At 45.2% G+C, this 144,179-nt stretch overlaps 1 non-coding gene across 1 annotated transcript; it reads left to right on the top strand.

Moving 5' to 3' along the window:
• The first annotated feature begins 58,320 nt into the window (after positions 1-58,320).
• LOC113875188 lies at positions 58,321-58,427 on the top strand. Its single transcript, XR_003506189.1, has one exon. It is a non-coding gene; the product is annotated as a U6 spliceosomal RNA (small nuclear RNA).
• Positions 58,428-144,179: the final 85,752 nt, after the last annotated feature.

Below are 144,179 nucleotides of genomic sequence, written 5' to 3'. Positions count from 1 at the left end.
ATCCATGATTAATTAAATAATAATAAAAAAACAGCAGATACATATTCTGTCACAGTTCCTAAGGTCAGAAATGTGAAATCAGTATCACGGTCAAAATCAATGTGTCCAGAGGGTATCCTCAGGAGGATCTAAGAGGAGATTTGGTTTCTTGCCTCTTCAGCTTCTGATGTTCCTAGGCTGTGTCAGCATCGCTCCCAACCTTCTTCAAGACCAGCACTTGCAAAGCCCTTTTCTCTGTCTTCACTTGGCTTTCTACTCTGTCTTCACATGGCTTTCTGTTCTCTGTGTGTAAAATCTCTATCTGTTTCCCTCTTGTAACTGATGTGTTTAGAGCCCCCCAGACAGTCCAGGAAACTCTATCCATCTCAAGATTCTTAATTATAGCTGTAAAGCTCCACCCCCTTTTCCATATAAGGTAAGGTCGCAGGTTTCAGGGATTAAGACATGGATCTCTTTGGTGGGGGTTATTTCAAACACGTTATCAGTCTCCCTGCTTGAAGGCTATAAGCCCCTTGAAGGCAGGGGTTTTGTCTGTTTTATTCAAAGGTATGGCTTCAGCACCTACAAGAGTTCCTGGCATACCATAAAGACTTGATGAATTTTTTAAAACAATGTTTATTTATTTGTCTGTCCTGGGTCTTAGTTGCAGCATGTGGGATCTATTAAGAGTTCCTTGAACAGGGATCGACCCCAGGCCCCCTGCAGTGGGAGCACAGAGTCTTAACCACTGGACTACCAGGGAAGTCCCAATAAATGTTTTTTGAGTGAATCAATCAGTGATTGCATTTTTAAGTCAGAAAGATAGGGGGCTGCTGTTTAAAGAAACGGGCTTAGAATCTGTTGTGAAGAGTGGTTTGATAATCTGAGTAATTGTCTTCAATTCATGCTCTGAAAAAGTGATTTTTTTCAGCATCACTGTTTCTTCATGGCATGCTTCCTCCCTATGCAGCTTGGGATGTTGTTCTTACGAAAAGTGGCAGAGAATTAGCAAGGAGCCTTTTTGTTTCCACGGAGTGAAAAGAAAAGCTGTAAACTAATGTCATTGTCCCTGTACTTTTTCACCTCTAAATTTCACTGGATGTATCACTCAATTGTGTCTGACTCTTTGCAACCCCATGGCCTGTAACCCACCAGGCTCCTCTGACTGTGGCATTTCCCAGGCAAGAAAACTGGGGTGGGTTGCCATTTCCTTCTCCAGGGGATCTTCCCAACCCAAGGGTCAAACCTGGGTCTCCCAAATTGCAGACAGATTCTTTACCATCTGAGCCAAGAGCAGCCAAATAGTCCAGAACACAGCCCTGAGTCCTGGAGGTGATGTTTAGAGCACTGAGACCTCAGTTCAAATCTTAGCCCTGCCCCTGTCAGCTATGTGGCTGTAGGCAAGTCCCTTTCCCTCTCTGAGCCTCAGTTTTTTCACCTGTCACGTGGGATTGATCATCATATCTTACCTCACTAGATTGTGGTGAGGATTTAAGACCTTGATGGGTATTTACTGAGTACTTAGTATGTGATGGGCACTGGGTCCACAGTGTGAAGAGAAGACACACAGTCCCTACGTGTCAGGGGCATCCAGGCTCCCAGGAGTGTCAGGAGTGTGAGGGCTCCTCTGGCCTGGGTCACGCGATCCATGAATGTTTGTGGTTGCTGTTACTATGAATAGAAAAAGTCATCACCATTTCCTTCTCATTATTGTGCACCAAATCTGCAACTGGGATTGTTTTTCCTTTCTGTGGCTTTAAGGAGGGGTCACTGCGCCTTGGAACTGAGTGATGGACCTGGGGTTCAGACAGAAAGAAGTCTTATCCTTGCTGGCCAGTATGGATGGGAGAAACTGCTCTGGTGTTAAATTAGAAGAGGAAAAAAGTGACTAGGTTGTGACTGGTGATAGGAGAAGTGGATTTATGGTTCAAAAGTGTGGGCCTGCCTAAGATGGGTGATAATCTAGAAATTCGTTCCTGGCATGTGGTTTGAACTCTAGAGCTTTTACAGACCAGAGAGGTGTGGCTATGCACACAGGAGCAGGGGCTGTGCGTGGCTTTGGCTGCAGGGAGCTCCATGAGAGGCAGGGACTACTGGAAGAGGAAAGGAGAAGAATCTGAGGAGCAGGGCTTGGGCAGGGAGTGTCCTTGCTTCCATTTCTCTGGATGGTGAGAGCAGATCCGTAGGCACATGAAAACTTCTTTTATCATTATTTTTCTCTTACCCCATCTTACTAGATTAGACGCTCCCTGAGGAGTGTGCTCATCTTTCTCAGAGTTGGCATTTAAATCAGGTGTACAATTGGCTATAGTTATGAGAAAACTCAACTCTTATGTGACTTAATAACTAATTTTCCTTATATAACATGAAGTCCAGAGGGAGGTGGATCTTGGAATTAGCTTAACAGCTCCAAGGTCCCTCTATGATATTCTTAGCTTGATTCTTTTTCTGCTTAATACCTAAAAAGTATCTGATTACAAAGTAGCTGCTGTGCCTCCAGAAATTACATCTGCTTTCCAAACTGGCAGGAGAGTGAAGGAACAGAAAAGCCTCAACTAGCCATTCACTCATTGGCTACAGTGGAGCCGACAAGGAAGACTGGGAAATAAAATATCTTTTTTTTTTTTTTTAATTATGCTTGTATGGAAATCCCAATGGGATGCAGGCTGCTTGAAGACTCTTGAGAATGAATGAAAGAAGGAAGGAATTGGCAGTTATCTTGAGGATGAATGAATGAGCCCACAGTCCATCTTCTCAGCCCAGCAGTTTGCCACAATAACGTGTCTTTCTGATGCCCACAAAGATTATGTGGATCCCAGGGCAATTAAGATCACTGGGCCTTAGTAACTGAGAAGATGAGGGTTGGGTGATGTTTGATTTAATATGTACATTTGCTCATTCATATTGAATAAGCTCCTCCTCGGGGTGGGTCCCTCTTCCATGTGGGCAAGAAGGTCCTACTTTGGTGCTTCCAGGTCTCTTGAAGATGCCACTGGGGATGTCTGCAAAGAAACAAGTGAAGTGTAGGGCTGTCGGGCAGTGCTCGGGGTCCCTGTCTTGCTTTCAATCTTAATTAGTTCTCTTTTGTCCTTGCCCGGCTCTAGGAGCCGGCCAGCATCTCGCCCTAGGGCCTTGAGTCCTTGCAAAGGCAGGATGGAAGTTCAACTGGATTGAATTGGGACACCTCTGCCTCTCAGCTCCTTCTCCGGGGCCCTTGGGATGGATATTTAGCCAAGACCTTGTCCAACTGGGGCATCTTGGCCCAGCAGCCTTTTGTGGGAGGCCCTTGGGGATAAGTGCCTGACCACTTGTCCAGAAGTGGAAACAGAAATGTGACCTTGGCCAAGTTACTTAACTTCTCTGAGCCTCAGTTTTCTTCTCCGCATTGGCTTGCTCTGAAATTCAACTGAGACATGCTTTTAAAGCATCTCTATACAACCGTGCCTGGCACCTAATACACGTGAATAAAATCAGGGCTGTTCCACTTCCTTCTTATAATTATTACAACATGATTAACTGGAAAGACCCGGGTTTGACTGTGTGTTCAGTTGCTTATTCTATAGCGGCAGTTTTCTCTTGTGTGAAATGGGTGATGATGGAGCTTCCCAGGGTCGTGGGGAGTTAGAAATGTGGCCAAGTGGGACTTTCCTGGTGGTCCAGTGGTTAGGATTTCATCTTCCAGTGCTGGGGGTGCAAGTTCAAGCACTAGGCTGCTTTCCTAGTTGGGAAGCTAAGATCCCACATCCCTCATGGCCAAAAAATCAAAACATGAAACAGAAGCAATATTGTAACAAATTCAATAAAGACTTTAAAAATGGTCCACATCCAAAAACATCTTAAAAAAATATAAGAAATGTGACCAAGCAAAAGCAGAGAAGACACCCACGTGGGATGAATGGGTGTGCCTGTTTTGCACTGAATGAATGGGAGAGCTCAGCTTGACCAGAGTGAAGGTCTGCCTTGGGATGGGGAGCTCAGCTGAGGAAGGAGAAGACTGGAGGAGAGGGGTCAGACTGAGTATTAAGGGAAGAAAGGAAAGGCGGGGAAAAGCCTGGATTTTGAATAATTAAAATATAGGGCAGAGGAGATACATTTGATGAAGACTTAATGGGAAGATGGGAGCTGGGATGAGCTCCGAGCCTCTGGGGCTCTGGTTGGGGCAGGTGCTGAAAAGTGCCTGCCCTGGGTTGGGCCAGAGGTGGGGGCATTTAGGGCTGTTTTCCAGGGAAGAAGAGGAGGTGCCCATTCAGCATGCCCTTTCCATGGTTGTTCCTGGACTCTGAGTTCAGATTTCATAGTTGGAGAATGTAGAGGCCCCAGGTGGGAGAGAGTACAGTGGGAATCAGCAGAGGAGCACACACACATCCCAGGATCTATCTGGAGTCACAATCTGAGAAGCTCAAGCGTACATGGGCTCCGGCCTGACATTCCTATCCAGGCTTCCTCCTTCACTGCCTTGTTGACTTCACAATGTTCACTTAGTCTCTCTGAACTTCCAGGATCCCCATCTCTTAGTGTGGTACAGCAGTCGCTAAGTCGCGTCCAACTCTTTGCGACCCTGTGGACCATAGCCCGCCAGGCTCCTCTGTCCGAGGGATTCTCCAGGCAAGAATACTGGAGTAGATATTGCCATGCCCTCCTCTGGGGGATTATTCCCGACTCAGGGGTTGGACCCTCGACTCCTGTGTCTCCTGCATTGGCAGACAGGATTCTTCAGTCCTGAGCCACCAGGGAAACCCTTTAAAAGCTCACAGCTCCTGGTAATTTACAGAGTATATTACAATGCCTCAGTTCTCTGTGCTTCCCATGGTCGCAGATAATCCTCACTGCAGCCCTGTGAGGAAGAGGCTAGTATCATCCTCCTTTGACAGATGAAGAAACTGAGGCACAGAGCAATGAAGTGACACTGCTGGCATACCCACTCAGGCAAGAGGAGACCAGAGGCCCAGACCTTCACCCCTTGGTTCTTTAATAATTGCACAAATAATTCACTGTCAGCAAACGAGATACAGTCCCTCCCACCCCCCAAAAAAAGGGTGTCTGGGGCAACCCAGTCTTCCAGGCTGGAGCCAGAGGTCGAAAGGCCAGTGTCCTTCTCTGGCTCACTGCACAGACTTTACTAGGTGGAAAGTTGGATGCCAGCAGGAACCTTGGGACTGGCCACCACTTTGTTGATCTCCAGTGCCTAGCACAGAGTGAGTATTACACGCTGTGTGATTCAGTGACTGCCTTTTGCACTAGGCTGTCAGTGAGCATCCAGAGGCTGGTTCCAGGCTTTTGCATAAATTACATCTCTCCTGGGCTTCCCAGGTAGCTCAGTGGTAAAGAATCCACCTGCTGATGCAGGAGAAATAAGGGACGAGGGTTTAATCCTTGGATTGGGGAGATCCCTCTGGAGGAGGAAATGGCATCCAACCCCTTGCCTGTATTCTTGCCTGGAGAATTCCATGGACAGAGAAGCCTGGTGGGCTACAGTCCATGGGGTCGCAAAGAGCTAGACAAGACTGAGCACATACACACACAGTCTGACTGCTTGCTTCTCAAGATCAGGGGCTGTTTTGTTCATATTCACCCATCTTTCCACCTTATCAGGTACCCAGTTCCTATGGAGGCTGGAGTCCCACAGCAAGGTGACCAGGGGCAGTTCTTGGGGGAAGAGCCTGCTGGAGATGGGAGGGGGAGGACTGACTTTCTTGCAGACACCATCTGCTGCCCCAGATCTGCGAGCTTCTTCGGATTCCAGCTTCTACTGACAGGAGCTTTCTTATAGGCCTTTAGCCTCCACCTGGGATTAGCTTCTAAAAGATCAGAAAGCACTTAAACATATAAAACACCATGTAAAGACGTAAATAATCCTCAGTAATTTCACAGGGAATTAACTCTTTCCTTAGGCTGTTGGACCATCCCTGCCCCAGTTGCCTTTGGTCAGAAGCTGAGTAATCAGGGTGTCAGCAGATGTTAAGTCAGAAAGGAACCTGGGAAAGCCTCTGGTCATGGAGCCACATGAAAAGATGGGGAGACTGAGGCCCAGAGATGGGAAGAGGCTTGTTGAAGCACATACCCCTAAGCCAACTCTAAAGTTAAAGCATAAACCAACATGTAGGCTTGGGAAGGCTTCTCCTTTCTGTTTTAAAGTCTCTTACTTCAAGTAAGATCTCCAAAGCAGTGTGGGCAGAGTCATGTTATACTGCAGAACACAGGCTCCTGAATGGGAAAGAATTATGTCTGCAGCTTAACTGCTGGTGATCTTGGAGACAGGCATTTCACTCCTTTGAGACTTAGTCTCCACATCTGTGAAATGGGTTGAGACATGAATGGAGTCAAATTCACTGAGTAATGTAAGGATGAAGTGAACTGGTGATCTTAAAGAGCTGTGTGTATATTAAACACCCAGTTAAATAACTAATACATGGATATTATGATATTACCATCCTTTCTTGCTCCTCCCTCAAACCCTCACCTCCCAGGGTTTTCTCCATTTAGGTGCTTCCTAAGGGCTTCCCTTGTGGCTCATCTGGTAAAGAATCCACCTACAATGTGGGAGACCTGGGTTCGATCCCTGGGTTGGGAAGGTCCCCTGGAGAAGGGAAAGGCTCCCCACTCCAGTATTCTGGCTTGAAAAATTCCATGGACTATTCCATGGGGTTGCAAAGAGTTGGACACGACTGAGCAACTTTCACTTCTGGTTCCTCAGGCCCCAAACTTTGGAGCCGTCTCTTATTTTCCCCTCTCTCTTACACCTTGCAGCCAACCTCTCAGAGGTCCTATTGTCTGTACCATAAAATAAATCTAGAATCTCCCACTGCCCTAGTGTCATGTTCCCACTCTGGTCCACCCTGGATGACTTGAGAAATTTCAGATTGATAAACTATAGCCTCTGGGCCAAAGCTGGCTTGACGCCTTTTTTTTTTTTTTGACTTCATGAACTAAGGTTGGTTTTTACCTTTTGCAGTGGTTGTGGGAGAAAGCTAAAGAAAAATATTTCATGATGTGCAGTGATTATAGGAGACTCAGAATCCTGTGTCCAGGAAGTTTTATTGGAACACAGCCAGGCCCCTTGGTTTTGGCATGGCTGATTTTGTGCTGTAGCCACAGAGGTAGGTAGGTGTAACGGAGACCACGGGGCCCACAGAGCCTAGGGGTAGGCTCTTCGTGGGTCTCCTTGAATCCATGTTTTCCTGAATACTGTCTAGTCCCAACACAGCTTTCTGAGTGATTCTTTTAATGCATTCCCGGCTCTGCTCACAGCCCTTCAGTGTGGCTCCCTGAGTCACAGTTCTTCAGTGTCGCTCCCTGAGCATAAGTCATGGTCTTCATGATGGCCAACAAGGCCCTGCCTGATTCACCCAGCACCTCTCCATCCTGCTTAGTTCCTGGGCCTCCATCTCCTCCTCTCCCCCTTTACTTCACTCTAGCTACTCTAGCCTCCACCTCTATTTGAACATGATGGCTACACCTCTGGCACAGGGCCTTTGCACTGGCTGTTTAGTCACCTGGAAGCCTCATTCCCTCCCCTCCCTCAACTCTTTGCCTGAATCTCACCATCCTGAGACTTCTTCCAGTGTCCATCTAATCCTTCGACCCTCCTCAACCCTCTTAACATCCTCTATTTTTTTTTCTTTTTGTTATTACACTCATTCCCCTCTTATGAAGTAGCCAATTTACTAATCCATTTTGTTTGCCACTTGTCAACTGTCTTTCTCCATCCCATCACTTTTGGGCTCCAAAATCACTGCAGACAGTGACTATAGCCATGAAATTAAAAGGCGCTTGCTCCTTGGAAGGAAAGCTATGACAAAGCTAGACAGTGTGTTGTTGTTGCTGTTCAGTTGCTCAGCTGCGTCCGACTCTTTGCAACCTCATGGACTGCAGCATGTCAGGTTTCCTTGTCCTTCACCGTCTCCCAGAGTTTACTCAAACTCATGTCCATCAAGTCGGTGATGCCATCCGACCATCCCATCCTCTGCCATCTTCTTCTCCTGCCTTCAACCTTTCCCAGCATCAGGGTCTTTTCTAATGAGTCCGCTCTTTGCATCAGGTGGCCAAAGTATTGAAACTTCAACTTTAGCATCAGTCCTTCCAGTAAATATTCAGGGTTGATTTTGTTTAGGATTGTCCAAAGGCCCCTCAAGAGTCTTCTCTAGCACCACAGTTCGAAGGCATCAATTCTTCAGTGCTCAGCATATAAAAAAGCAGAGACATCACTTTGTCGACAAAGATGCATATAGTCAAAGCTATAGTTTTTCCAGTAGTCATGTATGAATGTGAGAGCTGGACCATAAAGAAGGCTGAGTGCCTAAGAATGGATGCTTTTGAACTGTGGTGCTGTAGAAGACTCTTGAGAAGCCCTTGGACTGCCAGGAGATCAAACCAGTCAATCCTAAAGGAAACAAACTCTGAATATTCATTGGAAGGACTGATGCTGAAGCTGAAGCTCCAATACTTTGGCCACCTGATGCGAAGAGCCGACTCATTGGAAAAGACCCTGATGCTGGGAAAGATTGAAGGCAAAAGGAGAAGAGGGCAACAGAGGATGAGATGGTTGGATGCCATCATCGACTAGATGGATATGAGTTTGAGCAAACTCCGAAAGATAGTGAAGGACAGGGAAGCCTGGTGTGCTGCAGTTCATGGGGTCGCAAAGAGTTGGACAGTGGGTGAACAACAACAACAACTCTCTCCATCAAACTGTGAGGTCCCCTGAAGGCAGGCATGTTTGTTCAGATGTGTTCACGACCGTATCCCCAAACCCAGATAGGGCTGGCCCCACCAGCCCAGTGCTATTGGGCTGGGCTCAGAAGGGCTGAGAAGGGTGTCCCTGCTCAGAAGGATCCGCAGTTGGTTTAACGCTCTGCACCACCATTGTGAAGCTTCTAACGGCTTGTGGACAATGAATCTCATATCGTCACTTTGCGTTGAGCAAGGCCAGTTTTCTAGCTGATGCTGGCTGTAGAAGCCTGCCAGGCACACAGCGGACCCTGGGAGAATATTTGTGGAATGAACAAATGAATGAATGGTCTTTATTATGATTCAGCTCCATGCCCGACCTGCTTCTCTGGCCACTGCAGCCTCCACCCTGTGCCTCCCTTCCTCCTGCCTTTTGAAGGCGCGTGTATTGATGGAAGTGGACAGGAAGAGGAGTCAGTCCTGGATCGGGGAGCCAGGAGAAGATCACCTACAGAGCAGAGAAGACACAATTACTCCAGCAACTGTCCATCCCACCGACCGCAGCTCGGAGCCTCCACTTAATGTAATTGAGTGTGAAGGCCGGCTGGAGACACAGGCGCCCCTGCCGCTCCCTCTCCATAATATAGACACTGTTGGCTGCTAATTGGCGCCAGTGGGCTGGTGCTAATTGTCCTAATGCACTCGGCTTGATGGAGGCCGAGGCCGCCCAGGATGGGGGGTGGGGGGGCTCCTTGGGAAATGGTGGGGGGCAGTGGGCGCCCAGCGGCAGCAGACACTGCTACACTGCTCATAAAAGTTGGAATGGGCTTTAATTTTGCATCAAATATTTAAGCAGGTTTGGGGAGGGGGTAGGTTGAGGGGGAGGCGGACCATTGAGCCTAGCTTGCGGTAACCCGCAAGGGGTCCCAGGTGGGAATAGGCCCCCCCTGCCATCCTTAGCAATGGATTAGAGATGACCATGTCCCCAGCATTGTCTAATTAATTGTGTGAATTTCTAATGACCCTTTTACCGTCCCCCCCCCCCCCAACCCCAGTTCCTTCCCTTCTGCCCTCATTCGGGCTGCTCCCTTTTATTCTAGTTGTTTCTGAAATGTGTGTTTTAGTGATGTGACTTGTCATCTGCAGAGGGAGGCAGCGTTGAACAGAAAGCAGTGCAGAGGGCTGGGGACCAGGAGTGCAGGTTGGGGAGAGGCTGGGTTGGCCTTGAACTCACTGTAGTCTCAACATACTCACTCACCTCCTCCAGGCCTGAGGGTCCCTAATGAATGTTGGGCGGGGCTAGTGAGTGTCAAACGACAGCACCCCCTCGGTGATGGACAGCAAGACCTTTGCGGGAATATGGAAATATATATATTTTAATTTTGCACCTGAATTTGTTTTAGTGAGCATTAGGGGAAACAAAGGAGCTTCCCAGGTGGCGTTAGTGGTAAAGGACTTGCTTTCCAACGCAGGAGACATGAGAGATGCGGGTTCAGTCCCTAGGTTGGGAAGAAGGACACGGCAGCCCACTCCAGTATGCTTGCCTGGAGAATCCCACGGACAGAGGAGCCTGGCAGGCTACAGTCCATGGGGTCACACAGGGTCAGATCTGACTGAAGCAACTTAGCACACATACACACACACAGGGGAAATATATTTATATTATATATTACACTAGACACATTATATGGATTTAATAATGACACAAGGATGCAGTATGCTGGTGAATATTTAGTCATCAGTCCTGCAGGGGAAGAAAGCCCTGATCTGGAGCATTGGCCAGTTTCCATGTGCTTCCCTGGTAGCTCAGTGGTAAAGAATCCATCTGCCTATGCAGGAGACGCAGATTCAATCCCTGGGTTGGGAAGATCACTTGGAGATGGAAATGGCACCCCACACCAGTATTCTTGACCGGGAAATCCCATGGACAGAGGAGCCTGGTGGGCTACAGTCTATGAGGTCCCCAAAGAGTCAGACATGACTTAGCAACTAAACAACAACAGAAATGGTGTCAATACACCTACCATCAAGCTGCCATTGTGTCACAGAGCACAGAGTTGGGAAAAGATGTACAGGCTTAGATAATGAATACAGAATTCTCATCCCCCAGAAACAATAGGTGAAAGTAACCTCAAGCACAGAGGTCATAGGAAAATGTAGTAAAATAATTAGGAAGGGATGTACTTGTTCCCCTTATCTTGCAAAAAATGTAATTGCAAGCTTATATAATTTAATTTTTCACAATGGCTGTGTTTCACAGCAGGCTTGCAAAACCCTTGACAAGTGAACACTGGCTTTTATGAACATTCTGGGCCAGTTGCAGCACACCATTGTGTGTGCACGTGTGTGTGTGCACGTGTGTGTGTAGCACATTTCCTGGGCTTCTCATGATTTCTCAGAGGGAATTTCATAGGATAAAGCTGAGGTTTTTTTAAGATTCTTTATAAACCAACTTAAAAGAAAATGTTAAATGAATAATGGCCCAGGTGATTTGCACAGATAGCAAAAGTCATGAAGTTGGTACCCATGTGATTGTAATTCAGAAAGAGGGGTGGTTTCCTTCTAGCTGTCCGCAGGGCAATTTGCTAGCGATTTCTTGAGCAGTTTGGGCAGCCAGGGTTTGCTGCCCTCTATCTTGTTTGCTAGGAGGCATGAAATGGCCATGTCACGCTCTTTCCTTTTACCACCAACTTCGCTTTTTGTCTCTTTCTTCCCAAACCTAAGGCACCTACTCCGATGCTGGTCTTTATACTGTTCTTTCTTTTAATTGGAGTATAATTGCTTAGCAATGTTGTGTTAGTTTCTGCTGTAAACAGCATGAATCAGCCATGTGTATAGACATAGCCCCTCCCTCTTGAACCTCCCTCCCACCCCTCTAAATCGTCACAGAGCACTGAGCTGAGCTCCCTGTGTTATACAGCAGCTTCCCACTAGCTATCCATTTTACACATGGTCAGTATATGTGTAAATACACACATATATACAACACAATGGTGTATATAGTCAGTGCTGCTCTCTTAACTCGTCTCACCCTCTTCCTTCTGTGGGTCCACACGTCTGTTCTTGGCACCAGGGTCTCTATTCCTGCCCTGCACATGTGTCCATCAGTACCATTTTTCTAGATTTCATAGAAAAATGAAAGTGTTCACCATGAAAGTGAAAGTGTTAGTCGCTCAGCCCACGGGCTAACCCCATGGACTGTAGCCTGCCAGGCTCCTCTGTCCATGGAATTCTCTAGGTAAAAATACTGGAGTGGGTTGCCATTCTCTTCTCCAGGGGATCTTCCCAACCCAGGGATTGAACCCAGGTATCCTGCATTACAGGCAGGTTCTTTACTGTCTGAGCCATCAGGCAAGCCCAGAACTACTATAGGACCCAGCAATTCAACCACAGATGATATGCCCTGAGAAAACCATAACTCAAAAAGACACATGTATCATAATGTTCATTGCAGCATTATTTACAAGAGCCAGGACATGGACGCAACCTAGATGTCCATTGACAGATGAATGGATAAAGAAGATGTGGTACATATACACAATGGGATATTACCCAGCCATAAAAAGGAATGAAATTGAGTCATTTGTAGTGATGTGGATGAACCTAGAGTCTGTCATACAGACTGAAGTAAGTCAGAAAAAGAGAAACAGACATTGTCTATATTGCTCTTGAGCCCGTTTCTAGCCCTTTCCTCACTTTCCAGCCTCTCCCACCCACTCCTTTTCAGAGATTTGACTGCATTACTGATGGCTTCCCTGATAGCTCAGTTGGTAAAGAATCCGCCTCCAGTGCTGGAGACCCTGGTTTGATTCCTGGGTTGGGAAGATCCCCTGGAGAAGGGATAGGCTACCCACTCCAGTATTCTTGGGCGTCCCTTGTGGCTCAGCTGGTAAAGAATCTGCCTGCAATAGGGGAGACCTGACTTCGATCCCTGGGTTGGGAAGATGCCCTGGAGAAGGGAAAGGCTACCGACTCCAGTATTCTGGCCTGGAGAATTCCGTGGACTATATAGTCCATGGGGTCGAAGAGAGTTGTATACGACTGACTGACTTGCACTTTCACTGAGGGCATCAGTGGCTGGAGGATCACCACACCTTCCTGACGCCATTCCCTGGGGAGGAAACATGATATGGGAGTCGTGAGGGTGGCTCCCGTCCAGGAGGACTGGAATAAGGACCAGTTTGTACAAGGTATAGGGAAATCATGGGTGCTTTGCATCCCAGGCACCATTCTCCTCTCTCCAGACAAATCATCTCAACGTGCTTTGCCTTAGATTTGCTTTATGAATCTGTTATTGTTGATTTTCAGTTGTAAATATGGTTCATGAGATTGCAAACACACACGCCCAGGGGGGCCGACAGGAATCATTAACGCAGAAAGCAGGCCAGTGAGGGGCTGTGGCAAACCAGGGAATCTAACACCCCGCCTGAGGGGACATCAGGAACCCACCAGCCAGCTGGGGCTGCACATAGACCAGAATTCCTTATTGGAGCTGAAAATGCTGATTTGAACATAAATTTCCTTTTTAAAATTTTTATATTTTTAATTGGAGGATAATTGCTTTCCAACATGGTGTCGGTTTCTGCCAAACATCAAGATGAATCAGCCATGAGTATAAGTATGTCCTCTCCCTCTTGAGCTTCCCTCCCACCTCCCACCCCCCACCCCCCAGCCCCCAGCCCATCCCATTCCTTTAGGTGGTCAGAGAGCATGGGGTTGAACTCCCTGAGTCCTACAGCGATTCCTGCTGGCGATCTATTTCACATGTGGCGGTGTGTATGTTTCAGAGCTACTCTCTCAATCTGTCTCACCCCCTCCTTCCCCCCACTGTGTCCACAAGTCTGTTTTCTACGTCTATATCTCCATGTCCGCAAATTCTTAGATGCATCCCCTATAAAAGAGGCGGGTCTGTGGCCCACGCCCTGTATAGACACCATGGTGCTCTGAGACTTCCATCAGTAGAAACAAGCAGAAGTCGTGCTGTGCTGGCCCACACTTTAAGAAACTGGCAGGTTCTACTTTCCATCCTGTGGAGTCCTGAGTCATCGTTTAAGATATCAAACTATCCCGAGGCTACCATGTTGGAAATACTGTGTCAAGAGACACTGTCCAGCCCTTCACTTTTTGAGTCAACCGTACTTAGAACAGACAAATAGAACAGAAAAGGGGCATCTGCAGTCAGCCTTGCCTATGTGGCAGATTTGTCAACTAAATAAAGAACTGTGGTTGTCACTTGGCTTTGGGATTTGTTTTTTTAATGTCAAAAGAGATAATCAGAACATTGACTTAGCAAGACTGTGTTGGTCGTGATCCAATTGTTTCCTATTTAAATTTTAGACTGAAAACTACAACAAATGTGGTTGTGAAATTGGTCACTTTTGCCCCTATTTCAGATAATTTGCTTGGGTGAGGTCTCTGTAGGAAGATTTATTGAATCGAGATGTTTAGACATTGTTGGTGCTCTTGAGAATGACTCTGCCAAATTCCTCTCTCCAAAAGTTGAACCAATTTATACTCCAATGAGAAGTGATGTATTTTTTTTTTAATTAATTATGTGAATGTAGTTCACTCTGGGTTTTTCTGGTAGCTCAGCTGGTAGAGAATCCACCTGCAGTACAGGAGATCCCGATTCTATTTCTGGATTGAGAAGATCCCCTGGAGAAGGGATAGACCACCCACTCCAGTATTCTTGGGCTTCCCTGGTGGCTCAGATGGTAAAGAATCTGCCTGCAATGTGGGAGACCTAGCTTCGATCCCTGGGTTGGGAAGATCCTCTGGAGGAGGGCATGGCAATCCACTCCAGTATTCTTGCCTGGAGAATCCCCATGGACAGAAGAGCCTGGTGGGCTCCAGTTCATGGGCTTGCAAAGAGTTGGACATGACTGAGATTCTAAGCACAGCACAGTACAGCCCATTCTGAGTTGTGGAGGGACGAAGAAGAATCAGAGATGTAGAAAGGTCTTTGGTCCTTAGATCAGACAAATGTCGGCTGACCAGGAAAATTTATTTCCAGTTGAGAATTTACTGTCACTGAAGCTGACGCACAGCCTCGCTTTTCACTACAACCATAAAAAGGATTTGCTGAATGAATCTCTTACACAAACAAAAGATCAATGTCTGACCTGGGTGCCTGTCTCCCTCCTTAATTTGTATGTTCAGGTATATTTTCATTATATCTTTTTCTGCGTGTAGTAGTAATAAAAACTAATGTAAAATACAGCCACCAGCCAGTCTGGGCATTTGATGCAAATGTAGGTTTGGTAAATGTCTGTGTTGTAATGCGCACTCAGTTGCTCAGTCGTGTTAGATCTTTGGTAACCTAATGGACTGTAGCCCACCCGCCAGGCTCCTCTCTCCATGGGACTTCCGGGGCAAGAATACTGGAGCGGGTTGCCATTCCCTTCTCCAGGGAATCTTCCCCACCCAGGGATCAAACCTGCGTCTCTTGTGTCTCTTGCACTGGCAGGTGGATTCTTTATCACGAGCACTACCAGTGTGGCATAGCTTGGGATGGAAGTGCCTAGACTGACTAGGGCAGGAAGCTCTGGGTCAGGACCCGCTGCCCCGGCAAGGAAGTGACACAGAGAATAACAACAAAACAGGTATGAGAGGAAAATAAGGACGAGTCTGAATCCCCAGTGAGCAGAAGAACCAGCTTACAAGCGGCCCAGGGGTTTGGTGTCCCTAACCCCTCCGTTGTTTAAAGGGTCAACTGTGCTTTCAAAGTGGCCCAGAAATAAGGATATAATGAAAGTGCAAGACATATTAATGTTAGCATTAATAATACCGTGATTAATGATAAGTAACATTTATTGACCACCTATTATTTGCCAGACATCGTTCTAAAGGTTTTACACAACACTGTATTGTAAGGATTATTACTAATTGATCTGTGGACACTGGGCTACAGAGAGGTTAATGAACTTGTTACACAGGTTGGGGGGAGGGGGGACTGGTTAGCAGTGAGCTGCGATTGAACCTGGAGCCGTCTGACTCCAGAGCACAGGCTCACCGGGATTCTAGGCCTCCCCTGGTGTTTGTTGAGTGACTGAATGATGATGTTCATCAGGGCTGGAATCCAAATTAGCGTAAGAGGTGGGGGAACACCTCCTACACTGTCCGCCCTGGCCTAGTTTTTCATGGGGTGCCCGAGGCCAGGCAGGGCTGTGGGTCTGGGATTCGGAGAGGATGGTGAGACAGTTAGGGGGCTTGCTGGATGGAACATCCTGGTTCCCATTGTTTGGGAAGAGAACATGGGACGGAAGAAGCCAGCCTCGCCTCCCTGGCCCCTGTCACTGTCAGGAGGGCCACAAATAGCTGAGAAGCGGGCAAGAAGCAGAGGAGCTCTCCTGGGCTCTGGAGCCAAGACAGGATTGAGTGGGCAGCCCGGACGCCTCCTCATCCCTCCAGGATATCTGGACTCCTGCGAGAGGAGCTGACAGCAGCTGGTGTGACCTGAGGGTGACACGGGCTCCCCTCCCGCCCCACCCTCCGCCTTCAGCAGATGGTTGCTTTAATCCTTCTTCTTCTTTTTTTTTAAACACTAACATTTATTTTTATACTTACGATTTTCTTAATAAGTGTGTTATGAATTTGGATATACTTTTCAGGGCTTTATATTGAATTTGTCATTAGATGCATGCAACTCAGAGTTCTTTTGATTTCCTTGTTAACCTGAGAATCACTACAGTAACATTGTTTAAAAAAATTTTTTAACGGTTTTTTAAAGTTAACTTTTATTGGAGTATAGTTGCTTTACAATGTTATGTTAGATTCTACTGTACGGCAGAGTGATCAGCTGTATATATGCATATGACGCCTCCGTTTTGGACTTCCCATTCAGGTCACCACAGAGCATTATGTAGAGTTCCTGGTCTTAACACACCTTCCTGCCTGAGCAGTTCCCACCTCATTCCCTCCAGACTAATGTATTATTATCTCACTTACTATGATGGGGTTGACCATACAGTCTAACCAAAGTTAGGCATTCATCCTGTGTCCAGCCTCAGGTTTTGAAACCAGAAAATGAAGTAGATTCTATGATTCCCATTTTACAGAGAAGGAAAACTGAGCCATGTAGACCCGGTGGCTAATACTAAGCAAAGGCTGGACTTGAACCTGGATCTTAATCCTGGCTTCAAAGCTCATGCTCTTAACAGCTACACCATGCTTCTCCCCAGCGCAGGATCAGGAAGCGGTTAAACATATGTCCTTTGCTGCCTGCCCTTGGCTAGGGTGACCCAGCTGACCTGATTTGCCCTGGTCTGAAGGATTTGCTAGGGCACACAGCTTTCAGCATTAAAGTGGGGACAGTCCTCAGCAAACCAGGACTGCTGGTCACCAGGTTAGGCTCTGCCACTCCCACGCCAACTTGGGCAAGCTACTTAACCTTTCTATGCCTCAGTTTCCTTGTCTATAAAATGGGGTTAATGATGGTGACTTGAGTGTGTATAAAGCTTGGTTTATAGGAAGTCTAAGTGTTACTTAAAAAAACATCTTTTATTGAGTTATAATTTATATACCGTATAATTCACTTGCTTTACTTGCACAATTCAGTGATTTTTGCTATGTTTACAGAGCTGTGTAATTGTCATCATAGGCACAGAGATCTTTTTTAGCCACACGACATGTAGGATTTTAGTTCTCTGACAAGTGATCGAACCCTCATCCCCTATATTGGAAGCATGGAGTCTTAACTTCTGGACCACCAGGGAAGTCCCTGTGTTAGCTATTTTTATTGGTTTTGCTACTGCTATTGTGGTTACCAGTTCAGGAATGTAGAGGAAGCTTGAACTTGGTGCTTAGAAGCTCAGTCTTTGCAGACGGACAGCGAAAGTACATGCTGGCTCCTCCCTCGGCTACTGGCCCTGTGGTCTGAGCAGTGTTGCCCCTAGCTTGGCACAGTGGCAGCCTTGACTGGGGCCAGCTGCCTTTCTGTGAAAGGCCCCCTTTTCTCCCATCCATCTCTCTCTTTGCCCCATCGTCTTTTCTCAACAAGACTCTCAGGCCCCCATGCTGAGTCACCGTGGGCAGCATAAAGGACAGTCCAAGGCTTGAGTTGCACTGATTTCTTTCTCCCAGGGAGAAAGGGTTTCCAGAATCCCACCCTCTGCCTTTTCTCTCCTGCCCAGTCCATGCCCCGCCGCTCCCTACCCTTTCTCTTTTGGGGCAGGGTTGTGTCTGGCTTGGTTTGTGCTGTTTTGTAGGAGTTAAGGTCCAGGAGCTCAGAGCCTGAGGGAACTCTCTGGCTTTCTCTGACCTTTCCTGTTTGAGAAAGACATGAAGATGCTAAATTCTGGGAGAGGTAGCACTCACCGGTGAAGGTTAAGTGAATTTCTATAGCTGGCCAAACGGCTATGATCTCCTTCATGGCTAGAATTGGAGTTGTTTTGAGGTGGTGAGCATTACAGGAAGCGCTCAAATGATTTGTTCATTCATTCACTCACTCACTCTTTGACTCATTAATTTTATTCATAACTACTGTTTGTTCATTCATACATTTACCCACTCTCATTCATTCATTTTATTCATTACTATGTGTTCATTCATTCATTTTTATTCCTTACTACCTACTGTGTGCCAAGTCCTGCAGAGACTCTGGGAACAAAGCAGATGATACCAGTTCTGCCTTTCCATCATACACACTCCTATTTTCCCAAGGAGAAATTGCCATTTTTTAGACAGCTCAAATGTACCAGCTTTTAAGGACATGGAGATGAAATAATCAGATGTCTCCCACCGCTTGAGATATTAATTTAGTTATAGAAACAGCATTTTAAATCTCTTCCTATGTTAAAATAGTACATTAATTTAGAATTTGATGCTTTCCCTCCCTAACCTTCCCATTTAAAAAACTGTTTTCTTCAAACCCTTCCTAAGCTTCCCACCATCGTCTTTCTCATCACTTGAGATACTTTTTCAGCTCAGAGCAAATCCCTTTCATTTTCACCTATGTTGTTCAAAACACAGCCCTTTTCCAAATGCCAACCTTGTCATCACTGAAAATTTTATTCTAAGCAATACGTGCCCACTCATTTATTCACTTCTCATTACAATCGGTTTTCATTTGTCCTATAGATTAGCTTTACCAGGTCTGATCTACAAAGGTTCATTTAAAATTTCTAACACTTGTCATTGAGAGATCACATTCTTATGAACATCTACTAAATCTCTGTAGATTTAGTAAATATCCATTTTCATTATGGCTCGCACCATAGTCCCTTGTAGGGTTTGTTACTGTCTTCCAACACTCCTTTCACAAAGACAGACAAATCTTTAGTTAAGAAGTTAAAGGTTTAAACATCTCGGGATCACTTGGGAAAATGTAGTAAAAAAGAATTAAGCCCACCAACTACAAAGATTGTTAAATGAGTCCATCAAGTGATGTGTAAGTTTCCACAATGCTCTCATGTGTTGTTCACAATAAGGTAATTGTGAGCACATCACTCTGTACACATCCTACCTGTCATGTGAGAAGCTGTTTAAAGCCTGGAGGGTGTAAACCATGGCCTGCACATCAACTCTTTCCAGCCCCACTGACTGTTTTTATAAATAAAGTTTTATTGAAACATGGCCCTATCCATTTGTTTTCATCTTTTCTGATAACCGCTTTCACATAGTCACTACAGAGACCCACAAACCCTCAAATGTTTACACTCTGGCCCTTTCTATAAGCTGCTTGCCGCGTCTTGTATCAGACTATTAGACAGCGCCTTTGTTTCTGAGAAATAACTGGGTGGATTTTGGGCGTGTAGAGAAGATCACGGAAGCCCTTAACAGGCAGAGTAGGCAAACAGGCAAGAAAAACACTGCCATCATTATTATCACTACTAGTAGTAATAGCAACAAGAAACTCGACAATGACAATACAGCAATGAAGACAGGCCTGTTTTGCTCGTGTCACTAGGATGTAATGTTTTAGGAAGAGGAGGCAGGTAGGATCTCTTCTCAAAATCAGGGTGTGCCCTGCACAGGCTCCTTGGGAAGTTCCTAAATTCCAAAGGCCTCTGCCTGAGCTTGCAGGCAACTGGGGCTCTTTTTGGTCTCCTCAGGTGTCTAGCACAGACTGGAGTGTTCCAAAGGCTAATGGTCTGGAGGCTTAGCCCTAGGTTCAACCAATGCAGAGGAACTAGCCCCACTTAGAGGCTACTGCAGGGCAGGACTTGCGCTGGGCACCTTCCGTGGTCATCTTTCGTGCCTCAGCAGCTCAGGAATAGGTAATGTAACCCCTTGTTTAAATGGAAGGGAACAGGCTCGGACAGGTGAGGGCTTAGCCCAGTGCCACCCAGCTTTCTAAGACCTCCTTCAATCCCTTAATGTTAGTCGCTCAGTCTTGTTTGACTCTTTGGGACTCCATGGACTGTAGCCTGCCAGGCTCCTCTGTCCTTGGGATTTCCCAGGCAAGAATACTAGAGAGGGTTGCCACTCCCTTCTCCAGAGAATCTTCCCAAACCTGGGTCTCCTGCATTGCAGGCAGATTCTTTACTGTCTGGGCCATCAGGGAAGTCCAATCCCTTGGACGTCCCCAAATCTTTCTATTTCCCTCCCTTGTTGGCCTCAGATGTTACACTCTGTTCTCATTATAGTGGGAGTCACAATTTGCCATTATGCGCTTAAAACCAAAACCAAACTCCACCCCTGCTGTAGCGTCTGTCTTCCCACCAGACTCTAAGCACCACCTTAGGGAAGCGTCTTGCCCACGTGGCTCACCACAGGCCTAGAACCTTGTGCAAGTCCTGGCACATAATAGGTGCTCACTAAATAGCCACTGATTTTGCAGAGGAACTTCTACGTGCAGACTTCTACAGAGGGTTCCAATCAGATGGTTGTGTCTCAGAGGGGCCAGCAGTCTTCTCAGTAGAGCCTGGGTCCCCCGTGCCCTTATCTGTGTGAGTGAGAATTGTCGCCCCCATGCCATCACAACTGTCAAAACAACGACGATGACAGCACAATAATAACAATAACAGTAACAGGCTTGCTTTTACAAAGAGTCCTGACAACCGTGCTGAGGCCAAACCAGACAGATGTCCCCTTTGTCTCTGACTCTCCATGAGTTGACCTTCTCAGCTATTGAATCTCAAGTGGAAGGTCTTATTTGAAAGGGTTTTGAATGGACCCCTGAGGCTTGCTCTTGGAAGGCAGGACCAGGCCTTCCATAACACGGTGCTCTGTTTCAGCATTCTGGTCAAATGTCAAAGAAGGAAGCAGAAAAGCCTGCGGGGGAAAATGTAGCATTCTTAAGTAAGTACTGGGCACCAGGAATAAAATGATAGTCGCCTGGGAATGGGTACTGCGTTCAGGGCTTTATAGTCATTATTTCTAAGCCTTTCAACAGGTTCACTTGTATACATTTTGGTGCTCTTTTTACCTATGGGGTAAACAAAAGCTCAGAGATGTTGAGCACCTCACACAGGGTCACACAGCCAACAGGAAGCACAGCAAGGATGTGAACTGAGTTTGTGAACTTGCTGGAAATCACACAGCACTTTCCTGGCAGAGCTGGAATGAGAGCCAGGTCCTGTGTGCTTAACCACCCTGCCTTTGTGCCTCTCGGGCTGCTAGGATTTCCTTGTTTCTGCAGGGTGAACTGAAGCCTGAGAATCATACTCTGTTCTTGGCTATCTCGGGGCTGGGAGGAGCCAGAGAGAATAGAGACTCTCTTTGTTCTCTCTCAAAGGCAAGTAAGGTGGAGTTCCCCATTTCGGGCCATTAAAGGCAAATTTGTTATGGCCACTTCAGAGGAGGTGCAGCGGTTTGTCTGGGGTGGGGGACGCAGTGGGCATGAACCCCCACACTGGCTAGAAGAAGCCCAGTTACTGTTCTTTGGTGGATTCACACTGTTTTGAAGGGCCAACAGGCACAGAGAGGAAACAAGTGAAGGAGCATTACAAATTCATTATAGCAACTAACTGCTTCCATTTGTGCCTGTGGCTGAGGGCTCGGTCTCCAAATGAAGCACATTATCCCTTTGTACAGAGCTCTGCCCTCTGGAAGCCAGGCCCTGGCTGGGCCACAGCTCATGGGAGCACAGAGGCAAATTGCTTTAGACTTAGGGTCGTGTCTGGGGAGGTGGTGGCTGGTGGTGCGGGTCACGGCCTGCCTGCCCTTGAAGGGAGTGTGTCTTGCCTAGACTCTTCGATGCCCTGGGAAGCCATATTTTGTGCTTGTTATCAGGGTATTGTCTCAGACACCCTGATTCACAGGGTGACCGACAACCGTGACCAGTAACTGGTTGGTCTAATTTGAATAGATAATTCCACCAATTTGACTCCTGTTTGGGCAAATTGGGTTTGGGGAAATGAGACGCTGGGCCTGGGGAGCTGGGAAAACTTGAGTTGAGAGACTAGGAAATGGATGCCAGACCAGGCTGGCTGTTTTATTTTTCTTTATTTTTTCAATTTGGTATATTAATAATATTTATTGATTCCAATCCTCAGCAATGCCTAGAAGAATATTCATTCTGACAGGAATTGCTAACAAAGGATGGATTTTCAGTTTGTCACCAAACTAAAACTGTTCATTTGTCTATGTACCATTTCAACCAGTTTTGCCAAAATAGGAAAAAGAAAAATTTATGGCTTTTTTTGTCTTTTACTCCTAAAGTAAGAAATCTCCAAAGAAAACTTCTAAAAATGTACCATTAGGTTATTAATAATAAAAATATAATTATCACATGACTATAATCATCACTGGAAAAAAGCTCAGTAAGTTTGTCTTCATATTCTGAATAAAATTAATTTCTTTTTTCATTTTTGAAAACTTTATTTTATATTAGAGAATAGGGCTTCTCTGGTGGCTCAGTGGTAAAGAATCCACTTGCTAACGCAGGAGACGTGGGTTTGATCCCTTGGTCGGGAAGATCCCCTGGAGAAGGAAACGACAACCCACTCCAGGGTTCTTGCCTGGGAAAATCCCATGGACAGAGGAGTCTGGCAGGCTGCAGTCCATGGGGTCGCAAAAGAGTTGGACATGATTGAGAGACTGAACAGCAAGAGCAACAAATAGCCAATTAACAATGCTGTGCTGGTTTCGGGTGGACAGCAAAGGGGCTCAGCCTTACATGTACGTGTATCCTTTCTACTCCAAACTCCCCTCCCATCCAGGCTGCAATACCACAGGCTGGCTATTTTGAATTACTACCAACTGATGTTGTGAAGAAACTGACCTCAGTACAGGAGAGAAATGGCAAAGAGACACAGAGAGAAGCAGAGACGCCATGACTGAGAGGCTAGAAAGAGAGCAAAAGGAGAAAGGGTACCTCGTGGATTCCTAGTGACACTTCTTTTTCCCCCCCAAATTCTCTTTTCCCAAAGGTCACTTGTGTAAATCTGTTTTAACCAACGGAATTTTAAGAGCAGCCATCATTTCTTTAGCATAAAGATCTCAACCCTATGCTTCTAGAGGCCCAGAAAAATTGTAAATGCCAGGGATAGGCTGATAATAGAAGAAATAGGGGGTGATGACTAAAGATACGGAGACCACATACCCTGGATAAGGGGGAACACTTCCTGAGTTCTGACTTATATTTGACATGTGAGGATGTGAACCCAGATGCTGGAAATCTGGACTTTATGTCAACCCTCTAATAATTAAAATGGCTCAGCAGGTGAAGAATCCACCTGCAGTGCAGGAGACACAGGAGATGTGGGTTTGATCCCTGGGCCAGGGAAGATCCCCTGGAGGAGGAAATGGCAACCCACTCTAGTATTCCTGCCTGGAAAATTCCATGGACAGAGAAATTGCAAGGAGTCAGACATAACTGAGCACATGGCATGCAATTAAAAATTGATAACTAATTAAAAGCCACGGTAAAGGCCAACCCAGAACACATGGAGCCATAGCTCACTGTGCAAACTTTTCTAGAACCTTCTTTACAGTTGAGTGGAGTTCAGCCTGTGGTGGGTGTGTCTGTGGGCTACCCATAGGCATTTAATTACTGAAGAAGCAAAACTCATTGGTTATAAAGCATTTTCCTCACTGTACAGACTGCAACTGGTATTATTGTGATTTTTATTCCATTGTATTGTTTTTAATTCAGAACTTTGTAGTTTTAGAAATGTTACTTACGTGTCATAAATAAGATCCTTATGGAGTTAGAAAAACAAAACAAAAAATGAGTACTTTGTGACTACTTAGAGACATAAAGCCCAGCCTGGAATGTCATATTTGTTGGTCTGTAAAGTAGTCTGTTGTGAATGGTTCCTTTTTTCATTAGCCTATTTTGCTTCTGCCTACTTTATTTTTTTCTAACAATTTTTAAGTTTACCAATGTGTATCTGAAAGCATTGAAACTAATTTCTTTCCATTTTATGCTTTGCTTGTTACTGATTTTTTTTCATAACTTTCTTTTTTTCCAGATCTGACTTAATTAGATTTTACTTTATTTCCTTGATTCTGCAATCTTTTCCCCTTAGAGACCAAGCATTTCATATTGTCGTTTATTTACTTACCAAGATGCCTGGGTGATGAAGTGAAAGCATCAGTCATCTATGAAAGGCAACCTGCATTTTTAAAGCAAAATTTTTAGTAATTAGAGTGTTCGTTCATCTGACTTCCTTCTGAGAAACAGTCCTAGGCTGAGAGATTGGAGACTCATTTAGAGACTTGCAATTTGCACTTGGTTGTCCAAGAAACTTAACTCAGGTCTTTCTGTCTCATTTTTCCTGTGTAAAATGAGGATAGTGATGTCCTAATGGTTATTGTGAAAGTGAAAAAAGAACGAACGAGAAAAGGAAATGTTAAAGCTCAGTGGAAATATCAGATTTGAGTTCAATATTATAACCATGTAAATTAAAAGCATGGCTTCTAGAAACTCAGGATGTAGTTAATGTGTATATGATACAGAGTCATACGCTGGGCCTAAGAAGAAGACTCAAATCAGCATGGAGAGGAGAAGTCTTTCTATGCCTTTTATTCTTTCTGGAGGGATTTACAACCCATATTCTATTGCCAGTTCTTTTTTGGATACAGACAGTCCAAAGTGAGTTGTGACAGCCATGGTGCCTGTCCTCATGGAGCTTTCCGTCTGGTATGATCAATGTGATAGTGAAGGAAGTCAGTGAAGGCTTCCTGGAGGAAGTGTCATCTCACCTGAGTCTTGAGAATATATTCGAGTTAGGTGAAATGGATCTGCATGAGGAGGAGTAGGAGGAGTAACCCAGGAGCTGGGAACAGCATGTGCAGTTCTTCAGAAATAAGAAAGTCTCTAGAGTTTAATTAGTCATCCACTGCTGCAAAACAAACTACTTCAAAATATAATGGCTCAAAGCAACAAACATTTATTATGTCAGTGTCTCTGGGTTAGGAATCTGGTATGGCTTTACCTCAGGTTCCCAATGACTTTTGGGTGGATATATCTATTTCTTGCCAATTGATGCTCTCCATATTCTTGCCTGGAGAATTCCAGGGACGGGGGAGCCTGGTGGGCTGCCATCTATGGGGTCGCACAGAGTCAGACACTATTGAAGCGACTTAGCAGCAGTAGCAGTATAGAGCTACTTAGGGCTTCCCTTGTGGCTCAGAAGGTAAAGCATCTGCCTACACTGTGGGAGACCCGGATTTGAGCCCTGGGTCGGGAAGATCCTCTGGAGAAGGAAATGGCAACCCTCTCCAGTACTCTTGCCTGGGAAATACCATGGATGGAGGAGCCGGTAGGCTGCAGTCCATGGGGTCACAAAGAGTCGGACACGACTGAGCGACTTCACTTCATAGAGCTACTTGCAATAGCTTGGAGCAGAGTAAGAGTGGGGAGAGGAAGAGAAGAGAGAGAACATAATGGATGTCAGAATATTTTTGTAACCTAATCTTAGAGGAGAATCTTTTCACTTTTATCATTTTATTTTCATTAGAAGTGAGTCACTGGGTCCAGGTTATACTCAAGGGAGAGGGATTATACATGTGCTTGAATACTATAGGAGGGGTCATTGGGGTCATTTTAGAGGCAACTCTAAAATATACCAGGGGCATATTTATTCAGTTCTCAGTTTCACAAGAAAGGGTTGTGAATGGAAGGGTAGTGTAAGATAAGTCTAGAAAGGTGGATGGGTACTTTATAGGCTTTATCAGTCATGTTAAGGATTTGAAATTTCTTTTTTTTTTCTAAAGGGATTTGAGATTTCTTTTCCAAGAGTAGTGGAGAAATTTTGAAGAGATTTAAGGAAAACTGAAATATGACCAGATTTTTAATTTTAGATGGATGCAGCTTGGGAAATAGATTGGAGGGAGGCATTTGTTGTTGCAAGAAGACCACATTGGTTATCCAAGCAAGCAAAATGGCAGCCTGAAGAGGGGAAGTGGTGGAGAGGATGAAGAAAAGTGAAGGATTCCAGGGACATTTAGGAAGCCAAATAAGTAAGACTTGATGAATGGATGGGAGTAGAATAAAAGGGTGAAGAAAGGGTCAAGAGTTATTTCTAGGATTCTGAAACTCGTGTTGTTGGATACGTGGTGATACCATTTCCCCTGAAGTCAGGACCAACTGAAAAGGAATGAATCTGGGCAAGGAAATGTTGGATTTGGCTTTGAGCACACCATATTTGAAGCACCCATGTCATGGCCAAGAGGAGATGGCTAGTGACAAGTTGACTCACTAGTCTTCAGGGAAGGAGGGAGATCTAGGATAGTTAGATTGGAGAGTCACCAACATCTGGTAAGTAACTGAACTCACAGGACTGGATGAGGTCTCCTAAGGAGAAGGCTGGTTAGCCTCAAAGGGAACAGGCATGAGGTGCTCTGTGCAGGCTTGGGGCTCTGGAAGAGCAGCAAGTGGGACACAGTGCTGAGAGGCTGTAAAGACAGGCTGCCATATCACCTGTTAGAAGTCAAGCATTAAACTCTATGACTCTCGGGCATTGTTTTACCTTTATAGTTTGTTGTGGTATTTTGTTTTCTGAATGATACCATTACTGATGATTTGCAGATGAAGCCTGAGAATTCTGTCTTTCTCAGTCTCACTTTCATTTCTGTTTTCCAAACCTGTTGCTAGAAAAGGAGAATGGAAGAGATGGGATGGGTTGGGGCGAGGTGGACAGGTTCCTTTGCCATTTGCAGGCTTGTGATTTACTCTGGGCTTTTTACACAACTTTTGGAGGCTGTGTGAAGCACTCCTGCACTTTGATCTCTGAAGGGTTTAAGGAGCCATAATGGAGACCATGGTTCTTTCTACTTAAACTTGAGAGAGAGGAGAACATAGTGGTTAAAGTCATGACTCCTTGAGTCACCCTGTGTGGCTTCAAATCCCAACTTTGCTAATTACCAGGTGTATGACCTTAGAAAAATGACTTAGAATTTTTGTCCCCCAGGTTCCTCATCGCTAAAATAGGATGATAACGTAGTCCGTCTCAAAGGGTTGATAGGAGTGAAGAAAACACTTGGACCGGTACTTGGCACACAAAAAGTGCTATGGAAGAGTTTTAAAAACAAAAGTAGCCCAAGTACAGTGATGGTTATCTTGTAGAGTGGCTGCTCATCCCATTAATCTTTATTTCTGAGAAGGTCCTCTCACTCACTGTATGATGCTCAGCAGCCATGTTGATATCATGTGACCCTCCCTGGCTGCAGCTGATTGGCTCAGACATAAGCTCAAGAAACAAGTTGAGCCAATCAGATTTCTTTTCAAGAAACTTTAGGTAGGCAGTCTCTGTCCCATGGCTGGAACTAATGGTGTCCCCCTCTGTGGTTTGAAGTTTCTGTGGTGTGTGTGTGTTTCCTATCATCTGTTTGTATGCCTATATCTATCCTTGAAGATGACCTCAGTTGAATGACGTATAGAAATTCTCATGCCATCCCTCAGATTCACTTAATAATTGGCCTCGTACTCTGAAAGGTGATCGGGGGTGGCTCAGAAGGTGGGGAATAGAATGAAGAAGTGGTCAGAGATAGAGTGGTTAAAGATGGAACTTAGAATGAAAGGTCAGCATTGGCTGATGGATCGAGATTGGGTGAGAGTAAGGTATGGGGATTAAGGCAAATTATATGGGTGGCCTTTGCGTGTTGATTGCCTGTTGTTTTATCCTGTCCCCATGAAGGGAACTAGATGGATTTGGGGTAGGGGTGCATAGCTGTCCAGAGACATTGTAGGCCAATATATATGTACTGACTTTTCTATGGTCCCTATGGGAGTCGTATGTGTGCCCAGAACAATACCACATTTTGGTGGTATTTTTTTTTCTGTGTGTGCATGTGTGAATTCACATATTTGACCTGTGATTCTTTGATCCTACAACTTAGTTTTGAGCTCTGAAGATGCAGGTTTTTCCATGATAAATTCTTACCAGACTTTTTCAACAGGCCTATTGTCAGACGAACACAGGTTTCCTAAGATGCAGGGCCTTCTCAAAGACATATAGGCAGAAATAAAAAGTCAGTTGGAAAAACACATTCCTGACTAAAACCCACTTTGACCACAGCAGTGGCTTTGAAAGTCCAGGGGGTTGGACGGGAAAGATTTCTTCAGAGGAGGTTGGGGCTTTGGATCTGAGGAAGAAGCAGAATTCACTAAGGAAAGTGTCGATGGCAAGGCTCAGGAAGGGGATGGAAATGAAAGCAGCCTGAGAAGTGGACCAGTCACCAGGGGATTGAGTCAACGCTAGATGAAAATAAAGCGAGAGTCACAAGAGTCTTTCCCTCCTGGTGATACAGCAACCTGCAAAATGTAGATTCTCAGGGTCTGCTCTGGACCTGCTGATCACTGTCTTCAGGACCGCACCAGGAATCAGAACTTTCACCACCTCCCTTCCCAGTGACTTTATAAAGCTAGCCTGGAATCATTACAAGAGGAGTCTTTAGGGATCTCCATGCCAGGAGGATTGTCCAGTTAGAGTCTTCTAAGTATTAATAAGGCTCCTTCTGACTTCCTTGGTGGTTTAGTTGCTCAGTCATTTCTGACTCTTGTGACCCCATGGACTGTAGCCCTCCAGGCTCCTCTGTTCATAGGATTTGGTGATATTAGGGAATACAGATTAGGTTCCCTTTCCTAAGGCTGGCGTTTCCAGGGCAGGGCAGTGTGGCTCGATGTCTGCCTGCCTGCCTTTTCCTCTCCTCTCTTTTCTGATTCTCTGACTGGGTAACACAGAGCTTCAGCCTCTTCTCTTTAAGACTGCTCCCCACCCCTAACTGTCCTGTGTCAGTTTGCAGGTGAGGTAATATGGGGTGAAGAAGAGCTGGAGTCAAGGTTGACTTTAGCCACAGGCTATTTAGACTGCACTAGCCTCAGAAGAGAAGGCTTTCATGTGGTATGACCCAGCCCAGGTGGCTCTCTTGCCCTGCCTTGGGACTTGGCATCGAAGCCCCAGTTAATAACACAATACTGTTTTGCCTTCCATTTGTCTGGTATTGTTCTTTGATGATTCCCCCTTTAGAAAAGGGTAACTATCAGGATTTGATAGTTCTGGTTTCCTATCCAGAATACTATGTACTCGTACCCCCAGCTCTACCCAAATTTTTAGTGCAAATATCCAGTTGTTGGAGGGAAAAAGGAAGCAGCATTTATCTGAAGTCTTACTGTGTGCCAGATAGTTTATAACTATCACCTTCTCTGACTTTCACTATAACCCTAAAAGATTGGTCCCTTCTAATAGAGATGGGAGCTAAAAGATCAGTGACCTTTCTTTCTCGGAGGGTAGGTAGAGGTCTGGGTCTCCTAAAGACGTATTCCTTCCTGGACACCATCCATCTTCTGGAGGACAGTTTAGTCCTGGCAGCCCCAAGCCCTCACCCAGCTGAGCCTGCAGGAAGATGAATAAAGGCAGAGACACGTGCACTATCTTAAATATCTCCACGGCTGTTACAACACCTTTGGAGAAAGAGCTATGCCTAGTCCCCTAATTCATCAGTGTTTCAAAATCAAAGGAAAAGCAGACCACAAACTGACTCACGAGCCGTGGCCCTTGAGGAATTTTTGCGAGGGTGGAACAGTGTGAGTATTGGGGGTTTTCATCCGGGGCCTTGCCTCATACCGCATGGTCACCCAGCATTGACACAATGATTTTTTGTGGCGAATTGGGAAACACGTTTGCTGTGGATTGGCAGTTTGGGTGAGAGCTGGGATGAACTTGGGAACGTGGAGCTGGCAGGGGTTTTGCCAGATCCGGGTGTGGAGGAACGAGGTAACCGCAGTGTAATTCTAACAGCCTCCAAATTCAAAGAGTACTATTGAGTTGTTGCTTGTCTAGTTCTTCCTCCTCTGAGACACTCCCAGGGTATGAGGACTGCCTTTCCATGTCTCCCTTCCTTCCACCATTAAGTTGGTGGTTGAGAAGTTTCTCAGAAAAGAATTAAGAATCTTACATGGTGGTAGAGCTTTTTTTTTTTTTTTTTTCCTTGAAGGTGGGTAGTGGTGGGAAGAGATGGGAATCTTCCTGTCTTGGATCTTGTTTCCTGGGAAACCTCCACAGAGACTACCAATTGACAGCGTGAGTCTCATGGAACCTTTTGGTGAAGGGGTTAAGATCGTGGGTTCTGGAACAATGCTGTCCAACAGAAGTTTCTGTGATGAGGACAAGGTTTTATGGCTACCATGTTATGGCAGCCACCGGCCTGCATGTCACTATTGGGTGAGAACTTGGTCTGTGGCTAGTGCAACTGAGAGACTGGATTTTTATTTTTAACTTAAAAAAATATTTATTTATTTGGCTGCACCAGGTCTTTTGGTTTGCTTGTTTTGGAAGATTTGGCTGTGCTGGATCGTCGTTACCGAGTGGCACGGTCTCTAGTTGTGCTGCGCGGGCTTCTCATTGCGACGTTTTCTCTTGTTGTGGAGCAGGGCTCTATGGCGCGCGGGCTTCAGTAATTTCAGCTCCCAGGCTCATGAGCTGTGGTGCATGAGCTTAGCTGCTCCATGGCACGTGGGATCTTCCCAAATCATGGATCGAGCCCGTGTCTCCTGCATTGGCAGACGGATTCCTTACCCCTGAGCCACCAGAGAAGCCCTGCTCTGGGTTTTAGCTGTGATACATGGGATCTTTAGTTGTGGCATGCAACTCTTAGCCGTGACATGTGGGAGCTTGTCCCCTTACCAGGGATCAAACCCAGGCGCCCTGCATTGGGAACTCGGAGTCTTAGCAACTGGACCACCAGGGAAGTTCCAGGGACCGGATTTTTAATTCAAAGTGCTTCAGAATTAAAAAGTCACGTGTGGCTAGTGGCTGCTGTATCGGGCAGAACAACTATAGCATCTGTCAATTTCAAGAGTCCTGAGTCTACTACTGTATAACTGTGTGACCTTAGGAAGATTTGTTAAAATTAAGGTTATTACAGGCTTTCCTGGTGGCTCAGATGGTAAAGAGTCCGTCTGCAATATGGGAGACCTGGGTTTGATCTCTGGGTTGGGAAGATCTCCTGGAGGAGGGGATGGCAACCCACTCCAGTATTCTTGTCTGGAGAATCCCTATGGACAGAGGGGCCTGGCGGGCTACAATCCATGGGGTCACAAAGAGTCAGACACGACTGAGTGACTCAGCACAACTTAGGAAGATCGCTTCACTGTTTTGAGCCAGTTTTCTCATCAGTAAATGAGGATAAAAATGGTACCTATCTCGTGATGTTGATGTGAAGACTAAGCAAGGTGATGTCTTGCAATGCTTAGCTTTGGTGCCTGGAATCCAAGCCTTCAATAAATGTTAGAAGACACAATTTGAGGAGGGAGGCGACCCTGAGAGTGGAGTTATAAGGTGCTCTTGGTTGGCTACTCAACAGCTACATTGTCCATTCTGGCTTAGAAGTAGAGCTCTAATATTTTTCATGAATCACTTGGTCAGCCATGCACATTGCAAGAAATTATACAGCTCCCTAGCTCCTATCCCATGAGAAGCTGGGTCCTTGAATCATGTCTGGTTTATGTCAATCATGGTTGCTCCTTTCTGCTTTCCACTGATAGATTTACATGAGGTCATGTGACATGCTTGTGGCCAATAAGTGAGAGAAAATCTGCTAAGCAGTTCTTGAGATGTCTTTAATCTCACCCTTGAAAAGAGACACAAAACACAGATGCATGTTTTCTACATCTGGAAATTGTTTTCTGTGATGCCTGGATCTTTCTGAGCCGTGTTGGGAAGCCTAAGAGGACAAGCCAAGCCTGGGAGAAAGGCAGAGCAGAAAGACAGAAAGAACCTGGGTCCCAGCTTATGTGATCAGCCTGCTCCCCTTCTTCCTCAGTCTCTCTTAACCTCTGCTTACTCTTGGTTTCAATCCCTGACTTTGAACCCGAGTTCCAACCCCAGTGGGATCTTCCCTGTTTTGACCTGGATTTTTCTGCACAGTTTTTGGCTTAAGGTCCTCCCTCAGCCTTCTGATTTCCCCGGTCTTGGGTAAGGAAAGCAACTGTGTCTCTCTGAACTCCAGCCCAGGAAAGGCCAGAGGGAGTGAAACGCTTTCTGCTCTGCAGCTCTCCGTGCTGCCTACGCCGTGCTGCCTTTCCAAGTGTGGCCAAAAGTGCCTCAGACACCTTCAGTCCAGCCCAGAGCATCTCAGGACTTCCAAAGAGGCCCACCAGTGGATACAGTACTTTCCAAACCAAGTTCAGAAATGGTGGGGAGGGAGTGAAGGATCTGCTTGATCCTTTCACTTTCATTTCTCCCTTTCCCCCAAGACAACTGACAACACTAACTCAGTACCCACCCTGTACTGTTTAAACGCACCACCTCCTTTGATCCATACAACCTCTCCAGGGTTGGGGAGTTTTACAGAGTCTACAAATAAGGAAACTCAGGTTTCCAAAGTTCAGAGAACGCTTCCAAGATTCCACAGCCAGTAGGTAGTGGTCCAGAACTATATCCCAGTTTCTCTAACTCAGGACTCATGCTAGCAGTCACTTGACTTGACTATATGGTCTCACTGTCTCCCGTGTTCCTGGGAAGTCTCCAGAATAGTGTGTTAAGTATTTTTTCTAGTTGTCCACACTCTAAAGCCACACCAGTAAGGCTATTTTGAGGCCAGTGAGGAAAGTTTCTTTCCATCTAGCTCTGCTTTTTCTCTTGATCGAAATTCTGGTTCTGCCCTCCTCTTCCCCAGGTCAAATCCTTCCTCCTTTTCCTTCTGACTTTTCCCTTCATCTCCCACCAGTTGACTAAGTTGGAAGTCATTGTGCTGGGATGACTGGTGTCTCCCAGATGCCCTGGGTACCAAGTTATTTGTTTTGGTGTCTGGAAGCAGGTTGCACATTGCTAGGGGGTTTAAAGGCAGGCAGTCCGTGTCCAGATCAACTTCTGTCTGCCTTCTCTCTGAAGGAGGTGCAGCCTTTGAGGAGAGAAAGAGTTTTTAAATTGGCCAAGGCATGGCTGAGTTTGTACTCACTAAAACCTGACATACTCATGATCAAGTAAGATTTCACATCAGGCTTTAAAGACAGGATTTGAGAGAGAGGAGCTATAATGAACTTCCTTCTCTTGCTGGGTCCTCGGAGCCGAGATCATGTGTGTATGTGAATGAAGGAAGTGAGTTTAAGAAGTGAGAATCTTTGAGAAAAGTTGTTTTTTCATGAGAGCTGTTTCACCTACAATTATTTATCTGAAATTTTACATCTCAGAACCAGCGTCCTTCTCTGAATCCCAAGAGTGTATAAATATTCAGAAGTTCACACTATTTTAGGATCTGATGATGCTCTGTTCTGTTAGAAACATTTTACTCAAAGGGAGAGGACTGCACAGGTCGTGGATACCAGGAATGGAGCTCAGGGGAAGCTGTCTCAGAAGTCTGTCAACTGCAGAGGTCAGATGTGTTGAAGGTCACGCCTGCATTTCACCTGTGAGCTTCTATTAAGGCAGACATTGCTGTGCTGCTGCTGCTAAGTCTATTCAGTCGTGTCCGACTTAGGTTTTGTCTACTACTGTGTCTTCTTTTTTTCAGTTGGTTCAGTTCAGTTGAGTCACTCAGTTGTGTCTGACTCTTTGTGACCCCATGAACCGCAGCATGCCAGGCCTCCCTGTCCATCACCAACTCCCAGAGTTTACCCAAACTCATGCCCATTGAGTCGGTGATGCCATCCAACCATCTCATCCTCTGTCATCCCCTTCTCCTCCTGCCCTCAATCTTTCCCAGCATCAAGGTCTTTTCAAATGAGTCAGCTCTTTGCATCAGGTGGCCAAAGTATTGGAGTTTCAGCTTTAGCATCAGTCCTTCCAATGAACACCCAGGACTGATCTCCCTTAGGATGGACTGGTTGGATCTTCTTGCAGTCCAAGGGACTCTCAAGAGTCTTCTCTGACACCACAGTTCAAAAGCATCAGTTCTTTGGCACTCAGCTTTCTTTATAGTCCAACTCTTACATTGATACATGACCACTGGAAAAACCATAGCCTTGATTAGACAGAACTTTGTTGACAAAGTAATGTCTCTGCTTTTGAATATGCTGTCTAGGTTGGTCATAACTTTCCTTCCAAGGAGTAAGCGTCTTTTAATTCCATGGCTGTAGTCACCATCTGCAGTGATTTTGGAGCCCCCAAAATTAAAGTCAGCCACTGTTTCCACTGTTTCCTTATCTATTTGCCATGAAGTGATGGGACCAGATGCCATGATCTTACCTTTCTGAATTTTGAGCTTTAAGCCAAGTTTTTCACTCTCCTCTTTCACTTTCATCAAGAGGCTCTTTAGTTCTTCTTTACTTTCTGCCATAAGGGTAGTGTCATCTGCATATCTGAGGTTATTGACATTTCTCCCAGCATTCTTGATTCCAGCTTGTGCTTTTTCCAGCCCAGCATTTCTCATGATGTACTCTACATATAAGTTAAATAAGTGGGTGTCAATATACAGCCTTGACGTACTCCTTTTCCTATTTGGAACCAGTCTGTTGTTCCATGTCCAGTTGTAACTGTTGCTTCCTGACCTGCATACAGGTTTCTCAAGAGGGAGTTGGTACAAACACATTTATTTATTTTCTTGTTCCTGTATTTATTTTTAATTTTTGGCCACACCCCACAGCATGTGAGACCTTAGTTCTCTGGCCAGGGATTGAACCCATGGCTCCTGCATCGGGAGGCAAAGCCTTAACCAGTCCTGGGCTTCTCGGAAAGTCCCTACTGCTGTGTTTTCAGTCCTTGACACCTGGCACATAGTAGATGCTCCCAATGTTGCTTCCATGCCATTTCTCTGTCTTGTCTCATTTTCCCATTCCATTTTACATGGCCAATTCAGTGTAGAAACAAAAATCTTTTTGTAAAACTTACTTCGCTGATTCCATCAGGATCAACTTTGAGATCACTCAGGGTTCTGTAGGATTCCCATTGCTGTTGCTCCTTCAATTACAAGAGTCAAGCAAGGGACTTCCCTGGTGGTCCAGTGATTAAGAATCCACCTTCCATTGCAGGGGATACAGGTTCAATCCCTGGTCCGGGAACTGAGATCCCACATGACACAGGGTGCTAAGCCGGCATGCCACAACAAAGCCCTGAAGAAGTCAAATAAATACATAAAAGAAAAAGACAAGATTTTTTTAAAAAAAGAGTAAGTCAAGAGTTGATTATGAAAAAGGTCTTTCCCCAACTGTCAGGTTCCTGGGACTATAATTCACTAACATACCCCCTGCCACAATCAAATGAACTTTCCTAAATAGCCAGCTCATGCCCACAGAGCAATTTACTCACCTGGCACAGAGATCCCCCAACGAAGCCTATAACTGAAATATAATTTTGGTTATGGAGTTAGTTGGAAGGGACCCCAATGCTAAATCCTCGATGATCCAAGAACATGTATTTCCCATCACACCTTTCACTAAGTCTCTATATTTGTGTATTAAAACAAAACAGCCTTGAATATCTATTAAATTGTACAAGACATCATAACCTAATACTGCAACACAATTTCTCCTAGGGCCTTGGGGAGAAATAGTTTATTATTATTTTTGTATAAAACTCATAAAATAGGGAAATGATTTAATACGCAGAGTAGAACTAAATTGTCTCCAAAGTGGCCAATTTTCACAATGTTTAAAACAATGTGGTACTCCCCAGCATGGTTCCAATATCCTTTGACACTTGGAAAAGATTCTGGGGAATGTCACCAAGTGTGGCTTGGGCCTGGCCTCTCCATGTTTCCCTGCAGAATTTCCGATCCATCTGGCCCAGGGGAGAGAATTGTCAAACCGCCACCTGGAGACCCGCCGCAAACACGTACTCTGGTGGTTTTGTGACCTGTAATCATTCCGCCAGGAAATCATCTTGCCGCAACTCGGGTACCAGATTTCACTGAAACCCTTTCAAAGTCACACACGTTAAATTTGGTTTTGCTTAGCATTTTGAGCCAATTTCTAAGAGCTCCTGGGGGAGTACAGGTGACATTTATAAAGTGTCTAGCATGCAGCCGTACGTAACGCTTCAGTGCTACTTTCTCAGTGCCTGTGTTCAATGTCTTCATGCAGTAACGGTCCCTTTTAGGGTTAGAGTCACCTTAGGAGGTAGGAACGATTGTTATCCCCATTTTACAGATGAGGAAACCGAGGCAGGTAGGCCTGGTGCCCCAGCCTGTGCTCTAAAGCATGATGCAATACTGCTTCTCTAGAAGACTCTCAAGCGTCCACAGGCATTCTTATTATCTGGATATTGCTCAAGACTGTGAGAAACTCTTTAAAGAAGAGAGCACCAGGATCATATCCACAGACTCACAGTGGGCCTGCAATTTTTGCTCTGGATTGCCCACTCTCTTGAGCCTAATGATAAAAAGAGCTCCATGGTAAGTCAGAGTTTGGGCAGTTCTCAGAATCTGGGACCAAAATCCTGAGGAGATTTGCAGGAAGAGAACTTTTTAAAATTTAGTTAAAGAAGTATTTCTCAAACTTAGCTGAGCACGGAACGTTTTGGCTTAGCATCCTGTCTACTGCCTTAGCCTCCCGAGGACCAGGGTTCCACAGAACACAGTCTGGGAAACAAGGCTCCATCTGGATATCAAGGACATCAAGCCTTCCAGCGAAAGCATTGGACTCTCACTCTTCCAGCGTCTTGTAGAATGAAGATGGATTTCATCCATACTATGACACCCCCAAACTATGTTCTTAAAACAACGATAATAGTAACAGCAACCACATATGGAACACTTTCTAAGTGTCAAGAAGTACACCTAAGACTTTAGGCATTTGACCCCCTGGTCCCAAGAGGAAAAGGAAGATACCAGCCAGTACTTGCCATGTGTCCTCCTTCCCTGGTGGCTCAGATAGTAAAGAATCTGCAATGCAGGAGATCTGGGTTCGATCCCTGGGTCGGGAAGATGCCTGCAGAAGGGAATGGCAACTCACTCCAGTATTCTTGCCTGAAGAATTCCCATGGACAGAGGAGCCTGGTGGGTACAGTCCATGGGGTTGCAGAGTCGGACACAACTGAGTGGCTCACACACACACACACACACACACACTGCTGTCTGTGGATCTAATTCCTGATGAGCTCTCTGAGCAGTGGCCTTTGGAAGGTTTGTGATGGAAATGAGATCTTTGCTCTGGGTAGCATAGGTGACCGAAAAACCTCAGTGGTCGCCTTCCTGGATCTTTTACTGCACTGATGATAAGAAGTGTTTCTCCTAGGCTGCTTCCAGATACTGACTGCATCTAACGGGTTCAGCCCCTCAGGCCCACACCTGCAGGCTACAGGATTCCTCCCACAGGTGACGCTGACCTGATGCCTCCCTATTAGCCTGCTTGAGACTTCCTCAGGCCTGCACTGTGACCTAAGGGTCTTCCTTCTCAGCCCTTCTTCCTCCCCCCACCCTCCTTCAGACATCTCGGATTTGCATCCAGGTATGAAGGCTCTGCCCTATCTCTCCTGCCTCCTCCCCTTAATCCTTCATAGGCATTGTGGTTGATGCTTAGTTGCTAAGTCGGGTCGGACTGTTCGTGATCCCACAGACTGTAGCCTGCCAGGCTCCTCTGTCCATGGGATTTCCCAGACAAGAATACTGGAGTGGGCTGCTATTTCCTTTTCCAGGGGATCTTCCTACCCCCGGAATCAAACCTGGATCTCCTGCACTGGCAGGTGGATTCTTTACCACTGGGCCACCAGAGAAGCCTTTCACTGGCACTTCCCCTCCATTAATCATTTGCACATCAAAACCTGTTTTGGAATCCACTTTTCAGAGAACCTAACACAGCAGCCAAAACATCCTTGGCCTCTGCTGCCACCCCAGAGCTTGATGGCCCTGATCCAGGTTGGGATCCTGCTTTTGTGGTCAAGAGCAGGAGGTGGCCAGCTCCCGCCCTCAGGCCAGATCCGGCTTGTTGCTTCTTTTTGCAAATAGCATTTTATTCGCACACAACCAGAGCCTTTCATGGATGCATTGTTTATGACTATTTCCACGCTTCAGCACTGGAGTGGAATGGCCTTCACAGAGACCATATGGCCCACAAAGCCTAGAATATTTACTATCTGGCCCTTCATAGGAAGTTTGCTGGTGGACGGACTAGAACAGCATATCTGGCTGTTTGGATAGTGTTTGGATAAATAGCACGTTTTCTGCCCTTTGTTGTTGTTCTTTAGTTGCTGAGTTACATCTGATTCTTTGCGACCCCATGGACTGTAGCCTGCAAGGCTCCTCTGTCCATAGGAATTTCCCAGGCAAGAATACAGGAGTGGGTTGCCATTTCCTCCTTCATGGGATCTTCCCAACTGAAGGAACGAACCTGAGTCTTTTGTGTCTCTTGCCTTGGCAGGTGAATTCTGTACTTGAGAATTCCCAGGTGGATTCTTGAGCCACCTGGGAAGCCCTCCCTGCCCTTGAGGTCCTTCAGTTTTTTTTAAGAAATAAGGAATCTGAGAACTGGATATTAAAGTTGATTTGGCAACTTAATACACCCTCAATGCTATTCAAGGCATTGGGACAAATTCATTTGTTCAATAAATATTTACTGAGCACCTACTAGGTACTAGGTATCATGGTAAATGTCAGGTTGGATATGTTTATTCATTCTTTTAACAAAGATTTATGGAGCCCTGACTTTGTGCCAGATGAGGCAGGAGAGACAAAGATGATGATCACAACTTGTCCTCAAGGATAAGCTCTACAAGATAGTTGACCTACTCACCATTTTTTTTTTCTTTGCTAACAAAATCCCAGTTTCATCGGGGTGACAATGAGCAAGCCCCAGTTAATATAACTGAATTGTGTCAATATCAGTTGTGTTAATACAACTGAGTTTCCCTGGGTCCATGGTTATCTAGAGTGGACAAGTGACTCAAATTTAGCCAATAAGATGTAGGGGGGTGCTCTAACAAAGGGCTCTAGAAAAATTCTTTCCTAAGGAAAAAAAAAAGAGAGAGAGAGATTTGCCAGAAGAGAGTCTTTTTTTATCAGCCCCTTTACTATCCACATTGGGATCATCTTGTGAGGGCTTGATGTCAACAGTGGCTGCAGCCATTTTGTGACCATGAGGGGATGAACAAGAGCATCATGGATTCTGCCCCTGACCCCTATCATCATTAGCTACTAAAACAATCCTGGAACATCCTTGGTGAGGCTTCTTGCCACATGAGAAGAGTAATCTCCCACTTAAGCCACCTTAACAGTCTTTTCCTGGAGAAGGCAATGGCACCCCACTCCAGTACTCTTGCCTGGAAAATCCCATGAATGGAGGAGCCTGGAAGGCTGCAGTCCATGGGGTTGCTGAGGGTCGGACATGACTGAGTGACTTCACTTTGACTTTTCACTTTCATGCACTGGAGAAGGACATGGCAACCCACTCCAGTGTTCTTGCCTGGAGAATCCCAGGGGCAGGGGAGCCTGGTGGGCTGCTGTCTATGGGGTCGCACAGAGTCAGACACGACTAAAGCGACTTAGCAGTAGCAGCAGCAGTCTTTTCCTTGTACCTCAAAGCATACTCAGTGATGCTCTCTTCCAGGAGAGAAACACACCATCTAATCCCAACAGCCAGTCAAGTTATTTTCTCTCCATGTTCTCATGCTAATCTTTAAGGATATTGTTTTGTTGGCCGAAGTGTGGCCCAATAATTCAGAATATAAAAGCAGACCAACCCAGTAGTCTGCAACCTTGAGAAGCTTCTAAAGGAAAGAAATCTGGTTCCCATTTGCACCTTGACACCTTCCTTTGCTGCTGGCAGGCAGCTTACGGGGCCAGGCAACTTTTGCAAAGAAACCTACTCAGCCTAAGCCCCTTCTAGTACAATGGAGGCCTTTCAGAGACGAGACAGGATGGAATGTGAAAGACGGTTTCAGATCCTAGAGACCTTGGCAGCTGGGCATGGGGGTGGTGGTGAGGGTGGAATTGAATAAGAGAAGCAGTGAGTTCTAGGGGGCTGGTGGGGCAACAGGCAACACAGCTATCTTACTCCCCCTTTTTACAGACCACATCACTCAGAGTCACAAGAAAGTAACTGATGCATAGAAATTATTTTATCTTTTCTTTTGTCTTTTGGCAGCATGTGGGATCTTAGTTCCCCAACCAGGGATTGAACCAATGCCCCCTGCAGGGAAAGCACAGAATCCTAACTACTGGACCACAGGGAAGTTCCTAGATGTTTTAATTTTCTTATTTGTTCTGCAACCTCTACAATGAAGAAAATGCCTTGATCACCATTTTCCAAGTGGCTGAGATTCAGAAAGCTGAGACTAACTAGCTTTGGACAGAACTGGGGCTCTGATCACCAGGGGTTATGATCTGAAAGCCCATACTTACTCCACCACTGTCCTCCTCTGATTTCAGGAACTTCCAGTGTTTCTTTCATTCAGTTGCTGGAATCACAGGAACCTTAAACACTGAAACTATCTCCAAACCAATAAGCCTAATGCTACAGTAGTAATAATAATAGTAATGACAAAAATCTAAATGACAATCATAACAGGGTTATTATTTATTGAGTGCTCAGTAGGTTCCAAAGTTCATGCCAAGCTCTTTCCTTGCATTCTCCAATTTGATTCTTGTAACAGCCCAAGAATTGGCAATTAACATTATTATTTTAAATGAGGAAACTGAGGTTTTGAGAGAATAAGGGACTTACCCGGGTCCCAGGACTTGTAAATGGCTGGACTGGGAATAGCTCCAGGTGTGTCTGATGCTTCGTCTTGAGCACGTCAACTCCACCGGATGCCGCCTCCCTGAAGAATGTTCCTCCTTGGTCTCCATCTCTCCTTAGAGTCCTGAACCCCTTTTTGGCAATGTACTATCTCCCCTGTCCCAAACTGCTCGTGCTGCTGCTTCTTGCTGCACGTCGACTTCCTTTGACCTCAGCATTGATGCCAAATGGGCATGCGTCCCTGTGGGGATTTACCCATTCTGTTTTCCGGGTTCTCTGTGCTTAGCATACCTTGTGGGTGTTGAAGACAGGAGTGGAGGAAGCCAAAGGTCCCTGGGGAGTGGAGACGGGGATATTATTAACTACAGGCTTTTCCAGGGGATCTTGTGTTAACTGTTATAAGCCAGCAGCTCATGCACTCTTAAGACGGGCACATCTGGTCAGCAGCTCCTGGTTTGCAGTTTCTGGCCGGGATTTCCCCCCTCTTACATGGAAAAGTGATCTGATGGTTAAATTTTTAAAAGGCAAATGACAGAATGGCACACACAGCTGTGACAAATGGAAGCATGACCTTCTTGGACACCCTGGCAAGGGCACCTGGAAGGATCTTTAACTTGTCCTCCACTTATGCAGAATGCAGTCCATCCTGCTGTCTGGGGGTGGGGTGGGGCAGGGAGTGTGTGTGTTAGTTGCTCAGTCGTGTCTGACTCTGTGACTCCATAGACTGTAGCCTCCCAGGGTCATCTGTCCATGGCATTCTCCAGGCAAGAATACTGGAGTGGGTTGCCATTTCCTTCTCTAGGGAGAGAAGGGTCTGAGTCTAACACGCAGCCTCCATGCTCTTCTGCCATCCGTGTTGTTGCAATTGGAATTTCATTCTTTGTTATGCCTGAGTGATATTCCACTGTATATATGTTGTTGGTGTTCCATCACTAAATTGTGTCCGACTCTTTGTGACCCTGTGAACTGCAGCATGCCAGACTTCCCTGTCCTTCACTATCTCCCCGAATTTGCTCAGATTCATGTCCATTGAATCAGTGATGCTATCCAACCATCTCATCCTCTGTCACCCCCTTCCCTTCCTCCCCTTAATATTTCCTAGCATCAGGGTCTTTTCCAATGAGCCAGCTTTTCACATCAGGTGGCCAAAGTATTGGGACTTCAGCTTCAGCATCAATCCTTCCAATGAATATTTAAGGTTGATTTCTTTTCGGATTTACTGGTTTGATCTCCTTTCAGTCAAGAGTCTTCTCCAACACCACAATTAAAAAACCTTGACTGTGAAGAAGGCTGAGTGCTGAAGAATTGATGCTTTTGAACTGTGGTGTTGGAGAAGACTCTTGAGAGTCCCTTGGACTGCAAGGAGATCCAACCAGTCCATTCTGAAGGAGATCAGCCCTGGGATTTCTTTGGAAGGAATGATGCTAAAGCTGAAACTCCAGTACTTTGGCCACCTTATGTGAAGAGTTGACTCATTGGAAAATACTCTGATGCTGGGAGGGATTGGGGGCAGGAGGAGAAGGGGACAACAGAGGATGAGATGGCTGGATGGCATCACTGACTCGATGGACGTGAGTCTCAGTGAACTCCGGGAGTTGGTGATGGACAGGGAGGCCTGGCGTGCTGCGATTCATGGGGTCGCAAAGAGTCAGACACGACTGAGCGACTGATCTGAATTTGATCTGATGGTCCAGCTGTCACATCTGTACATGACTACTGGAAAAACCATAGCTTTGACTAGATGGACCTTTGTTGGCAAAATGATGTCTCTGCTTTTTAATATGCTGTCTAGGTTTGCCATGGCTTTCCTTCCAAGGACCAAGCATCTTTTAATTTCATGGCTGCAGTCTGCATCCACAGTGATTGTATATATGTATCACATCTTCTTTATCCATTCCTCTATTGATGGGCATTTAGGATATTTCCCTGTCTTGCCTATTGTGAATAGTGTTGCTATGAACATTGAGGTGTAGGCATCTTTTAAAATTATACTTTGTCCAGATATATGCCCAGGAGTGGCATTGCAGGATCATATGGTAGCTCCATATTTCATTTTATGAGGAACCTCCTTACTGACTGAACAACAAATTTATATTCTCCACCAACAGTGTAAGAGGGTTGGTTCCCTTTTCTCCAAACCCTCTTCAGCATTTCTTGTTTGCAGATATTGTAATGATGACCATTCTGACTGAGTGTCAGGTGATACCTCATTGTCGTTTTGATTTGCCTTTCTTTAATAATTAGTGATGTTGAGCATTTTTTCATGTGCTTCTTGGCCATCTGTCTTCCTTGGAGAAATGTCTATTTAGGTCTTCATTATTTGCAGGATTTTAAATAAATGGATATGTTTTATTTAGTACCAAAGTCATCAAATAGACATTGTTTGGAAAAAGTAGAAATTGAGAGAAACTTTTAAGACTAAAACAAAAAGCCTATACCATCCAGCCATCTCACGATGATCTCTTAGGTATGTATCCTTTATCACTGTCCTTAAGTGCACGGGTCAGCAAACGTTTTCTGTAAAGGGCCAGATAGCAGTGCTTTCAGCTTTGCAAACTTCCACTCTCTGTTGCATTATTCAGCAGTCCATAATAGTATGAAGACCACTGGTAACACGATCTTTGAACACTGACATTTGCATTTTACAACTTTTCACGTGTTCTGAAATATTATTTTTTTTGACTTTTTTTCAATCACTTAAAAATCTTAAAAAAGAAACCAAGTGTTCTTAACTCATAGGCTAAAAAGAAAAGGGAGACCATGAACTGGATATTGCCTCCAGGGTAATTTACCAGTCCCAGAACCTGTGCCTAATATTTGCATGCATAAGCACAATATGTAAGATAAATTTAGACTCTATATTTGTGTACAGTTCTGATCATGCTTATTACACTTGTGTATGTAGGAATTTTCCCATGAGACCAAATCTATAAAAATCTGAATTTTACTGGCTGTTAGGTGTCCTCCTTTATACATGTTCAGCATCCCTTTCGGTTTGCAATGGAGATTGTTTCTATTTCTTTGGCTATAATGGACAATGCTGTGATAAAACGTATTCTGTACCTTCTAATGAAAAAAAAATTCAATTACACATCCTAAAGACTCTTACAACTTTGTCTTTATCCAAAATCCAGAGCCATCCCTACCCGTGGACAGTGCGGGGAAGGGCTGCTCCACCCACATCTTTCTCTTCAAGGGACTGAGTCAATTTCAGGAAGACTTTGGGATGTGCAGATGGAAATTTGGATAACTCAGGTGTCCTCCAATGGATACCTTGGGTCTTGAATCCTGTCTTCCTGTTCTCCACCCAAAGAGGTCTGCTTAAGCAAATTCACCACCAGATGTCATTAGGGGAAATCGAGGTCCTTGTTGGGTTAAGAAATTTGCTGAAGGTCACACAAGTTGGTGGTTAGGATTAGGACTCAGAGCACTTTATTTTAATTTCTTATTGGAATATAATTGCTTTGCAGTGTTGCATTAGTTTCTGCTGTACAGTGTAGTAAAGCAGCTGTATGCATACATACATCTCCTCCCTCTTGGACCTTCTCCCCCATACCTTCCCCCCAGCCAGGCCATCGTGGGGGACCGAGCTGAGCTTCCTGTGTTATACACAGCAGCTTCCCACTAGCTATCTGTTTTACACGTGGCAGTGTATATATGTCAATCCCAATCGACCAATTTGTCCCGCTTCTTTGGTGTGTTGGTTAAATATCTTGAGCAGAGACGTTTTACTATGAGAAGAATATGAGAGAAAGGAATGAGAACAATACTCCCCCTCCTCCAACACACACACACTCACAAAAGGAAAGAAAGAAAAAAAATATACTCCAGCCCATCCACTCTTTCCTCTATTGGGATTTAGCTTAATTCAACCTTTCGACTTGTTTGCCATGTACGACAATTTCCTCCTTTCCCAGAAACAAATCGAGGTGTCTCTTGAACTCATGTAGACTCTCACTGCCTCGCCTCCCTGTTTAACATTTTCCATATGTGTTTTAACTTAGTGGGACGCCAGCTCCCTTGGTTCCTGAGATATCCGATGCCTGGGTAATGTTCTCGAGTGTTTAAACCTCGAGCCGTATGAAAAGTCTCTCTCTTTTCCTTCTGCCCTTTCATAAATGGGGGCATTGCTCGGGAATCTCATTTCCTTTGTGTGTGAGTCCAATTCTTTTGTTATTAGCGTGCGTAGGCTGCCCACATCTTATTTCTTCTCCTCTGAAATCACTTTGTCCCCAACATTAAGAGCAAGAAAGGCCTATGGAATACAGTGAGATTCCAGGAATTGATATAAATCGGGGACTGAGGATTTCAATTCTTTGAGTGGTTCTTTATGGCTGGAAGAAACATCAGAGATGATTCACTTCAGTTCAGTTCAGTTCAGTCGCTCAGTCGTGTCTGACTCTATGCGACCCCATGAATCGCTGCACGCCAGGCCTCCCTTTCCATCATCATCTCCCGGAGTTCACTCAAACTCATGTCCATTGAGTCAGTGATGCCATCCAGCCATCGCATCCTCTGTTGTCCCCTTTCCCTCCTGCCCCTAATCCCTCCCAGCATCAGAGTCTTTTCCAATGAGTCAACTCTTCACATGAGGTGGCCAAAGTACTGGAGTTTCAGCTTTAGCATCAGTCCTTCCAAAGAACACTCAGGGCTGATCTCCTTCAGAATGGACTGGTTGGATCTCCTTGCAGTCCAAGGGACTCTCAAGAGTCTTCTCCAACACCACAGTTCAAAAGCATCAATTCTTTGGTGCTCAGCTTTCTTCACAGTCCAACTCTCACATCCATACATGACCGCTGGGAAAACCATAACCTTGACTAGACGGACCTTTGTTGGCAAAGTTATGTCTCTGTTTTTGAATATGCTGTCTAGGTTGGTAATAACTTTCCTTCCAAGGAGTAAGCGTTTTTTAATTTCATGGCTGCAGTCACCATCTGCAGTGATTTTGGAGCCCAAAAAGATAAAGTCTGACACTGTTTCCACTGTTTCCCCATCTATTTGCCATGAAGTGATGGGACCAGATGCCATGATCTTCGTTTTCTGAATGTTGAGCTTTAAGCCAACTTTTTCACTCTCCTCTCTCACTTTCATCAAGAGGCTTTTGAGTTCCTCTTCACTTTCTGCCATAAGGGTGGTGTCATCTGCATATCAGGGATGATTAGCAGTTTACAAATTGAGCAACTGAATCCCTGAGAGGTTACATGGCTTGTCCACATCCAAGGTCATCAAAATGCTAGGGACACATAACAAACATTCTGAGCGTCCAGGATAAGTCTCCTATGGTTCACCCATAGGTGAAAGTCAGTGAGAAGAGAAGTAAAACTCATCCCTGAATTCCTGACATTAATATGAACAGCTCAGGCCCAGCCTTGATTATTCATAGTTTCTTAACTGTCACTTACTGTGAAGAGCTGATGGGAAAATATATATATCTATATCTATCTATCTGTGTGTGTGTGTGTACTTATATATCTATCTTAGCATCTCTGACACATAATTTATTTTGAAAAACAAGCAAAGAGTGAGTTAAAAAATCAATGAGCATAATTTTTTAACATTTGAGGTTAAAAATAAATGATTCTTACATTATTTATTGAACTGGGCAACAGTGAATTAAATATTTACATTATTAAAAGTCTCACTTTTATAGTCTGTAATAGGCATGAAGAGTTTATTTGAAAAATAATAATATTGATACTAAAGATGAGAGCTCATGCCTGCTGAATTTCCCAACAAATCCTAAGAATTTGAGGATCAGTTTCCCAGTCTGTAAACTGTTACCATGAGTCATTGAAGCTGAGCCCCATTATTCCTTTCAACCCAGTCCAAGATTTTCTCCGTACGTGGAGTCCTGTTATTTTGTGGGTAGGCTGGAGTGTCTCTAGATGAATCCATTCACTCATTCCTCCATCTATTTATTATTCAGCAAATATTTATTGGCCACCTAGGATGATGCTTTTGAATTGTGCTGGAGAAGACTCTTTGAAAGTCCCTTGGACTGCACAGAGATCAAACCAGTCAATCCTAAAGGAAATCAACCCTGAATACTCATTGGAGAGACTGCTTTCAAAGCCAAAACTCCAATACTCTGGCCACTGATGTGAAGAGCTGACTCTTTGGAAAAGACCCTGATGCTGGGAAAGATTGAAGGCAAAAGAAGAGAGCAGCAGAGGATGAGATGGCTGGATGGCATCACTGACTCAATGCACATGAGTTTGAGCAAACTCCAGGAGATAGTGAAGTACAGTGAAGCCTGGTGTGCTGCAGTCCATGGGGTCTCAAGGAATTGCACACAACTTAGTGACTGAACAACAACAGGAGGCGCATGTCATTGGGCAAGACGGAGGACCGTGAGGCCTGGCACCCACGTTTCTCCACATTTCTGATCAAGTTTTGATTTAAAGTGTGTATGTGTGCATGCTCAGTTTAGTTTGACTCTTTGTGCTTCCAGGGACTGTAGCCTGCCAGGCTCCTCTGTCCATGGAATTTCCCAGGCAAGAATAATGGAGTGGGTTGCCATTTCCTCCTCCATGAGATCTTCCTGATCTAGGGGTAGAATCCACATCTCCTGCATTGCAGGCAGATTCTTTCCCATGGAGCCACCATGGAAGCCCAGCAGTTCTTTATATTAAATTCTGTCTGTTAAGGTAACTGGTGTGATTTTAGACTCCCAATTGAATTCTATCAGATAAAGCCAGTAATCAAAAAATTCTACATACATGTCATCATAAACAGTGGTTATGCCATTAAGGAAAGGCTCAGGACACCAGGAGAGCATTTTGGGGGAAGCTGAGTAGTCAGGGGAAGCATCCCTGGAGAAGTAGAACAAGTGGGAGTTAATTGAGGGAAGCAGGGAACAGTGTTCTGGCTCAAGGAACAGCATGGACAAGAGCAGAAAGAGAATGAGGCACATTGGCCTCACTGGTCAGTGGCTCAGAGGGTGAGCACAAGGTTCATGAGTGGCTGGGGACGCCTCTCCAGTGAGAAGAGCAGTGGGACATGTAGATGGAGAGAGGCAGAAACCAGAGAATGAGATGGTGTGAGGCCAAGGCGTCATCTGGTATTAGGGGAAAAGAAATGATTGAGTCCTAAGGGATAGAGGCATGATCTGTTTGGCGTGAGAGATAATATAGCATGATGGTTAAGACTCTAGCCCATGCTAGAGTCTAGTAGAAATAAAGTATGAGTTGTACATGTGGCTGTAAAATTTCTGAAAGCCACATTAAAAAAAAGTAGGGGCTTCCCTGGTTGCTCAGTCAGTAAAGAGTCTGCCTGCAATGCAGGAAATCTGAGTTCAATACCTGAGTCAGAAAGATCCCCTGGAGAAGGAAATGGCAACCCACTCCAATATTCTTGCCTGGGAAATCCCTTGGACAGAGGAGACTGGTGGGCTACAGACTCTTACAACCCCTCCATGGGGTTGTAAGAGTTGGACACAACTTAGCAACAAAACCTACCAACCTACCTAAAAAAGTAAGAAACAGGATGAGTTGATTTTAATGATATATTTGTATGGAACCCAGTATGTCCAAAATATTCTCATATTAACATACAATCAGTATAAAACAATGAATGAGAAGTGTTACATTTTCTTTTTCGAACTTAGCCTTCAAAATCCAGTGTGTACTTAACTCAGGGCACATCTCAATGTGACAAGTGAAAGTCACTCAGTCATGTCAACTCTTTGCAACTCTGTGGACTGTAATCTGCCAGGCTCTTTGTCCATGGGATTCTCCATTCAAGAATACTGGAGTGGGTAGCCTATCCCTTCTCCAGGGGATCTTCACAACCCAGGAATCATACCAGGGTCTCATGCACTGCAGGCAGATTCTTTACCACTTGAGCTAACAGGGAAGCATCTGCATGAGAACTTGCTATATTTCAAATGTGTTATAGCCCCACATGGCTACTTGCCATATTAGACAGAGTAGCGTTAGGGAGAGACTGCTGCTGCTGCTAAGTTGCTTCAGTCATATCTAATTCTGTGACCCCGTAGACGGCAGCCCACTAGGCTCCCCCATCCCTGGGATTCTCCAGGCAAGAACACTGGAGTGGGTTGCCATTTCCTTCTCCAATGCATGGAAGTGAAAAGTGAAAGTGAAGTCCCTCAGTCGTGTCCAACCCTCAGCGACCCAATGGACTGTAGCCCACCAGGCTCCTCCATCCATGGAATTTGCCAGGCAAGAGTACTGGAGTGGGGTGCCACTGCCTTCTCCGAGGGAGAGACTACCTAGGTTCAAATTCCAGCAGTACCACTAATTAGCTGTTGAATCTGCTTAAGTTCTTCCATCAGTCTATTTTCTCATCTGTAAAATGGAAATAACCATAGGGCTTACATAATAGAACTATTGAGAGATCTGAATAAGTTGATACACTTAAAGAGCCCAAAGCATACAGGAACAATGATATTCATAATTATGTGAAAAAAACACAAAACATCAGCCTGGCAAAGGTATGGAATCAATGGGCAATGCCAGGAGTGATGGTAGGTAGACCAGTTAGACATTTGTTGAGGCTATTTTGGCAAAAGAGATTCAAGGACTAGAAGAGAGGACTTTTCAAGCTGTGGCTTTGGTCCCAGAATATTAATCCCTCTGAACCCCACAGGGTTCATGACGTCTTAGAAAACTTCTGAAATCTGGGATCTATTTCTGTCTCTGTTTTCAGTCCTTTATCTGGGATTTCGGTGGGACTCTGAAGCTTATAAAATGAGAAAATTGTAATCAAAACATAAACATTTCTCATCCTGGAAGTGAGGTTTGGGAGGAAGCATTCTTTAAAAAAAAAAGATTTATTTCTTTGACTGTGTTGGGTCTTGGTTGTCTCGCCCCGGGACCTGCATTGCGTCAGGCGGGGTCTTCTTCCGTTGTGCTGCACAGACTGTCTAGCTGTGGTGCATGGGCTCAGCTGCCCCGTGGCCTGTGGGATCTTAGTTTGCTGAGCAGGGATCGAACCCGTGTGCCCTGCACTGCAAGGTGAACTCTTAACCACTGGACCACCAGGGCAGTGTCAGCATTCTGGATGTACAGAAAAGCGTGGTGATGGTGGTGGGGGTGGGGTGCATTCCTATCCAGTCAAATGAAAATGCATGTTAGATTGTGAGGTTGCTCCAACATATTCAGCCTAATTCTAGCCCAAGCAGGCTTGCTTCCATGGGTTCCAGGTGGACCCTTCTGTCTGAGAAACCAGGTGGAGATGGCACCAACTCCCCTTGTTTCTGATGGAGGATGCATGCACACACCCTGAGCCCAGGCCTTGGGACTTAACGAGAACATGGAATTCAGTGAGAAAATAAACTTACTCCCCACTTGACCCCATCTGGACTCCCTCCTCCCACCCCAGAAGTGATAATTACCGAAGGCTTAACACCTCTCCTGTATCTTTATATACCCACTCCTGGGTGGGAGATGACAAAAATTCCCAACACAAGGCTGAGAACCCTTGCCCTGGGGCAGAAGGAGGGGGCTGGGCAGGATGGAGGAAGTGCCTTGAGTTCTGACTCTGTCTAGCTAACTGGAAGGAAGTGGACGGGCCACCCAGGGCAGAGCGTGGGGTCAAGACTCTCTGATTCAATCTACACCATCGGGCCGGTGGGGAGCTCAGGCCTGGGTTGGGCTTCTTAGAGAAGGGGAAGTGGGACTTTTCTATTTAATTCCGAGAAACACATGCCTGTTGGTGGCTTCAATTGTTCTTAGGATGGAGATGGGACTTTTCCCAGAACTAGCCAGGTCCAGCAGGGTCTATTCTCTGTTGCCCGCCTCACATACCATCTGGCGCCTCTGCTTTGCTCTGGGCCACTGCCATACATATCTTCTCTCCACTTCATAGGCCTCAGGACCTTTGCATGCCTTAGTTCCTACATCTTGACTCTGTTTTCTTTACCTCCTCACTTGATCTTTGTCTGTCTGCCTTATTTTAGGTCTCAGTTCAAATGTCACCTTCTTTGTAAAGATTGGAAACAACCTTAATACTTACCAGTATGGACTAGTGAGGGCTTCTCTGGTGACTCAGATGGTAAAGAATCTGCCTGCAATGCAGGAGACCCAGGTTTGATCCCTGGGTCGGGAAGATCCCCTGGAGAAAGGAACAGCTTTCCTTTCCAGTCCAGTACTCTTGCCTGGAGAATTCCATGCACAGAGGAACCTGGTGGTCTACAGTCTATGGAGTCACAAAGAGTCAGACACGAGTGAGCAACTAACACACGTGGACTAGTGAAATAAATTAGGGTATAAGTATCAACGGTGGAACACAGTGCTGTTTTATAAAAGAATGAAAAGCTCTGTCCACATGAGTAAGGAGTCTGCTGTAAGAAAAAAATAAGTAAAACAGAGAGAAAGGGGGAGTGAAAGAGAGAGGAAAGAAAGAAAGAAAGGAAAAGAAAAGCAAAACATGGAATATTATGTATAGTAGGTTACCATTTATGTATTAATAAATCCAGAAAAAGTATATATGGGGTATGTGAGTGTGTCTGTGTGTGTGTGTTTGGTAGTATGTACATACCTGAATACTTTTTTGTGTGTGTGTTTGGTAGTATGTACAAACCTGAATACTTTTTTTCTATTTCCAATGTATTTCCAGTAAGTGACAAAGCATGTTACAAAAAGGTATGTCAGATATTATCCTATTTTTTACATAAAGTCATAAATACATACAGAATGGGGTTGGAGAGATTTGTAACATAATATCTGAAGGTGGTGCAATTTTAAGTGATCACCTTTCTCTGTGCTGTGCTAAGTCGATTCAGTCCTGTTTGACTCTCTGGGACCCTGTGAACTGTAGTCCTGGGTGTTCATTGGAGGGACTGATGTTGAAGTTGAAACTCCAATACTTTGGCCACCTGATGAGGAGAGCTGACTCATTTGAAAAGACCACGATGCTGGGAAAGATTGAGGGCAGGAGGAGAAGGGGACGACAGAGGATGAGATGGTTGGATGGCATCACCAACACAATGGACATGGGTTTGGGAGGACTCCAGGAGTTGGTGATGGACAGGGAGGCCTGGCGTGCTGCAGTTCATGAGGTCGCAGAGTTGGACATGACTGAGCGACTGAACTGCACTCAACTGAACTGTAGCCTGCCAGGCTCCTCTGTCCATGGGATTCTGGAGTGGGTTGCCATGCCCTCCTCCAGGGGATCTTCGAACCCACTTCTACTGCAGCTCCTGTATTGCTGGCAGATTCTTAATCGCTGAGCCACTAGGGGAGCTCCTCACTTCTTCGTAGTTTGTACTTTCTGAGTTTTTCCTCCAATGAGCATGTTACTTTCCTGAAAAATGAAACAAGACTCAGAGGCAGTGATAGGCAGCCCAGCCTAGACCTTAAGTGCTCAGATTCCAAGGCACATTGCTCCAGTTTCAGTCCTGGTTTGCTGCTCACTGGCTGTGTGACTATGGGCATATACCTTAACCTCTCTGTGCCTTTGTTTCTTCATTAATAAAATGGATATGATAATAGTCTGTAACTCACAGGGTAGTTGTGAAGACTTAACAAATGTGTATGTGTATAATGACACAATAAGTTATGTAGCTATATTTTCATTTATTTTTATTATTTTTAAAAATTATCTTAAAAATTATTATTAAAATTACATGCAAGTATGTTACCTACTTAAAATATGTAAAACAAAAAATAAGCTACATTTTAAAATATACATTATCGTGGTTAAAAATATGCATGGGGTGCATATAATTTTATGTAAAATGTTATATTGTTATTTTTGATACACATCATATAAAAATGTTTGACATACATTTTTGTAACTGGCTTTGTCACTTAATATGTTAGAAATATGAAAAAGGTATTCAGGATTCTCTGCCCCTAGTTTTCTCCTTGGAGGCAATGTGTGTCTATCCTGAAATATTTTATGGATGTACTACCAAACACACACACGCAAGCACGCATGCACACTCACATACATAAAACATTGGTCTTCTCTCCCCGACCTGGTCCCACGGTGGGAATGTCTACTTCCCAAAGCATGTAATCGCATCTCCTCTGGCACGGTGCTGTAGTACCCCCGGGGACACGTGACGACCTGCCACTGGTCACCCCGGACACCCTGGAGCTGTGAAATGTCAGGGGCCAGGAGCAAGTGCTTGAAATTCACTGGCGTGGCTGATGCCGTTCGATTGGTTTCTGTGGTGAAGGCGGTAGAAGAAGGCTCAGGAGAGGTCTGCCCTGGCCTCCTTCCATGAACCCCCAGCCCTCGCCCGAGCGCACACTGACTCGGTGTGACAACTGGCTGAGCAGCTTTGATTAATTAAATATTTCACCCCGAATTTGCAAAACATCATCTCCGGCAAGTCCACATAACGCCTGTAACGCTGGGCTAATTAGCTTAGCAGGTCACCGAGCTGGTGTGCTGATGTCTATGTGACTCTTAAGCTGAAGAATGCTGGATTTAGAAGAGAGGGGAAAGCTTTAAGATGTAGCTAGCATATGATTTTGTATGGCATTCAGTGAAAGATTTCTTCCTAGTTCAGTTCAGTTCAGTTGCTCAGGCGTGTCCGACTCTTTGAGACCCCACGAATCTCAGCACGCCAGGCCTCCCTGTCCGTCACCATCTCCCGGAGTTCACTCAAACTCACGTCCATCGAGTCAGTGATGCCATCCAGCCATCTCATCCTCTGTCGTCCCCTTCTCCTCCTGCCCCCAATCCCTCCCAGCGTCAGAGTCTTTTCCAATGAGTCTCACACTTCGCGTGAGGTGGCCAAAGTACTGGAGTTTCAGCTTTAGCATCATTCCTTCCAAAGAACACTCAGGGCTGATGATCTCCTTTAGAATGGACTGGTTGGATCTCCTTGCAGTCCAAGGGACTCTCAAGAGTCTTCTCCAACACCACAGTTCAAAAGCATCAATTCTTTGGAGCTCAGCTTTCTTCACAGTCCAACTCTCACATCCATACATGACCGCTGGGAAAACCATAACCTTGACTAGACGGACCTTTGTTGGCAAAGTTATGTCTCTGTTTTCGAATATGCTGTCTAGGTTGGTAATAACTTTCCTTCCAAGGAGTAAGCGTTTTTTAATTTCATGGCTGCAATCACCATCTGCAGTGATTTTGGAGCCCAAAAAGATAAAGTCTGACACTGTTTCCACTGTTTCCCCATCTATTTGCCATGAAGTGATGGGACCAGATGCCATGATCTTCGTTTTCTGAATGTTGAGCTTTAAGCCAACTTTTTCAGTCTCCTCTTTCACTTTCATCAAGAGGCTTTTGAGTTCCTCTTCACTTTCTGCCATAAGGGTGGTGTCATCTGCATATCTGAGGTTATTGATATTTCTCCCGGCAATCTTGATTCCAGCTTGTGTTTCTTCCAGCCCAGCGTTTCTCATGATGTACTCTGCATAGAAGTTAAATAAGCAGGGTGACAATATACAGCCTTGACGTACTCCTTTTCCTATTTGGAACCAGTCTGTTGTTCCATGTCCAGTTCTAACTATTGCTTCCTGACCTGCATATAGGTTTCTCAAGAGGCAGGTCAGGTGGTCTGGTATTCCCATCTCTTGAAGAATTTTCCAGTTTATTGTGATCCACACAGTCAAAGGCTTTGGCATAGTCAATAAAGCAGAAGTAGATGTTTTTCTGGAACTCTCTTGCTTTTTCAATGATCCAGCGGATGTTGGCAATTTGATCTCTGGTTCCTCTGCCTTTTCTAAAACCAGCTTGAACATCTGGAAGTTCACGGTTCACGTATTGCTGAAGCCTGGCTTGGAGAATTTTGAGCATTACTTTACTAGCATGTGAGATGAGTGCAATTGTGCAGTAGTTTGAGCATTCTTTGGCATTGCCTTTCTTTGGGATTGGAATGAAAACTGACCTTTTCCAGTCCTGTGGCCATTGCTGAGTTTTCCAAATTTGCTGACTTATTGAGTGCAGCCCTTTCACAGCATCATCTTTCAGGATTTGGAATAGCTCAACTGGAATTCCATCACCTCCACTAGCTTTGTTCGTAGTGATGCTTTCTAAGGCCCACTTAACTTCACATTCAAGGATGTCCGGGTCTAGGTGAGTGATCACACCATTGTGATTATCTTGGTCATGAAGATCTTTTTTGTACAGTTCTTCTGTGTATTCTTGCCACCTCTTCTTAATATCTTCTGCTTCTGTTAGGTCCATACCTTTTCTGTCCTTTATCGAGCCCATCTTTGCATGAAATGTTCCCTTGGTATCTCTACTTTTCTTGAAGAGATCTCTAGTCTTTCCCATTCTGTTGTTTTCCTCTATTTCTTTGCATTGATCTCTGAGGAAGGCTTTCTTATCTCTCCTTGCTATTCTTTGGAACTCTGCATTCAGATGCTTATATCTTTCCTTTTCTCCTTTGCTTTTCACTTCTCTTGTTTTCACAGCTATTTGTAAGGCCTCCCCAGACAGCCATTTTGCTTTTTTGCATTTCTTTTCCACGGGGATGGTCTTGATCCCTGTCTCCTGTACAATGTCACGAGCCTTATTCCATAGTTCATCAGGCACTCTATCTATCAGATCTAGTCCCTTAAATCTATTTCTCACTTCCACTGTATAATCATAAGGGATTTGATTTACGTCATACCTAAATGGTCTAGTGGTTTTTCCCTACTTTCTTCAAGTTAAGTCTGAATTTGACAATAAGGAGTTCATGATCTGAGCTACAGTCAGCTCCCAGTCTTGTTTTTGCTGACTGTATAGAGCTTCTCCATCTTTGGCTGCAAAGAATATAATCAGTCTGATTTCGGTGTTGACCATCTGGTGATGTCCATGTGTAGAGTCTTCTCTTGTGTTGTTGGGAGAGGGTATTTGCTATGACCAGTGTGTTCTCTTGGCAAAACTCTATTAGCCTTTGCCCTGCTTCATTCCGTATTCCAAGGCCAAATTTGCTTGTTACTCCAAGTGTTTCTTGACTTCCTACGTTTGCATTCCAGTCCCCTATAATGAATAGGATATCTTTTTTGGGTGTTAGTTCTAAAAGGTCTTGTAGGTCTTCATAGAACCGTTCAACTTCGGCTTCTTCAGCATTACTGGTTGGGGCATAGACTTGGATTACTGTGATATTGAAAGGTTTGCCTTGGAAACAAACAGAGATCATTCTGTTTTTTTTTTTAGATTGCATCCAAGTACTGCATTTTGGACTCTTTTGTTGACCATGATGGCTACTCCATTTCTTCTAAGGGATTCCTGCCCACAGTAGTAGATATAATGGTCATCTGAGTTAAATTCACCCATTCCAGTCCATTTTAATTCTCTGATTCCTAGAATGTCGACGTTCATTCTTGCCCTCTCCTGTTTGACCACTTCCAATTTGCCTTGATTCATGGACCTAACATTCCAGGTTCCTATGCAATATTGCTCTTTACAGCATCGGACCTTGCTTCTATCACCAGTCACATCCACAACTGGGTATTGTTTTTGCTTTGGCTCCATCCCTTCATTCTTTCTGGAGTTATTTCTCCACTGATCTCCAGTAGCATATTGGGCACCTACCAACCTGGTGAGTTCCTCTTTCAGTATCCTATCATTTTGCCTCTTCATACTGTTCATAGGGTTCTCAAGGCAAGAATACTGAAGTGGTTTGCCATTCCCTTCTCCAGTGGACCACATTCTGTCAGACCTGTCCACCATGACCCACCTGTCTTGGATGGCCCCACAGGGCATGACTTAGTTTCATTGAATTAGACAAGGCTGTGGTCCTAGTGTGAATAGATTGACTAGTTTTCTGTGATTATGGTTTCAGTGCATCTGCCCTCTGATGCCCTCTTGCAACACCTACTGTCTTACTGGGGTTTCTCTTACCTTGGATGTGGGGTATCTCTTCATGGCTGGAGTATCTCTTCCCCGCCTCCACCTTGTCCAATTTCTTCCTAGTCACCTTGAAAATAGAATAACTCTGCATGGTGGAATCTTACTCTGTGTTAAGTATTTTCTGAGCCTTACCATCTCATTTACCCCTGTGGATCAGAGCTGTAGTTAGGACTGTTCTGGTTGCAAGGCTGGAGAACCCAATTATGGGTGCCTTGGACTGTGAAGAAAGCTGAGCGCCAAAGAATTGATGCTTTTGAACTGTGGTGTTGGAGAAGACTCTTGAGAGTCCCTTGGACTGCAAGGAGATCCAACCTGTCCATTCTAAAGGAGATCAGTCCTGGGTGTTTTTTGGAAGGACTGATGCTGAAGCTGAAACTCCAGTACTTTGACCACCTCATGCGAAGAGTTGATCGTTGGAAAAGACTCTGATGCTGGGAGGGATTGGGGGCAGGAGGAGAAGGGGATGACAGAGGATGAGATGGCTGCATGGCATCACCGACTCGATGGATGTGAGTTTGAGTGAACTCCGGGAGATGGTGGTGGACAGGGAGGCCTGGTGTGCTGCGATTCACTGGGTCACAAAGAGTCGGACACGACTGAGAGACTGAACTGACCTGAACTGTGCCAAAAAGGCATACTTGCAAATTATATACTTTTCTATTGTTATTGGCTTCTGCAATTGGATGATCTTGAGTAAGCCAGCTTTAGGAATGACAGAATCCAGCACTCACTTCTTGTTTTTAGGGTGAACAACACCCTGGCTGTTGCTAGGCTGGCTGATGCCAGGTGTGTGTGCGTGTGTGTATGTATATGGGGCTTCCTTGGTGGCTCTGTGGTAAAAAACCCACTTGTCAGTGCAGGAGACAGAGGAAATGCAGGTTTGATCCTTGGGTAGGGAAGATCCCCTGTAGGAGGGCTTGGCAACCCACTCCAGTATTCTTGCCTGGAGAACCCCACGGACAGAGGAACCTGTAGGCAATGGTCCATAGGGTCACAAAGAATCGGCTATGACTGAAACGACTGAGCATGCACACCACATCTTTTTATCCATTTAGGTTGCTTCTTTATCTTGGCAATTGTAAATAATGCCACTATGAACATTTGGGTGCATGTGTCTTTTTGAAGTAGTGTTTTTGTTCTTTTTGGATATATACTCAGGAGTGGAATTGGTGGGTCATATGATAATTCTAATTTTAGCTTTTTGAGGCACCTCCATACTGTCTTCCACAGTGGCTACACCAATTTACATTCCCACCTATGGTGTACATAGGTTGCCTTCTCCCCTCATCCTCGCCAACATTTGCTGATTTTAGGTTGGCTTTATTCCTAAGCCTGTGCCCAAGGCATGACCCTTGACATGCCTTCCCATCTGACCCTGCCATGCCCTTTGTTATGCATATAATTTTCACCATTTCGTTTCATCATGTCTTCATTTATAGCTCTTGATCCTTTGCTTTATACAAAGTTTTATTGTTCTTAGACAGTGGAGAACACTATGAGAGAGAATTAATGTTAGGAATCCTTTTCTTACTAGGTATACCACATAGATGATCATCTGTAAGATTTCTGATCCTTTGCATTTACTTTATTTATATGATAAGACATAATGATAAACACATGATTATGGTTTATCATATGATAAATGCATAATGATAACGGTGACAATGCTACTACAATTAGCTAAGAGTTATCTTGTGCCAGGTACTATAATATGTTTAATTCTTGAAGCATCTCTATAACATAGCTATTATGCCATTGAAAGTATTAGACAATTAAAGAAATGAAGGAACAGAGAGGTTAAGCAACTTGTCTAAGGTCACACAGCTAGAACATGGCAGAACAGAAATTCAAACCCTGTCTATTTGACTCTAGACCTCTGCCTAATAAAGCCTCTTACCAAGTTAAGTTTGTGGTTTCACTGGTATTATTGCTCAGAATAAGGCTGAGTTTAAGAAATAAAGGGAGTGCTCGCTTTGGCAGCACATATACTAAAATTGGAACGATACAGAGAAGATTAGCATGGCCCCTCCGCAAGGATGACACGCAAATTCGTGAAGCGTTCCATATTTTTAAGTGAATAAAGTGCATACAAAATTGTATAATAAAAAAAAGAAAGAAATAAAGGGATTGCCAGAAAAATAAAAATAAATTTCAGTGTTGGGACTTGTTGAGTACTAGGGAGAGGTATCAAGGATTGGCACATAGATTCAGATTCACAAATATTTGGATTGGGCATGATCATTCAGAGCCCTCCATGCTAGGGCATGAGTCCCTTTTGTAGAGTAGCTGAATCCTTGTGGAAAGTATTCCCAGCTCACCATGATTCCCTCACTCCCAGCTAAGGGCCCTGGTGGCTTTTTAAAGCCTGTAGTGTTTTTACTGTAAGTCCATACCTATTGGTCGTCCTGTATAGACCAAGGTGGTTACCTTACCCAGGATGTGCCAATCAGAGCTTTTCCCCTGATAATTTGGAGTTGAGAGAGAGGGATAAAAAAATAACACATTCACTGTATAGCACAAGGAACTCTGCTCAGTATTATGTGACAACCTAAATGGGGAAAAATTTTGAAAGGGACTTCCCTGGTGGTCCAGTGGCTAAGATTTGCACTCCCAATGCAGGGGCCCTGGGTTCGATCCCTGGTCAGGGAACTAGACCCCACATGCCTCAACTGAGAGTTTTCATGCTGCAGCTAAAGATCCTGCAACAAAGATAAAAAATCCTGCATGCTGCAGCTGAGACCTGGGGAAGCCAAATTAATTCATTAAAAAAGAATAAATCATGTATATGTATAACTGATCACTTTGTTGTACACTCGAAACTAACACAATATTGCTAATCAACTATACCCCAATATAAAATAAAGATTATTTGAGATTAAAAAAAAGATTCACACACACACACGCACATGCATGTTGCTTCATTCTCTTCTGTGATTGAACCAATGACTTCCCTGCCCCCGCCGGGTGCTGTGGGGTGGCCCACGAAGAAGTTGAAGAATTTGGGGTCTGTTTCCAGTTAAAGCAGAGGGATAAAGGCAGCCTGTAGAGAGAGACAGAAGGAGTGAGGAAAGGGGGCCATTGGGTACCTGAGGGCCTCGTTTCCAGTTCTACACCTCCCACAGGTTCAGCTGCATTTCAATCTTAAGGTTCCCTGACTCTCCTGTTGTTATTCAGTCAGTAAGTTGTATCCAACTCTTTTGTGACACTATGGACTGAAACCTGCCAGGCTCCGCTGTCCATGGGATTTCTCAGGCAAGAATCCTGGAATAGGTTGCCATTTCCTCCTCCAGGGGATCTTCCTGGCCCAAGATCTAACCTGTGTCTTTCTCCTGCCTTGGCAGGCAGGTTCTTTAGTGCTGAGCCATCAGGGAAGCCCTTATGACTCCCTTGTGTGTGTGCTAAGTCATTTCAGTCATGTCCAACTCTTTTGTGACCCTATGGACTGTATAGCCTGCCAGGCTCCTCTGTCCATGGGATTCTCCAGGCAAGAGTACAACAGTGTTGCCATGCCCTCCTCCAGGGGAACTTCCCAACCCAGGGATTGAACCTACATCTCTTATGTTTACCTGCATTGGCAGGTGGGTTCTTTACCACTGTGACTCCCTTAGTCCTTTATAATATATGCTGTCTAAAATACCTCTATCCAGTTTCTGTCACTTACAATCACTCAGCTTGGTCTCAAATGCCCAACCTCTCTGCCCAGAGCTGGGTCAAGTCTATGGGGCAATTCAAGGGGAATCCCTTCTGAGCAGACCCTCTCTCTAACCCTCAGACTCGGCTGGAACTGTGGTTTCAGACAGCAGCCAACAGGAGCCCTTACCATCGAGGCCCGGTGAACCAATGTGGATTTCTTTCCCCCCAAGGTCAGCGAAACCTAGCACAGTGATTTCCCTCTGTCAGCAGCCAAATTGATCATTTTCTCAGGCTGCCTGAGAAACGCCAATTCCCGAGCCTCAGATATTCGCAGTGGAAACCTGTCTCTCCCCCTGGATGCCCTGGGGCCTTGTTAAAGCTCTCTCTTCAGCTCCAGGAGTCAATGTCCAGCCTCAGAAATGGCCCCATCTCACAATCCATCCAGGGGAGCGGGCAATGCTAGAATCCCTGGTGTCACGGCTGGAGTCTCACTGTCTCTCTTTAAGGGTTGATAGTTAAAAATTCATGGTTATTTTCAAAGGAGGAAAAATGCTTAAACTGCTTTCCTACTTGCAAACCTTCCCTTTTTTGATTCAAAATCAAACTTTTGTCTAGACAGGCGAGGGCTTTTTGCTGACATGCCTTGCCAGCTCAGAAACCTTGAGGTTTTCCAAATGCAACACCCCCGCCCCTTACTGGCGGCCAGTCTCCGGCCATGTTTCTTCCAAACACAACCTCTGAGCAGCTCAGAGCAGAGCTAACTGGGTGGAAAAGCCCAAGATGGACATTGGCGGTTCTTCCTTTGGCTCAGGCATCTTCCTTAACAAGTTGTCTATGCTGGCAGCTGCTATGCTAACTCTCTGGCACAGTCTAGCTGTATTGCAGTGTTTGAAGTAGCTCTAACAGGTTCCTCATCACCCAACCTGTGTGTGTGCTTGCTCAGTTGCTTCAGTCGTGGCCGACTCTTTGTGACCTTGTGGACTGTAGCCCATCAGGCGCCTCTGTCCATGGGGATTCCCCAGGCAAGTATACCAGAGTGGGTTGCCATGCCCTCCTCCAGGGGATCTTCCCGATCCAGGGATTGAGCCTGCAAATCTCCTGCAGCTCCTGCATTGCAGGCAGATTCTTTATTGCTGAGCCACCAGGAAAGCCCCCATCACCCAACAGCTGCTGCTATTTCTCCTCTCCCCTTCTTCTTTCTTCTTGTCTTGTTCCAAGTAATGTGTTCACTGTAGAAAAATTACAAACTGGATAAGCACTAGGAAAAAAATAAATACCCAATCCCATGATCTTATTCTTATAAAAATTTTCTCTAAATATATATATACATATATACCTAAGTGTGTTCCTGCTTAGTCACTCAGTCATGTCCAATTTTCTGTGACCTTGTGGACTGTAGCCTGCTAGGCTCCTCTGTCCATGGGATTTTTCAGGTGAGAATACTGGAGTGGGTTGCCATTTCCTCCTCCAGAGGATCTTTCTGATCCAGGGATTGAACGTGTATCTTCTGTGTCTCCTGCATTGCAGGCAGATTCTGTACCCACTGAGCCATCTGAGAAACCCACATATATTCCTAGATATGATTAAATAAGGATCCTAAAAATTATCCCCAAAACTTTACAGCTTAAGCAACACAGATCTATTATCTCACAGTTTCTGTGGGTCAAGAATTTGAGAACAGCTTGTGTGGGCAGGTGTGTCATTATCTCTCATAAATTTGCAGCCAGATGTTGGCTGGGGCTTCAAGTCATCTGAAGGCTTGCCTGGGGCTGGACAGCCTGCTGCCGAGATGGTGCATTCACTTAGCTGGCTACTTGGTGCTGGCTGTTGGCAGGGGACCAGATGGAACTCTCTTTTAGTAGGCTGTTTGAATATCCATCCTTACAATATGGCAGCTTGGCTTCTCCCCAGAGTGAGTGATCCAAGAAGAAGCAAAGCAAAAGTGGGAATGATATTTTTGACGTAGTCTATGCCTGGAAAATCCCATGGATGGAGGAGCCTGGTAGGCTGCAGTCCATGGGGTCGCTACGAGTCGGATACGACTGAGCAACTTCACTTTCACTTTCCACTTTCATGCATTGGAGAAGAAAATGGCAACCCACTCCAGTGTTCTTGCCTGGAGAATCCCAAGGACGGGGGAGCCTGGTGGGCTGCCGTCTATGGGGTCACACAGAGTCGCACACGACTGAAGTGACTTAGCAGCAGCAGCAAAGTTACATTTCATCACTTCTGCCGTATTCTATGAGTTGTATAGATCTGCCCTGATCGACTGTGGCAGAAAACTACACAAGAGTGATGAGGCAAGGATACTAGGGGTCATGTTGTTTGTTGTCTATCATCATATAATACCTATACCTTTTTTCTTTCTGCAAAAAAAAAAAGATGGCATTGTAGTCTACATGCCAACTTACCAACCATGTGACTAAGTCACCTTGGAGCAGATTCTCCAGCCCCAGTGAAGACTCTGATAACAATGCAATCCCCCCAAATCTGACAGTGACTTCATGAGAAATTCTAAGCCAAAAATGACTAGTTGAGACACTCAAATTCCTGACTCCCAGAAACTGTGAAATAATAAATGGTCACTGTGTTAAGCTGCTAAGTGTCTGTGACTTGCCATTTTCTGAATCAGTGTATTATGATCATCTTTGAACTATAAATAAATATAATTTTATAGCATCTTCTTAGGGGGCAGTTGGAAATGTGTGTGTTTGTGTGTATGCGTGTGTGGAGGGTGACTTAGGTTGTTACCTAAACTGGCAGGCATTCCAGAATTGGGTAGGGACTTGGTCAGATAGCTGTGGTCAGTGTTGCCCACCTATATTCTCAGGTCTCTCTCTTTAAAAAAAATATTATTTATTTATTTTTGGCCGCACTGGGTCTTTGTTACCGTGCCTGGGCTTTCCCCATTTGTGGTGACCGGGGGCTGCTCTGTTGCAGTGCATGGACTTCTCGTTGCAGTGGCTCCTCCTGTTGTGGAGCACGGTCTCTAGGGTGCCTGGGCTCAGTAGTTGTGGCGCATGGGTTCAGTTGCCCTGAGGCATGTGGGATCCTCCTGGACCAGGGGTCGAACTTGTGTCCTGTTCCTTGGTAGGCATACTCCCAACCACTGAACCACCAGGGAAGTCCTCCAGGTTTCTTCTTTAGAGCATATGAAGGGGTTATGGGCTTCCCTGGTGGTTCAGACAGTAAAGCATCTGTCTGCAATGCAGGAGACCCAGGTTCGATCCCTGGGTTGGGAAGATCCCCTGGAGAAGGAAATGGCAGCCCACTCCAGTATTCTTGCCTGGAAAATCCCATGGACAGCAGAGCCTGGTAGGCTACTGTCCATGGGGTTGCAAAGAGTCAGACACGACTGAGCAACTTCACTTCAAGGGGTTATACTTTCCCACTCACCTGAATTAATTATGAGCCTGTGACTTGCTTGGCCAGTGAAATGTGAAAGTGACAGATATGACTTCCAAGTGACAGCATTTAATTACCTGTGCTCAATTTTTGGTGTTTTAGGCCACTGACATGAGGGGCATTTTTGTTGTTGTGGCATAACTTAGCTTACCCTGACTAACACAAAGTCTAAGACAGACAGTGATTCAGGTCTCCCTCAAGGTTGGACCAGGACCATCTGCTGCCAGATCCCTTCCTTCCTCTTTCCTTTCTCTGCTCTGTGTCTCAGGGGCTGGGCTTTGCAAGCTGTAGTTCACAGCTCCCCTATTCCACTGGTGAAAATTATGACCTATTGGAAGGTGGGATGAAGGGAGAGGTCAAGGTATTTCTTTCCCTCCATTCTTTACTCAGGCCACAGCTCTAGTAGAAGCTACATCTTCTCTTTTCTTTAGCTCCTTCCACTAGTCTGGCTGTGGTTCCAGCTTCCATCAGCAGGACACCCCAAGCTTGGGCTGTAGTAATATCACCTCTTCTTTCTGTCCTCCAGCTGAGGGGTGTTGGTAACCCCCTGCTGTTGGTAATCTCTGCTTTCCTCACCATATCCTTTGGTTTCTCAGATTTTCCATCTTTTGGGTAACTGATCCCCTGCATTAAAATCTCTTGGTTTCAAATGCCCAGAGTGGCTTCTGTTCCCACAGTTGGTCCCTGAATGATACCTGGACTCTGTGCCAGGACCTATAGAAAGACAGGAAATGCAGTGAAGAGTGATCCAGATATGATGGGTCTGCCCCATGAGGATCCACACTCTGATGGGGAAGGCAGACTCATCGGCTGATTATGCCAAGCATGGGCAGTACAGAGCCCTGGGGGCTCTAATACAGTCTTGGAGGTCTGGAAAGACTGAGATCTGAAGGATAAACAGGAATTAAACATCAGGGAAGTTTCTGGTATTCCCAAGCTGCAAGGCAGGGGCCAGCCCCTTTGCTCATTACGATAGGTAGCATCAGTTGACAGGGTGGGGTTGGGCTGCCCCCTGCCTTCTCTGTTTCCTGGCACTGGTGCTCATTTTGCTTCCAGTGACTGAATGCCAGTTACAACAATCTGGGTGATCTGGATCCAGCCACAAGCATTTCTGAGCACCCGTTGGCTCTGCAGATAAAGTGACTCTGACTCCGAGAGGGATGTCATCATCACATTGATTGTTTGGCTTATCTAAGAAAATGCCTGGAGAATCTGGGGAGATTGGCCAGAGAGCCTCCATCTATCCCTCGTCTATTTCTTCATATGTGTTCTGAGCACATGCTCAGGGCCTGGCCCTCTGCCTGGCACTGGGGTGGAAGGCAGCCACACCATCAAGTAAGACACTCTTCCTTTTTTTTCCTGAGGAACACATAGTCCGATGGGGGAGGAAGCAACAACAGAGAAAATTATTACAATACATTTTTTCAAAAGCACATAAGGAATGAAAAGGAGGGAGCAAGCGACAGCCTAAGTTATCAGAAAAGCTTTCTTGGAGGAAGTAACATGGAACTGGGTATTGAGGGATGAGTAGGAGTTTGCTAGGTGGAGGAAGATAAGCAATAAGGATATTCTAAGTGATGGAAACAGTACATTCAGAATTATAAAGCTAAGAATAAAAAAAATGTTAAACATATTGCATTCAGTGATTTGTGATCTAAAGTGTAGGGTTCTCAAAGTGTAGGGTTCATGGCTGGGAGTGTATGAGAAGAGAGTAGGAAGGTAGGATAGGTCAGATCATGAAGGACCTTGAATAACAAGCTGAACAGTTTGGATGGAATTATATTAGGAGATTAGAATAGGGAGGGGCTATAACCAGATCTGAGTTTTGCAAAGACTAGCATGGCTGTTTAGTATGGATAAGATTTACTTACTTATTCAACCAGTATATATTGGGTGCTACCATGAGTCAGTAGTTCTTGTTAGGTGTTAGCAGTAGCAGTGAATAAGAGAAACACACTATCCTTCTTGAGTTTGATCTAGCATGTGTGTGTGCACTCAGTCGTGTCTGATTCTATGCGACCCCATGGACTGTAGCCCGCCAGGCTCCTCTGTCTATGGGATTTCCCAGGCAAGAATGCAGGATGCCATTTCCTTATCCAGGGGATCTTCCTGACCTGGGAATTGAACCTGCTTCTCCTGCATCTCCTGCATTGGCAGGTGAATTCTTTATCACTGAGGCACTAGTGGAAGCCCCTCAATCTAGTGTAGGAGACAGATAATTAGAAAGTATATGTGTGTGTGTGTGTGTGTGTGTGTGTGTGTGTGTGTATAGTGCTCAGTGCTATGAAGAAATATAAAAAGCAGCATAGTAGTGACTGCTGATGGCTATTTAGAGAGTCAATAGCGGGTTTAGGGTGATCTGGGGGACAGGATCGGTATTCCAGGAACAAGTTCCTTTGAGATTAAGTTACTCTCTGTGGCAGGAGATGGGATTGAATGGGGAACAGGTAGAAATTAATGGGAACTGAGGTGAATTATGTGAGGGATGGGAGGTTTAGGAGACAGAAGGTGATGTGCTCAGGGTTGGACATAGCTAGTTGATGCCACCTGTCACAGGGACACACGATGTGTTCACCTAGCCCTGATTTTTCTGCTGGACATATAGCTAGACTACATTCCCCAACCTTCCTTTGAAGTTAAGTGGGAGTACGAATTGGGCAAGAGTGACATGGGTCCCTTCCAGGCCTGGCATCTAAAACCTCAAACATAAAATATGCATTAAAAATAATTATGCATGTATTTTTGTCACTGATGGGTCTTCATTACTGCATGGGCTTTGCTCTAGTTGCGGGAGCAGGGGCTACTCTTTGTTGCCGTGCACGGGCTTCTCATTGCGGTGGCTTCTTTTGTTGTGGAGCACAGGCTCCAGGGCTCTCAGGCTTCGGTATTTGCAGCACGTGGGCTCAGTGGTTACAGCTCCCAGTCCCTAGAGCACAGGCTCAGTAGTTGTGGCACATGGGCTTAGTTGCTCTATAGCATGTGGAGTCTTCCCTGACCAAGGATTGAAACTGGGTTTCTTACATTGGCAGGCAGATTCTTCACCACTGAGCCACCAGGGAAGCCCTAAACCCTCCCACATAATCTTCCATGCATTTCGTTTACTCAACTGAGAGCCAGAGGCTTAAGACCCAGTAGAAGGTCGGATGCCCTGGAACACGTTTTCTGAACCATCGATTTGTGAACCAGACAATTCTTTGATGTGGAGGACTGCCCTATATACTGTAGGGCATTGACTAGCATCCCTGGCCTCTACCAATGAGATGTCAGATTTCCCTGCCTCCAATTTCAACAACCACAACCACATCTATATGTTACCCAATGTCCCCATTTGAAAACCACTGTCCTAGAAGAGAAGACAGAAGCTCCCTGGGTCCCTGAATGACTGTGTGGAGCAGAGCTCACCCTGCTCATTCTCACTGGACTGGGGTGTGGATGCAAAACAAACCTTTACTGTGTTAAGCCACAGAGATTTGGGGGTTATTTGTTATAACAGCTTAACCTACACTAATACACCACTCACATCTGGAGTTCAAATAGGTCTGGGCTAGAGTTACATTTGGAGAAGGCGATGGCACCCCACTCCAGTACTCTTGCCTGGAAAATCCCATGGACAGAGGAGCCTGGAAGGCTGCAGTCCATAGAGTCGCGAAGAGTTGGACACAACTGGGCAATTCACTTTCACTTTTCACCTTCATGCACTGGAGAAGGAAATAGCAACCCACTCCAGTGTTCTTGCCTGGAGAATCCCAGAGACGGCAGAGCCTTGTGGGCTGCCGTCTATGGGGTTGCATAGAGTTGGACACGACTGAAGCGACTTAGCAGCAGCAGCAGCAAAGTTACATTCTTAGGAGTTTTCATCAACCAAAGCTGTGAGAGAGCCTGAGATCACCAGGATAGTGAGCTGAGAAAGGACCTGAGGGCTGAGGATTAGGAAATTTGAGGATATGGCCAAAGGAGGAGAAGAGATTCCCCCAAAGAGGCTGATGGCAGGAGGTTGGAGGACATCCAGAAGAGGATGGTTCCATGGATCCTGATGGAGGGAAGACTGGGAGCCCAGCAGGGAAGACGGATAACAAAAGTTGGCTGGGATTGCTGGCTATTTGGTGAATATTAAATCCATAGATTTAAGAATCAGGGAAAATAAGGAACAATCAACATGGAACAAAGCCATCAAAAGGTCAGGTATCTGGTCCCAGTCTTGACACCTTCCTTCATTCTGGTGGTAAACCACCTCCCTCTCTAAGCTTTGTCAATCCCCCCATTAAAAACTGTTCTTTCAAGATCTGCAGGATACATGGAGCAACATCTGTATAAGGCTTTAATCTGCCTCCCACCCGTGCTCAGCCCAACCCTGGCCCCCACAGAAAGGTGTTGTATAAACAAAAAATATTGTCATTCCAAGACGCTGGGTAAGTGTTTGATAAAGATCAGAGGAAGGCGGGGACCCCTAATAGCCCCTGCAGTCAGAGGGGGAGGCCTCATTCCATCTTTGTGTTTCAAGAAAAGTTTGTAAAAGGAAGCCCTGTGGCAGAGGCTCGCTGGGATGGTTTAACAAAATGAAGGAAATTCCCCATTTCCTGGTTGTAAGAAAATATGGGTGGGGCGAGCCTTAAGTGAGCCGATGGTGGTGTCTGACTTTGATGTCAGATGAATGACAATGATCTCCAAGGCAGGAACACAATGTAATGAACTCACCCTGCTTTTCCATGAAAAACAAAACCACTGAAGGGGCCTTGAGTGGGAAAACAAAGGCTCTTTGAGTTGTGAGGCCTTGAGGAGGAAGACTTAGGGGTGTTCTCGAGCTGTGACTAATGGGGCATGAAGATACTGGACTACTGGGCCAAAGTAGGGGGTTCCTGCTAGATTTCGTAGTGATGTCTCCATAGCTGCTGTTTAGTTTAGTCTTGATGGATGGCCTACTGTGTTTCTGGACCTAGATCTGAGTCTGTCAATATGGAGGTCAATACTAGAATGTCTGGACAGCTCAATACAGATGAGACTATGAGGGACCATGGGAATTAGAGCTCCCTGGACATAGGAAATGGGCAATAAATGTTTGCAGAGCTGAAAAAAATATATGGAGGTCAATAAGAATGTTCGCAATCTCATGAAATAGTAGGACACTTAATTCCTTTATCCTTTCTTCCTTTTCTCCCAACAATGTTTATTGATGTTCCAGGCTCAGGACTGAGCAGTGACATATGATGGTGAACATGGCAGGATGGGTCTGTTTTCGAGAAGGCTGATGCTTAGCTGGGAAGGCAGAGCGTTTAATGAGCCACATGATGAAGTGTGTTAAAGGCTATGACGGGGAAAGCACAGAGGGTGTGGTGCTCACAGTAGAAGCACGGGGTGGGAGGTGGAGGCAGTGAACATTGGGTAATAATCAAGTAGGCAGAGGGGACTTCCCTAGTGGTCCAGTGGTTTAGAATCCACCTTCCAATGCAGGAGACATGGGTCCAGTCCCTGGTTGGGGAACTGAGATCCCACCTGCTACAGAGCAACTAAGCCCATGAGCCACAACTAGAGAAGCCCGCACACAGCAATGAAGACCGAGAGCAGCCAAAAATTAAAAATTGAAGAAATAAAATGAAATTTTAAAGAGACAAGCAGAAGGCAGGATTAACCCCAGAGAGAAAATCAGATTCCAAAGACAGAGGAGGGAATGGTGCTTAAGCTTGGTTTTGAATGATCAAGAGGAGCTGCTAGTAGAATGGGAGGAGGGGAGGGCATTCCTGGCAGAGGGAACAGTGGTGCAAAGCCACGGAGGCTTCAAAGAGTGCAGTTGGTGGCACTACCAGTAACTCAGGACTGCTGGGGAAGGAAGTTCAGGAAACTGCAGGAGAGGTGTCAGAACAATAAACAGGGTCAGATCAAGAAGGGTCTTTTAGACAAAATGGTGAAGTTTGTTCTGAAGGCAATAAGGAGCCATTGAAGAACTGTGAGCAGGGAAGTAATGTGATCAGATTTGAATTTTGGCAAAGACGCTCTGGACCCTGAATAAAGGACAGCTTGGAAGGGGAAGACTAGAGAGATGAGTCTGGAGATGGCATCCCAGACAACTCCAGGGAACAGGTGTGTGGCTGAGGCTTGGGGTAACTGAGTTTCTATTCTTGCTATTGCATATAAAAATAGGTAACCATGAGTCAGGTAGTTGCTGGATGGTTTACTGGTGGTCTGGGACTTGACTGGGTTCAAGAATAAATATATTGTTCAGTTCCCCCAGTGAGTGATATGATTTGCATGCATATGGGGGTGTAAGCCTGGGCATTTCTGCCTACAGGCACATGGAGGAAAGACTGACTTCAAAGGTGAAAGTAACCTTGGGGCAGTGAGCTGGGGATGAGGAGGGCTCTTACAAATTGAAACATCCAGAGGAGGTGGAAGCATAGCTGATTGGTTACAAGCATAAGTCTTGATGACAAACAGATCCAACCCTTGTCTTTTAATAGTTGTACAACTTTGAGGGAGTCCTCTTCCTCTTTCTGAGCCTGAGTTTTCTTCATCTGTGTAATGGGCATAAATGTGGCATGGAGTAAGGGCTCATCTACTAGTTCCTGCAGGGATTAGATTTGTGCAGTCTTGGGAAACAAGGTGTCCTTTTGGCTTTTCTTTGAGTTTCTCTTCATTCCACTCCTCAGTTTTCTAATGTCACCATAATCTTTTTTTTTTTTTAATTCCTTGCCAAATCTCACTCTCAAGCAAGTTGTAAATGAGGCCAATGTATGTTTTCCCATTAGTGTTCTTCTGTTGGTGCAGTGGGAACCTTTTCCGTCTGTCTCAGCCAAATTTCTCTAGTGAAATAAACCAATAGAGTCTATGTGTGTGTATGTTTTAAAATATTTATGTTAAGGCATTGGCTCATACAATCATGGGTGCTAGCAGGTCTATAATCTGTAGGGCAGGCCCACAGGCTAGAAACTCTTAGGCAGGACTTAATGCTACAGTTTTGATTCAGAATTTAGCACAATGTAGTAGAAAGTGTGTGGAATTTTAAAAAGGAACTGTGAGTCCATAACCAGCTCACAACTCTGCTCAACAGAAACGGGATCATATATGCACCACGGGATGCACCCTTGGATGTTCTTAGCAGCAAATGACTTGAAACAACTTAAATACCCACCAACAGCGTGATGATGAATAGATTAATAGTGGTATCATGTCTATCTAGTGATGTACTAGGGAGCAGTGAAAAAGAAATGCAGCTACATCAACTTGGATGACACACACACATCATATAGAGAAAAAGTATCGGGACACAAAAGAATAAAGCTCCATGATTTCATTTATTGGAAGTTCAAAGGTACCAGTTAAAACTATAGGAAGGTAGTCAGAATAGGGGCCACCTTTGGGAAGGGATAAGGACAGGAGGGCGGGGCTGAGCGTGGTGATGGGGGACTTGCAATGTCCTATGCTTCCATCTTTTAACTTTTGCCTTTTTTAAAAAAAAAATTGGGTATAATTGTTTTGCAATGCTGTGTTAGTTTCTGCTGTACAACAAAGCAAAGCAGCTATATGTATACATATATCCCCTCCCTCTTGGACCTCTTCCCCTACCCCTCCATCCCACCCCTCTAGGTCACCATAGACTATGCTTCTATCTTAATGGTGGTGACTGGGGATGTCCATTTTGTCAAAACTGAAGGGTTTCGATATTAAAATGCATTCACTTTACTGTTTGTATGATTTATTTTATTTAAGAGCTTGTGTGAAGAATAGTGTTATGTTGGTGAGCAAAACACATCTGGGGAACAGATCTGGCCCCCCAGGCTGCTAGGAGGAAATTCTGGTTTGTCATCTTGCCTCACCACTGTCTATGTGGCTTCTGCTTCCTCCTCAACTGGTACAAGGAGAGGCACGTTCACTTAACAGATGGGGAAACTGAGGCTTTGGGTTTGTGGCTGACTTTCCTAGAGGTCACTCCAAAAGCTGTTGAACTGTATGCCAGATACAGAGATGAATCAAACCTTGTTCAGACCCTCAAAGAGCTCCCAGCATCTCAGTCACCAGCTCCTATCTGGGGTGACTTTACCCTACACCCCCACCACATTCAGAGGTATTTGGCAATACCTGGAGACATTTTTGTCACCACTAGGGGTGGGGGTGTGACAGGCATCTGGTGATAAGAGGCCAGGAATGCTAGGTGTGCCATCCTGACAGTTTCCATGTCTCTTTACCTGGTGTTTGTTGCAATTCCCATTTGAATATTTTGTCCCTTACAATCTAGATATTATTTAGAAATACGTGGATGAACTTGACGTTTGATCACCAAATGGATTTTGTATTTTTCCTTCATCTGAATCAGGGTTTATCAACCTCATTGCACTCCACATTTAGGGCTCAGTAATTCTTTGTGGTGGGGACTGGAGGTGTTTAGTAGCATTCCTGGCCTCTTATCACTAGACGCCTGTCATACCCCCACCCCCAGTGGTGACAAAAATGTCTCCAGGTATTGCCAAATGTCCCTGAATGAGATGGGGGTGTAGGGTAAAATCACCCCCGATAGGAGCTACTGACTGAGATAGTGGGGACTCTTTGAGGATCTGAACAAGGTTTGCTTCATCTCTGTATCTGGCATGCAATTGTTGCTGTTTAGTAGCTAAGTCTTGTCTGCCTCTTTTGCAACCCCATGAGCTGTAACCCACCAGGCTCCACTGTCCGTGGCATCTCCCAAGCAAGAATACTGGAGTGGGTTGCCATTCCCTTCTCCAGGGGATCTTCCCAACCCGAGGATTGAACCTGCATTGGCAGGCAGATTCTTTACCACTGAGCCACCTGGGAAGTCCACTTAATATTTGTCAGCTGAATACAAACCATAAAAGCATGTCTATGCATGGTGTATGGTGTGGTCGCCATGCCCAGAAACCTGGGTGCAGTCACCTCACAGACCAGCTCTTGTGTCTCAGCTCTGTTATTTCACACCTTTGTAGTCTTGGGTAAGTGATTAAACATCTCCTTACATAGGTTCCTCCTTTGTAAAGCTGGCATGAGAACAGTGTGTGTCCTTGTGGTTTTAGTGTGTGGGTTGAGGAAATAACTAAGCCCGTGCATCACTGTGTGTGAATTAATCGAGAAAGCTGTTTTTATTGGGAACCAGGTGAGTGAGAACTGAGTGATCAGGTGAGTTGCAAATAAAACTCAAGTTGCGATTCTTGGCTTGGAAGAAAAAGGTACCAGTCCAATGCTGAGTGGGACTTTGCACTTAAAGAGTCTTTATGCTTTGCAAAGGGCTTTTGTATTATTTTGCTCATTGGTGCCCTGAGGTGACACATTTTTGCCCCACTGGGCAGAGGAAGGAATGGAGGTCCAGGAATTTCAGGGAGTCAGCCAGGTCACTTAACTCGGCCTGCGTGGGCATCTGCCTGCTGCTTCTGAACATTACTGAACAGGTACCGGGAGACACTGGAGGTGGACCCTGGGCAGTGACAGGGGAGGAGGAGCCTGTCCTGAGTGGCAGCTGGGGAAACGGAATGTAGGGGTGAAGTGACATCTGTTTTTCTCAGGCGCACTCAACACCCACCCTGCCTTCTTCTGGTAATAATATCCCAATTTTCCCTCCCCCGGTGTCCCTGCCAATCATCCAAGGAGAACGGACCTATTTCCTGTTCCAGATCTGGCCAATCAGCACATCCCATTCCTGGGCCCCAGTGATAGGCTCAGGGATGGTCATGTGACTCGATACAGTCCAATGGGAGCCAACACTCCTTGGACTCTGGCTAGAGCAGAGCTCTTTTTCACTGGAGTTGCTGAACTGGTAAGACGTCTGTTGGCAGCTGGTGGTGGGCATCTTGCCACCCTGAGAGATGGATCTGCCTGCAAATGAAGCCAATACAAGCAGAACAACGAGGAGAATAGGGACCGATTTAAGTTCATCTGCATTGGTTTCCGTGTCCGGACTAGGCAGTAACTGTCTGCTCCCACACCCCCATCAACACCACTCTGGGTGAGAGCAGGGAATAAGGATGCTGGAAAACAACTGACAAAGGTTCATTCTTGGCTTTGTGACACTGCCCGGGCAGGACACTGGTGAGAAATGACCTGAACTCACCAGATACCACTGAACATTAGAAGGTGTATCTCCCCTCCCCACCCTCATGTTCCCCAGATCTCAGTCTTTCCTTCCATGAAACGGGTATGCCCGTGCAGTGTAGCCATCCGGTAGAACAGCATGTTCATTTCCACGAATTACTTATCTGTATCTGTTCCTGACCTTCAATCTCCTAATAGTAAGAAAACAGCCAAGGTATTAGAAACTTGATATATATTATGCATTGTGCTAAACATGTTGCCCGTGTCATTACCTCCCTGAATTCTCTGGGCACTCTCAGAAGAAGATGCGATGGCTCACCTCATTTTATATATGGGTGAACTAACCTGGGAAGGAAGGGCATGGCCAAGGTCACATGGGCTCCTCTGCAGAGGTCAGCCAGGACTAGAGTCTTAATGAGATCTTGCTTCCAAATGGGCACAGCATCACAGTTTCCAAATGGCTTTCTTCTTCTTCTCTCTTCTTCTTCTTCTTCTTGGTTCTCGCCTGATTTTTGAACTGGTTGTTCATTCTTGTTGGACAGATATGGAAACTAAGGTTCTTCAAAGGGCAGGGAACTTGACCAAGACAACAGAGAGAAGTTGGAGGAGGAGAATGGTAATGGTAACTGATACTCTGTAGGGAGCCCTTCACAATTACATTCGTTGTAGGAGCAGGTGGAGCGATTCTTACCTCCATTTTACAGATGAAGAAACAGGCTTTCAGGATGAAGTCACTTGACCCAAGTTGCAGAGCCAGTTATGATGCAGCCGAGGCTTGCATCCAGGCATTTGGATGTCACAGCACTTGTCTTTTAAGCACTGTCCCATGCCAGCTTTCCAGAAATAGAATCTGAAGCGGGTCGGAGCCGCGTGGACCACACACTCTCCCATTATTTTGAAAGAAATGCACTAAGGGAATAACAGAGGGAGAATGTCCCAACTTCATTGTTTCTCACTTGGCAGCCCCCTCTGGTTCAGGTAAATAGAAGTGATTCCGTCATTGTTTGTCCATGGTCCTAATGACTTTGGTCTTTGTGTCTTTGGAGCCAGACCTCACCCCTGGGAAGCTGGCCTGGGGCCTGAGAGGCACCAGCCGCCTCTGTGAACAATGGCCTTTGTTCTTCACACTTTCCCTATCAAAGCCCCGCAGCAGGGATGGCCTTCAGAGGCGCTGGACGCTGTGATAATCCTTGTGCCAGAGCTGGGAAGTGGGGGCAGGAAAGGAGGGGTCAGGTGTAACTTTGACCCAGTTAAGTCACTCTGGGGTCTGCTGTTGTCCTGTGTTGGTGAGAATAAACTCTATGAATAGCTTTGGGGTTATTAGCTCATCAACTCTTGTGTGAATTGTTCTCTTGTTATCTTCTGGGGAGTAGCAAGTCTGGAAATGATATTGGTGAACAGGGAATTTCAACAACAACAACAACAGTAACAGTGATGATGACGATGGTGATGATGCTGGCTATATTTATCGTTCACTTACTGTGTTCCGGACACTCTTAAGTATTGCATATACAGTAGCAGTTAATTCTAACAACAACCCTAGAAGGTAAAACAATTATTACTATGTGTATTTTTAGATGAGGAAAAATGAGGCTTCTGGGGTGGGAGGGGGGGAAGGTGTAAATAACTTGCCCAAGGTCACCGAGCTGGGCCTTGAACCCAGGTCAAAGTGACTCCAGAGCCCATGCTCTTAACCACTAGGTTCAAGTGGACCTTGGTAAGAAAGAGTGGAGCCAGGGACACTGAGAGCAAGCATACTTGGGTTCTGCTTTTAGCCACGCATGCAGCCTTGGGCTGGTGGTCTCCAGTGCCTGTGCCTCCTTCCTCATCTGTAAGATGGGGAGTCCTAATGTCCGCATACCAGAGTCTCATAGGAAATAGAATCTACCCTGGATGGTGCAAACTGAGAGAGTTTCATCAAGGGGCAACTTATCCAAGGGTGGGCAGGGCTCAGTGAACACATGAGGGATGCTAAGGCCCCCAGAGTCTGGCAGCAGTGGGGAGCTGTCACCCTCTGTAGGTTGAAGGAGCAAGACATAAGTGAGATTTCAGAAGCCCATGGCAGGCTGAGGTGGTGATGGAGGAGCCACCTGGCAGGAGCTGCACAGAACCCTTGCCAGTGATGGGATCCTGAGTTAGGGAGAAAACATGGAAGAGATAACACAGCCTCTTTCCTTTTACCCCTTGACCTCTGGCCACTGCCTCCCATTGGATGATTGCAACAGGAAATCAGAGCACAAGGTATTCTGGGAAGTGTAGTCCATAAGGCTAGGGGTCAGTTTCTGGGACACAGAGTGTTGGGGACAGGGCAAATGGAGAATAACCAAGTCCCGCCTTCCTCAGTCCTCGTGAAAAGGGAATAAGGTGACTCGTGTAAACACCTCTTCTGTAGGAGGCATGCGGCCAATCCATTTGGTTTTGTTACAGGATAAGGCATGGGGATCCTTGTTGGTACTCAAAAGTGTCCTCTGTTCACAGGAAGCAAAATTGCATCCTAGAAAACAGTGTCGATTCTGGAGCCAGACATCTTTGATTCAAATCTCACTCTCCCACCTATTGCTGTATGATGCCAGGGAATTCATCTAAACATGTTACACTTAAGTTTTCTCATCTATAATATGATCTATAGTTTAACACATATGGGATCTTAACTCCCCAGTTATAGATGAGTACCTACTTCTCACAGGGGCGTGAGAAGCATTGAATGAGTTAAAGGTGGGAAGCTCTTAGAAGAACATCTGGCCCTTGGTCAATCCTCAGTAAATGCTGGCTCTTGTGATATTTCCAGATGCTTACTTTCAAGAAGGGCTGTCAGACAAATCAGTGAAGAGCAGAGTGATGAGTGTTCTCAGTCTAAGAAGTAGGTATTGATTGGGGAGCAGAGACAGGAAGCCTGTTTCAATCAAGTGGGTCAAGGAAGGCCTCTCTGAGGAGGTGACATCTGAGCTGAGACCTGGAGGAGGAGTGAGAAGCCTCCAGGACTGAAGAAGAGGGGTCCAGGCAGCAAGGAGAGCAGGTTCAAAGACCCTGAGGCAAAACCAACTTGGGATGTTCAAGGAACACCAAGAAGACCGTTGAACCAGGTGGTGAGACTCGAGGTCAAGGTCAGAGAGGTGTCAGGGACCATGGAGGCCAGAGTAAGAAATTTGGATTTTGTTCCAGTGACACCAGAAGCTCCTGGAAGCGTGTTATGCGAAGAAGGGATGTGATTCTATGTATTTGTCTGGGCCTTTTCAAGAACAAAATACCAAGATGGGATTAAATGTGCAGGAATTTATTTAGGGGAAGTGCCTGTTTGAGAGCAAGTAGAGAGGCAGAGAGCCAGAACAGGCGGGGAGAGCTGTTGAACTTCAATGCAGGTGTGATCCTGAGTGAGGGAGGAGACAGGGAGAGAAGGCCGGATGGCAGGATGCCTGGGTGCCATGCAGACTAAGGAAGACCCAGGAAAGCCATGGGGAGGCCTGGAGCTGTCAGAGGAACTCCGTGTCTCCCTGAACAGACCTGCCTCAGTGTCCTTGTCAGTTTCAGACGCTGGCTGAAATGAGGTCCCCAGGAACCACGGCCCATGGAAGATGTGGTCGCCCAGGAAATACAGGGCTGCTTCAGAGTCCAGCAGCTGGGGCCCCCGGTTCACTGTGTTCCTTGCAGTTGTTGGTCTAGAGATATATCCTCATCTTACCTTTCCAAATTACATTTTATTTTTTAAAAGTCTTTTTTGAATTTGTTACAATATTGCTTTGGTTTTACCTTTTGGCTTTTTGACCATGAGGCCTGGGGGATCTTAACTCCCCAACCAGGGATTGAACCTGCACCCCCTGCACTGGAAGGTGAAGTCTTAGCCACTGGGCCACCAGAGAAGTCGTCAACTTGCATTCTAGACTTGCACAGGGCCTATGCTAAGGAGCCCAGCTGGGAAGGTGGACGAGAGGCATGCTGATGACCACTGAAAATTCTGGCCCTGAAGGCCCAGGCAGGAGGGGCTGAGTGGGCGACCCAGATGGAACTTGGTGGGAGGCCAGACAGAGGTGTGTGCCTCCCAGTGAGTCAGGCCCCACCTGGCTCCTTCCCTGCCCGCCCAGCCTACGACACCCCCTAGGTCCCCTGTCTCCCCGGAGGAAGTTAGGCCTGTAGCCCGGCTTCCTGCTATTATGCCATTTTTACAGCCTGGACTTGATTTAGGTGTTACCCTTATGGCTAAGAATATGCCCTGACACTTGAAAGGAACTTTTATTATTGTCCTAATTTGTGAAGAATTAGTTGTTGCTTTTTTTTTTTCTCTTTCCCTTCTCCCCTTTTTTCTCTGCAGGGTCAGGCTGGAGCCCTGTTATTGTTGTTAAATTTAGATCTGGAACTATATTGGGTCCGGCCTGGTGTCTCTGTGCTTTCACTTCTTAAAACAGGAAGGAAGGCCCCAGCTGGGGGCTTTCGGAGCGCCAAGGAGCTGTTCTGAAGGCCTTGGGGGAAATGTGTGTCAGTGGAAATCACTAGAAATGCGTAGGAGGGACCGGATTCAGAGAGTGTCTTTGCGTGGTTGAGTTGAAAAAAAATTTCCCCTGGACCTTGTGAATATCCCAGTGAGCCAGACCGCCTGTTTTGGTGGGTGGGAGCCTTACTGAGGGGGTTCACAAAATCCCAGCTCTGCCACTTTCTAGCTGTATAATTTGGGACCGATAACATCTGCTCAGCTTCCGCCTTGCCTCAGTTTCCTCATCTGTAAAACGGGTATAGTGATGTTACCAACTGGTTGGCTTGAACAGCAGAAATGTATTCTCTCATAGTTCTGGGGACTACAAGCTGAAGATTAGGGCATCTTCAGGGCTTTGCTCCCTCTGAAAGCACCAAAGAAGGGCATGTTTCAGGCCTCTCTCTTAGCATTTAGTAGTTTCTTAGCTTGTGGCAGCATGACTTCCATCTTCACGTCGTATTGTCCCTGTGCGCATGCCCCGTGTCCAAATTTCCCCTTTTGATAAGGACACCAGTCATACTAGATTAGAGGCCCAGCTACTGCAGCATGATTTCATCTTAACTTATGATATCAACAGCACCCCTATTTCCAAATAGGCTCACAGTCTGAGGTTCTGTGGACTCAGAGGTTCTGAGGACTTCAGCTATGAAATTTGGGGTCGGGGTCATTATTCAACCCATAACGAGAGGCACCTTGTCATAAGGTGTTTTGTCCAACAAGCTGAACACAGCTAGTAAGTGGTAGGGCCAGGATTTGAGCCCTGGACCGTCAGATGCCATAGCTCATAGCCACAACCATGACACTGAAGGCAGCAGTGGACGTGGGCACTCAGAGCTGGGTCCCAGTGCTGTGTGCTTGGTTTCGAGTTGGCCTAGAAGGAGAGGATGGTTAAAGATATTGAAAGAGGAGTTTAGAGGCAGGTGATGAACATCAGAAGGGCTGGCTCTTCCTTAACACACAAATGAAAGGAGAAAGTGCATCCCCTGAGAAGACAGCAAGAGGAAGGTGCAGAGTTGATGGCGATTGGAGGTGGCACTTCCCCTCCGCCACTCCATCCCCTCCTCCCCGCTTCCCTTCCCACGCCCTCCACCTGGAGAGTCCGCAGGAGCCAGCTGTCTTTTGAGGGGGAAAGGGGCTGTAAGAGGATGCTGAGAAGGGCAGAAAAACGGACTTTAGAGATTTCCCCTGCATGGCAAGACCTTCCCACCCCTCCGAAGGGTGGGGGTGATGCCCAAGCGGAGACATAAATATCTCTCACTCTTTTTCATAATTCAGGAGCCTGTCAGTCACTGGAGAGACCAAGCCAAGAGGCCTGATGATGGATGTGGAGTGATGCAGAAGGTGTCTGAGAACATGCAGAAAGGGAGCTCTGAAGTCCCGACTCCCTGGACCGCCCCCAGGTGACAGTTCTGATGTCACAGGGGACTGGCACACTTGGCATTGCCACCTCAAGCCTCCTGGCTGAGGGCTGTGCGAAGAGAGGCTAGGTGTCCAGCAGCATTCTAGATTTGGTTGTCATTGTTATTTCGTTGCTCGGTCGTGTCCAACTCTTTGTAACCCCATGAACTACAGCCCGCCAGGCTCCTCTGCCCTTGGGATTTTCCAGGAGAGTATACTTGAGTGGGTTGCCATTCCCTTCTCCAGGGGGTCTTCCCAACCCAGGGATCGAACCCAGGTTTCCTGCATTGCAGGCAGATTCTTTACCATCTGAGACAACAGGGAAGGGGTTTCCTATTTATCTAGATTTTACTGAGCATTTAGTTGAATCAGGCACTGCCCCTTTGAGTGATCGTATTTCATCCCCACCATCTCCAAGAAGTGGGTATTATTATTTCCTTTTTACAGATGAGGAAACTGAGGCTCAGCAATAAAATGCAAGAGCTAGGATTTGAACCTGGGTTGTTTGGCCTCAAAGCCTGTGTGATTCACCACTCTGAAAGTTCACATTCTTCTTCTTCTTCTTTTTTTAAATTGGAGGATAGTTCTTTATGATGTTGTGTTAGTTTCTGTTGTACAACAGTGTGAGTCAGCTATACACATACCTCTCTTCCTTCCCTTGTGAGCCTCCTTCCCGCCCCTCCCGCATCCCACCGCTCTAGGTCTTCCCAGAGCACTGAGCTGAGCTCCTGATGCTTTATAGCAGGTTCCCGCCAGCTATTTATTTTACACATGGTATGAAAGTCCACTTTCTGAAGGTAGGAAACTTCCAGTTCATCTCAGCAATCTCTTGCCCTTCTCCAAATAGCTTTTCTCTGAGCAGAAGCCCAACATCTCCTAGGAAAGCCACAATTTGCATTTCAGGTACCTTCACCTTCTCTGTCAGCAGCCCGCATCAAGACCGAGTCCCCATGTTTTTTTGCCCTTAATGGACAACCGTAGTGGCTTATTGATGGGTCTCTCAGCACTCAGTCTTGCCTTCTGTCTGTCCATTCCGCATAGAGCAACCAGGGTGTCCCTGAAGTAACACAGATCTGGCGAGTGCCTCAGCAAATTAAAGCAGAGTAACTATTTGTTGTTCAGTTGTTCAGTCATGTCCAACTCTTTGTGACCCCTTGGACTGCAGCATGCCAGGATTCCTTGTCCTTCACTATCTCCCATAGTCAGCTCAAACCCATGTTCATTGAGTCAGTCATGCCATCCAACCATCTCATCCTCTGCCGTCCCCTTCTCCTCCTACCTTCAATCTGTCCCAGCATCAGGGTCTTTCCCAATGAGTCAGTTCTTCGCATCAGGTGGCCAAAGAATTGGAGCTTCAACATCAGTCCTTCCAATGAATATTCAGGGTTGATTTCCTTTAGGATTGACTGGTTTGATCTCCTTGCAGTCCAAGAATAACTATATGATATAGCAATTCTGGTTTTAGGTATCTACTCCAAAGAATTGAAAGCAGAGTGTTGGGCTGACATTGGCACACCCTTGTCCATAGCAGCGTTATTCACAATAGCCAAAAGGTGCAAACAACCTCAGGATCAATTGACAGATGAACAGACAAACAAAATATGGTCCATTCATACTGGAATAATATTCAGCCTTGAAAGGAAGGGAGTTCTGACACACTCTACAGTGTGGATTAGCCTTGAGGACAGTATGCTCCATGAAGTAGTCCAGTCACAAGATGATAAATTCTGCACGATTCCACTTCTAATGGGTGTCCGGAGGAGTCAGATTTTCAGAGACAAAGTGTAATGGTGGTTGCCAGGGGCAGGGGAGAGAGGAAGCAATGAGTCAGTGAGGCAATGCAGACCCTTTTTTTTTTTTTCCAGGGGAAGATCCCCTGGAAAAGGGAATGGCAACCCACTCCAATATCCTTGCCTGGAGAATCCCATGGACAGAGGAGCCTGGCAGGCTACAGTCCATGAAGTCACAATGAATAGGACATGACTGAGCAACTAACACACACACACACACACACACACACACACACACACACACACATTCCATTGTATGAGTAGACCACAGTTGGCTTATCCATTCAGTTTCTTCCATGTTTTAGCTATTGTGAATAATGCTGCTGTGAGCATGGGTGCATTCATCGTGCAGTTTTGAGAGTTAGTCGTGTGTGGTTTCTCGGTCTGAAGTCATGCATGGGTGCATTCATCCATCTACTTGTTCATTGAGCAATGTGTCCAGTCCTCACTAGGCCAAATGGGAACCCAACTCTGTTTCTTAATCCTGATGTGACCTCAGTTGGGCGCCTGAACTTCTCCAGCCTCTGTTTGTTTTTGTACAATGGGAGGTGGCAAGGACCTACCTCTGTGGCAATGCAGCAGGTGAAAATCAGCCCCGAGATCTTGCATGCCTGCTTCCTTCCCCTCTAAGCTGTCTGGCGTGCCTGGAGAAGATCAGGGTCCATCTCTACCTATAGCTCAGTCTTTGGTCACTTCCAGATCTGACTGGCCTCCCCGCCCTAGAGGGCAAGGCCTGAGCAAGTAGACAAGCAAACAAACCTTGTGATGCCCTGGTCGGCCCAGGTGCCACCTGAGGCCAGATGCCTTCTGATGAGATGCTGTGGGCTCCCTTGACCCCCAACCCCCTCAGTTATGCATCCCCACTGTGCAGCGCAGCTGGTCAAGGAAAGGAGACCAAGTCAAAGATCCCGGGCATTGATGAAGCAGAGATGAGTGGCCGCAGATGTTGGAGGTCAGGAATGCTTGTATTCTTGCCGAGGGTGGAGGAGGAAAGACACTCTTGTAAGCTGCCCTTCTCAGCCCTCCCTGGCTCCTTGAGGGGCCGCCCATCCGCCTGGAAGGCTTCCTTTCAACATTCCTCTGCATTCTGGGCTCCCACTGGGCAGGAAGCAACTGCCCCCTCAACCCCCCAGGACATCTCAGCTGGCACTGTCATTTAGCCTGATTCCCAGAGACCCTCAGGGACAGAGGAAGGGGGCAGGCAGAGGGGTCTCCTCTGTTGCTTGTGGACGAGGCGGGCAGAGAGCTGAGTCTCAGGAATGTCATCCTGTTGGCTCTCTCTCCTTCTCCCCTGGGAGAGAATGTCTGTCAAAGAGAAACAGACCAACAAAAACAGCCAAACACACAAAACCTCCCTTCTGACTGGAAATGCCTCAAACCAAATATAGGCTTCCTTCCTTCTGCTGCACTTTGCTTTATGGTGCTTCACAGATAACTTTGTTTTTTACATACTGAAGGTTGGTGGCAACCCTGCATCGAGCAAACTCTATCGATGCCATTTTTCCAATAGCATTTGCTCACTTCCTGTCTCTGGGTCATACCTGGGTAATTCTTGCAATATTTCAAACTTTCATGATTACTGTATTTGCGATGTATTTCATAAAGTACTGTATTTGCGATGGTGATCTGTGACCAGTGATCTTTGATGTGACAACTGCAACAAGACTATGCCTGGCATCACCGTTGGGTACCCATCCTTCACCCCTGCTTGAATGTGAGCTCCTTGTGAGCAAGGATCCAGTTCTATTTGCCTGTGTCTCCCCAACACCTGGACCCCAGTCAGTGATCCATAAATGCCTCCAGAAAGGAATTCTCAAGAGTGGCAGGAAGAAGGATGGAGTCACGAGGCACAAGTTGCCCTTGGAAGAAAGGGCCAGGTTTAGCATCTTTGGGCGTGATTGTTCTTATGCAGGATTCTAGAGCTTCAGTCTTCTTTCAATGGACTCTTCTCCCCTTTTCATCATTTAGAAATGTTATTCTGGGAGAGGGGTCTGTAGGCATCACGAGACTGCCAACTTGGTCTCCAACACTGACACATAAGGGACTATTCTGGCTGTGGACACCCAGCCTTCCTCCTTCTGTGTCAGCTTCTAGTGAGGGGAGAAATGTCTGTCCCTATAGACTGGTGACCTTCCAGGAGAGACTGGGTGGGAGGGGTGGAACCTGGGGTCTCCTGCTCCCCTTTCCTCTCTTCTCCCTGCTCCCACTTCCTTCTCCCTTCCCTCCTTACCCCTGTCTCTCCACCTCCATCCCGGTCTCTCTCTCTGCCTTCCTCTTTCCTTCTTTTTCTTCTTTTATAGTATTTATCTATTTGGCTGCACCAGGTCTTAGTTTAGGCACGTGGGATCTTTAGTTGTGGCATGCAAACTCTTAGTTGTGGCCTGTGGGATCTAGTTCCCTGACCAGGGCTTGAAGCTGAGACCCCTGCACTGGTAGTATGGAGTCTTAACCACTGGACCACCAGGGAAGTCTCCTGCCTTTCTCTTTCTTAGTATTGCTCCCTGTCTGTCTCTGTCTTTTATTTCCCTTCTCTCTGTCCTTCCCTTCTCCCTCTTTCTCTCTCTCTGAATGTTTGTGGACATTGCTTTCTTTACCTGTGAGTGTATGATGCCTGGACAGTCAGGGATTCCCTTTGTGTGTGTATCTGCCTGGATGGCCCTGCTCCCTCTCGTTGTTTATGGAACATGATATATATTTGTACGCCTGGTAGTCGGCGTGTTCTCTTTGGGGCCCCAGAAGTCTGTGTGTGTCTGTGTGTGTTGGAAATATGGGTTTCCTATTTGTGTTTATCTGTGTGCTCTGGTGTCTGTGTACACCTTGATGGTTTGAAGATTCTGAGTGTGCTCCTGGATATTTCCCTCTGTCTCTGTGTTTGTTTCTGCCTGCTCCCTTGGAGGCTTGCATTTCTCTGGGGTATGATACCTGATGGTCCATGCTCTCCTCCCTCCCCCAAAGGATGTGATCCTTCGTGTGTAACCCCCCAGAGGGGTGTGTATTTATCCCTCACCTCCTCTCCAAGAAACCAGGGTTTTCCCACCATCGCAAATCCATGAACTTTTCAAATTGATGCCCACAGGTTAAACCTTCATGATCTAGACCAGAGGTTGGCAAACTTTTCCCTAAGGGGTCAGACGGTAAGTGTTTTAGACTTTGTAAGCCCTGTGGTTGCTGTCACAACACTCACCTCTGCTTTTGTAAAGTCTCAGCAAATACTACACATGATACAGAAATGAGTAAGTGTGATTGTGCTCTCATAAAACCAAATTTGTGGACACTAAAATTTGAATTCCATACAATTTTCACCTGTGAAAGGATAGTCTTCCTTGTATTGTTTGTAACCATTTAAAAGGGTGAAAACTATTCTTAGCTCATGAGCCGTACAAAAATAGATGGTGGACTGGATTTGGTTCACAGATTGTAGTGTCCAGATCCTCTGTCTACTGAAATCAAAGTGGCCTCCTGCCTGTGGCCTCCACCTGGCTTGAGAAAGTCATGTGTCAGAGGCGACCGAGTTAGCACCTGAGCCTTTCCAGGGGGCCAGGACACTAACTTTGGATCCCTACAGGCTGCGATCACCCATCTCTGAGGCTTTGTTGAGGGTCCCCATGGCTGGGCTTTGAGGCAGAGGTCTTGATAGCTGAAGACCTCATGTTGAGAGCAGAGTGAGCAGATCACCTATATTTGAGTCCCAGCATGACTCCCTACTAGCCTAATGACTTTGGACAAATGATGTCCCCTTTCTGAGCCTCAGTTTCCTCATCTGTAAAATGGGGCTCTTAATCATACCTTTGCCCTAGGGCTATTGTGCCACCTTAAAGACACAGCAAGCATACACTGAGCATGACTCCTTGTGAACATGAAATGCATGGGAACGTCGGCCTCACCTGTGATGATTCCTGAGCGCAGTGAATCCCTGAAGAGGGGAGCAATGATTTCTGCCAAACTGGTCTGGGCCCTTGGGATGCTGCTTTGCTGTGGTTCTCAGGCTCTTAGGTTACCTAGAAATGTAACCCCTGGTATTTCTCGTAGATTCCCCAGATAAAAATCTGGGTAATTACTACCTTTGTCCTTTTACTGAGCTATTTCAGTGGCTGTTGTTTCAATACTAGAGCAATTATCTGTTAGAAATATTGGCCTCTGGGTTCCTGTAGCCTCACTTTTCCGGGGTGGCAGATAGGGGTATCTTTCTGCTCCCCTAACTCCCCAGGGATGAGAAACAAGGAAGGTGAAGGGTCACTGAGAGATCCTTCTTGGGGATGATGTGAGCAGGTTGGGGGAAGCTGCCCTCAGAAGTAAACCCGCAAACGTGCTCCTGTGAGGACAGCTTTCTTTCTTTTTTAAAAAAAGGTTTATTTATTTGGCTTCATCAGGTCTTCATTGTGGCATGTGGGCTCCAAAGTGCATGGACTCTGTAGGTTGAGGCACGCTGTGGGCTCCAGCTGTGGTGTGCAAGCTCTAGCTGTGGTGTGCAAGCTCACTAGTTGCTGTGTGCAGGCTTCATTGTCCCCTAGCACATGGGATCTTAGTTCCCTGACCGGGCATCAAACCTGAGTCCCCTAAATTGCAAGGCGATTCTCAAACACTGGACTGCCAGGGAAGCCTCTACTTATGATGGCTTCCTCTTGACGTCCTTCAAACTGCGACGTTGTAACCCGGTTTCCCATTCCACGGATTTAATGACATTTCCACTTAACTCGTGACTTTTTACTTTGGAAATACCATTGTCCACCATGTAGCAGAGCAACCAGATCGCCTGAGCTCAGGGACCAGTACTAACTTGGAAAATCTATTTCACTCAGACAAAGTTTCCCCCAAATTTCCTTCTATTGTGTCACTATCCTGCTCAACAAACTTCAGTGGCTCCTTGCTACCCCGAGGGCTAAATATTAGTACCTTATCCAGAGGCCTTCCCAGGTGGTGCAGAGGAAAAGAACCCGCCCGCCAACACCAGAGATGCAGGAGAAGACGGTTCGATCCTTGGGTCGGGAAGATCCCCTGGAGTAGGAAGTGGCAACCCGCTCCAATATTTTTGCCTGGAAAATTCCATGGACAAAGGAGCCTGGCAGGCTGCAGTCCATAGAGTTGCATAGAGTCAGACATGACTGAGCACATACACACACACACTTCTTACCTAGAATTCAAGGCTTTCCACGATGTGGTTGGACCTACAGTGTCCAACCCTTTGTCCGTCTGTGGCCCCCCTGCCCCTCTAGTCTTGCCTCTTCTCTGCCCCACCATGCCACGGCTTCCAGTTCCCTGGGCACAAAATGCCTGCCCCACTTCTGCCCTATCTGTCCTAACTTGTCCTACCTGTTCCACTCGCTAGTGGCACAGCCTTGAGAAAGGTGCTTTGCCTCTTGCATCAAGCTTTACATCTGAAAGAGAGGGATCATGAAATGACAAACTTAGAATGCTGTATCCATGAGTCAATAAAATACTACCTGTTAAGGGCAGAGCTTGGTGCCTGGTTCAGCTCACAGTTAGCTGCCCCTGCTCTTGCTAGAGTCGCAGCACTGTTTATAATAGCCAGGACATGGAAGCAACGTAGATGCCCATCAGTAGATAAATGGATAAGAAAGCTGTGGTACATATACACAATGGAGTATTACTCAGCCATTAAAAAGAATACATTTGAATCAGTTCTAATGAGATGGATGAAACTGGAACCTATTATACAGAGTGAAGTAAGCCAGAAAGAAAAACACCAATACAGTATACTAACGCATATATATGAATTTAGAAAGATGGTAACAATAACCCTGTGTACGAGACAGCAAAAGAGACACCGATGTATAGATCAGTCTTATGGACTCTGTGGGAGAGGGAGAGGGTGGGGAGATTTGGGAGAATAGCATTGAAACATGTATAATATCATGTATGAAACGAGTCACCAGTCCAGGTTCGATGCACGATACTGGATGCTTGGGGCTGGTGCACTGGGATGACCCAGAGGGAGGGTATGGGGAAGGAGGAGGGAGCAGGGTTCAGGATGGGGAACACAGGTATACCTGTGGCGGATTCATTTCGATATTTGGCAAAACTAATACAATATTGTAAAGTTTAAAAATAAAATAAAATTAACAAACAAACAAATAAAAAAGAAAATACCACTTCCCCAACCTCCCAGGCTTATCTTGCTTCCTTACAGCTCCATGGACAGCCATCTCCGTGAAGCTCCATCTAGCAACAAGGTGCCATGAACATTTTCCTAGCCTGCAAAGCAGGCGCACTAGTCCCTTCTTGCTTAAAGACATTTCCTTTTGAGAGCAAGTTGGGGTGTCAATTACAGCCTCTGAAAGCCCTCATTAACGTGTCTTATTCCTGTAAGATGTCTTTGCATGACCCCTGAGCCGCCATCATGATTCAGAACCTGGGTTGAAAGTTCCTGAATTCCATTTCTAAGATCAGCCTCGTGAAGCAGGAAGGTCATTGCCAAGGTCTTTGGAAGAGAAAGCTAGGAACAGTTGTTCCCAGGAAATATTCCAGCTTTGCTGGATCCTGAGGAATAAAAAGGAGGAAAGGAAAATGTTTTATGAAGTATAATGGTTCTTTTCAGGCATACTCAGCGTTAAGAGTCTGCAAAACAATTACTTTCAAGTTACATTCCTCAATTAAGACTCTAGCATCACCGTGAAGTAAGTACTGTTGGTGCAAACTGTAGCTCAGAGAGGTTAAGTGAATTGTCCTAGCTCACACAGCAGGTTAGTGATGAAAATGAAGCTTGAACAGAAATCATCTTCTTCTCAATACAGCCACTTTCTATTAGTCTGGACTTCCTGTGGCAAGAACTGCACTTTTTAGTTGAACACATGTCCACCTATCATAAAAAAGCTACATTTTCCCTTTTCACTCACAGTCAGTGATATGACATGCTCTGGCCAAAGAAATAAAAGCAGAACTGACTTGTGGGTCTTGTAGGAAGATGGCTTAAAGGGAGGTAACCCAGGTAGGAGAAGCCTATTTCCCTGTCTGCCTTCTTTCTTCCTTCTTTGCGGCTATAACTTGAGTAAAGTGATGGCTGCAGCTTCAGCAGCTATTTTGAACCATGAAGCAATCATGAGACTTGATCACCTACTAGAAAGCAGTACAGAAAGTTGAGTTTTGTGTCCCTGATGTCACCACTCACCCGCCTTATTAGCCTTGAACAACTACCCCTCAACTTCTGTTAGATGCTAGAGATATAAACTTCTACTTCATTTAACTCACTTTTGCGTTGATTTTTCTGTCAGTTGCAGCCTTCTTTCTCCTACATGTGCTCTGACTCAGACTCTTTTTATATGTCCTTATGACATCCTCTATGTCCCTTTCATTATACTCATCACAGTCAAATTGCATTATTTATTTTACAGTTGTTATTATTTAATCTATTGGGCTCCCCTTGTGGCTCAGCTGGTAAAGAATCTGCCTGCAATGCGGGAGACCTGGGTTTGATACCTGGGTCGGGAAGATCCCCTGGAGAAGGGAAAGGCTACCCACTCTAGTATTCTGGCCTGGAGAATTTCATGAACTGTATAGTCCATGGGGTCACAAAGAACTGGACACAACTGAGTGACTTTCACTTTCACTTATTTAATCTACGCTTCCCAAAGTATGCAGTTCCATGAAAGCAGGGACTGTGGTCTTTCCTATTTGTTGCTACTTCTTACCATGTGGCAGAGGGCTAGGCTAGAGGAGGCACTGATGATTATTTATAGAATGAGCAAATATTTCTTGCTCGGAGTCCCTGCAGCAGGTCCCAGTCAGTTAATGCAGGGGAAGAGCTGCCTATTTTTTCCTTTCAGCCTGCCACACTCATATTTTCTCTCTCTGGGTGGATTCCTTAAAAAATTTTTTTTAAATTAGTTTATTATTTTTGGCTGCCCTGGGTCTTCATTGCTGTGCATGGACTTTCTCTAGTTGCAGCAAACAGGGGCTTCTCTCTAGTTGCGCAGGCTTCTCACTGCAGTGACTTCTCTTGTGGAGCATGGGCTTTCGGGCATGCAAGCTCAGTGGTTGTGGTGCATGGGCTTAGATGCCCTATAACATATGGCATCCTCCTGGACCAGGGGTCTAACCTGTGTCCCCTGCATTGGCAGGTGGACTCTTAACTTCTGGGCCACTATTTGCATTCCTTTTGCCTACAAATGCTGCAACTATCAGGAGAACCAACCCAGCTGGAGAAAGTAAAATTCAGTGCACACAAAACACATTCCTCTTTGTCTTTAAGTCTGTGTTATGTGTCTTCTAAGCCACTTCCGTGTTCAGCTATGAGAATGTATCCAAGAAAAATGAGAATCTAAAAGGAGGGTTTCTTTTTCTGATGCACTTTTACTCCTCCATGAAGAAGCAAGGTGAACTTTGGGTGGAGTGAAGGGAGAGGAGTGTAGGATTTACTGAGCTCACAGCACTCGCATCATGACTGAGATGCGCCATCTGAAGTCAATGTCATCTACCTCTATGTCTTAAATCCACCACTTTCTGCCTGTGTGACCTCAGGAAGTCCGCTGACCTCTCTGAGCTTTGATTTTCTCACCTGCAAAACGGAAATGGTTAGAGTTCGCACCTCCTAAGTTCGTTGCGAGGATTCAGTGAGGGAACTCGAGTGCAAGACATAGCACAGAGTAAATTCCTCTAAACAGGGAACTCTTTTTTATGTTTCTATTTACTGTAATCCACTTAGGAAGCCTTGCTGCTGCGACTGTTTGGTGACTCTGATCCCATTCTGGCGTTTTTGAAACCTTCCAGATGGGCTGCAAATTGACTGTGATGGATGATGGCGCCAAATTGGGAAGAAATAATTCATTCTCTACCATTTGAGAGGATGATGCAAAGTGCTTGTATCTAGCCTGTCTCCCCCTCCCCACATAAATTTCTCTTATTCTCTAAGCAGGTGTCCATTATTGTCTTGCCATGCGTCTATACAAGCAGGTCTGGTTTTATCAAAGTGCAGAGAGAGCTTGATGTTTGAGCTGGGGAGCGCCTACAAGAGTCTTTTAATAGACTGGTTTTCATGCAGCCTTGTGGATGGCAAAGGGCTAATCCTTTTACCAGATTCTAAGTTGAAAGGTACTTCTCTGGTGGCGCTAGTGGTAAAGAACCTGCCTGCCAATACAGGAGATATAAGAAACGTGGGTTCAATCCCTGGGTCAGGAAGATCCCCTGGAGGTGGACAGGGCAACCCACTCCAGTATTCTTGCCTGGAGAATACTAAGGATAGAGGAGCCTGGTGGGCTACAGTCCAGGGGTTCACAAAGAGTTGGACACGACTGAAGCGACTTAGCACACGCACACGCAAGCTGAAAGCACTCATGTGGGTTTAGTGCGATACCTAAACATCTATCATTTGCTTTGCATATTCTTCTGTTTCTAAGTGGCTCCTGCCTGCATTTTGCTCAGAATCAAATCCAATGGAAGTGTGTAGAATAAGGGGGTTGGACATCTTGGCCTTTCTAGAACTCCAGGTCTTCAGCTGTGCAGGTTACCCAATAGCAGATAGTGGTACCCAACTGATGCTGGCAAAAGCATCTGAGGACTAACATGGTGAAACCCAATGGTTATCTGGCAGTGGCCGATGGGAGTTCACAGCACTGAGCTGAGAAAATCATAGCAGCCAATAAGCTGACGGTTTGTTTTTAGTTGAGGTTAAATTCATATACCATACAATTAGCCATTTAAACATATACAATTCAGAAAAGTTTGGTGCATTCACAATGTCGTGCAACCATAACCTCTGTCTAGTTCCAAGACATGTCATCAGCCCAAAAGAAAACCCATCCCATCCAGCAGTCACTTCCTATTTACACTTTCTGTCACTAGGGGTTTATCTATTCTGGAAATTTCTCATAAATGGAATTATACTGTATGTGGGGCTTCCTAGGAGGCTTAGTAGTAAAGAATCTGCCTGCCAATGCAAGAAATGTGAGTTGAATCCCTGGATCGGGAAGATCCCCTGGAGAAGGAAATGGCAACTCACTCCAGCATTCTCACCTGGAAAATTCCACGGACAGAGGAGCCTGGCGGGCTACAGTCCATAGGGTTGCAAAGAGTTGGACACGACTGAGCATGCGCACTGTATGTAACCTTTCGTATCTGACAGGTTTCACTTAGCATCATGTTTCTCAGGCTCATCCACATTGTACTGTGTATCAGAACTTCATCAATTTTTATGAATGAATAATATTCTATTGTATGAAAATACCACATTATGTTTATCCGTTCATTCCTTAATGGACATGTGATAATGCTGCTATGAACATTCCAGTATGAAACGAGCATTTGTTAGAGTATCTGTTTTCAGTTTTTTTAGGGGTTATATCCTTAGCGATGGAGTTGCTGGCGTCTATGATAATTCTGTGTTTAACTTTTTGAGCAGTCGGTTGACCTGTTTTTATCCATGTGTGAGATACTCCTTTGAACTCTTCAAGAAACCTGGGGGCAAAGACAGCTCAGTACACACGCAGCTAAGCTCTTGCTTAAGCAAGTGAGAAGGGTAACTACAAAAGTTGGGGTAATTATTGTTAATGAAACTTTCTTTGATGCTGTAGGTACGCAGTAAATCTTTACACTGGATTTACAACAATTTCCATTCTGTACAAAGCACTTTCTATATTTCATTCTTCTTTGATTTCTCTTAGCAGTTGATAGTGGGTAGAGAGCTAGGAAATTTGTGCTAATTCTCCTGGGGAAACTATAGTTCGGGTGGAATGTCCTAAACCTGATCCTGTCATTTTACAGAGCAGGTGTTGGAGCAAATCTTGGGTGCGGGTAACTTATGGGGATTGTGGCGCTTTCTGGACCAATGCTGGCTGGAAAAGTTATCACGCGTGGCTCCTCAAAAGGTGCTAAAACCACCTGCTGGGAACATCTGAGTCTATAATTGTTGAGTCATGAGGAATTGCTTGACCTGGGAGGGCTTTCTCAGCCAAGACCCAATCCTGTTAGCTGAGATTTAGAAGTACCGAAACAAGTTCATGGGTGAGGGTCCTAGAAAAGGGACAAGATGAACATCTAGTCTCATCCCTGGCCTTCCCCAGTTTCCTTCCTTTAATTCCTATAAATTCCTTAAAGGCACGGACCACGTTTTCGCCATTTTTATCAGCAGTGATAAGCACGCAGCAGGTGCTTAATGACTATCTAGTGAATAAAGGAATGCACAGATTAATGGCTTTTCTTATCTCCTTCGAAGACCTTGGAGTAGTGAGAGAATAATGTAAAATACAGGGAACATCTGTATCTATCAGGAAGAGAAAGCTCTGTGCTTCCAAGGTTTGTTCCCACCACTGATTAGGCAAAACTCCAAGCACTCAGGTCTTCGCACCTGTTTCCACTACCTGGATGCTCTTCTCACAGGTATGGTACAGGCTCTCATTTCCTTCACCCCTATGCTCAAATACCAACTCAACCTGGAGGCTTTCCTGACCACCAATATAAAATAGCATCCCGTAACCCTGTAAAACATTTGTCAGTTAGTATCTGTCACACCCAAAAGAATATATGTAACATCCATGTAATCATGCAAGCCTGATAATAAAAGAAACACCTGGAAACCCACCACTTATGAGCTAAAACACAGCTGTTTCTTTTCTCAATTAATTTTTTTGCATATAGTAGCTTTACAGTATGAGTTTCTGCTGTATAGCAAGTGAATCAGCTCTGTGTATTCATATATCCCGTTTTTGGATTTCCTCCCCATTTAGCTTGCCACAGGGCACTGAGTAGAGTTCCCTGTGCTTTACAGTGGGTTCTCATTAATTACCTGTTTTATACGTGCTGTGCTATGCTGTATACTTAGTCACGCAATCGTATCCGACTCTTTGCGACTGCATGGACTATAGCCTGCCAGCCTTTTCTGTCCATGGGGATTCCCCAGGCAAGAATACTGGAGTGGGTTGCATGCCCTCCTCCAGGGGATCTTCCCAACCCAGCCATCGGACCCAGCTCTCTCGCATTGCAGGTGGATTCTTTACCGTCTGAGCCATCAGGTAAACCCATGAACACTGGAGTAGGTAACCTTATCCCTTCTGGATCTTCCTGACACAGGAATTGAACCAGGGTCTCCTGCATTGCAGACAGTTTCTTTACCACCTGAGCTACCAGGGAAGCCCATTTTATACAGAGTAGTGTATATATGTCAGTCCCAATCTCCCAGTTCATCCCACCCATCCCTTTCCCCCCTTGATATCCATACATTTGTTCCCTATGTCAATACAGCTATTCCTGTTGGAGCTGCCTCTGCTCACTGCCCCAATCCCATTTCCCCCCAGGCCTCATTCTGCCCCAGCATGATCACTATGGTGGATTTTCACCCTTTGCCCAGATTTCTGTATTGTGTAGCATGTATCACTGTGCAACATATTATATTTCTATTTGTTTGTGAACTTGCTATCTTTCTTCTCCCAAATTAAACTCCAAAAAGTACGAGGATGTTTTTCTGTTTGGTTCTTTATTATATCTACAGTGCCCAACACAGAATGAGCCCTGGATAAATATTTACTGAATAAATGAATGAATGAATGAACACATGAATGTTGGCTGTAGAAATTCTTTCTTCTCCATGGTAGTCATTTCAAGGTGGAGGGTGAGGAGAAGCTATGCCTTGACTCTTCTTTAAGCCCTAAGCTCATGATCCCTGATGGTTCTTCCAGCTTAGGAGGGAGGACCAACCCAGTTCAGCTTTTCCGGGCCCCTTTGTTGCTGTGTGATGTTGGGACAGTCCATTTGGACTCATCTCTCTGTCGAATGAGAGGAATGATGGCATCTTCTGAATGAGGGCCACAAAGTCACTGCTGAATAAGCAATGGTCAGTTTTTATACTTAAGTTCTTCTCTAGAATTATTCTAGTGGAAGATGCTATGAGATAGTGTTTTGGTCAGCACCTGTGGCTCACTCTCCCTGTGATTCTATTCTGTAAGAAAGAGTTTTAGAAGAACTCTGTAGACAACATCTGACCTCTCCCTACCTCCCAGACTCCCATCCTCTAGTCTCTACACTTCCCCTGGCATCTTGGGGGTTGATCTACATAATTCATCACCGTTTCTGGGCACCCTAGTTTCCATGTGTCTATATATTGTGTTGTCCAAGAAATTCTCTCAATTTTTCCATAAGATGCTACTAAAAAATCCAAATGAACATTTGGCCAACCCAATGTATTCCATTTTTTTCCTGACAGTGTCTTCAGCCTCCTCCATACCTCCTCTTCCCTACACACATAAACCCATGCTTTATTTGGTTACCTTGGTTACTCATCTCCAGCCTTCAAGACTCAACCTGGATACCACTGGAAGCGATTTCTCCTCACTGTACCCAGGCTGGGTTAGATGTCTCCACTGGGCTTCTCTCATTCTCCTCAATTCAATCATCCCCATTTTACTACATCATATTTATTATTTGCTGTTTCGTTCAGGCTAGAAGCACTGTGTCCCCAGGATTGCCCTTCATCGCTATGTCTCAGTATCCAGACTACAGAGATGTCCCGAGCAATGGTGAGGAGGGGATGTATGGTCAGATGACTTCTGTTCCATTTCATCACATGATAAAGATGGGGACCCCGAGACAAAGTGGTTTTCTGATCTTAATATGAGAAATAGCCATTCTTCTGAGACATTGGCTTGGTTTTGTGCAGGCTTGGGAATCATACAACTTTCTGATTCATCTTTCTCACACTGGCTGCCAGGAAGCTGAGAACCACACAAACACACACCTGGCAAATGGACAGGTCACCATGGACATACTTCCACCTCTTTCTCTGCTGTTTTAACCCTCAAACTCGATGGTCTTGTCTGTTTTTAGGGGGAAAATTGCCTAAATCAGCTATACTTTTGGTTATTTTTGTTGCATTTGATTTGTCATTGGAATTGGCCTTAAGGCATTCCAAGAGTAAAGGAAAAAATGAGCTACACGTCTGTGTTAGTTTATTTTTGCTGCTGTAACAAATTACCACACATGTATACAGTAGCTCAAAATAACACAAATCTACTGTCTATAGTTCTGAGATTCAGAACTCCAAAAAGGGTCCTATGAGACTCAAATTAAGGTCACAGCAGAGCTGTACTCTTTCTGGAGGCTCAAGAGAGAATCTGTTTCTTGTCTTTTTAAAAAAACCTTTTTGGCCACACCACAAAGTATGTGGGATCTGGGTTCCTTGACCAGGGATCAAACCCACGTCTCCTGCATTGGCATCATGGAGTCTTAACCGCTGGACTACTAGGGAAGTCCCTGCTTTTCTTTTTCGGTTCCCAGAGGACGCCTGAATACTCCAGTCACTCTGACCTCTACTTCCATCTTCATAGCTCCTTTCTCTGACTCTCCCTTTGAGAAGGACTTTTATGATTACATTTTGGGCTCATCTGGAGAATCCAGAATAATCTCATCTCAAAATCTCTAACTTAATCACTCTGGCACAAAGCTAATCTATTCACAAATCCCTGGGATTCCAGGCATTAGGAAGTAGATATCTGGGGGGGGCATTATTCCATGACTCTGCCCCCCACACCATCCAGTCAACCACCTAGTTAATTATTTCTGATGTGAAAGCAACACAAGGTGATTCGGGATTTTCAGATCTTTTAAGGTCTGTCTTTAAAGATCTTTCAATAGGAACAATAACCAAAAATGAAACTTGCATTTTGGAAGCCCAATCTTTCCAGGGCAATTGGAATGTGATTCTAAGTGAGTTGAAAGGATAAATCCATTCCAAATCCATGTCTCAGTGGCCTCCTCCCTTGCCATTCTCCTCCCTCCCTCCTTTCTTCTCTTAAGCGCTTAAGAAACTCCCCCCTTAGATGAAAACCTGTGAGGTTTCCCAAGCACATGCCCTGAAGCTGACACCTCTCTTGGTGATTTCGAAGCGCTGCTGACTCCCAGTTTTAATTAACCAGTTGAAGACGTGTTGTCTTGGCAGAAAGTCTAAGATTTTGAAATAAGTTCTTGACAATTCAGCTCCCAAGGGAAAGCCCAGCCTGCCTTTCTGGTTTGCCGTGTTTGAACCTCCTTTTGATGACTCTGTGAAAGTCTGACCTTCTCCGGTACCGTCAGGAACAATTGGCCCTTCTCCCTCCCGTGATTTTCTTCCTATGAATGCTCCCTGGTCACCCTCGGCAACCTTCCTTCCCCCCCACCCCCAGCCTAGGCTTACTTGCTCTGTTGAATCTAGTCACTCCAATCGATCAAGCAGGTATTTCTAGATGTTGTAATCATATTCCAGGCCCCACTGGGAACATAAAGCATTGTACATCGTCTCTATTCCTGTACTACTAATTCCAGGCACTGCTGTGATGCAGAAATCCAGTGGTTCATTTTGCAAACAAAAAGCTTAACAACTCTATATTTCTCTTAAAAGGTCATGCTTTTCCAGACTTTGCCTAAAGAGTCCCTAAAGAGGAAAGTTTGGGGGCAGAATTTGGTTTGAATCTCTTGCATCACTTGTTAGGTATATAAACTTAGCAAATTACCAGAACCCATAAATTCAAGTTCCTTTATCTGGTGGTGGAATGGAGGCATGCACACACACACACACACACGCACATGCACACGCACACGGGCATGCTACACACCAGGCCAGGTTTCTATGAGAGCAAAAATATATTCCCGATACTTAACACCTACTACAAAAGTATAATCAGAGAAGCATGGACAAGTAGGGGCAAGGGCAGTGGTGTGATTACATCCAGAATGACTGAGTTCATTAACCAGCCATATATTAGGACTTGTCTTTCCCATATCTCAGTTTCCTCATCAGTAAAATGGCCATAATAATGTTACCTCAAGAGTTGAGAGTTTGAATTAATTCATACCTGGCATATACACTAATAGTTATTATTCTCATTATGATTCTGTAAGCTGGATGTAGTCACTAGACATCTATGCAAAGGGTTGGGTGGCTGAGATTCAGTGAACGTGAATTGTCATTGTCATAGACTCTTGTTCTGGACACTTGGGAATGATTTTGAGAAAATGATATCATGGTTAGTGTGTAAGATTGGTACAGAAGACTTCAATTTGCTAAGGTAAAATGGTGGGAATGTTCAGGGGAGTTTTCATACAGATGTAAATCAACTGGCACAAAATGCTTTAGGACCACAGTTAAGGCGTCTGAATTAGACACTGAGGCAGAGATAAAGAATTACATCCATGCTGTAGAGAAAAATGTAGGGGTATCAAGGGCGAAAGGGAGGTGGGTGGGATGAACTGGGAGGTTGGGATTGACATATATGCACTATTGATACTATGTATAAAATAGATAACTAACGAGAACCTACTGCATAGCATAAAGAACTCTGTTCAATGCTCTGTGGTGACCTAAACAGGAGGGCAATCCAAAAAAGAGGGGATATAGATAAACATAGCTGATTCACTTTGCTGTACAGTGGAAACTGACACAACACTGTAAAGCGATTATACTCCAATAAAAGTTAATAAGAGTTACAGTCATGCATCTGAACCTTTGCATTGTAGAAGATAAATGATACAAAGAATTAAAGAAAAATGAGCTGATATGAACATTTTGCCTTTTAGCTCATCAAAAGCTAGTAGCACTTTTTGTTGGTCAATATGTATCTCCTGAATTGACAAATGGGAGTCGATACTTACTTCCTATTGTTAGTACATCTATTTTCTGTACACTACACGTAAGCGGCTTATACACACAGGCACCAATACATTAATAGCTATATCAATAGAAAATCAACAATAATCATTTATTTTTAATGGGCATCACCACTGAAACACCAACAGTGCAATATGCTCAAGACAAAGAGGAACACTTAGCATGATAGATGTCTGTGGATAATTGATTTAGGTTAACAACTTCCTCTCCTAATGGTGCTAATTGCGTTAATCAACAGCCTGATTTCATCAGAGGCTTTCAAAGGCTCATCCTGGACTTTGCCAATTCCTTCTCTGGCTGATGAGTTAGTTCCCCAGGTAAAGACACCCACGCTCAATGTATAATCATCAGCAGAACTGTTTTAGTGATGACTTGTAATGCAACCAGATAACCCATTCAGCAGCCCATGGCCCTGTTAGAACTTTTGGAAGAGGCTAATTGTGTGTAGATCAGATCTGTTGCAGTGGATGGTTGGTGATGGTGCTGGGGGTGTGGTTCTGGACTTCTCAGAATTCTTTCCCCCCGAATATAGACCCTTCATTTCCTTTGTGGGCTCTTGGTCATCTTCGCTCTTGTTTTAGTGGACAATGATCTACACCAATAAACCAACAGACATTCCGTTGGGAATTTATACCTTGATCAGAAGGACTCAAGGGCAAGGAAACAATATGCTTAGAACACATTAATTTCAGTGGAGGTATGCAGATAAACCTGTCATATAAATACTTGCTCTGAAGCCCCCTAGGAAACTCCTAACTCCTGAACACACTCTTCAATCATCTTGAGTTCTCCCACATCCTTTTAGTGGAGTCCCTTTAAACTTATGTTACCCAGAGTCAGCTTCCACTGCTTGCAATCAAATAGTCCTAACTGGTTCAGTTGTCAAACTGTCTTTATTTTCCACACCAATCCCAATTGATTGGTAGTGAATGTATGGAATTTTGTGTTAAGAAGGATTCAGAGGATTCAGGCAAGAACAGCTAAAAGAGTGTAGCACTCAATTAGCAATATCTACTAAGGGTAAGTGTGTGAAGGATGGAGTGGGGATAGGATATCACTGATGCCAAATATATGCCGGGGACCTGAAGACATAGAACACAATGTTTAAGGGATGAAGCTTTAGAGTCAACATTCTCCCTCTTCCCAGCTGTGCTATCCTGGACAAGTCACTTAATTCCTTGTACCTCAGTTTTCTCTGATACACAGTGAGGATATTAGTACCCCTTGTAGCATTGCTGTGAGAATGAGATAAGTTAATAACAAATAAAGGTCTTAAAACTGTATTTGGAGCATCATTTCAGTTCAGTTCAGTTCAGTCACTCAGTCGTGTCCGATTTGTTGTTACCCCACGGACTGCAGCATGCCAGGCCTCCCTGTCCATCACCAACTCCCTGAGTTTACTCAGTGTCCATTGAGTCGGTGATGCCATCCAACCATCTCATCTTCTGTTGTCCCCTTCTCCTCCCGCCTTCAATTTTTCCCAGCATCAGGGTCTTTTCAAATGAGTCAGCTCTTTGCATCAGGTGGCCAAAGTATTGGAGTTTCAGCTTCAGCATCAGTCCTTCCAGTCAATGTTCAGGACTGATTTCCTTTAGGATGGACTGCTTGGCTCTCCTTGCTGTCCAAGGGACTCTCAAGAGTCTTCTCCAGCACCACAGTTCAAAAGCATCAATTCTTCAGCACCCAGTTTTCTTTATAGTCCAACTCTTACATCCATACGTGATTACTGGAAAAATCATAGTTTTGACTAGATGGACTTTTGTTGGTAAAGTAATGTCTTTGCTTTTTAATATGCTGTCTAGGTTGGTCATAGTAAGGGATAACTAAAACATACCTGCTGCTACTGGTGTTGTGTCATTATTATACTTGAGGAGTAGATACTAGGCATCTGAGCAGTGAATGAATGCATGAATAAACAGAAAAATGGATAAGTTACAGTTTTGAGCTAAACAGTCAATTCCAGAATATTCAGCACATCAGAGTCTGTTACCGTTGCCATCAATTCCTTGACTGGGTTCTCGGAAGTTTTCATCTTTCTTCCAGGCACCTGTGTGTAATTTGGACCTAAATTCCCTTTATTAGGTTTTCCATGGGAGGTAAAACCACACGATCATATTTTCTGTCTTTCCACCCCTCATCAATGAATTTAAGACAGCATTCTTATTGAACATCTGTTAGATATTTTTCTTTAAATAGATCATTTTGAAAAGATTTATTTCTAGCTGTTTTCTTTGGCTCATTACTAATATGTATTGTTAGTGTCCTGATAACCCATTTCAGCCTTCTTTCTGAGGTAAAGGCATTAAAGTATTTTTTTTTAAATGACCTTCTGGAAGCTTAATTTGCCTCATTCTCAATGTGTGCTCAGTCGCTGAGGTGTCCGACTCTTTGTGACCCTTTGGACTGTAGCCTGCCAGGCTCCTCTGTCCATGAGATTTTCAGGCAAGAACACTGGAGTGGGTTGTCATTTCCTCCTCCAGGGGATCTTCCTGAGCCAGGAATCAAGCCTGTATTTCCTATGTCTCCTGCATTGCAAGCAGATTCTTTACCTGCTGAGCCATGGGGTAAGCTCTCTTTCAATAGGAAGCTTATTTTAAAAAATTTAACATGTAAATTATAACATGTGAAATGAATCGCCAGTCCAGGTTCAATGCATGATACAGGATGCTCGGGGCTGGTGCACTGGGATGACCCAAAGGGATGGGATGGGAAGAGAGGGGGGAGAGGGGTTCAGGATGGGGAACACATGTACACCCATGGCAGATTCATGTTAATGTATGGCAAAACCAATACCATATTGTAAAGTAAAAAAATAAAAAAAAAATTTTAGTCATGTTATAGGAAATCATCTATATGTATGTCTAATACATATAGGATCTATCTGTTCTTTAGTAATCCCTTTTTCATTATAATGGCTAATCTTTATTCCTCTCCTATTATGTGTCAGTCACTGTGCTAAATGTTTTACGTGTATTTTCATTTCGAAAACCTAAGAAGGAGATGCTCTCCCCCTCCCCATTTTACATTTGGGAAAACTGAGGCACAGAACAGTGAGACAAGATTTCAGTGAAAGTGGCTGATATGGGAGGTGTTCCCAGGGCACTGGGTGGGGAGTTGGAAGGATGGAATAAGAGAAAGCAGCCAACGTAGAGGATGTAATAGCAGGTCACCTCCTTGGGCAATGGGGGGCTCCATCCCATTCGGGGAGCTGAGAGGTGGTGCAGAGCATACACTGCAGGTAAGGAGCCAGCTCCCATCCGTCAGTGGTTGCCGGCCACTTTGTGGGGGCCTTCATTCAGTGTCTGAGTCCAGGCAGAGCCCTCAGGCTGAGACCAGGTGCTGGCAGCTGGAAGCCTGACTGCATTGAAATGGTTCAGACCAAGGAGAGGTAGGGAACGCGCTCAGGCTTCTGTCACAGTTAAGGTAGTTACCTTTCTTCCTCAAGGTCCTGCAGCTATTATCCTCAACCAGGTTAAAAATCCAAGTGCTTGATGGCTGAAATAATCCCAGAGAAAAGTGATGGATTCCCTCTCTCCTTGTCTTACCTGTTGCTCCTATCCAGCTTCTACCCTCCACCTTGCTCAAGTCACATCTGTGGTCCCCATCAGCTTCAGCAGCCCAGACCCAGCTTCATGGAAATACCTAGGAGACAGCTGCATGACCGTGTTTTTCTTTGACCAATTGAGACTTGTCTGAGACACTGGCTCCTATTGACTTCTGATTCAAAAAATGATTTCAACTGAGTTGCCTCCCCTCCACTGAAGGCTAGCATCTTGCTATTAGTAAGAGTATTGATTTTTAAAAATGAGCCTGTTACAGAACCTACTTAACAGCTATTGAACTTCCCATGTTTAAATATTTACTCTACAATTCCAACCTGTTGATCCTTCCTTGCTTCTGACGTGGGATGGGTTGTTCCTCCTTGGAACTTCTATCTCTGCAGAAAATGTCAGGCATTACAATATTACGTGGTATGTTCGGGAAACTGGGTGTTCAGTGAAGGTGGTTTTATGTGTAATTGAGATTTAACATGGACTCTCAGTTCCTGGCATGTCCCCATTCTTGTGGGTAATCATTGTGCCATGTTTCCTCTATGGCAGCAGTTCATTTATTCAATTCATTAATTCATTCAATGACAGGCACATTGGTGAGCTAGATCAGCAAGGGGAAGTGCATATTTCCTTGGTTTGTCTTATGACTCATCACTTTTAATATCTGTTCTCATCCAACTTTGAAGATGCAACAGTTTCTCAAAAACTTGGGGGGGGTTCCCATATTCCTTTGAGAGTCTGATGGAAGGCAAGGAGCTCACCTACAGGACTCCATCACTTTGCCTTCATTTTTGGTCTGGGGGATTACGGAGAATCCAGGTCAAGAATGCAAGGAAATTATTTCTGGAAGCTTGGTCTCTTTATTTACCAAACTTCTCATAGAAAATCACTTTTTCCTCCTCAATTGCCTTCTAAAATTTGAGGAGGGTAAATGGAAAGTCCTAGCTACTTAGGAATTCATATTCTAAGTGTCAATTTTTTGTGTTCCTCAGCTATTCATAAACTCACTTTACATGTGATTATAAAATTTAAAAATGTTTACTGTCTGTCTCTTTCTGATGCAATATATAGTAGATTTAAATAGTGAAATGCTTATTAAGTCAGACACCCATGGTATTTCATCATGTGTGTACCCGTATAAGAGCTGTCATTTACTGAACATTTATTATATATTCTTAACTTGTGTTATTTCTCTTAATGCTTACAACCGCTCTATGAGGCAGGCATTGCTATCAGTTCCATTGTCCAGAAGATGAAAGAAAGGTTGAGAGAAACACTTTTCCCAAAGCGAGTCAATTAGAAAGTGGTAAAGCCCAGATTTGATCCAAAGGTCCCTGACACCAAATCTCATTTGTTGAAATACTATACTATGTTGTTAGCTGGAGGCAATTTTTGTTGACATTTGGTGTCCTTCTTATCCTTGATTTAAAAAAATTTCTTTAAAATAAAATTTTATTTTGTATTCTGCCTTTTCCCCCTAGCTTCAGAAACATTTTTTTTTTTGCATGTAAGAGCTTTTTATAACCTTTTAAATTGCTACTTGTTACTTAACCATTTTCCTATTAGTGGACTTTTAAGATATTTCTAATTTCTTATATTATAAGTAACACTATAAGGGACATTTTAAAGTCCACACACATTTAAATGCATTGATTTTGAAAGTCAGCTTGTGGTATTAAGTCCCTTTCTTTCTTTCTTCCTCTTTCCCTCTTTTTTTTTCTTGTTTTAGGGAGGTAAACATAATTTCCAGGCCCAGATGGGTTGCTGAATTAAACCATATCTCTATCCTGTATCAATTCCTCAAAGCTAGATTCTTAAAGACTCTTCTTTTCTATGCCTAAATGGATTTTCACTTTTTTCTCCACAACTCAAGTGATATTTTTAAAACCTTTGGAATGTGGACAAATGCATATCGTATTAGAAGAGAACCGATGAGCAGACCATCCTAAGAAGCAGAAAGTCCAACCATATTTGATGATTGACTTTGGAATGTGATATAAGAACACAATGAAAATAGCAGCTTTACCTTGTAAATAAGTTTTAGCTATTTTGAAATGATTTTTCATTTTCCATGTGTTTGCTGATTCCAAATGGGTAAGGATCAGAGATATTTGCTGGGTGACAAAAACAAGCCCATATGGAGCTTTGTCCAAAACCCCACCAGGACTTGGCTCCCATCACATAATTTGTCACAGTGTATTATGGTCCTGTAGACTTGTCTTTCGGAGAAGGCAATGGCACCCGACACCAGTACTCTTGCCTGGAAAATCCCATGGATGGCGGAGCCTGGTAGGCTGCAGTCCATGGGATCACTAAGAGTCGGACACAACTGAGCGACTTCCCTTTCACTTTTCACTTTCATGCACTGGAGAAGGAAATGGCAACCCACTCCAGTGTTCTTGCCTGGAGAATCCCAGGGACGGGGGAGCCTGGTGGGCTGCCGTCTATGGGGTCGCACAGAGTTGGACACGACTGAAGCGACTTAGCGGCAGCAGCAGCAGACTTGTCTTTATCCTCCACTAGATCATGAATTTCAGGAAGCCATGGATAAACATCTGTGACACTGTAGTATTCCTAGGGTCAGATAATAATTGGCATTCATAAAATGGTGTTGGAAGCCAACAAGTGAGAAAACTAACCACAGACCATCTTGCAAGTAAATACTTGGGAAATGACTCTGCTCATTAGGAATCATCATAGACCAGAAGACTTTTGAACTCATTTTCATAAGTTTCATAGGGTGGATCTTTTAGAACCACAAGGAATCTAACTAAGGTGGCTCCTGATATCAGGATGATAACCTTTTTTAAAAAATATTTATTTCATTTTTTATTAATTTGTATTCACCTTTTTATTTTTTGACTGTGGTGGGTCTTTGCTGCTGCACGTGGGCTTTCTCTAGGTGTGGTGTGTGGGCTTCTCACTGCAGTGGCTGCTCTTGTTGTAGAGTGCAGGCTCCAGGTGCATGGGCTTCGGTAGTTGTGGCTCTCGGTCTCTAGAACACAGGCTTAGTAGCTGTGGCTCACGGGTTTAATTGCTCCTCCGCATGTGGAATCTTCCCAGATCAGGGATCGAGTCCTGCACTGCAAGGCAGATTCATAACTACTGAACCACCAGGGAAGCCCTAGGATGACAACCTTTTGACTGATGAGGCTGACATGAGTTTGATCCTGCTTTTAGGTCCCTGTTCTGTCTGCTTATTCTCAGGGTGTATTATTCTGAGAGGGTGGGTTTCAGTCTGATTTGAGGGATATCTCTGCCTTGTTGAAAAAACCAAATAGCTAATTCTTGCTTATTGGCTGGAAGATGAACTGTGTGTTAGCAAACAGAACAGGTTGTTCAAGCCCTCTCGTGCCTGGTCTCATAGTGTTTTTTTTCTCTCTCTTTTTTTTCCTCCATGAAATCTACCATGAATTCACAGAATGTCATAAATCGCACAGGGCAGTCCTAGTCAAGCCCTTCACCTGCTAGGAGGGGACACTTGGGGGCTTCCTGCTCCTCTGATGGCATTGCTCTGCTCTACCTGTTCAGTCGTTGGCCTCTTTTTATTTCTCCGTTTGTTCTTTACCTTCTGCACTCCTCACGGGCCCTGGAGGACAAGAATTAATTTATGGTGCTGTGAAATGTGCTGGCCTTATCAAGGGATTATGGGTTAATACCCTCGTGGCTCCCCTCCGTTACCTTTGGTCCTGGAGACCGTGTTGACATTGCAGGTTTGAACTTGAGGGAGGGGGCGAGATGAGGAAGAAGGCAATTACAAGGCTCCCAGTTGCCTGCTGACCTGTTTGAAGCAGGTACGACTCACCCAGGTGTGGACAGGGGGGCCCTTCACCCAGAGCCCTATCTCTGTTGGGAGATAAATTCACAGCTAATAAAGATAAGGGCCCTAGAGAAATGCCCTGAGCTGGAACTGCATTGGCCACCCAGCCAATCAAAGCCAGTTGTGACTAATTCTCTCAATGGGAAATTCTGCGGGTTGGAGAGGGTTTGATGTCGAGGGGCTGATGAGGGAAAGCCACCCTGGCTAGAAATGGTTTTGAACCCGGCCTCTGTCACTTAACGGCCACGGGGATCTTGAGCAGGTGTCTTTCCCTCTTTAAGCCTCAACCTGATGATCTTCCATGTCCTACATCTCAGAGCTCTTGGGAGAATGAACCATAATAATGAGTGAAAAGCAACCTGCATGCTACCCAACACAGGGTCGATGTCCACCAAATGTGAATTCCCCTTGTCCCTAACTGTTGTGGGCATTGGTAGGGTCAGGATCAGTCCCTGGTCTGATTCTGCTTTGTCTCCTCCCCTCAAGGAGGCACCCTGAAATGCAGTTGCGGGTGATGTGATATGCCTGACGGTATGATAACCAAAGATCTTTTTGGAACAGTAAATAAAGAATTGCCCAGCTCTGCAGAAAACCCTCCAGTGGCTCCCCATTCAGTTACACTAAAATCCCACTCCTTACTGTGGTTGGTAAGATATTCATGATCTGCCCCTAGTTCCCTCTTGGACCTCATTTTCTACTGAGCTGGGCTCGCTCAGTTTTAGTCTTACTGGTCGCCTTGCTATTCCTCTGACCTACCAAGCCAGTTTCTCCCTTAAGACTTTCTGGGGGAGTCTCACCCATGGCTTCATGGGTTCATCTTAGTTCAAATGCCACCTCCTCAGAAGCCTTCACTGACCTCTTCACAGTCTTCATGGTCCTCATCACTGTCTACAGTGATGCGAGTCATTTAGTTGTTTCCCTCATCACTGTGTCTCTCCATGAGGCCATCATTTCCATGTCTGGACCATTCCCATCTGCAACCCCAACATTGGGAAGAGAGCCAGGTACACAGGGACTGTTCAGTAGACAGTTGTTGGATGAATGAGTAAATGCACAAGCCTATTTTAATTTTTTAAGTAAGTGATCCCCAAGCCTCAGCAACTGAATGATTCTTAGAAATGAAGCATGTATAATACTCTACACTGACCACCTTTCTTCAGCGTGTTTCCATGAAGTGAGCACGCATGAGGGCTGAGATTGGAGAATGACCCGACTTTACCCAAGGTATCAGTTTGCCATTGTTGCTGTAACAAATGACCACAGACACAGTGGCTTCAAACCTTGCAAGTTTACCATCTTACAGTTCTGGAAATCAGAACAGCTGAAATCGAGGTGTCCCTAGGGCTGTACTCCTTCTGCAGGCTCTAATGAGAATCTGTTTCTTTACCTTTTCCAGCTTCCAGAGGCTACTCACGTTCCTTGGCTCGTGGCCCCGTCTGGTTCCTCAAAGCCAGTAATTGCATCAGTTGGACTCTCCTTGTCATCACATCTCCTTTCCTCCCTCTGACCCTCCTGCCTCCCTCTTATAGGGATTTTGTAATTCCATTGGACCCACCCAGGTAATCCAGGATAATCTCCCCATCTCAGGATCCTAAAATTATTCACATCTGCACAGTCCCTTTTGCCATGTACAGTGACATATTCATAGGCTCTGGGGATTAAGATGTGGGCGTCTTTGTGGGGGACCATTATTCTGCCAACCATGCCATCTCTACTGTCTGAAAAAAAAGAAGATGATCTGAAATGTTCTTTTTTAAAAAAATTTATTTACTTCTGGCTGCTCTGGGTCTTCATTGCTGTCCTCGGGCTTTCTCTAGTTGTGATGAGAAGGGGCCACTCTTCCTTGGGTGCTCAGGCTTCTCTTTGTGGTGGCTCCTCTTGCTGTGGCTCATGGGCTCTAGCTCATGAGATCAGTAGTTGTGGCACATGGGCTTAGTTGCTCTACGGCATTGTGGGATCTTCCCAGCCCAGGGATCAAACTTGTGTCCTCTGCCCTGGCAGGTGGATTCTTAATCACTGGACCACTGGGGAAGTCCCCCTTCCTGGAGCTGTTGTCTGCTGTCTGAATTCACCATCACTGCATCTCCTCCTTTTCATTTCCTCCACAATTCCTTCCTCCTCCTTATTCCACCTGTTTTGGTACCCTAGGTTCTCAGGCAGTTCATGCTGGACAAATGTTCATTCTTGTTATCAATCCCCCCACGACTTAGGACAGAGATATTCATCCTTTAGAATGTTAGTATTAACCAGTGGCCACTTTTGACTTGTCACCAGTAAATTCTAAAAGTGCCATGGGAGGGATGCATAATATTTATTTCTGAGAGAACCCAGGTGAGTTTTTCTCAGGGAAGTTGAGTTCAACACCATTCCATGGAGGTCTGGATACTCTCAGGAGGGTCGCCAAATCAGACCCAGGTCTTAGAACATCAGAGAATATAAACAGGAATCAACCCATCACATCCATAACCTGAACAAACTGTTGCTTTTGTTCCCAGCCCACAACGTGGATGCCAGGAGGGAACAGGAAGTGGCTTGAGAAAATAAACCCAGCTCACTGGGCCTGTGGATGGCACCCTCTCCACGCCAGAAAGCGGCAAGCTGGCTTGGAGAAATATATCCTGGCGGGCCCCATTTTCTCCAGAGTCCAATGGGGCAAACAACAGTCCCAGCTGGATTCAACGAAGAGCTTAGAAGTAAGTAGTCATACTAAAACTTTGCTGCCAAGGCCCCACACTTTCGAAGTTCTGGAACCTTTTCTACCTCAGGCCCTGCTGTCAGGCAGACTTTTGAAAGACCAGGTGGGATTTGCAGTTGTTGTTGTTTAGTCTCTAAGTTATGTCTGCAGCTTTGCAACCACATGGACTGTAGCCCACCAGGCTCCTCTGTCCATGGGATTTCGCAGGCAAGAATACTGGAGTGGGTTGCCGTTTCCTTCTCCAGAGGATCTTCCTGACTCAGTGATCAAGCCTGTATCTCCTGCATTGGCAGGCGAATTCTTTACCACAGAGCCACCAGGGTAGCCCAAAGGGGTTAATTCTTCCTGCTCTTGGGTCATCTCACCTCAGAGCTCTCCCTAGTTCGTGAGAGACCTGGCCCCTGGTACGGTGTCAAAGAGGGTGTGGTGACTGTCTCCAGGCCTCCCGTCTCCTGCTCATGGTGCATAATAGCTCTGATTAGTATTAATAATTGATTTATACAGCACCTTTTACAAGCCTCTCTGCCATCGGCCCCTGTGAGGACACACGCATTACTTCCCTTCACCCCCAGATGATAAGCTGCCATCCAATGGGGTGGGAGGTGGCAGCAGGCGCCAGTCACCTCAGTGGCGCCAATGACAAAGCGAGGAGACAGTCTGATGCAGGAAGTAAGGCTGTGTCTTATCTCCTCTGGCTGGGGTGGGGGGGTGGGTGGAGGTGATTCTGGACTTGTTATTAATTAGCTGAAGGATCAACTCCCTGAGAAACCCAGGTGAAGAAAGGATCTTTCCGTCACGGGGCAAGGAGGGGCAATTTCCCTTGGTGCTGTGTTACCCCACTGTACAGAGGGGGAAACAATACAAAACAAATAAAAGTATGCCAATGGCAGAGATGGAGTAAAGCCAAAGCATTTATGAATCACATTAGCACGTTCCGTGGGGCTGCGTGCCAAGGTGAAGTTGGAGGTGGAATTGGTTAGCCAAGGCTCAGGCCATTGGCCACCATATTTTGTGGGGCTTGGGTTGCTCGTGTTGTGTTTTGAGGCAGCATAGCTTGGTGTTCAGAGCTGATGTTTTCTCAGGGCCCTGGTGTATGATCATTTGGAGGTAGTTCTGCCAGTGTGAGTTTCCTTAAGATCTCCAGTTCCATGTATTTCTGAGTGAACCCACATCATGTACTTTAGGAATATGGCTTCTGGATTAAGTCAGTTTCATGGTGGTCCGTACAAATAACAAATCCCAGGACTTACTTGCTGAGTGATTGTGTGAAAGTCATGGAACCTCCTTGAACTTCAGTTTTCTTATCTGGAAAATGGGATACTGATAGTACCCACTTCCCAGGGGTGAAGCACAGCTCTAGGTATGTGGTTAAGTGCTCTGTAAAGATATGCTGTTCATTATTTTATCATCATGACAGTCATCAGCATGTTCATCATCTTCTTCAAATGGCAAGCCTCTCCTAGGAGAAATGACACATCTTGGTGCGTTGAAAAGAAACTCCTTTCCCAGAAAGGAGGTGTGAGGCACACACAGAGGGTTTTTTATGGTTGTTCAGACTCTTGATACCATGCTCCCTGGGAGATCAGTGGGGAGGATTCACCCCACGGTGAAGGCCCAGTGCAAGGATGAATCAGAGCTCTCAGGTGGCTGAATGGAAGAACTCAGAGACCAGGAATCAAGCACTAATTTCCAAGGGAGCCAGGCCATGGGGTGTGAGCTGAGTTGAAGCAGGGACTAGGATTTGCCAGAAACATCTAGATCAGGATTTTCCAACTCTTTCTCCCCAGCATCTGTCCACTGATTGACACTCCATGAACAGAGTTACTGGCCAAGTAAGTGGGGAGAATGCAGCACATTCTATGTTGATTTTGGAAAGCCACAAAGTTTGTAGTAAAAACTCTGAGAGGTCCTTCAGTAGTGAAATTGATTGGATTTGGTTTAACTCAATATTTTCCAAACCTGTTGAACTTTTTATTCTCTTTTAGTGAAGTATAGTTGATGTACAGTGTTGCATTAGCTTCTGGTGTGAGCAAAGTGATTCAATAGATAGTTATACATATTTCTTCATATTCTTTTCCATTATGGTTTATTATAGGGTGTTGAGTATAGTTCCCTGTGCTACACAGTGGGGCCTTGTTTTTCTGTTTCACACGTGGCAGTTTGCATTTGCTGATCCCAAAGTCCCAGTTTATCCCTCCCCTACCCTCTTTGCCCTTTAGTGACCATACATTATGTTCCTATGCCTGTGAGTCTGCTTCTGTTCCGTAAATATGTTCCTTTCTGTCTTATTTTAGATTCCACATATAAGTGAAATAAGCCATGTTGTATTTGTCTTTCTCTGTTTGACTTATTTCATTTAATATGATGATCTCTAGGTCCAACCGTGTTGGTGCACATGACATTATTCTATTCTTTTCTTATGGCTGAGTAATATTCCAGTGACTCTTAGCAACCCCATGGACCACAGCCTACCAGGCTCCTCTGTCCATGGGATTTTCCAGGCAAGAGTACTGGAGTGAGGTGCCACTGCCTTCTCTGGTGTATTTTATACATATATACATATATATACACACACACATATATATATGTACACCACTACACCACAATTTATTTCTTCATCTATTCAAACCTTTTAAATACTTGAATCCTTTCCTTTGATTTCTTAAAATAACATATACTTTCTCTGAATATGCTTTGGGAGAGATTGATTTAGACCAAGAGAATTTGAGAAAATTGTCTTCTCCACGGCTGGAAAAAAAAGTTTTAAATATTTTTAGAATCTGTGTTTTAAATGCATCCTACCTGTACATCATTTTTTAAAACTTGTAAGTGGACTCACCACCACTTCTAAATTACTGCTGTTGTTCCTGGGAGTGTTCGTCTGAGATTCTGCACCTATTTTATTTATTTCTTTTTTAAAGCTGAATTTTAGTTATTTACTTGAAAATTTTTTGGCTGCACACTGAATGTGGGATCTTAATTCCCCAACCAGGGATTGAATCCACACCCCCTGCATTGGGAGCACAGGGTCTTAACCACTGGATCTCCAGAGAAGTCCTTTGTGGCTATTTTAAATGGCTTACTTGAAGGATAAAGAATGGGAAACACCTGTATTGGTCACAATATCAGATAATACCAATACTATTCATAAGAATGTTGATCCAGTAGTAAGGATTATCTGTCAAGGCTACTGTTTATGAAGTCCTGTCTATAAGCCCCTTCTACACTAAGTAGGAGGCATACATTATCGATACCATTTAGTCCTCCAAAGAGGAAACTGATGATCAGAGGAGGGTGTGTGGCTTACAGACTGAAATCATCACTAGGAAGCAGCAGGGCCAGCATCTGGAGCCAGGATGAACGGTGAGAGCAAAGCAGAGGCCATCACATCGCCACCTTGCACGGACCCGCTCACCCTTCATTCCTATCAACACCCCGAATGCTCCCAGGGTGACTCAGAGGGGAGTCACACCTCCTGTCAGGAGCCAGGGCTGCCCTGAGTGATTGGATGCCAAGGCCCAGATTACTTAAAAATCTTTGCATCTGTCCTCCTGCTTGAGAGCCTCATGAGTCACCAAAAGGCTGCGTGTGGCTTAGGCATCGCCGAGGTGGGTGGAAGCAAGTCTCATGACCGTGCTGTGTCACACGGACCTTGTCCTCTGAGTGCCAGACCCAGCTGGGTCCTGTCGGGGTGTCGCCTGCGTTCTCTGAGGCTCACACCGCAGCACATACAGACTCTTTCCATGTACCTGTGTGTCCTCTACTGTAAGGGGAGGCCCAGGATGGGGACTGTCTCTTCTGGTTTGTGGGAGATTGTCCTGGTTTTAGCACCGGAAGTCCCACATCCTGGGAAATCCTCCAGGTTCTGGCAACCCAGGACAGTTGGGTCACCCTAAATAGGTCCTTTTGCCTGGAGATTGACAAGTAAGCCTTGTCAAAAGGCAAGAGGCCCTCGAAAACAATCAGGGTAATAGAAACTTGCAGTGGATGGTAGCAAGGGCTGTTCTGACTTTTAAAAACAAAAGAAAATACCCTCATTAGGGAAAAAAAAAATCTGACAGTCTTCTTTATTAAATCCAGCACTTTCTTAATTCAAAAAAGGGCTTTTAAAATGATATCGTGGGACTTCCCTGGCAGTCCAGTGGTTAAGACTTTACCTTACAATGCAGGGGATGTGGGTTCAATGCCTGGTCAGGGAGTTAAGCTCCCACATGCCTCAGAGCCAAAAAACCAAAACATAAAACAGAAGCAAAATTGTAACAAATTTAATAAAGACTTTAAAAAAAAAATAAATAAATAAATAAAATGATATCCTCCGGGCCCACTATTATGCACTAAAATAATCACAATAATAATATTGGGTTGGCCAAAAGGTCTCATTGGGTTTTCTGTAACATCTTACAGAAGAACCGTGTGAACTCTTTGGCCAACCTCATAGCTGTATTTTGAGAGTGCTTGCCACGCTCCTTGCTGGCCACTGGCATGGCACCTCTTTAGATTTGCACAGCAAACTCATGACACTGGAGCTACTGGGAAGCACAACTGAACAGATAGAGAAACTGAGCCTAAGACAAGGTCACTTGCCTAAGGTCATGGGTAGGTGGTGCCTGCTGCAGGTAGCTGGGACTCGGGGGACCTGAGATCAAGTCCCAGGCCCTACCCACCCAGCCACCCCACTCCCTTTGGTAGGGATGGGCACTCCAAGAATGAATGTCTTGGGGCCCTTATCATGCCAGAGCTCAGGTTTCCTGAAGGCAGCTTCTCTTTTGTCAGTGTATCCTCAGAGCACCTAGCATGGAGCCTTAAGCGTAATAGATGCTCAGTTAATGTTTGCTAAATTGGATTGAAGTGAAAAAAATCTCATTCTTTACACAGAGCAAAAAATACTTGGCAGAAGGCCTGGTCTATTTCATACGGGCCATTTTCTTTATTTTGCCACTAGAATAAAAGCTGTTTTAATCAAATGCCTGTCTCTCTATTGGATTATAGACTCATGCAGGTGTGCTAAGTCACTTCAGTCGTGTCTGACTCTTTGCAACGCTATGGACTGTAGCCTGACAGGCTCCTCTGTCCATGGGATTCTCCAGGCAGGAATACAGGAGTGGGTTGCCATGCCCTCCTCCAGAGGATCTTCCCGACCCAGGGATCGAACCAGAGTCTCCTACACTGGCAGGTGGGTTCTTTGCTACTGGTGCCTCTTGGGAAGTCCTTATAAACTCATATGTATATGTAATATAATATGTATAAATAATATGTTAGAATATATTAAATAGAGATGATTATCAGCATTCTTATTTATGTATTATATATGTGCATGTATTATTTAAGGACAAGCCCATAGTGTGTTATTTGTGGCTAGATCCTAGCTACTAGCACAGTGCCTGGCACAGATTGGAGGCTCAATTAATATTTGGTAAATGAAAGAATGAATAAATATAGGCTGCCCAACAAGAAAACACTGGTTAGAAAGAGCTGTGTTGCTCCAAAGGAAAAACTCTCCGTCACTTTTCAAACAAGAAAAGGGGTCTTGCCTGTATTCAGTAATTTCTGATACCGAGGGTGGGGCTACCTCAGCTATGAGATTATTGTCTGTGGGTTCTTGTTTCATAGCAGACAGAGATGTGCACACATTCTCCACCTTTTCTTTAAGCCAGAATCACTGGGAGTCTCTCCAGTTAGACCTACTGGGAAAATGGCAGCTCCTAGGCATTCAAGTTTGAATCACAGGGAATATCTGTAGATGAAGAAATCATCAAATAATAATAATATTCAAGCATACAGCACTTACCTATGTGCCTGGCACCCCGCTGTGTTATATATAATTAACCTAATTATACTTCACAAGTACTGTAAGGTTGGTACCATTGCATCACTTATGAATGAGAAAATGAAGGTACAAAAAGCTGTATAGCTTGGCCAACGTCATGGATCTTGTAAATCTGGCTTGAATCCATGTTCTTAACCCCCATAACGCATTTCCCACAACCTGCAGAGCAAAGAATGAAGACTGGGTGAGGTGGTCATTTCCATAAAAACCACTACATAGTACATATTGTGCAAGGGGCTGGTGTTCCCCAAGAATAAGGATCCACCAAACTATTAATATTAAATAATAAAAATTATATATTAAATATTAATAACAACTCTATGGTATTAAATTATATTAATTAATATATCATGTTTGTAACAATAATTATGATAATGACATGAGTAATAATTGTGTTATTAGTTAATATCAATATTAATTATTTTATTGAATATAATGATCAATACTAATAATTACCACACTTGAGCTTCCACTATATGTCTGACACCTAATGGATATTTACTTGTATTCACAACAAGGAGGTAGGGGCTTTTATGTTAATTTTTTTTTATTTTAAATTTTTAAACACTTCAACTTTTTCAAGGTATAATTGACAGACAAAATTGTAAGGTATTAAAGTTTTCATCATGGTAATTTGACAACATATGTATACATCATGAAACTTCTCCCCTCACCTGGCTAATTAACACATCCATCATCTCTCATATTTATCTTTTTTTCTGTGTGTGGTGAGAACATTTAAGATCTACTCTCTTAGAAAATCTCTATTATACACTATAGAGTTGATAAATATGAAAGTGTTAGTTGTTCAGTCGTGTCTGACTCTGTGCAACCCCATGAACTGTAGCCTGCCAGGCTTCTCTGTCCATGGGATTCTCCAGGCAAGAATACTGGAGTGGGTTGCCATGCCCTCTCCAGCGGATCTTCTCGACCCAGGGATTGAACCTGGGTCAACTATAGTTGTCATATTTTACATTAGGTCTTATGACCCTGTTCATCTTGGAACTGAGATATGTACTCTTTTACCCAACCTCACCCTATTTCCCCATATCCACCCAAACCCTGGCAACCTCTTTTCTACTCTCTTTTTCTATGAGTTTGACTTTCTTTGTAGATTCTATGAATAAATGATACCATGCTATATTGGTCTTTCTCAATCTAGCTTATCTCACTTAGCATAATGCCTCAAGTTCCATCCATGTTGTCCTAAGTGGCAGATTTCCTTCATTCACATGGCTGAATAATATTCCAATTTATCAAGATGATGGGCTTCCCAAGTGGCGCTAGTAGTAAAGAAACCACCCCCCCCACTCCCCCCACTCCCCCCCCCCCCAACTGCCAATGCAGGAGATGTAGGAGATGCAAGTTTGATTCCTGGGTTGGGAAGATCCCCTGGAGGAGGGTTTGGCAACCCACTCCAGTATTCTTGCCTGGAGAATCACCAAGGACAGAGGAGCCTGGCAGGCTATAGCCCATAGAGTCGAAAAGAGTCGGACATGATTGAAGCAACTTAGCACACATTATAATAGAGATGATGGCTCAGTGGCAAAGAGCCCACCTACCAGTGCAAGAGACGTAGTTTTGATCCCTGGGTTGGGAAGATCAGATCCCCTGGAGTAGGAAATGACAATCTGTTCTAGTAGTCTTGCCTGGGAAATGCCATGGACAGAGGAGCCTCAAGGGCTGCAGTCCATAGGATCACAAAGAGTCAGACACTTCTTAGTGACTGAACCATAAGTAAAAACAACAAATTTTGTATTTGACCTTGGAACTTCTTTCCCTCCACCTAATCCCAGCTTTTCTTTGGCAATAGCATCTATCTTGGGGCGGACATTGTTGTGATTATCTTCATGAACCTGTCTCCTCTACCTGATTGTGAATTATCTGCCCAAATGCTGATTCTTTATAAGCTCCGGATCACCATCATCTGGGTCGGTCCACTTTGCGGAGTTGAATGAATGAGCTTTCACTGGCAGATCTGAGCAGAGGCAAAGCTACACACCCCTGTATGCAGATACCAAATAGAAGGAACATTTATGCCTTTCCCCACCCCCTCTGCCCCACTGGGCTTTTGGCAACTCTCACATGATCAAATCATCGTCCTCTTTCACCATCAATCTCCAAGGATGTTGGTGCCCCCGGGATGTGACGATTCACGGGGATCATTGTCAAACCCATTTTAGCTTTTCTTTCTAAATTCCCAGACTTTGTCTTTTTGAGCCGTCTCCAGAACCTTCCCAAGGGGGATTTTCCTTGCTCTTGTAAACTAGAGATTTATGCTCCTTATGTGGATTTTTCCCAGCTTAGCTGAATTCTCAGTTGTGGGTATAATTTTTTTTTCCTTCAGGCAGAAGTGTGTGAAGCTGAGGACGTTGGAGAAACTGCTTTGTAGTGAGATTCTTAGACTAGTTCTTACCTGTGAGGCATAATTGCAAGGAAACGTGGTGCAGGGGAAAGACGTTGCTTCTGGAATCAGAAAAAAACAAACAGAACACGTGAGTTTGCCTCTTGGAGCACTGTGTCTTAGGGCAAGTTATCTGCTCTTCCTAAACCTCTCCACGTCCTTACCTATAAATGAGGAATAGTGGTCTCAATGCCGAGGGATGCAGAGAGAGTAGTTATCATTATGTACCACCTTCTGTTTCCATCCTAAGACTTATTTTTGTTGCAGTCTGTCTTGCCTCTCACCAGCTTTTCACCACAATTATTTCCATTCATTTTTGGTGCTTTTTTTGGATCCCATCCCTCCTTCCAGCTGTTCCAACTTTTTTACTTCTTTTATCCCCTTGCCTTATATCCTATATAACTTGGGTCTCCTTGTGAATCTTTGTTTTTGTTTTTTTTTAAATCTCATGTTCTTTGTATTTTTGAAAGAAAATCCCATTTTATAACTGGACATTAATGGGCTTAGTTAAAACATAGTGAGTTGAATCGATCCAGCTGTTGGAGTCAGGATTTCTGCTGGAAAACAAGTCATGATATATGTTTTGACCACTTGCCCCCCTGTCTTTGGCAAGACTTTGATGGTTAAAGTGATGTCAAGCCACAGTGTGTGTCACTGAATGTCGGCTGGGAATGGGTCTTGTTGATTCACACCTAATAGCTTTCAATGAAGGGAGTTAGAAAAAGGATATCAAAACAAAGCAAGCAAATGAAGATGAAAAGAAGCAGTTAACATAAAATAAGAAAGCAAGGACTGAAAAATGGCCAACATTTGATTAGTAAATATGAGATTCTTTTTTGAGAAGCAAACTTTATGTTAAATGATTTTTAAAAATTGGAGTATAATTGCTTTACAATATTGTGCTAGTTTCTGTCGTACAATGAGGTGACTCAGCTATATATATATATATATATATATATATATATATATATATACACATACATATATCCCCTCCCTCTTGAGCCTCCCTCCCACTCCCCACATCCCACCCCTCTAGGTCATCACAGAGCCCCGAGCTGAGCTCTCTGTGTTATACAGCAGCTTTCCACTAGCTGGCTATTTTACACATGGTAGTGTATATACATCCATGTTGAGAAACAAATATATTTTAAGAGGACAAGCTATTGAAAAGTTTAAAGAAGAAAAAGAAATGAGGAAACCTAAGTATCACAAGTTCAGTTCAGTTCAGTTCAGTTCAGTCGCTCAGTTGTGTCTGTCTCTTTGAGACCCCATGACTCGCAGCACGCTAGGCCTCCCTGTCCATCACCAACTCCCGGACTCATGTCCATCGAGTCAGTGATGCCATCCAGCCACCTCATCCTCTGTCGTCCCCTTCTCCTCCTGCCCCCAACCCCTCCCAGCATCAGAGTCTTTTCCAATGAGTCAGCAATGAGAAACAAGATAAGAAGTTATAATGGGGATATTTAAATTATAAGAGTACTATAGGCACTCTGTATCCAGATTACTCATCTTCCTCACTGTGGGCCTGAGTGATTCTTTGCTGTGGGGCTGTCCTGGGAATTGCAGGGTATTTAGCAGTATCCCTGGCTTCTGCCCACTGCTGCTGCTGCTGCTGCTGCTAAGTCGCTTCAGTCGTTTCCGACTCTGTGTAACCCCATAGACGGCAGCCCACCAGGCTCCCTTGTCCCTGGGATTCTCCAGGCAAGAACACTGGAGTGGGCTGCCATTTCCTTCTCCAGTGCATGAAAGTGAAAAGTGAAAGTGAAGTTGCTCAGTTGTGTCCAATTCGTAGCGATCTCATGGACTGCAGCCGACCAGGTGCCCCCGCCCATGGGATTTTCCAGGCAAGAGTACTAGAGTGGGGTGCCATTGCCTTCTCCACTAGATGCTAGGATCTCCCCCTGCCCCTCAAGTTATAACAACCCCAGTCTCTTTTGTTGCTGTTCAGTCACCAAGTTGTGTCTAACTCTTTGCGACCTCATGGATTGCAGCACGCCAGGCTCCCCCGTTCTCCACTATCTCTGGAGTTTGCTCACATTCATGCCCATTGAGTTGGTGATGCCATCTAACCATCTCATTCTGTTTGCCCTCTTCTCCTTTTGCCTTGTCTTTCTTTGCATCAGGGTCTTTTCTAATGAATCAGCTCTTCGCATCAGGTGGCCAAAGGACTGGAGTTTCAGCTTCAGCATCAGTCCTTCCAATGAATATTCAGGACTGATTTCCTTTAGGATTGACTAGTTTGACCTCCTTGCAGTCCAAGGGACCCTCAAGAGTCTTCTTCAGCATCACAATTTGAAAGCCTCAATATCTATAGATTATGCCTAATGTCACCAGGGGCCAAAATCACCCCCTGTTGAAAACCCGTGTTCTATATTAATCGCTTTGGAAAAGTTTCATGACATGGAAAATATCCTAGGGAAATATTAGTGATTTCAGTAAAAATATACACATATGCATGTGTATGTATGTGTTGTCTATATATATGTATAAAAGCCAGGAAAAACCTTTGTAAAGTTAACATGTCATGTCTAAAAAACAAAATTCTGGGTCAAAAGGAAATTATCAGTGAATTGTATGCCATGCTCAAAAGATAATAAATTTTCATTCTTTATAAACTGCTAAGGTGACCAACTGTCCTGGTTTCCCCTAGATTTAGTGGTTTGCTGGGATGCAGGACTCTTAGTGCAAAAACCTGGAAAGTCTTGAGGAAACCTGGTCATCTGACTTTCCCATAGGTAATGAGAGAGAGTACATTAATTCAGCACTGAAAACAAGAAACGATAGGCCATATCCAGTAATGAATATAAATGAGTAAAAAAGGAAACATTCAAGTTAAATCATGGTATGTAAAAGTAGTATTTTAATTTATTTGCTTGTTTGATTAAGAAACTTTATTCCAATAAAATAATTTGTGAGGTCTGAATTTGTTTAAGCAAGGTGGTGTGGGCAGCCCTTTCTGGGTCTCTTTCTCTCTAAATCCCAACCACTTCTTTCTTCCCTCAGTTCAGTTCAGTTCAGTTCAGTCACTCAGTTGTGTCCGACTCTGCGACCCCATGAATCGCAGCACGCCAGGCCTCCCTGTCCATCACCAACTCCCGGAGTTCACTCAGACTCACGCCCATCGAGTCAGTGATGCCATCCAGCCATCTCATCCTCTGTCGTCCCCTTCTCCTCCCGCCTTCAATCTTTCCCAGCATCAGGGTTTTTTCAAATAAGTCAGCTCTTTGCATCAGGTAGCCAAAGTATTGGAGTTTCATTCCTAAACCCACTCCCACATATTCCCCCAAGGGGCTCCACAGAACCCCTACTGCCCTCCAAAGGATGTTGGAAATCCAAAATCAAAATAATAACCATCATAATGAAGTAGGGTCTATACCAAAAACATAAGATGGTCCAACGGAGTTATCTTGTTGTACATCAAAAGGTGTTTGATATACAAAATCCATGATTTAAAACAAAACAAAACAAAATGCCAACCAAGCTTCATTGAACTAGAAGTTTGCTTCCCTAACTTAATGCTGATTATCTTTTTTCAAATCACTAACAACATCATTCATAATGGAGGCCTTCTCATTAAAGTCAGGAACAAAGGGTCATATGAGTGCCCTTAAGTTAATAATTTTTAAGAAATTTTAGCCAATGCAATAAAGCAGAAAAAGCAGATAAGACGAAGATAAACTAGAAAGGGAGAAATAAAATGTAATTAATTATTTGCAGATGACCTGAATCAATGGAAATTTTTATAATCAGAACGTTAAAAGAAAAAGACCAATACCTTCCTTAGTTTTTAAAAATTCACCAATAAAATTCTAAAAATGATTTTTTTAAAAAAAGGGATCATCAAAATTAGGTGAAAATGATCTTAAAGTTAAAATTAGGTGAGATTAGCCATACAGTTTTATCTGAAAAATAAGAGGTCTTACACTACCAAATTTAAAGCATGTAATAAAGCTACAATAATTCCAACAATCTGGGCCTAATGCAAAATAGACACTTAGATCCATGGAATTAAATATAGAATTCCATAAATACTCCCAATTATTGATGAGAATATGTTAAAGGTAGAAGTTAAAATCAGTGGAAATATGACCATTAAGTGAAAAATGATTCTGTGACATATGATTTGACATATGATAACTATTTGACAAAATAAGGTCAAACACTTACCTTACATCATGTAGCAGAATTAATTAATATGAGTAAATCGAGTTACCTGTAAACAGTAAGACTATAAAAGAATTAGAAATATAGATATACCTTTACCTGAACCCTGGATTGAACAGCCTTTTATTTTAGTCATTAAAAGGAAGTAAACACTATAAGTGATATAGTAAACCAAAGAAAAAGTGAAAACCAAAAAGCACCATAAAAATCAAAAGGAAGATGACCAGGAGAAACAGATACGTTATGGGAGTAAAATGATTATTGGTTTTATTATGTGAAGAGTTTGGCCACCTGATGTGAAGAGCTGACTCATTGGAAAAGCCCCTGATGCTGGGTAAGATTGAAGGAAGGAGGAAAGGGGGGAGGCAGAGGATGAGGTGGTTAGATGGCATCACTGACTCAATGGAGATGAATCTGAGTGAATTCCAGGAGATAGTGGAGAACAGAGGAGCCTGGTGTGCTGCAGGGCAGGGGGTCAGAAACAATCAGACACAACTTAGTGGCTGAACAACAACAACAACACTGTGAAGAGTTATTATAAATGAGCAAGAAGATAAATGTGTAAATTTAAAAAACGTGGGGCTATGCATGATCAATTTCCAAAGAAGACATATAAATGATAAATTAAAGCTATAATAAGCTATTCAATAGCATTACAATAAAATCGATGCAAATTAAAACAAGATACTGTGTTTTGCCTATCAAATTGGGAAAAAATAGTGATGATTATTGAGGTGGTGAGGATAGTCAGATGATATACAGATAAGCAGAGATGTCGTCAAGATGTGTATATAAAGATAGTCATAACAACATGATAGGGAAGAGATAAATTGGCTACTCAGCAGTTGATTCTTACAGAAAATATATACAAGGAACAACTATATAGTGATCAAACCATAGTCTTAAAAATAGGAAGAAATATCAATGATAGATAAAATAAAAATTATTTTAAAAAAAGGTCTGCAGTACATGATACCACTTTTTCTAAACTCCAGACTATATGTGTATCTGCACACCAAGAAAAATTATTAAAGATAATTTAATTATATATATATATATATATATATATATATATATATATATATAGTGCCAGATAGATATAGTGCTGGTAGTTCTCTGACTGGTGGCTTTAATTTTTCTTTGCACATTTCTATATTACCCAAATTCTCCTGTGTTATTTCTTTAATCATAAGAAGTCATATTAAATATAAAAAGAGTTTCAATATGACAGATCAAGAAGCTGACTGCCCTTTGAGTTTTTTATTTTTTCATAACTTTATTTTAAATATTTATTTGTTTATTTATTTATTTGGCTGCACAAGGTCTTTGTTATGGCACACAGGCTCTTTAGTTGTGGTAGTGGGATCTAGTTCCCTCACCAGGGATCAACCCTGGCATTGGGAAGTGTGGAGTCTTAGCCACTGGGCCAGCAGGGAAGTCCCTTGGGTTCTTTATTTTTCACCAATTTTCTTTCATGACATAAAACTTTAGGTGAGGGATAAACAGAACATTCATTCAGTGGGATAATGAGGACTCAGAGAGATTCCAAAATCATAAATATTTACCTCTGTTGGGGGGAAATATCCCCCTAGGGGCTTGGCAGGGCATTTAAAATTGATTGGCTTGGATTAAGTATTGCCCTGCCCTTTCCTCTATAAATTCAGATACCTCTGGATGGAGTAACAGTACCTGAACCCTAGTAGGTGTTCAATAAAATCTTGATTGACTTGCACTGTAAGATGACATTGTTAATTATATCAAATTTTCTTCCTTGAAGAACACTACAAGACACAGGGATCTCTCCAAGATTTGTCTCTTACGTATGACTGATTTTATTCCTGAGGTTTCTATCTAACTGGGTCATGGAGAACAAGAGGATATACAATGGCCAACATAAAAGCACAGCTACTGAAAAGTTGGAGAGAATTGGGATATAAGATGCACAAAACACATTTCTCTAAACGTTTCTTTTCAGACCCACCCATAGAGGAGCCATATTCTTAGTAAATAGACTTTTGCCTGGTTGCTGGTCCAAGTGAGGCATTCACTCATTCATTTATTTACTCATTCACTCACTTATTTCTGTGAGATACCCATGAACGGTGTGATTCAGGCTCAGGTCCCCCAGTGCTGTTAATAAAGCACAGACAGCCAAAAAAGTAATTTCCTAATAACTCAAGTTCTTTGTTTGTGGCTCTTGGACATTGGGAAATGGAACCAGAACCTATGGACCCCTTTTCCTTCTTCTTCTTCTTTGTTCTTGTGATTCTGTATAACAGAACCTGAAGACTCAGAGGGGCAACAGTTGAACGTGAGGGAGAGAGAAATTGCCTAGGTAGACTGGAATTCCCCTTAGTGTGTAGGAAGAAGGACAGCTACCTGCCATGTGTTAAAGATTATCAGGAGTATTTCACATCCCTTCTTGTTTAATTCTTACACCAATGATGCAAATTAGATGACATCCTCCATATTTAGCAGACAAGGAAATGAAAGTTTATGTCCAACAGGTATATAAATTTGAATATGAGCTGAGATGTATCTAATCTAGCTTTAAGATAAATATAGTTCCCATTTGCTTGATTTACCTGGAAAATCCCATGGATGGAGGAGCCTGGAAGGCTGCAGTCCATGGGGTCGCTGAGGGTCAGACATGACTGAGCAACTTCACTTTCACTTTTCACTTGCATGCATTGGAGAAGGAAATGGCAACCCACTCCAGTGGTCTTGCCTGGAGAATCCCAGGGACGGGGCATCCTGGTGGGCTGCCGTCTATGGGGTCGCACAGAGTCGGACACGACTGAAGTGACTCAGCAGCAGCAGCAGCAGTGCAGTTCACATGTGTTGTCTTGGTGTAATTGTTAATAGTGGTTCCTTGCACACCTCAAAAGTGTTTGAATTATAAATGGCATGGTTACTTATTAGAATGCTATTTTCTTCAAGCAACAAGAAGCCAAGATTCAGGAGGTTTAGACATTAGGGACTCTATAAGCTCACAGATCAAGCAGTGCAGTTAGCATGGTACCAGGGTTGAGCAATTCAGAGGCTCAACAGCATCACTGAAGACTGGGGTTCCTTCTGTCTTTTCCTTGGCCAGCCTCGCTAAGCTGGTTCTGCCCCGTTGGTCCTGCTGTCTTGGGCAACTTTCTCGCACACCGATGGGTAAAGGCAGACACAGGTCTGTTTGTTCCTTGTATCCCAAAGGGTGGGTATAACATGCAAAGAAGAGGAGATCTTGTTCTTAGGGAGTCATTGATAGGTTTTAATCTTGGAAGTCCTCAGACTTCCTATTGTTGTCCTGAGGAAATTCTATTAGCAGAGAGTTAAGACTTCCAGGGCAGATGTTTTAATTTTTATTTAAGGAGCTGGAAATCCCAGCTGGTGTATTGAAGACAGGTTATTTAGAGCTCAGGTGAGGTGCACAGCTCTGAAAATGCTCAACCTCAGAATTGTACCAGAAGAATACTTCTTTGTTACATCCATATATTCTGATAATTTGTGCCATAGAATTTACCAAATTCTTTTTTGTCCTCTTGGGTACAAGCTGTTTAATTCTCACACCAGTGGTCCAACTTAGATAATCTCATCCCTATTTAGCAGATGAGGAAATGAAAGTTTATGTCCAACATAAAAGTAATGTACTTTTTCCAGTGTCTCCAGGGGTTGGGTAAGACCTTGTGGTTAAGTTATGTCCATGAGATGGTGGGCATGAGTGATATTCCCAATGTCTAGGTCATCCTCTTTGCTCTCTTTCCCCATGCACTTGCCAAATAAAGAAGATTCCAAGGACTTAGAGCAGGACAGATCTACCAAATGGAAGGAGCCTGGACCTCTGAATGACTGTATAGAACAGAGCCTTTTGCTGATTTTTGCTGTACTTAGTATTCAGTTCAGTCACTCAGCCATGTCCGACTCTTTGCGACCCCATGAACCCCAGCACACCAGGCCTCCCTGTCCATCACTAACTCCCGGAGTTCACCCAAACTCTTGTCCATTGAGTCGGTGATGCCATCCAGCCATCTCATCCTCTGTGGTCCCCTTCTCCTCCTGCCTCCAATCCCTCCCAGCATCAGAGTCTTTTCCAGTGAGTCAACTCTTCGCATGAGGTAGCCAAAGTACTGGGGTTTCAGCTTTAGCATCAGTCCTTCCAAAGAACACCCAAGACTGATCTCCTTCAGAATGGACTGGTTGGATCTCCTTGCAGTCCAAGGGACTCTCAAGAGTCTTCTCCAACACCACAGTTCAAAAGCATCAATTCTTCGGCGCTCAGCTTTCTTCACAGTCCAATTCTCACATCCATACATGACCACTGGAAAAACCATAGCCTTGACTAGACGGACCTTTGTTGGCAAAGTAATGTCTCTGCTTTTCAAAACTATCTAGGTTGGTCATAACTTTCCTTCCAAGGAGTAAGCGTCTTTTAATTTCATGGCTGCAATCACCATCTGCAGTGATTTTGGAGCCCCCAAAAATTAAGTCTGACACTGTTTCCGCTGTTTCCCCATCTATTTCCCATAAAGTGATAGGACAAGATGCCAAGTATCATTGAGAGTGTTGTTTGTTACAGCAGCTAGTCTAACCTAATACATGCCCCACAGGGATCTATACACCCTTGAAATACCAGGGAAATGGACAAAACAGCATCTTGACAAAGTCAAAGAAAATGTACTGAAGCACAGGGAGGATACCAGCACTTCTCAGTGCTTTCCCTTCTCAGGTGGAAAGGGAGACCTTCTGTGAAGTGAGAACAGAAAGTCCTATCTAGCCCAGCTATGGTGAGGACTCCATGGTGTCGTTTATGGGAATCACCCAGCAGAAGAAGTATCTTAATGGAATGAGTTAGGAAAAGATTTTTTTGAGTGGGTAGCTATTAGTCTTAGAAATAGCTGTACAGGGGAGATAGTAAGAGTGAGGATGAAATGAAATGATGATTTTCAAGCATTTGGCACAGGGCCAATCAAATAACATGGAGGCAACTATTTGTAATAATAATTACTGGTTTGGGTGGACATTTTTACTGTAAGATGACTGGGCTGAGAGAGTAGTAGTGTTTGGAGGAGAGGGCCCTTCAGGCTGTGGGGGAAGACAGGAGCAAGCCTGGAATGATGGGAGGAGCTTCCAGAGAAAGTATGGTGACAGAGACTATTGGGAGTGGTGCTGGTGTTGGTGGTGCGGATAGCCTTGATGGTGATAGGCTTGGTGTTAGTGTCGTGGTCACTGTTGGTGGTGGGGCTTCAGGGAAGAAGAATAGAGATGAAGAAAGCCAGGTGGAGGAATCGAAAAGCTCTGTTTAAGACTTTCAAGTCACAGTGCGGGAGGGAGAGGGTGGGATGACTTGAGAGAATAGTATTGAAACATATATATTACCATATGTAAAACAGACAGCCAGTGGGAATTCATTGTGTGATGCAGGGAATCCAAAGCCAGTGCTCTGTGGCAACCTAGAGGGATGGGGTAGGGAGGGAGGTTGGGGGGAGGCTTAAGAGGGAGGGGACATGTGTATGACTGTGGCTGATTCATGCTGATGTATGGCAGAAACCATCACGATATTGGAAATAATTATCCTCCAGTTAAAAGTAAAATAAAATGTAAAGAAATAAATTAAAAGTTGAGATTTAACTATAAAAACAAAAAAGCTCCATTTATCGCTCTGTATATAGTCCATGGGGTCGCAAAGAGTCAGACACGACTGAGCGACTGAACTGAACTGACTGATAACCCAATGACCACGTCTGCCTAAAGTGAACGGGGACCATTCCAGTTGCCACCAGACACACTTCTTTGCAGCAGGCTGGCGCCTAATCATATCTCAAGTGCTATTTCCAAGAAGCTCAAAGGGCTTCCTAGAAGTTATCTGCTTGCTTGTCCCAACAGCCCTGCATTATCAACCCCATCTCACAGATGGAAAAACAGGTAACTTACTTACCCAAGGCCACATGTGTAATCAGTGACCCATATGTAATCGGATTCCAGATTTCTCTACCTTCGGGTCTTTTCTGTGGATTCTCCAGGCTAGCTTTGGGCTGCCAGGCAGGCAGCATTTCTTCTTCCTCGAGAGGAGCTACTTAAATACCCAGATTCCTCTTGTAATTCAGTTATTAGCTAGACCCTGATCTTTAACGTCAAGATGTTTGATTTTCAAATGAAACATTCTCTGAGAAGAACAGGAAAGGTGCTGGTTGACATCCTATCTTTTTGTTCTTAGCACATATTACAAAAATATTTAAGCAAACAGAAAACTGAAAGAATTTTACAAATACCTCTGGACCCAATGGCTAGATTCTACAATTAATATTTTTTTAATTTTGCTTTATTAGCTGAATGACTGCTAAAGCAGTGAAGGCAAAGTTCTTTTCAATGATAGTCAAAGTAAGTGATGCTATTAAAAATCTTTTAAAAATATCTGAAAATGATAAGAAAAAGTCTTAAAAATTCTTTATATCTTTTACCTCTTCACTCACAGACTGTAGTATTTGTTACCAAAGTGAAATTATAGCAGATTTCAAGAAGGTTTTCACATTGAGAATATACCCTAGCATTTCTTTAAATAAAACGTCATGGTACGCTATTAGATTTGTCTATTTTAAAAATAATCCTTCCCACATTTAAAAAATAAAAACAAAACAGCGGTTTAGAACAGACAGTGTGATCCACAACCATGGAATAGATATTTACTTTAGGTCTTTCCTATGGGGGATGTGTGTGTGAGATCAGAAGATAGAAAAGGCCTGGCCAGAGAGTTGAAGGAGCCAAAGGAATGTTTATCTTATTTTATGGAAGAGGCCCAAAGAGACCAAGCGTCTTGCCTGAGATCACACAGTGAGGCCTTTCAGTAACAGTAGTACACCAATGACTTCTGATACTGACGCAGAGCTGGTGGAAAATACTGAAATGGCATAGCAGTTTGTCAGCATCACCCTTTCCCATTCCAACCATCTTAGGGGCTTTCATGAACACATTTACAGGAGATAGGTGCTTAAACAATAAGCAATTCTGTAGTTGTGACTGCCACCACCAGAGCAGGTGTCAGAAATCTCCCTTTTGGAGAGTCTGGTGGCAGGGAACGTTGACTGGGAAAATTGGCTTAAATGTGGATTTACGTTGTCTTTAGAAGACAGAACTTCTGCTGCCCCTTATCCCTACTTTCTTCAATTTAAGTCTGAATTTGGCAATAAGGAGCTCATGATCTGAGCCACAGTCAGCTCCCAGTCTTGTTTTTGCTCACTGTATAGAGCTTCTCCATCTTTGGCTGCAAAGAATATAATCAGTCTGATTTCGGTGTTGACCATCTGGTGATGTCCATGTGTAGAGTCTTCTCTTGTGTTGTTGGAAGAGGGTTTGCTATGACCAGTGCGTTCTCTTGGCAAAACTCTATTAGCCTTTGCCCTGCCTCATTCCGTATTCCAAGGCCAAATTTGCCTGTTACTCCAGGTGTTTCTTGACTTCCTACTTTTGCATTCCAGTCCCCTATAATGAAAAGGACATCTTTTGTGGGTGTTAGTTCTAAAAGGTCTTGTAGGTCTTCATAGAACCATTCAACTTCAGCTTCTTCAGCATTACTGGTTGGGGCATAGGTTTGGATTACTGTGATATTGAATGGTTTGCCTTGGAAACGAACAGAGATCATTCTGTCATTTTTGAGATTGCATCCAAGTACTGCATTTCAGACTCTTTTATTGTCCATGATGGCTACTCCATTTCTTCTAAGGGATTCCTGCCCACAGTAGTAGATATAATGGTCATCTGAGTTAAATTCACCCATTCCAGTCCATTTTAATTCTCTGATTCCTAGAATGTCAACGTTCACTCTTTCCATCTCCTGTTTGACCACGTCCAATTTGCCTTGATTCATGGACCTGACATTCCAGGTTCCTATGCGATATTGCTCTTTATAGCATCGGACCTTGCTTCTATCACTAGTCACATCCACAGCTGGGTATTGTTTTTGCTTTGGCTCCATCCCTTCATTCTTTCTGGAGTTATTTCTCCACTGATCTCCAGTAGCATATTGGGCACCTACCAACCTGGGGAGTTCCTCTTCCAGTATCCTATCATTTTGCCTCTTCATACTGTTCATAGGGTTCTCAAGGCAAGAATACTGAAGTGGTTTGCCATTCCCTTCTCCAGTGGACCACATTCTGTCAGACCTCTCCACCATGACCTGCCCATCTTGGGTGGCCCCACAGGGCATGGCTTAGTTTCATTGAGTTAGACATTGACTAATTTTCTGTGAGTATGGTTTCAGTGTGTCTGCCCTCTGATGCCCTCTTGCAACACCTACACTCTTACTTGGGTTTCTCTTAACTTGGACTTGGGGTATCTCTTCACGGCTGCTCCAGCAAATCGCAGCAGCTGCTCCTTGCCTTGGACAAGGGCTATCTCCTCACCGCTGCCCCTCCTGATCTTGAAAGTGGAGTAGCTCCTCTCGGCCCTCCTGCGCCCGCACAGCCACTGCTCCTTGGACATGGGGTTGCTCCTCTAGGCCGTCGCCCCTCGGGCATGGGGTCCTCCCGGCTTCTGCTCCTGACCTTGGACGTGGGGTAGCTCCTCTCCGCTGCGCTTGTGCACCATTGCAGCCGCCCGCGTTTGGCATTTAAAACACACATAAAGAACAGTCTGGAGGCAGGGACACTTTACTGTCCTGAAAATCAGGCTGCGCTGCCGCTAGGCAGGGCGGACGCTTTCGGCAGCATCACCTCGCAGCGGCCGGCCGCAGTGCTCTCGAGACACTGTTGCACCGCCGTTGCGCCTGTCAACGTCACCTGCTTCCCCAAGGATACAACAGAATGACCCTCGGTGGAAAATCCACCCACTCTACTCCCTGAGGCGGCAGCCAATAAGACACTACTCCTTTCCTCCAGGCTTTCAAAACCGGGAGCTGATTGTGGCTCAGATCATGAGCTCCTTATTGCCAAATTCAGACTTAAATTGAAGAAAGTAGGGAAAACCACTAGACTATTCATGTATGACCTAAATCAAATCCTTTATGATTATACAGTGGAAGTGAGAAATAGATTTAAGGGACTAGATCTGATAGAGTGCCTGATGAACTATGGACAACAGACTGGTTCCAAATAGGAAAAGGAGTTCGTCAAGGCTGTATACTGTCACCCTGCTTATTTAACTTATATGCAGAGTACATCATGAGAAACGCTGGGCTGGAAGAAGCACAAGCTGGAATCAAGATTGCCAGGAGAAATATCAATAACCTCAGATATGCAGATGATACCACCCTTATGGCAGAAAGTGAAGAGGAACTAAAAAGCCTCTTGATGAAAGTGAAAGTGGAGAGTGAAAAAGTTGGCTGAAAGCTCAACATTCAGAAAACGAAGATCATGGCATCCGGTCCCATCACTTCATGGGAAATAGATGGGGAAACAGTGGAAACAGTGTCAGACTTTATTTTTTGGGGCTCCAAAATCACTGCAGATGGTGACTGCAGCCAGGAAATTAAAAGACGCTTACTCCTTGGAAGGAAAGTTATGACCAACCTAGATAGCATATTGAAAAGCAGAGACATTACTTTGCCAACAAAGGTCCGCCTAGTCAAGGCTATAGTTTTTCCAGTGGTCATGTATGGATGTGAGAGTTGGACTGTGAAGAAGGCTGAGCGCCAAAGAATTGATGCTTTCGAACTGTGGTGTTGGAGAAGACTCTTGAGAGTCCCTTGGACTGCAAGGAGATCCAACTAGTCCATTCTAAAGGAGATCAGCCCTGGGTGTTCTTTGGAAGGACTAATGCTAAAGCTGAAACTCCAGTACTTTGGCCACCTCATGAGAAGAGTTGACTCATTGGAAAAGACTCTGATGCTGGGAGGGATTGGGGGCAGGAGGAGAAGGGGACCACAGAGGATGAGATGGCTGGATGGCATCACTGACTCGATGGGCATGAGTTTGAGTAAGCTCCGGGAGTTGGTGATGGACAGGGAGGCCTGGCGTGCTGCGATTCATGGGGTCGCAAAGAGTCGGACACAACTGAGCGACTGAACTGAACTGAACTGAATATGCTTTTGGCACAGCCTTCTCTGCCCAGAGGCTTTGCCCTGGATCCAATTCCTATGTTGTCCATGCTTGCAAATTCTGAGGGTTTATCTGTAGGTAATATCTGGATGTACTGCCTGATTTAAAAAACAAACAAACAAACAAGAAACAGGAATATTGAGATAAAGCCTGGATACCGCTCTCCCTGCCACTCTTCCTGATTTGTTGTTGTTGTTTAGTCACTCAGCCGTGTCCGGCCCTTTGCGACCCCATGGGCTGTGGCCCACCAGGCTCCTCTGTCCATGAAGTTCTCTGTGGAAGAATACTGGAGTGGGTTGCCATTTCCTTCCTCAGGGGATTTTCCTGACTCAGAGATCAAACCCACATCTCCTACATTGGCAGGCAGATTCTTTACCACTGAGCCACCAGGGAAGCCCCATGATTTAGCCAAGAGCAAAGAGACTGTTTTGGCCACCTGATGCGGAGAGCTGACTCATTTGAAAAGACCCTGATGCTGGAAAAGACTGAGGGCGGGAGGAGAAGGGGACGACAGAGGATGAGATGGTTGGATGGCATCACCGACCCAATGAACATGGGTTTGGGTGGACTCTGGAAGTTGGTGATGGACAGGGAGGCCTGGCGTGCTGCGGTTCATGGGGCTGCAAAGAGTCAGACATGACTGAGCGACTGAACTGAACTGAACTGAAAGAGACTGAACTTTCACTGGGATCCCTGCTTGCCTCTTCCCAGGAGAAGGCAGGGCTACCTGTCTAGTTGACTACCTGGGTCAGCATCCATTCTGAGAAATCAGGCCTCGTCTCTTGACCCCGGGAGTGCTCTCAGAAAGCACAGCCCCTAAGCTCCCAGCAGGAAGGAGGCAACAGAATCTCAGGTCCCTGCTCTATCAGTTTGTCATCTTTGTCCTGTGCAACCCAGAGAGACCTTAATCTCTTGGGCGTCAGCCGGGATTCTGTCCCCAGCACTAAACTCATTTAAAGGAGAGTGGGTTGCGTATTAATAATGAAGATAACCAAACAGCCCAGGCTGTGATATTTTCTCTGACCTGCCCGCAGGCGGGCCTTAATGACTGTTTGTGAAGTGTGTGGAGAGCCTCAGATGAAAGGTGCCCAGGTGAGCAGTCCCTGCCCACTGATGTCAGGACACCTGCTGAGCCTCACCCACCTGGAGTCCAGCTGTTCCTGCTCCAGCTGGCTCTGAAGGCCTGGCTTCTGCAGGCAGACGGGAGATGGTGCCTGGAGAAAGACAGAGAGCCACTGGCCTCTGAGAGTGGGGGTGGAAGAGGCCAGGGTGTGGGAAGGTGGGCAGAGGGAGAAAGGAAGGGGAAAGAGGGCAAAGAGTGACTCAGAAGCAGGAAGAGAAGAAAGAGGGAGAGAGAAGGGGGAGAGAGGGAGGGGGGAGTCAGAGTGAGAGACACAGAAGACATGGGAAGGAAGACAGAAAGGGAACGGGCCACAGGGAGAGGCCACAGAGAGAGAGGGAGAGAAGGGAGGGAGACAGGAAAAGGGCTTCCCAGGGGGGTAAGAGGTAAAGAATCTACCTGTCAATGCAGGAGACTCGCTTCTATTCCTGAGTCAGGAAGATCTCCTGGAGTAGGAAATGGCAACTCACTCCAGCATTCTTGTCTGGGAAATCCCATGGACAGAGGAGCCTGGTGGGCTACAGCCCGTGGGGTCGCAAAATACTTAGAGATTAAACGAGAGCAAACAGGCATGGAGTGATTCAGTGCAAGAAAGATCAAAAGGGAGAGACAGGCAGGAATAAAGAAATCATTTTTTCTATTGAAAATGTTTCTAGGTGGCATTTACCCATCACACAGACAACCACTGAAAGATGTGGATACATTTCTGTTGTATTTCCTTGCTTTTGCGCCTTTCAAATAATGAGGTGCTTTCATTCAAATGAAAGCATTTGGCGTTCTAAGAGTTATTTCTTTATTTCGGTAATACCTAATGCCAGTTTTGAAAATATGAAAACAAGTGGAGAGAGATGGAGAGAATCAGTAAGACACACACACACGTATGATGAGGTGGGGGCAAAGGAAACTGACCCAGAGGAGAGGGGGCACAGACAGGAGAGGGATGGCCAGGGCAAAGCCTCTGGGGAGAGACAGGGCCAGGAGCGAGGAAGAGAAAAAAACTAGCACCGCCCCCTGCGCCCCGCGCCCCCCTCCCGCGTCTTATCAGCGGCGGGCGGGCGGGCGGCCTTGGGCGCGAGGCGGCGGCAGCGGGGCCTTATTGCAGGTGCGCTGGCGCCGCCGAGTCTGCGGCGGCCGCTCCGTGGCCGGCCGGGCGGCCGGGCGGGTGGCGGCGGCAGGCACGGCGCGAGCGGAGGCGCGGGGGCGCGGCCTCGCCTTCGCACGCAGGCCAGTGACCGCCGCTGGACAGAGCGCCCTGGACCGGCGCGCCACCAGCCCGGCGCCCTCGGGAGCCCTGATCCCGCCCTCCACCACCTGCCCCTCTGAGAGGAGGCCCGTGCCCCTGCCGCCCCCCACCCCCGCACGCGGCTGGCAATCTGGCGGGCCAGGGGGCTATGCATCTTAAGACTGCATCTTTAGACCTTTAGGAAGCTTCTGCTTTTGAACAACATGTGTATTTCATAGATCAATAAGACCCATCTTTTTTCCAAAGATGCTGTTCACGCAACAAGTCTGTCAAATACGTTCTTTGTCTGCTTTGCTGAAGCTGTACGCGCCAAGTCGCTTCAGTCGTTTCCATGGACTGTAGCCAGCCAGGCTCCTCTGTCCATGGGATTCTCCAGGCAAGAATACTGGAGTGGATTGCCATGCCTTCCTCCAGGGGATCTGCCCCACCCAGGGTAGCAGAGCCCTTATGCGTAGCAGTCAGTGGGCTTGCATCTCAGCTTTGAGGCTGTGGCCTTGGGTAAACATCTTCCTGTCAGAGGGCCTCAATTTTATCTCTGTGAAATGGGAGAATGAAAAGGTGCTTTCACCACAGGGCTGCCAGGAGGGTTAATGGAGTGCAAAGATGCCATGCTTCAACAGTTCTAGCACATAAAAGTTGTTATTTAGGCATTGACTGCTGTTATATCATTGCTAGGGAGCGGGGAGGTGAGAGGTGACAAGGAGCTGGTGGAAATCCACCTTCTGTTAAGCCCCAGCAGTAGGGCCTCTGAGTCTCCTTCCTCTGAGATGCAGAGAGAAGCCAGGAGGAGTGGGCATGACTGCGGGCCTCACTCGGGGATGGACAAGTCAGCTCCTGGCCCAGAGTCTCATACTCCTTCCCCATCAGTAAAAGCGGCCTTGATTCATCAGCCCCCCTTCTAAGCCATCACGATCTTTCTCCAAGGGTTGCTGAGATCAAGATTCCCAGGGAAGGGCGACTACAGACACACACAATTGGGAGCCGGCGAGTCTGGTATTAATATCTGCTTCCATCTTGGAGAGTCGTGTGTGCGACCTTGGGTCACACCACCCACTTTGCCAAAGTCAGGCTACATCCTCTGCTAAAGGGCAAATCATAACAGTGGCTCTTCAGGCATTCTCCTGAGGATGAAACAGGTGCTGCAGCAGTGGGACACTCAGACCTCCCAGCTGCGAGGAAGGGGCTGGGGACAGCCCCCAGCAAACCCATCTTCAGTTCCGCTGCAGCATCCACAATCAGGATGCCCCCCGCCCCAGCCAATGACTGCGCATGCCCGAGCTGCTAGAGCCACGCCCCTCCTGCCCAGCTCACGACTCCTCTGCCCAGTGGTCCTTTTTGGACATTTGCTGTCATGCATTGACTGAGAGCGTCTCAGTGCTTCAGTCTTAGCAATTCCTGCCCAGTCCCTTCCCCTCCTCTCCCTTACCAGGGGTCAGACCCGCCCTGTATTCTGCATGAGGCCTCTGCCCTGCTCCCACCCTTTAGAGGCATCTTAGATACATCTCTTGACTTGATTCCATCTAGGCATCTGCTTCCCAAGAGACCTACCTAACACAGTGAGCTAATTTGTTAAAGGCTCACATACAAAGTTCCCAGTAGATGTTAGGTGCTATCCTTCTTATTACTCTTACTATTTTTATAATCATGTATAAAAATACATGTATAATCATGTATTCTTACTGTCAGCATTCTGACTGCCCTGTGCTAAGAGCCCCTCCTTCCTCTCGGTCCCACTCTCTATTCAAACACTTTCAGGGACCCTCCCAGGGGCCAGGTTCTGAACTTCATACTGAGTTTATAGAACTCACATGCAGCCCTCCACCAGCACAGAGCTCATTGTCCAGCCGGGATGATGAAGGAGAAAGACATTTTGATGCATGGCGCTGAGAGCTTGTGTGTGTGTGTTGGGGCAGGTGGAGGGAGACTGCTTGCTAATGATAACAGAAAGGAGGGGTGCTTAACCTGTCTTGGAGAGGTGGGAAGGAGGAATAATCTGGGAAGGCTTCCTGGAGGAGGTGACATTGGTGCTGCATCATGAGAGATGAATGGAGTTATTTCAGATAACCCAGATGGAGGGGAAGACCTATACCCAAAGGAGTTAGGCAGATGAAACACAAACCTATGAAAGTATTGGGAGGGAATCTCTGGGAAAGGCGGAGAGTCTTTGTGAAAGGATGACATTTGCTTTGTTACTGTATATAGGAGGGTGATGTTGCCTAGGGCACTGTGTCCCAAGCTATCTGTTCAGCAGAGCCAGGCCTCTGAGAGGACTGAAATGAAATGAAGTCGCTCAGTCGTGTCTGACTCTTTGCAACTGTAGGGACTGTAGCCTATCAGACTCCTCTGTCCGTGGTATTTTCCAGGCAAGAATACTGAAGTGGGTTGCTATTTCCTTTTCCGGGAGATCTTCCTGACGCAGGAATTGAACCTGGATCTCCTACATTGTCAGATGCTTTGCCACCTGAGCCACCAGGGAATCAGAGGTGGGTAAAGGAGGACGTTCTCCATGTAACTGGGGATAGAAGAGACTGGCTTAGCAGACTAGATTTTCTGATTTTTCAAGAGGAATTGGAAATTTTAGTGTGAAATCTCTCTTAAAAATTTTGACTGCTTAATAAAATTGCATTAAAAACTATAAAACCAAAAACACTGGGCAAATTAAACCCAATACATCTAAGGGCCAGAGTTGGTCCTGGGACCACCAGTTTTAGAACCAGGATAGAGGCTGGCAGAGACATGACATCACATAAGCAGGACCTCAAAATACAGCAGGCCCTGTATTTCTCATCTTGACCAGCCCTCCACGCACTCAGCCTCCTTTAAGTCTGAGTTCTCAGCATTTCAGAATTTAGCATTGAACTTTAACACTTCTCTTAAAGTCAGAGCCTCCTGGGACAGCCCTGTGCAATGACCATTATAACTCACAGTTCCAACAGGGAGGCCTGGAGGGTCCAGAGGCTGCCAACATCCAGGTCTGACCTCTTCCCTTCAGCTCTCTGTCCCCCAGAGGGCAGAAGGATGCAGAACCTTCTAGAACCTGATGCTTCACTCCCATGTCTCCTTCACTAACATGATGGCTCTCTTTTCTTAATCCTTTCTTGGGGCTGCCCCATCTTTTCCAGTTTTCGTCATCATTAGGATGGGGGCATGCTGACCCACACTCCGAAATGAAGCAAATCAAATAAAATAGAAAGAGACCTGTCGGAGTGTTTTCAAGACAGCCAAGGGGAAGTTCCCCCAAATTAAAGCAGCGCCTGTGAGCACAGCAGTCAGAAAGAAAACCTTTTAGCTGAAACCCAGAACATTCCCGGCTGAGGTATTTCATTATAATAATGGTCTATCTGGGATGGGCAATTTAGGAGAAAGGTTGGTGGCTGAATACAGCTCAGGCCGTAAGATTGCTGGGAGCCTGTGCATTCTTCAATTTGAGGCAAGGAGTTCGATTCAATCCATGGAGCTTTTAGGTTTATTTCCCTGGATTTGAGGCCTGTGCATTGTAGATAATCTCTGTTTCCAGACTCCCAAAGAAGGCTTGGCTCTCCATCTCTGATAGGAGTCTAATTACTTCTAAACCACCCATTAGTTAATTACTCAGAGGGTGAGGCGCCTACTGGGCAGGGCTGAGATGATCCTCAGGGTACTCTTCGACCAGCGGGATTAAGACAATTAGATGGGGCACACACAAGTCTCCAGGCCCTTCTGAATTTACAGGGTCCTCATTGTGCATCCCAGTGAGAGAACCCATCCATCCATCCACCTGTCCATCACATGCGCCATCCTGTCTGACTCTTTAGGACCCCATGGACTATAGCCCACAAGGCTCTTCTGTCCATGGGATTTTCCAGGCAAAATACTGGAGCGGGTTGCCATTTCCTCCTCCAGGAGATCTTCCTGACCCAGGGATCAAACGCACGTCCCCTGCATCTCTGCTTTGCAGGTGGATTCTTTACCGCTTGAGCCATCAGGGTCAAGCAGTCCAGCCAAATGGTCACGGTCCATGGCTGTGTGGTTCTGAGGTGACGTAAACAGCGACAGGTGTGGATAACATTCAACCAGCATGGAGTGGAGGAGTGTCCACTCATGTCTGTGGCAAAGGACTATTTATTGAGGTCCTACTATGTGCTTTGCAAGGGTATCACAGCGGGCACGACAAGACTGATGCCCTCATGGGGCTGACACCGACCCAGCAGATGGCCATGAAGAACCACCACAGGGGAGGGTGTCTATTCACTTCCTACGTACATGCTGTGACAAAGAGCCACAGACTAAGTGGCTCAAAACAGCAAAGATTGTGTTAATGTGTGGCAGAGGCCAACACAATATTGTAGAGCGGTTGTCCTCCAATAATTGCATTTTGTTCTATACTTCTCGATATTGTACAGTTATAATCTTTGATAATTACTTAAAAAAAAAAGCAAAAGCACTACAAGACAAAACAGCAGAGATTTATTCTATCATAGTTCTGGAGGTCGGAGGTCCAAAATCTGGGTGTCTTTAGGGCCTTCCTTTCTGTGAAGCCTGGATGGTACGATCCGGATCCTTCCTTGCCTCTTCCAGCTTCCGGCGGATAATCCTTGGCTGTGTCACTTTAAGCTCTGCCTTTGTTGTCACGTGGCATTTTCCCTGTGTGCCTCTTCTTTCTACAAGGACATCAGTGTTATGGGATTAGGGACCACCTGATGACCTCATCTTAACCTGATTACATCAGCAAAGACCCTATTTTCAAAGAAAGTCACTTTCACAGTTTCCTGGGGATAGGACCTCCATATACCATTTTGTGGTTGTTGTTGTTTGGTTGCTAAGTCCTGTCCAACTCTTTGCGACCCCATGGACTATAGCCTGCCAGGCTCCTCTGCCTGGGATTTCCCAGGCAAGTATATGGGAATGTGTTGCCATTTCCTTCTCCAGGGGATCTTCCCAGACAAGGACTCAAGCCTGCCTCTCCTGCGGGTGGATTCTTTACCAGAGCCACCTGGGAAGCCCAACGTTTCTTTTTAGGAGACATAATTTAACCCATAAAGGAGCATATTGCAGGCACTAATCAAGTCTTAAAGAGTGCTGGTGGGTCAGGGGGTTTGTAAGAGTTCTTTAAAAAACTGAAACTTGGAAAATGTGTGAGAAAGTGAGGTCTGTCTTTGAGAAGTGGGGAAATGTCGCTGGGAAGGCTCCAGACCAGGTGATACAGGCAACTCAGAAACCAGCCAAAGACCTGAGAATTAATCCCAAAGTCTTTGCAGCATGTGTCAGTATTTTTGTAACTCAAGTCGTATGTTCTGTATCAAACCCACACTATGAACTGGGGACACTTTTTAAACAATATTTCTTTTTTTGTGTGTCTGTACCAGGTCTTAGTTGCATCATCCTTATACTTAGTTGCGACACGTGGGGTCTAGTTTCCTGACCAGGGATGGAACCTGGGCCTCCTGCACTGGAAGGTGAAGTCTTAACCACTGGACTGCCAGGGAAGTCCCTACAGTGCTTTTAAAACGTGCTCATAGTTTGATCTCTGGTCAGGGAACTAGATCTCGTATGCTGCAACTAAGATCCCGTGTGCCACAGCTAAGACTCGGTACAGACAAATAAATAATAAAAATGATAAATAAAACATGCTCACAAATTCTTTGACACTCTTCCTTATCAAAAGATGGTTGTTAATTTCCTTACCCTGGATATGAGAGAGCCTTGTGTCTTGCAATGGAAACGATGTTATGTGACATCTGAGGCTAGGTCATAAAAGGAGATGCTGCTTCTGCCTGGCCCTCCACCTTGGGTCATTCCCCTTGGAGTTCTGACCCATCTGATAAAATGTCTGGGTGTCCTGAAGCTGCCATGCTGGAGGGAGCACACGTAGGGACCACAAAGAATAGAGAGAGATGCCCAAGGAGCTGGAGCTATTCCATCCCCTACTGTTTAAATCTTCCCAGCCCAGGTACCACACGTGTAGGTGAAGAAGACTTCATAATGACTCCAGTCTCAGCCACCCTCTGCCTCCAAGGAGAGACTCTATGTCCTCAGTGCCCTGCTGAGCCCAGTTGCTTCCCAGAGAGATAAGAATAACACAGGACTGTTGTTTTATTTCATTAAGTTCGAGGTGATTTTTTATGTAGTGATAGATAACAGAGCAGGGCTGGGCTGTGAAAGTCAGTTGAAAAAGCTGTGGATTTAAAGCTGTGGCCAGTGGGGGCCACGGAACGTGTTTCAACTGTGACTAACACGATCACAGTAGTGCTTAGGAAGGTGAATCTGGAGGCTCCTGCCAGGTTAAGAGTAGAATAAGAATAGATGGATATGGAGATAGCTGTTGAGAGGTGAAGATTGAATCCTTTGTCTGTATTCCTCTTCCTGAACAGTCTATAATCCATCCCTGGGAATTGATGACTTGGCGAGGGCATTTGTCTGCAAGTCAGGCTCTGCCTGTCACAAGGAAGGGAGAGTTCTGATTGCCCAAGGACAGATGACAAGGAGGAAATCAAGGTGGGGACTGGGATTCGAGGAGGCATTGTGTGAGGTCCCTAGGCTTGCCTGTAACTCTCTTTCAGCTGCTGCACGTCTGAGGGGCGTGGGCATTTGTGTCTTGAGTGAGTTTAGGATTAAAAGGTAAACCTTGGTGAAATCATAAGTGTGTAATTTACCACATGAATCACCTGGTAGAGCATTAACATTAAAATTTACAGCCCCGGGTGGCAATTACCGTAATTAAGCAGCCTAAGATGCTCTGACTCCAAGGCAGCTCTGTTCACTTTGGAGGCAGAGCAAACAGGCGACCTAGCAGTTAAACTGGGGGAAGCTGGGTGGGTCAGAGACCTTCACAGGTAATTCACAGCCTGGGTTTCTCCAGAATAGTCACAGGATGTCCATTTGTCCTTTTCACAAACGTGGATTCTTTCTAGGGGTGGGAGGGCCTCTGATGTCCTTTTAAAAGCTGCAGCAATTGGTAGAAGCCAGTTAAAGGAAAGATGGCATCGCGGGTGGTGCTAGTGGTGGAGAACCCACCTGCCAGTTCAGGAGACTTGAGAGGCAGGGTTCGATTGCTGGGCCAGGAAATCCCCTGGAGAAGGAAATGGCGACCCCTTCCAGTATTCTTGCCTGAGAATCCCATGGGCAGAGGAGCCTGGCGGGCTACAGTCCGTAGGGTTGCAAAGAGTGAGACATGACTAAAGTGACTTAGCACGCACGCACTCGTGCACGAAAGTCTTCTAAATAGGGCTTCCCTGGTGGCTCAGATGGTAAAGAATCTGCCTGCAATGCAGGAGACCCGAGTTTTATGCAGATTCCCAGAACCATGGCAGAGGAGCTGCAAGGGGTTGGGATCTGAGGACTGGTATTTATTTCATAAGCACCCAGGTGGTGTGTCCCCTGCTCTGAAATTTGAGAAACTTGACCAAGTGTTTCAGAGGAAAGTTCTTCCTGCTTTTCTATGCTAGTCTGCCCATGAAAAGAAGTTTTTTTTTTTTTTTTTTTTTTAACAACAAATGTAACACATGTTCACTGTAACCAATTAGGAAACCAATCTAGTCTGCTTTTAATAAGTGATTAAAGATGGAACACTCACAGAATGATTCATGTGGAAATGTTCACTGGGGTGTTTTCTGCTTACCAATTTATATCTCTGGATAGTGATTAACAGCTACGTCAGCCAAAGGAAGGAGAGGGGAGAGCATTTCTGGTTTGCCTAAGTGGCCGTGTACAGGGTGGCTGCCAACTCCAGTTGAAACCCTGTTCAAAGCTCCTAGGACACGCCAGCCTGGAGTAGCAAGGCTATCACTGAATGGGTGAAAAAAAGCCCCATTCAACAGTTATTTCACTGATCACCTATTATGTGCCAGACATTTCCTGGACATCAGGGGTACAACCACAAACAGACCTTCAATTCCAGATTCCGGTAGGGGCAAGGTGTCCATGTAAGTTTCAGTCTGTCCAGGGAAAGTAGGTTACCCAAAGGGTGCCAAGCCATATTCATCCACCTTTTCAGGAAAATCTTCCCCTTCAGGAGGACCTTCTTTCTACCTTGGAAAATGAAACTTTCATGAAATGCTGGTACACATCTCTGAGATCTCACATGCTTTGTGAAGCAGGGGTTGACAAATGATGGCCCATGGACTAACGTGGGGCTGCTGTCTATTTTACTGTCACACAGCCCTACTCATTCATTCATTCACATGTTGTCAATGGCTGATCTGTGCCATGGGCTTCCCAGGTGGCGCTAGTGGTAAAGAACACCCCTGCCAATGCAGGACAGTAAGAGACCCAGGTTCGATCCCTGGGTTGGGAAGATCCCCTGGAGGAGGACATGGAAAACCACTCCAGTATTCTTGCCTGGAGAATCCCATGGCCAGAGGAGCCTGGCAGACTACAGTCCATGGGGTCTCACAGTGTCAGACACGACTGGAGTGACTTGGCAATCTGTGCCATAGCAACTAAGTCCAGGAGCTGTAACAATGTAGGAAATCTTTACTGTCTGGCTCTTTCCAGAAAAAACTTTGCCAGCCCTGCTCCAAATAGCTTCCTGTGGCCCACGCATGCACATGTCCTAGCAGTCCGTATGATTGGGTGAGAAAGTAAAACATCAGTTCGTTCTGGTGCTTTGGAGTTCCAGAAGAGGCGAGGCCACTCTCCACCTCTGCACTTTTGCCTGACTCTGCCCTGCTGAGTGGTGTTTTCTGGGCCCTTCTGGGTCATCAAAGGTCATCACACCTTCTCCGCTCTGTGGACTTCCCTTCGGGCCCCCATGTGATGTCTGAGAGTCTTGCCTTAATCCACCAACAAGCCCTGGGTGGGAATTTAAGCCTTGTTTGGTTCTTTAGCTGATCTGCAGATAACACGGAAGGACAGCTGCCCCTGGAGCCAGGGTTGATAGAGATCAGGCAGAAAGTTGTTTGGAGAGGCCCGAGGTAGGTCCATAAACCATGCTGGCAAGCCTCCCATGTCACTTACCCGTTGGATTCTTTCTCCTCCCCCGTCACCAGGGTTCCTGTGTGTTGGGGGCTCTAATTACAGGTAGCAAGGATGCTAAGAGGCTCTTAATCCCCAGATCTTCTGGATGGATTTATGCTCCTGCATGCTTTTGCCCTTTTATTCTCTAGTCAGTTGGCTGGCTGAGCAAGAAGTCCAAATCCTTGGTGCATTCTGCCTCCCGGGAGGTTAATGATGCTTTGTGAAGGCTGCCAGCTCCCACTGGGACAAGTGAATAGTCCCAGAGCTGAGCTTCCAAGAATTTCTCAAGCTCATGACTCAAAGGGTTCTGACCAAGGATATAGAGAGAGGAGGGGAATTGGACAGACTACAGAGTAGGTTTACATTTCACCTCTGCCCTTGGAAACTGGCTGGCTCTGGGCAGGACAATCCCTCTTTATGTGTATATTTTTTAGAAAAGATTTATCTGCTTATTTGGCAGCTCTTGTCTTCATTGCACATGTGGGATCTTTATAAGTTATCACTTATTTGCAGTATGTGGGATCTAGTTCTCCGATCAGGGATTGAATCTAGGCTCCCTGCATTGGGATTGTGAAGTCTTAGCCACTAGACCACCAGGGAAATCTCATGACAATCTCTCTTTAAACCACAGTTTTCTCATTTATAAAACTATCTAAGAGGGTGGTGAAAGGATTTGATTAAATGCTATCCACTGCCAGCCCCATCATAGGTGGTCAACAAAGGCAAGTTTCTTTCTCTTGTCAACTCCTCTGGTCTGGAACCTTGCACGGCTCCCTGCTACCAGCCCAATCAAAGACTGGGGAACCAATCTTTAGACTGGAACCAGTGATGAACGCAGAAAACAGTGTCTCTGGCAGAGAAAACAGGAAGTGCAGAGGACCATGGGTATTCATGAGTGTGGGTGTTTGTGGCCAGCAAGGGGAAAAAAGTGGAGAAGTTTCAGCCAAGCCAAGTCAGAAGGGCTGCATGAGGAGTTTGGATCTGATGACAAAAAAAAAAAAAAAAGAAGTGGAGTCTTTTCAGTTGAAGAGTGATGTGATCTTGTACCAGTTTAAGGTGATGGCTTTGGCAGCTGCAGGGAATCCTGGCACATCCTTGTTGAAAGCACACGGTGGGTGCCTTTGTCCCTGTGACCTTCCTTGATGCCTGAGTTTTCAGAAGAGTTTGCAGGTCTGAAAAGGTAGGGGAGCGAGAGAAAAGCTGGTTCCTATGGAGAGTTCCAAGGTCACACTCAAGAGCCTGGGATCCCTGCCTGACACTTCATAACAGCCCTGCTGTTTTCCAGGGAAGAAAAGCTGTGGGTACAGGTGCTATTGTCTTGCACATGAACCTCCTGTTGGTTGCTCTGTCGAGGCTGCTTTAGCCCAGGGAGAAAGCCTGCAGTGTAGGCAGAGACTAAAATCAGGCTGTGTTCTCTGAGAGCCTTGGAGCCAGACAGAGTCCACTCTGAGTCGTACCTCTGCCATTTCCTAGCAAGGAGGTCTCATTGGGTCTTGATTTTCTCATCTGTAAAATGGGCATAATAACAGTACTGGCTTTGTAGTGTGGGTCTGAATATGGACAGAGGTGTAGTATATACACATCACAGTCAATAAATGGTATGCATTGCTTCATGGTATTATTAGCTACAAGACTCTTGTTGTTGTTTAGTCGTTAAGTCATGACTGACTTGATCTCAAGAGTCTTCTCCAATACCATAGTTCAAAAGTATCAATTCTTTGATGCTCAGCCTTTTTCATGGTCCACTTCTCACATCCATACATGACTACCAGAAAAAACACAGCTTTAACTAGACAGACCTTTGTTGACAAAGTCATATCTCTGCTTTTTAATATGCTGTCTCGGTTTGTCATAGCTTTTCTTCCAAGGAGCAAGAGTCTTTTAATTTCACTGGCGGAGAACGGATACATGTATATGTAAGGCTGAGTCCCTTTGCTGTCCACCTGAGAGTGTCACAGTGTTGTTAACTGGCTATTTGCTGTTGTTGTTCAGTAGCTAAGTCATGTCCACGTCTTTGGGATCCCATGGACTGTAGCCTGCCAGGCTCCTCTGTCCATGGGATTTCCCAGGCAAGAATACTGGAGTGGAATGCCATGCCCTCCTCCAGGGAGTCTTCCCGACCCAGGGATTGAGCCTACATCTCCTGCCTTGGCAGCCATTCTTTACCACTGAGCCACTGGGGAAGCCCTTAGCTGCAAGATTGCAGGCTGACTTTTTTTTTTAATCTTGAGAAATTTGAAAAATCAAGTGGAAAGAGAATTACAGTTCCTAATAATCCTAACACCTGTGATTTGCAGCAATGTTCATGTCTAGAGACTTTAATATTTGTGTGTGAAGTCTCTGAGTCTTGAAGGGTGGGGAGTGACAGAAGATCAGATCAGTCGCTCAGTCGTGTCCAACTCTTTGCGACCTCATGAATCACAGCACGCCAGGCCTCCCTGTCCATCACCAACTCCCGGAGTTCACTCAGACTCATGTCCATCAAGTCAGTGATACCACCCAGCCATCTTATCCTTCTTACTTCCCTGGTGGCTCAGACGGTAAAGTGTCTGTCTACAATGCGGGAGACCTGGGTTCGAGCCCTGAGTTGGGAGGATCCCCTGGAGAAGGAAATGGCAACCCACTCCAGTACTATTGCCTGGAAAATCCCATGGACAGAGGAGCCTGGTAGGCTACAGTTGACTGAATTAGCGATTTAGCACATCCCCAGCTTCATTAGCTGTGTGACTTGAGGATTAATTGCCTTC

This window comes from Bos indicus x Bos taurus, chromosome 17 (genome assembly GCF_003369695.1).
Source record: "Bos indicus x Bos taurus breed Angus x Brahman F1 hybrid chromosome 17, Bos_hybrid_MaternalHap_v2.0, whole genome shotgun sequence".
Classification (NCBI taxonomy): domain Eukaryota; kingdom Metazoa; phylum Chordata; class Mammalia; order Artiodactyla; family Bovidae; genus Bos; species Bos indicus x Bos taurus.
This window is presented reverse-complemented; position numbering and strand designations above follow the sequence as displayed.